Below are 130,542 nucleotides of genomic sequence, written 5' to 3' on the forward strand. Positions count from 1 at the left end.
CAGGGAAATGAAGTTGTTGAAGCACGTCTTGTTGAACAAGCTGGTTGGTATTGATAAGTAAGCTGTTTTGGTTAGTCACAATCCTGTCTTTTAGGAGCAAGCATTCCCTGGAGCAAGCAGCTAAGTCATTTTTGCTTGTTCTCAATATCGCTTAACATAGAGAAAGGAAAGTATACCAGATTTCAATATTGTTTAATACAGGAACAGGAAAGTGTGTTGGCTTTAGTTATCAGCATTGCATTTTATTTATTATTGTTATTTTTACCTACTGGTATATAGGCGTACAGAGTACTATTGAGTCACGTGGTGAGAACAATGTTTCCTTTTTTCCTTTTTAATAATTCTGATTGTATCAAGGAGAAAGTCAATCGTGTTCATTTAAATCATTGCCCATCTGCAATCATCTTGCATATTTCTGGAAATATGTGTTGCACAGTTTTGGAAATACCATCAATATTTCTCTGTGGGAATTAAGGAGTATAAGAGTAGAATACAGTTTGATATTACTCAGTCTAAAACAGTTGCAGAAAACCCAGCCTGTAGAGGTTGGGTTAATGGAAAGCAAATATAATTAAGAATGAATTCTGAGAGAACAAAATCCACAATTTTGGAATTCTGGATTTCTATTCTTTTATTCAATACCTTTTCTTTTTCTAGAAAAAAATGGTAAGTGAAACCAAAGCAGATAAATGTCCAACTAGGCCACTTTCTGTGTTAGGAAATTGGAAACTTGGTGATTTTAGTATTTAAATTCCTTTAAATGTCCAGCTTAAAACTCCTGCTTTCTGAAACAAATTAGATTAATAGATCCTTAGTATAATAAATGTAGTTTTCAATAGAGGACAAATTTTGCATTATAATTTCTCTAGGGAAAAAACTTGTTTCAATTTTATAAGCAGAAGAGAGGAAAAGGCAATGTTGAATTCTACAGAAGAGGCTATAGATGGCCAAAGCCACTATTACATCACATTGTGATTGTGAAACCTAAATTGTGATTGTGTTTCAAGTGAAACCATTCCTACAATAATGTTTTCCAGAGAAGTTACTAAGATAAAAAACCCAACTCCCTTTGACTCCATTGATATTTGATTACTACTTCACTAATTGTGAAGTAAAAACCCCACCCTTCTCCTGAAATGAAATAAGCTCCTGTCTTCCCTTGGGATTTTACTAATGGTTGGGGAAGAATGTCTCAATTAATCTTTGCACACCAAGTTATATGGACACAGCATAGGCAAAGCTTCCACAGGGCCAGGCATGACTGTGAACTGGAAGTATGTTTTGTCTCTGAGACTCCAGCTTTCTGACCTTCCAGCTCTCAATGTCACTCTTCGTTTCACTCTGGTGGCTAAAGGCACATCTCCATTAAAGCCTGGACAGGATCTGAGACTCATTGATAGTAAATGATGAGTCTTGGGGTGGAAGAGGGTGGATCTCAACTAGGGAAACCATTCTTTGACATCTTGAGTTTGGTTTTTTTTTCTGGTTATGTTCTAGAAACAACACTGGGGGGTGGTGTATGAAGAGCATGCCTCCCATCTCTCCCCTCCATTCTGCTTTAATTGGGTTGTGTTGGTGGTTCTCATTCCATCTCTTGGGGGAGTTTTGGGGGGTCATGTTTGACAATCAGAACAGGTTTGGTGGGTGGTGCCAGCAGCAGTGGATATTCACAGCACTTCTCTGCCCTCCAACACACACACACACAAAAGAGAAACCTAGGGAGAGAAGAACCAGGTTTTGAGGCTCTGACCCCCATGGTCCAGGCTGAGACCTCTTCCCCAAGTTAAACAGAACTGTATTCTGTGCTGTGGAGAATACCCCATAATCCTCACTGTGCTGAGTGGATTTCAGAAGTCCAGGACGATTTTGGCTTAGAGTAAATACGCTGTCTTCTCAGGGAAACCACTTCCCTCTTATTAATAAAAAACAAAAAGAAAATCAGTTATTCCTTTACACATTTGTGTTCTCTTTGTTTAAAAAAATAATAATAATAAAAAGGAAAAGGTCCCGACAGCCTTCATTCAACTTCCTTCTCTCCGTCTTTCCAACCCCATTCCTTCTGAAACATACTTGAAAACTTTCTAATTAACTTCAGAAGCAGTCCCAGAATCAAGAGCTTTGGAGCCCAGGAGGTCCTTGCTGAGCCATCTCTCATGTTTCTTCTTGGTCTTTTAATAAACTTGTATCAGTGTCATTTTAGCATGTCTCATGTCTTCATGGACAGCCTGCAGAAGCTGGCAGGTTGAAGCAGTGCTCTGGCAGACTGAACTGTACAAGCCAGGGACATATAAAATCTTAACTGTGGCTACATGTCCACGACAAACAAGCAAACAAACAAATATGCCATTCATCTAAGAATAGGCAATGCTTTCCAAGTTTTTCATTGTGATCTATGTGCTAAATCACATGTTTATTATTGTTGCTGGTTCCGTTTCCCAGCCCTGCCCTTCTCGGAAGATGCCCGAGAGAACTCCTGCTACCATGAGCAGAGGTTCTCTCTGTCTCTCTCAGACCCCAGCTTCCCCCTCTGAGAATTTTCTCTGGTTCTCTGCAGGCTAGCTCTGAGGAAACCACCAGGGAACCATGGGCGCTAAAGGGCGAGGTCTCAGCCCAAGTCGCATCCTGGACCTCAGCTCAGGGTCCAGCACATGAAGGTTGCCCTCAGTTTCTGAGGAATTCTGCCTTGTCCAGCTCTTTTGGCAGCCTTCCCAAAAGAGCAGCTTTCCCCAAACCGCTGTGGACAAAGCCAACAGACAGCTGGAACATCTCCGGACTCTCAGAGGAAAACCCGAAGAGTTAAAAGCCCCTCCGGGGAGAGTCAGGCCAAAGTCAAAGGTCAGCGCTGGCTTAAAAGAGCCTCCCAGCACAAGCAGCGCACACTGGGTACCCACCTGCTGCGCTGCGTGGACCAGGGCTCCTGCGCTCCCTCCTGCTGCGTCCGGGGCGCAGAGAGATTGCAGAGCTTAGGCCTGCGCGTGGTGTAACCCTCTGGAGAGTTGGGGGCCGGCTCTAGGGTTCTGAGAGTCCCCAGACCCCGGGAAAGTTCGGTGAGTGTGGGGAGTGGGGGCTTGGAGCCTGAGACATGCAGAGGACCTATGTGTAGGTGTGCATAAAGATGAACCCTTCCTGCGATTTTGCGCTGGTAGGATGCTCTAAAATCCCGGACCCGAAAGAATTTTGCAAATGGTTGAGAGTAGGTTCTTAACACCAGACTCTTAGAGTTGGAAAGAACCTTAAAGCAAAGCTATTTGAAATGTGGTTCAAGGACTAGCAGCATATCTATCTCCTGGGACATTGGTTAGAAATGCATATTTATGGGCCCCACCCCAGACCGGCTGAACCAGAATCTCTGGTTTGGGGCCCTGGAATATGTGTTTTAGCAAGCTCCCCAGGTGATTTTCCTGCAGCTAAAGTTTGATAACCACTGACTTAGAAGTCACTTACTCTAACACTTAAGCCCCTCACGCCATGCAGGAACGTTCAAATAAACAGCACAGACCATGAGTGCACAATGAGCCATAAGGCATTAGACACTGGGGTCTATTCAGATATAATAAGAACTTTGAAACACTTGTGGTTTGTGGGGATTCTGTTTCGAAGTGTGAATTGTGGTCTTGGAGATTTCCTCCAAATAGCATTCAAGGTTTTAACAAACATTTCTGAGTTTCTACCATGTGTAAGGCTCCAAATGAGGTTTTTTCAAACTGAAGGAGAGAGTTATACACTCTTAAATCCCCAAACTGGCACCACATTTTTTCTTTAACCAGGATCTTTGTAATTTGGTGTAGTGCTTTATACCTCACATTTATTTTGCTGTGGTATTTGAGTGCTCCTTCTGAACTTAATTTTTGTTATTGTTATTAACCCAGAATATCAGAATAGATATTTTGGAAGAGATTTATTTACTTTGTGAATTCTGAACAAAAATCCTTAAGAGAAATTCACATTGGCAAGACATGTTTTGATCTTTGTATTGAAGTTTATGTGATACGTTTTATAAGTAGAATAGATAGGGACCCTGAGATTTCTTATGAATGAATCAAAGTGAGAAAGACAATTTGTCAGCTTTTCTGAGGAATCCAGTACTGGAGCTAGTTACTTCATACAAATTCTGAGAAGAAATCAGATGCTATGGGACAGCCCCTTAGAAACAAATGTGAATGCCAGGTAGACCCAAATTATGCTGTTCCCTGTTCTCCAAAGTTCTGAATCATTCCTGCAGATGGAGCAGGTTCTTTATCACTGCTGCGAACCTTAATCATGAAATATTTGATGATGAAGATTCTATGAATGGTTTGCTGTCTGTTGTGTGTTTTTTGTTTTGTTTTTTTGTTATTCTCCTTCGGTGGTTTAACTTAAATATTAAGTCTAAATCCACTATTGACTATTCTGAGACTCTGGAGCAAAACTCTGCGGATACTTCTCTGCAGTTTTCCCCTCTCTTCAATGAGTGGATGCAGGATGTATGGTCTTGGTGACATTTGCTGGCATTATCCCAAAGTTTCTTCCCAGAGTTCCCTACCTGCTATATAGTTGCAATGTTGAATCTTTATTAACATGTTAAAGAAGAGAAAATACTTAATGTGGTAGTCCTATATTTAATTGTGTGTACGTGTTTTAAGTTAAAACATCTAAAAGGCTTGTTCACAGATTTCAAAGGCTAACAGAAGTTTGAAAACAACTTTGGAAATGTTGGTAAAATTGCAAGCCATTGCTAGGAATGCCATAAGCCTATGTAAGTAAAGTTTGCCACTGTAAATATTCTCTATCCTGAATCATGGGTGCACACAGAGATTGTTCATAAGTATTGAAAGAACATACAACAATTAAGTTCTCGAACTCGTTGCAAAGATGTTGAGGGATTATTTATTATGAATTTGTGCCAACTGAACAAACAGTTAACCAAGTTTACTATTTGGAAGTACTGAAAAAGCTGTGTGAAAAAGTGAGACGAAACGACCTGAACTTTTCGCCAACAATTCATGACTCTTGCATCACAACAATGCACCAGTTCACACAGTACTGTCTGTGAGGGAGTTTTTAGCCAGTAAACAAATAACTGTATTGGAACACCCTCCATACTCACCTGATCTGGCCCCCAATGACTTCTTTCTTTACCCGAAGATAAAGGAAATATTGAAAGGAAGACATTTTTTATGACATTCATGACATCAAGAGTAATGTGATGACAGCTCTGATAGCCATTCCAGAAAAAGAGTTCCAAAATTGCTTTGAAGGGTGGACTGGGTGCTGGTATTGATGCACAGTTTCCCAAGGGGAGTACTTTGAAGGTGACCGTAATGATATTCAGCAGTGAGGTATGTAGCATTTTTTCAAGGATGAGTTCGCGAACTTAATTGTCCAATCTCGTATAATCAGCATCCCTCTATAAGAAAGTATAAGATTTACAAATATGTCTTGTTTTTCTGGTTGTTTTATGCTGTGATTTTTCTCCTTCAAGTTACAATCACTTTCCAAAGGGACGAATTTTTAACCCTAGAACATTTACCCAGAACCCTCTAGCTCTAACAGCAGAAGACAGGAATTCATTTGAGATGTGTACTTTTCATGACATTGCAGTTTGCTCTGAGGATGCCCCTGTGAATTTTGTAGGATCTCAAATCGAGGTCCTCTCTGAACAGGTGCGGAAGAGGAGGAAGGGGGCACTGGGCAAATCTGGGGCCTAAGATACTTAGGCGATGAATACCTACTTTATTAGAAAGGGCTAGATGGTGGGGCATTGGCAGTTCCCAGCATTTCAGTCAACCCTGAGTGACCTGTTATACGGCCTGGATTCTCTGACCTGTTTAAATTCTGATCCTCCAAGCCACTCTTTGGGGCATAGAGTAATTCAGTACTTGATCTCAGTAAAGTTCAACATTTGAAGGGCCCAAGTGACACCTTGAGCCTTAGCATGGCTAACTAATTATTATCTTCGACTAAGATAAGGGAAGTAAAGAAACCAGAATAGTGTGATGAGAGCTTTAGAAAGTCAGTGTAATGCAATGGAAAGAACATCATCTTTGCAGTCGGAAAGACTGAAAGTTTTAGGGTAAGCTGTACCAACTCTCTGATCCTCAATTTCTTCATCAGTAGTGTGGGCGTAATTATCATGCAAAAAGACCTACTTTACTTTTCTTTTTCCTTTTTATTAGTTTCAGACTTACAAAACATGTAATAGTTAGACATTTACACCACTCACAAAGTGATAACTCCCTCTCCCAATCTACTACCCTTCTGATATCTTATATAGCTGTTACAATTGACTCTATTCCCTATGCTGTGCTCCATGTCCCATGACTACATACATATATATATATATATATATACATACATATATATAATATATATTGTATATATATATGTAAAGTTATAGTTGACATTCAACATTGTTTAGCTTTAGCTTCAGGTGTACACCTAAGTGGTCAGGCATCTATACCATCCATGAAGTGGTCTCCCTAATAAGACGAGTTCCCACCTGACACCCTACAAAATCTTTACAACATTTTATCTTTACACCATATAAAATCTTTATATTCCCCAAACTGTCTTTCATATCCCCGTGGCAATATTGTGGCTACCAATTGTGCTTTCTAATCTTCTCACATTCTCCCTCATCCCCACCCCCTCCCATCTAACAAACATCAGTTTTTTTCTCTATATCTTTGAGACTATTTCTGTTTAGTTTGCTCATTTATTCTGTTTTTTAGATTCCACGTATAAGTGAGATCATATGGTATTTGTCTTTCTCCATCTGACTTAGTTCACATAGCATAATGTTCTCTAGGTCCATCCACATTATTGCAAATGATAAGATTTCATTCTTCTTTATGGCCGAGTAATACTCCATTGTATAAATGTACCACAGTTTCTAAATCCAGTCGTCTATTGATGGGCATTTCAGTTGTTTCCATGTCTTGGCTATTGTGACTAATGCTGCAATAAACATAGGGGTGCATATATTTTGAACTAGCGTTTTGGATTTCTCTGGATAGATACCTAAGAGTGGAATTGCTGGGTCATAAGGTAGTTCCATTTCCAGTTCTTTGAGATACCTCCGTACTGATTTCCATAGTGGCTGCACCAATCTGCAATCCCACCAGCAGTGTATGAGGGTTCCCTTTTCTCCACATCCTCACCAGCACTTGTTGTTTGTTGATTTATTGATGATAGCCATTCTGACCAGAGTGAGGTGGTATCTCATTGTTGTTTTTGTTTGCATTTCTCTAATGATTAGTGAGGTTGAGCGTTTGTTCATATGTCTGTTGATCTATACGTCCTCTTTAGAAAAATATCTCTTCATGTCCTTTGCCCATTTTTTAATTGGGTTGTTTGATTTTACTGGTGTTGAGTTGAATGAGATTTTTTTAAATATAAATTTTGGATATTAACCCCCTTATCAGATGTATCATTGACAAATATCTTCTCCCATTCAGTAGGGTGCCTTTTTGCTTTATTGATGATTTCTTTTGCTGTGAAAAAACTTTTTAGTTTAATGTGATCCCGTATGTTTATTTTTTCTTTTATTTCCCTTGCCTGAGGGGTTATATCAGTAAAACTATTACTAAGGGTAATGTCTGCAAATTTACTTCCTACATTTTCTTCTAGGAGTTTTATGTTTTTGGATCTTACATTTAAGTAAAAAAGACCTACTTTTCTGCTGTGTTATACACCTTCTGAGTATATTTCATTGGCTAAGCTTAGCTACAAAGGAGGTTTGGAAATGAGTTTTTACAGCTGAGCACATTGCCCCATCCATAAATATAGAGGTTTCACTGATTAAGAAAGAAGGAATATTAGATACTGGATAGGCGACTAGAAGTCTCTGTAACATGCATGCAGGACAAGAATGGTTCTTTGGAGAATGGCAGATGATAACGGTTGTGGTGGGTTTGTGCTGTGTACCTGGGTATGCATTGGGGAATAGAAAATGGTAGAGAAAATATGTTAATAAGAAGTTTCTAGGCAACTGGGTGACTTGAGGATGACTATGTCAAACAGAACAACATCTGAAATAAAAGCACTCTGGGTGTGAAATTGTAGTAATAATGATATCTTTTTCTAGATCTTGAAGCAGTTTCTATAAATGTTTATATTTAAATCTCACAATAATCCTGAGAGGTAAAAAAAAGGTAGATGTGTTTATTGTTATTTCATTGATGAGAAAGTTGAGACTCAGAGTTATTAAACCCTTGCCGAGGAGTACATGCCCAGTTAGGACAGAGCTACTCTAGACATTAGCTTTTCTGACACCCAGCTGATCTCCTTACTGGAAAGGGGCAGCTTGTAGAAAAAATGACAGGATGAAGAAAATTATGCACACTTCATTGTAACCATTGCAATAAGGTAAGGAAAAAAGGTTGGAGAGAGGGAGATAAAATCAAGTTTTGCAAACAGTATCATGATTTAAGAGCCCATCTACCTGGGTTCAAACGAGCATTTTATCACATAGTAGCTGTGTGAACTTGGGTAAGATACTTAACATGACTTTCTTCTTCTGTCTTATGGACTAATAGTAGTACTCACCTCATAGAGATGTTGTAAAGATAAAGAACAAAAAAACAATGACAGGCACATAATAAGAAATATGGAAATGCTTGCTGTTTCATGTACACCATAGCTAAGAGAAACAATTGAAAATGAATGGAGTTAATTGAGATAGCTGATGACAAAATAAACCAAAGAAAAATCAATAGCTTTTATATAAAGTAGTAGCAAGCAGCTAAAAGTATAATGAGAGGAAAATATCTATTCTAAACAGCAATAAAGTACAAAATAGCTGAGAGCTATGAATGTGAAATGTGTAGGACCAACTCCAGTTGGATCCCTGTGCCTAAAGTTTACAGCCCTCCCTCCCCACCAAACACACCTTCAACAGCTGCACAGAAAATCTAAAGCACCATTATGGGTCTTATGCAAAAATACTTCCAATAAAAAAGGAGGCATTTGTTGTATGCAAAGCAAGGGTTAAGAATTATTCCAGGAAACAGAAGAAAATTACTCCAAACTCTAAAGCATTAGAGATCACAGGTTTTATAAAGCAAGAGCTCAAAGAAACGCAAGAGATAATGAAAGGCAAAGCCAAGGAAAGCACAAAAAGAAAATAAAACCTTTACAAAACCCAAACCCAAATTAGAAGCAGGTAGATATAAGTCAACCTTGTGAAAACTTGAGTTGTGACTTAGAGGACAGCTTTGGGAAAAATCTCATAGAATGCAGAAGACAAAGACAAAGAGACAAAAATAGAAAGAACAATAGTGATGGAAAACAAAGAAACAGTATAGGAGGACTATGTGGACTTTCTGGAAAAAAAATAGAACAAAAGAAACTAAAAAATATAAAGGACTGTATTTCTTTGATCTCAAATTATTAATTTCAACATGTGTCATTAATTTTAAAATAGCTTTTGAGGGATAATATATTAAATGAATGTGTCACAAGATATTTCTCAGTTTGACAGAGACTAAAATATAAAAAAGTATCTTTTAATTGAAGAAATATGCAATTATATGAAAACCTTCCCAAAGTAATAGAACATCTGAGTTGGCAGATCAAAAGTTTCATCATGTTCCAGAAAACAACAACAACAACAAAACCCCCAACAACAAAAAACAAAGATTAGCATGTTGCTATTTAAGGATAAAGGATAAACTCTCAAGGCAGAAAGGTTAAAAATAAATTAGGCTGACCATGTAAATTATCTCAGCTACATCAGATTCCAGAAGACCATGATAAAGAGCTTAGAGGGAAAATGAAAGGAATGAGACCAAAGAATTCTATAGCCACCTTCTATATATATGGCTTGAGTTATATTTCTATCAGACAACACCGATTGAGGCTGCTCTACGTGGCAAGTTGAAAGGTATCAGAAAGACATTCTCAGTTATGCCAGACCTCAGTATACATAACCTGACCTATTGCTACTCAATTGTTTTCCGAGCATCAGCATTCTCTAGGAGCTTGTTCACAATGCAGAATCTCAGGACCCACTCTAGAGCTGCTGAACCAGAGCCTGCATTTTAACAAGGTGCTCAGGTAATTCTTGTGCACGTTAAAGCTTGAGAAACACTGTCTTAATTAACTACTTCCTAAAAGTCATCCAGCGCAGTGCTTCCTAACTGCTGAGTGTTGGAAGGACTGAGTGTGCTGAGACATTGCTCTCATTAGCCTGGGGCTGTGGGCTGGAACATCTTGGGATGAGGATGTAAAGAACATTGTCATTTTCTGTGTGTACCGTGAACTATAGTTGTGCTGTCCAATGTGGGTATCTAGTCACCCTATGTGGCTATTGAGCAGTTGAACTGTGACTAGTCTGAGTTGAGATGTGCTACAGGAGTAAAATACACACCAGATTTTGAGGACTTAGTAAGAAAAAAGGATGCAAAATGTCTCAATATTTTTTAATTGATTACACATTGTAATTATATTGTAGATACATTGGGTTAAGTAAAATATGTTATTTAATTATTTTTTTTCCTATTTCTTTGCTAATGTGGTCACTAAAAAATTTTAAATTACATATGTGGCTTGCGTTCTGTTTCTACTGGACAGTGCTGATCTGGTTGCTTTAGATGGCAAATGGAAGACTCAAGCTAAAGAACCCGACAATGTATATGGGCTTATAGGGCACATTAATTCTAGAAACTTAGAGAAGTCTACAATTCTTTAAACTTAGAAATAAAATGGAAGTAACAGTGGTATTGTGATCACAAAGCAAGAAATATAATTCTTGAGAGAAAAGCTACAGTATAAAAAAACCTAAAGTTTATTTCATGATAATAGTTTGGGAGACTCCGATTGCTCCTATAAAATTAAATTAAAGGAAACAAAAAATGAAGTGTAAGCAGACTAATTTTCTTACCTTTCATAGGTAGGGGCCGTAGGTGTTGTTTCATTTCTAAAGTAGGTGAATTTAGAAAATTAAAACATTTTATTTACAAATAATTTTATTTAGTTTGCTGTAAGTAAAAATCTGATATCTACTCTTCCAAATTAATGATTAAAGACGGGGAAATGATTGAAAACAGATGATAAGGCAAAAAAGTTAAACAAAAGAAAAGTAAGGAAAAATAAAGGATAATACGAGGTGTGATAAAAAAATACAATGAATATTTAAATTAAAAAAAATTATTGCAGTAAAATACACATTGCCATTAATCCCCCTCAAAATACTCCCCCTTGCTTTGAACACACTTATCCCATCGTTCTTGCCACTTTCTGAAGCAGTTCTGGAAGTCGTCTTTCGTGAATGCCTTTACTTCATCCTCCATCATGACAACGCTCTGTGTCACACATCGCTTCTGGTAGGACAATTTCTGTCAAATAAAAACATTATGGTGTGTCCTCATCCACCTTATTCACCGAATCTGGCAGCATGTGACTTCTGGCTCTTCCCCAAAGTCAAAATGACCATGAAAGGTAAACGTTTTGGATCAATTCAGGACATCAAGGCAGCCACAACAGTGCAAGTAAAGACTTATGAAAGAAGACTTCCAGAACTGTTTCAGAAAGTGGCAAGAACGATGGGATAAGTGTGTTCGAAGTGAGGGGGCGTATTTTGAGAGGGATTAATGGAAATGTGTATTTTACTGTGATAAACTTTTTAAAAAACATTTACCGTGTTTTTTTTTTTTTATCACACCTCATATCTACAATAGAGATAGAGATGACTGAGATAAGCCCAAACATGTATTTTATAATATAAAATAAAAAGAATTTAAATTATTCTCTTAAAATAAAAAGATTCACAGATTGGGTCAAAGAACTGAATCCAGCAAAATTCTCTCTTCCATATTTATATCTAAAATAAAGAGATTTAGTAATTGACATTAATGATATGCTATCCAAGAGACTATAATGTTATACTATATTATGTTGAAAGTCTACTGATGGGCATTTGGCTGTTTCCACGTCTTGGCTATTGTGAATAGTGCGGCAATAAATATAGGGGTGCATATGGTTTTTTGAATTAGCATTTTGGATTTCTCTGAATAGATAAGCAAGAGTGGAATTGCTGGGTCATAATTGAAAATGGAACTACCTTATGACCCAGCTATTCCACTCTTGGGTATCTATCCAGAGAAATCCAAAACACTAATTCGAAAAAATATATGCACCCCTATATTTATTGCAGCGCTATTCACAATAGCCAAGATGTGGAAACAACCGAAATGCCCATTGGTAGATGACTGGAGAAAGAAACTGTGGTACATTTATACAATGGAGTATTACTCGGCCATAAAGAAAAATGAAATCTTACCATTTACAATGATATGGATGGACCTAGAGAATATTATGCTAAGTGAAGTAAGTCAGACAGAGAAAGACAAATACCATATCAGTATGATCACATTTACATGTGGAATCTGAAGAACATTTTCAATTTTTTGAAATACCTCGTACTGTTTTCCACAGTGACTGAACTAATCTGCAATCCCACCAACAGTGCATGAGGGTTCCCTTTTCTCCACATACTTGCCAGCACTTGTTGTTTGTTGATTTATTGATATACTTGTTACAGTTGGTTGACATACATTGACATATTATCATCACCCAAAGTCCATATGGTACATAGGGCGCACTCTTGGTGTCATACATTCTGTGGGTTTGGACAAATGTATAACGACATGTATCTACCATTATAGTATCAGGCAGAATAGTTTCACTGCCCTAAAAATCGTCTGTGCTACCTATTCATTCCCCTCCCTCACAAACTCTGGCAACCACTGTTTTCTTTACTATTTACATAGTTTCCTTTGCTAGAATGTCATATAATTGTAATCATACAGTATGTAGCTTTTTCAAATTGGCTTCTTTCGCTTATTAAGATGCACTTAAGGTTTCTCCATGTCTTTTCACGGCTTGATAGCTCATTTCTTTTTAGCACTGAATAATATATTGCATGGTCTGGATGTACCACCGTTACTGAAGGATATCTTGGTTGCTTCCATGTTTGACAATTATGAATACAGCTGCCATAAACATCTGTATGCAGGTTTTCATGTAGGCGTAAATTTTTTACTCATTTAGGTAAATACTAAGGAGCATGATTGCTGGATTTTATGGTAAGAATTATGTTTAGCTTTGTAAGAAACTGGCAAACTGTTTTCCAAAATAGCTATACTGTTCTGCGTTTCCACCAACAATGAATGAGAGTTGCTGTTGCTCCATATCTTTGCCAGTATTTTGGTTCTCAGTGTTTTGGATTTTTGCCATTCTAATATTAATAGATGTAGAGTGTTATCTAGTTGTTTTCATTTGCAATTCCTTAATGACATAAGATGTGAAGCATCTTTTCATATGCTTATTTGCCATCTAGTATATTTTCTTTGATGAGGTGTCTGTTCAGCTCTTTTGCCTACTTTTTAATTGAGTTGTTCATTTTCTTACTGTTGAATTTTTAGAGTTCTTTGTGTATTTTGGATAACAGTCCTTTATCAGACATGTCTTTTGCAAATATTTTCCCCAGTCTGTGGCTTGTCTTCTTATTCTTTTGACAGTGCCTTTTGCAGAGCAGTTTTTAATTTTAGCAAAGTCCAGCATCCGTTATTTCTTTTATGTATCTTTCTTTTTGTGTTGTATCTAAAAAGTAATTGTCAAACTCAAGGTCATATAGATTTTCTTCTATGTTATCTTCTAGGAGTTTCAGTTACACATTTTATATCATGTTTGTGATCCATTTTGACTTAATTTTAGTAAAGGGTGTAAGGTTTGTGTCTAGATTCATATTTGTGCTTGTAGGTGCCCAGTTGTTCCAGCATGATTTGTTGAAAAGACTATCATTTCTCCATTGTATTGCCCTCACTCCTTTGTCAAAGATCAGTTGACTCTATTTGTGTGGGTATATTTCTCTATTCTGTTGCATTGATCTATTTATTCTTTCACCAATACTACACTGCCTGGTTATTGTAGTTTTATAGGAAGTCTTGAGGTCAGGAATGGCAGGCCTCTGACTTTGTTCCTCTCCTTCAATATTGTGTTATCTATTCTGGGTCTGTTGCCTCTCTATTTACATTTTATAATCAGTTTGCCAATATTCAAAAATAACTTGCTGGGATTTGGATTGGGATTGAGTTGAATCTATGTGTCATGTTGGGAAGAACTGACATTTTGACAAGATTGAGTCTTCCTATCCATAAAAATAGAATACCTCTTCATTTATTTAATTCTTTATTTAATTATTTTATCAAAGTTTTGTAGTTTTCTTCATGTAGATCTTGTACATATTTTGTTAAATTTATACCTACGTGTTTAAGTTTTGGGGATGCTAATGTAAATGGTATTGTGCTTTCAATTTCAAATGCCAGGAATTCATTGCTAGTATAAATATAGGGAAGCAATTGACTATTGTATATTAGTTTTTTATTCTTCAACGTTAGTTCCAGGAGTTTTTTGATTTTTGGGGATTTTCTACATAGATACTCATGTCACCTACAAACAGTTACATTTCTTCCTTCCCAACCTGTATGATTTTATTTCCCTTTCTTGTCATATTGCATTAACAAGGATTTTCAGTACAATGTTGAAAAGGAGTAGCGAGAGGCAACATTCTTGCCTTGTTCCTGATTTTAGTGAGAAAGTGTCTAGTTTCTCACCATTAAGTATGATTTTAGCTGTAGTTACTTGTAGATGTTTTTTACAATGTTGAGGAAGTTCCCCTCTACTCTTAGTTTGCTGAGATTTTTTTTTCCTTATAAATGAGTGATGGATTATTGTCAAATGCTTTCTGCCTCTGATCATATGATTGTATAATTTTTCTTCTTTAGCCTGTTGATGTAATGGTTTACATAAATTGATTTTTTAATGTTGAACCAGCCTTACATTCCTGGGATAAATCCCACTTTATCATAGTGTATAATTCTTTTCATACATTGTTGGCTTCATTTTGCTAACATTTTTTTTAATATTTAATGAGCATTTATTATAATGGAAAGTTGTTCACTTACATAATTTCATGTAATCACAATTACTGTTTCTCACAACACATTGTCATTTACTGGCAATATTTCATCCCCTCCCCCCTTTTTTTTTTATTAAATTTATTGAGGTGACAATTGTTAGTAAAATTACATAGATTTCAGGTGTACAATTCTGTATTACATCATCTATAAATCCCATTGTGTGTTCATCACCCAGAGTCAGTTCTCCTTCCATCACCATATATTCGATCCCCCTTACCCTCATCTCCCACCCCCCACCCCCCTTACATTTTTTGAGGATTTAAAAAATCTATATTCATGAAAGATATTGGTCTGTAGTTTTCTTTTTTTGTAATGTCCTTATCTGGTTTTGGTATTAAGGTAATTCTGTGCTTATAGAATATTTTAAAAAGTGTTCCCTCTGCTTCCATTTTCTGGAAGATAAATTGGTATAATTTCTTCCTTAAGTGTTTAGTATAATTCACCGCTGAACCTGTCTGGGCCTAGGGCTTTCTGTTCTGCAAGGTTATTAATTATTGGTGCAATTTCTTTAATAGATATAAACCTATTCAGATTATCTATTCTTATGTGAGTTTTGGCATATTGTAGCTTTCAAAAATTTGGACCATTTTATGTTATCAAATTTATTAGCATAAAGTTGTTCATACTATTCCTTAAACATCCTTTTAATGTCCATGGGTATAGTGATGTCCTTTCTTTAGTTTCTGATATTAGGAATTTGTATTATTGCTTTTCCTCTTATTAGCCTGACTAGAGGTTTATAAATTTTATTAATCTTTTCAAAGAATCAGCTTTTGGTTTTGTTAACTTTCTCTATCAATTTCCTGTTTTCAATGTCATTGATTTCTGCTCCATTTTTCAATTATTTCTTTTCTTCTCCTTACTTTGGATTTGATTTTCCCTGCTCCCCCGCCCCCCAAGGTGGTTGCTTATATAATGCTTAGATGATTGATTTTAGATCTTTCTTCTTTTCTGATATATGCATTCAATACTATACTATAGGTTTCCCTCTAAGAACTATTTTTGCTTCATCTCACAAATTTTTGTAAGTTGTTTTTCATTCTCATTTAGTTAAAAATATTTCAATATTTCTCTTGAGATTTCTTTTTTGGCTCATGTGTTATTTAGAAGTGTGTTGTTTACACTCCAAGTATTTGGGGGCTTTCTAGCAATTGTATCTAATTTAACACATTGTGTTCTGAAAGCAGACCTGTCTTGCTTGAATCCTATTCCTTTAAATTTATTAAAGTGTGTTTTATGGCCCATAATGTGGTGTATTTTGGTAAATGTTCCATATGAGCTTGAGAAGAATGTATATTTTGCTATTTTTGGGTAAAATATTCTATAGCTATCCATTATATCCAGTTGATTGATGTTGTTGTGTTCAACTATGTCCTTACTGATTTTTCTGTCTGCTGGATCTTCCCATTTCTGATAAAGAGATGTTGAAGCCTCAAACTGTAATAGTGGATTCATCTATTTCTCCTTGTAGTTCTATTGGTTTTTGCCTCACTTACTTTGATGCTCTGTTGTTAGGTACATACACATTAAGGATTGCTATGTCTTCTTGGAGAATTCATCCTTGATCATTACATAATACCTCTCTTTATCATTGATAAATTTTCCTTGCTCTGAAGTCAGCTCTTCTGAAATTAATATAGCTAGTATATATATATATATATATATATATATATATATATATATATATATATTTTTTTTTTTTAATTAAAGTTTATTGGGGTGACAATTGTTAGTAAAGTTACATAGATTTCAGGTATACAATTCTGTAATATATCATGCATATATCACATTATGTGTTCACCATCCAGAGTCAGTTCTCTTTTTATCACCATATATTTAATCCCCTTTACCCTCATCTACCACAGCCCGCCCCCCTTAACCCTCTGGTAACCACTAAACTGTTGCCTGTGTCTATGAGTTTTTGTTTCTTCATTTGTCTTGTTCTTTAGTTGTTTTCAGTTTTATATATGACATATCAATGAAATCATATGGTTCTCTACATTTTTTGTCTGACTTATTTTGCTCAGCATAATAATCTCAAGATCCATTCATGTTGTTGCAAATGATACTATTTCATCTTTCCTTATGGCAGAATAGTATTCCATTGTGTATATATACCACAATTTCTTTATCTAATGATCTATCAAACGGCACTTTGGTTGTTTATAGCTACTATAATTTTTTTTTTTTTTTTTTTAAGATTTTTTTGGGGAAGAGGAACAGGACTTTATTGGGGAACAGTGTGTACTTCCGGGACTTTTTCTTTTTCCAAGTCAAGTTATTGTCCATTTCAATCTTAGTTGTGGAAGGTGCCGTTCAGCTTCAAGTTGTTGTCCTTTCAGTCTTAGTTGTAGAGGGCGCAGCTCAGCTCCAGGTCCAGTTGCTGTTGCTAGTTGCAGGGGGCACAGCCCACCATCCCTTGCGGGACTCGAGGAATTGAACTGGCAACCTTGTGGTTGAGACCCCACTGGCCCATGTGGCAATCAAACCGGCAACCTTCGGAGTTAGGAGCATGGAGCTCTAACCGCCTGAGCCACCGAGCCGGCCCTATAATTTTGTTTTGATTAGTGTTAGCATGGTGTATCTTTTTCTATGAATTTTCTTTTAACATATATATGTCTTTGTAGTCAAAGTGGGCTTCAACAACGTATAGTTGAGCCTTTTTTTGAAACACTCTGATGATCTCTGTCTTTTAATAGACGTAGTTAGGCCACTGACATTTAAAGTGATTATTGATATAGTTAGATTAATACATCTATCATATTTATTAGTTTTCTATTGTTCTTATACTTTGTTAGTATTTTTGTCTTCTTTTTTTCTTTCTTTTGGTGTTTTAATTGAGAATTGTATATGATTCTAATTTCTCTCCTTTCTTTGCATATCAATTATTCTTATTTTAAAAAAGTTTTTTAGGGATTGCCCTAAAATTTGCAATGTGCATTTACAATTAATCCAAGTCCACTTTCAAATAACATGATATCACTTCATGGGTACTGCAAGTACCTTATAATAACCAAATATCCCTAATTTCTCCTTCCTGTCCCTTGTATCATTGTCATCATTTCACATACATAAGCTATAATCACCAAATGCATTGTTATTATTTTGAAGAAACTGCTATCTGTTAGATCAATTAAGAGTAAGAAAAATAAAAGTTTTTAATTTCACTTATTCATTCTCTGATGCTATTGTCTTAACTTTTTTTTTTTTCTGGATTCTTGATGCTCTAGCAACTGGAGCCTTGCTCACCAAGAAGGGACTGCCACTCCCCAGGGTTAGCTAATTCCTACAGATAGTAAAAGATTTGCCTGAAGCACTCCTTTGATATACAAACTAATAAATTCTGAGTCCATACCCTCACATGACTCTTCTAACAGAGCTTTTAAATCCTGCAACACTATCACCCTTTCTTAATTGTCTCAGGATCAGGTGCTAGACAACTAAGGATCACGCCTTCATCCAAATCCCACTGAAATTACTCAAACTGTCCAATTCTCTCTGCTTAGTTGGCTTACTTTGCCTTGCTCCTTCCTTCCCAGGGAAACCACAATAAAGGCTCCCTTCCACAATTTCTCTCTCTCTCTCTCTCTCTCTCTCTCTCTCTCTCTCTCTCTCCTTGCTCATTTCCCCTCAATTCTTCCCTGTGTTGTCCTGTATGGTGTGCCATGCCTCCTGTTTCCAGAGGACTGTGAGCAAAGTTACAACTTCTTCCTTCATGACAATCATTTTCTGTGTCTGGTGTATCTTACTACACCTCTTTAAAAGAAATCCTGGCTACCATTAAGACTTTAATCTTTATGTAGATCTGAGTTTCTGACCTATATTGTTTTTTTCTCTTTGAAGAATTTCTTTTAACATTACTTGCAAGACAGGCCTACTAGTGACAAATTCCCTCCATTTTCGTTGTTAGAGAAAGTCTTTTTTTTACTTTACCCTTGAAGGATAATTTCACATGGAGTAGAATTACAGGTTGGTGGGTTTTTTCTTTCTCTCTCAACATTTTAATTAAAATATTCTGCTCCACTCTCTTCTTCCCTGCATTGATAGTGAGAAGTCATATATAATTCTTATTTTTGATTCTCTATAAATGGTATTTTTGTTTTGTTTTAGTGGAGGTTTTTTTTTTTTGTTGTTGTTGTTGTTTGTTTTTGTTTTTTTGCATTTGTTTTGCTTGTTCTCTGAGCTTCCTGGATCTGTGGTTTGGTGTCTGACATTAATGTGGGGGAAATGCTCAGTCATTATTGTCTCAAATATTTCTTCCGTTCTTTTCTTTCTTCCCCTTCTGGTACTGCCATTATACATATATTACACTTTTTGTAGTTGTCCTACAGTTCTTGCGTATTCTATGCCTTCTCTTTTCTTTTCACTTTTGGAAGTTTCTACTGACTTATCTGCAAGCTCAGAGATTCTTTCCTCAGCCATGTCTAATCTAATCTACTAATGAGCCCATTAAAAGCATTCTTCATTTCTGTTACAGTTTTTGACCTCTTGTATTTGTTGCTTACATTACCTATCTGTCCTTGCATGTTGTCTACTTTTTCCTTTAGAATCATTGTTATTTTAAATTCCTGATCTGGTAATTCCAACATCCCTTCCATATCTGAGTCTAGTTCTGATACTTGATATGTCTCTTCAAACTGTGTTTTTTGCCTTTTAGCATGTCTTACGATTTTTTGTCAAAAGCCAGACATGATGTAGTGGGTAAAGCAAACTGCAGTAAATAAATATTTAGTGATGTGGTGGTGAGCTGTGGAGGGAGGGACAGCATTCTCTAGTCCTATGATTAGGTCTCAGTCTTTCACTGAGCCTGTGCTCCTGGGCTGTGAACTTTACAGGTGCTTCTCAGTTTTGTTTTGTTTTTAATTTTTTTTTTCACCTCCTTAGGTGGGACAGGATGGCTACAGGGGGCTGGAGTTGAGTATTTCCCTTCCCCCATGTTGGTTATGTTCTAGTAAAATCCCAGTAGGTTAGGCTCTGGTTAAATAGTTTATACTGAGGGCTGGTTTTGTTAAGAAGAATAGAACTCTTTCGAATATTTCAAAATGGTTACTTTTCCCCTCCTCCTGCTGGAAACACAAGGGGATTCTTCTCAGATCTCTACTGTTAGAACTTGCTAGAGCTAGCGGAGGTCAAACTTACAAAAGTATGGGTGCCACCTAACACTGGGCCATCGCCTGGACTTTTTAACTTAGATTTGTCCACATTGAGCTTACAGCAATTTTCAGTTATAGTTCAGATTTCCTTACAAAGACACTGGTTACTACAGAGGTTTCTGCATGTGCGTTTCTGCTCCTTTAAGTTGTGATTTTCTGTATCTTCCTGTCTGTCCCTCCAATTTAGGGGCAGTGGTTTGCCCTTGACCTCACTTCTCTGATGGATCTAAGAAGAGTTGATGATTTTCAGTTTGTTCAGCCTTTTTACTTGCTGTCAGGACAGAGTGCTAACTTCCAAGCTCCTTACATGCTTGACTGGAAACTGGAAGTCCTAGGACCATTTTAAGAATAAATAAGGTACTGTTAATCATTACACTGGGACAAAAGTCATGAATTGGCACTGTCCTAGGAAACTGCATCATATATTTCAGGGTTATTTCCCCCCTCAATTTTGTGTTGCTTTATTTAGGAAAATATAGCTTTTAAATTTAAGAGTGAACTAAGAATATCCTCAACTCCACATCCTAGAAATAAATGCATTTGACATTTTTTAAAAAATTGGGATCATACTCTTATATACTGAACTGTGCATTTACCCCCTAATGTATGCACAGTTGAGTATGTAAGAGTATATACCCATTTAAACAAATTTAGCCAGATTTACTTGCCTTGTATTGTGTTAGGAGAACCCCAAAGTAGAAGAAAACATGGTTCATTCTCTTAAAAGTTACACTAAAGATGGGATGACCAGACATGTACACAGAAATAAACAAGATAGCTAAATGAAATAAATATATGACCGAGCTGGTAAAAAATAGTAGTGTAGACTGAATGTTTGGAGCACATGGGAACATGGAAGGTGGACGCAGCTGCAGTAGTCAGGGAGCAAGCTGGGCAGGTCTTGAAGTGTTGCTGGGATTTGAATTTGTGCATAAGAAAAGACGGTTCATGCTTGGGGCATGAACCCTGTGTTTGGTCAGTTCCAGAGTGACTGGGAATTTGAGAGCTCTCCAGTAAGTGGTTCTGGAAAGTTGCAGTAGGAAGGAGCCATCATAGAGGCCCTAGTCTTGGATTTCCCAGCAGGTCTGGTGCCCAAGCACTGTCAAAGGCTACCAAGTTTACATTGGACAGGATTCTTTTGTGTGAATTATCAACATAGCTCAAGCACAATATGGGACTTAATGTGTGAGATACCTAAAAAAGTCCAGGGGTTGGTCAGGCTGATCAAGGTATTGATGTCATCACAAACATGTCTCTCTTGATCTTGGGGTTCTCCTTCATGGTGGCAAGATGACCCCAGAAGCTGCAGGCTGCTGTGGAGTACAGACAGGGAGGTGACCTGGGCTTTATTTCTTACCATCTTTCAGGATCTCTTGCTCCTGTGGCTGAAAAAGGAAAGCGAGAAATTAAGCTCAGTGGTTTTAGAATGCTATTTGTACTGTGTTTGATTTAGGATTTAGCAGTGTAAACCTCCAATGAACTGTTTACATATTTATTTCCAATCCAGCAGGCTCAAGACTTATACCAGTGCCTTTGATTTTTATTATAACTTACTAAATAATCATTGTTTTCTTTTAGTGTCTGAACCAGTCAGAAGGTTGCAGGCTTTACAATGCACCTTTGCATTTCACTAAATCAAGCTTTTTTTTTTGTTTTCCTGCTTCACCAAGTCATTTTTATAATGCATGCCTTATGTTGTAAAACAGACTCCCCCACAGAAAGTGCAGTTTGCTATTCATAATGCGTGAGAATTGTCTTCACAAACATTTTTGATGCAGGAGTATAATCAAAAGAAAAGAGATGCTTAGTCATTATTCTGTTATTACTCTCTTATTTGTCTTCTGGTAACTGTGGGGGAGTTTTGTTCCCCATCTTGATGTGGCTGGTCCACATGTGCTGAACACCCTCACAGAAAATAGCGAGGCCAGCTGGTGGCTGCCCAGTACACAGGGTGTGGAGCCTTCTCTGCAGATGTGCAGTTTGGCTCTTGATTCCCCCTGAAGTGGGCTTGGGGTACTCTCCCCTCAGAGATGCTGCTAGCTTTGAATTCCCAGTCAGCCTCTGAGAGTCTGAACATTTGAAAGTATGAGAATGGGCAGGTTGATTCAACCAGCAGCTATTTGAGCTTTGAGTTTCTCTGTGCCCTAAGTCTGGTTTGCGATATATGTCCTCCAAAATGGCCAATTAACTTCCCTAAAGTATCACTTGCTCATGCCACTCTCGGCTTCAGGACCTTCTATTGCAACATCAGGGGATCAGAGACTTTGGGGTTAGAAGGGGCCTTAGAGGTGTGATTCAACCCTATTCTAAGTGCTGGTTCCCTCCACTCTGATGTCTTGGGACCTCTATGTCCCATTCTTTCCTTCATTTTTCCCCTGTTCATTTTTGACAATTGGGCAATTTAGTACTGGCTACTGGCTTCCTTTACCAAATTTCAAGGTGCCACAGGAGATATAGGGAAGTTGAACCATCAAAGAACCAAGAGCCACAGATAATTAATAAAGGTGGCTGTCCAAGAATAACCATAGGGCCAGGCCTGTGGCAGAAGTGCTTAGATAAGAGGTGGGGCTGGGAAGGGGGATTAGGGGTGATGGGCCTAGGTTACAGCATTGGAAGTTTTTTGTTATAGGAGGCTTTCCTCTTCAACCCCCCTGTCATCTGGAGAAACAAGCTTTCCCCTGATCCTCAGGAATACATTATTAGCCAAAGGAATGAAAAAATTACCTTATACACACTCAAAAATGAGATTCCTTTCAAAGGCACAAGCAACATGAAAACTGACAAATCAGAACAACTTATATTAAAGGAAGCAGAACTAATGGAAAAAGCAAATAAGAAGATGGAGTGAGAAACAGCAAGATGGACAAATAAGACATCCCTATTCATCTTCCCCTCTCAACAACAATAATCTGGCATCCATCTCTGAACAAAAGTGTCTTTGTGGGAGTTTTGGGATCCAGGTAGGAGACTTTGAAACCCTGGTGAGGTTCTAGACTGAGGGGAGCCATTTTGAGAAAGCAGGCTTGCACCCAGGTAGTGAACTCACTGACAGTGTCTCGGTGACAGACCTGGGCACAGCTCTGTAATGCTGAGAGCTCAGCTACAGCCCCTTTTGGCTTTGGTTCTGCCACTAGCATCACATACCAAGGGACCCGAAAGGAGTCACCCCCACCTGTGGACCCTGAAGTGGCCTATGAACCAGCTCTAGCCCCTCTTAGCACATTCTAGGAGCCCCTAGAGGTGACAGCATCAAGATAGTGACACAAGTTTTTCCGACTTCAGTCTTCCTCACAAGAAGACCAACTATGGTAGCAACTGTCCATAGGCAAGACACCAGTGTGAAAGTCCCAGAACCTGGGGTTGAGGCTGAAAAACAAGCCCTGGACCACAGATACTGAGAAGGACCACATTAGAAAGGAAAGAGGAGCAGTTTCACTTGGATCACATTGCCCCTCCCTAGGATGGCACAGCGCCCACACAGAGAGGGACCCCTGGGCCTGTGGTTTCTCCAGTGGGAAAACAGAGCCCAAGGTGAACACCCAGCTCCCCCAGCATTGTGGGCTACTTCCCATGAGGCCCATTTGGGACCTGCCTCATGGGGATCAGTGGGGATTCTTTAGGGCTTGGCAACTGGGAATCAGACAGAGATGGGGAAAAGGGACAGGTGCTATCTTGGTGGGCCATATTCCTGTTGAAGCAGCCTCTGGGCAGAGAGCCCAGCCAGTGGCTCTGCCCATCTACAGGGCTAGCTCCATGGGCTGTCTGTCCAGGGAGCTTGGTTGGCATTTCTGCCTGATTCGAATTCCCGTCCAATGGGCCATACTGGCTGTGAAGACCACTCTGTGAAGCAAATTTGCAGTCCCACCCAAGAACTCAGCATAGCCTCCGGTCCTGCCTGACCAGAAGCCTGGCCAGAGAAGCTGGCTAGCTGTGGAACTCATCCTATAGCTCTGCTTAGATAGGGAGCTAAGCCAGCAGCCATGCCCAATTATTGAGCATAGATTCAGGCCTCACATAATCAGGGAGCCTGAACAGTGTGGTACTGCCCAGTGGAGCCTAACCTACAGCCCTGTGTGATGGCTGAACACAGCCTGCGGCCTCACCCAGGCAGGAAGCCCAGCCAGTGACCCTGCCCCATGTCTGGGCAGAGCCTGCAGCTCCAACCTCCCAGGGAGACTGAACAGTGACCCTGCCCGACCTCAGAGCAGGGGTTTCCAGCCCCACCCTACTGCAGGATACAGTAGACATCTCCCCTAATTACAGGACCTGAGCAGCAACATCACCCAACAGTGGAGCACAGCCAGAAGACTACCTGATTATAAAGCCCAGCCTGCAGCCTCAGGACTCTGAGGCACAGCCTGTGGCCCTGCCTCATTGCAGAGCATAGCTCTGACCTACCGTGAAGCCTAGACTGTGGCCCTGCCTAAACATGGCGTCTAGCCAATGGCACCATCCAGTTGGGGAACACAGCCTGAGATTCCATCAGACCAAGAGCGATTGCATAGCCCAGCCCATAGTCCTGAGCAGTTTGGAGTCCAACAGTTGGCACTGCCAGGAAATACAGCCTGTGACCTTGCCAGACCACAGGTGATTATAGAACCCAGCTAGTGGCTCCAGAAAAATGGAAACACAACACAGCAAAACTTCTGGAATATAGCAAAAAGGGTTCTCAGAGGAAAGTTTAGTGGTGTTATAAATGCTATGTTCAGAAAAAAGAAAGATCTCAAATAAACAACCTAACTTTACATCTCAAGGAACTAGAAAAAGAAGAACAAACTTAGCCCAAAATTAGCAGAAGGAAGGAAATAATAACGACTGGAGCCGAAATAAATGAAACAGAATAAGAAAACAATAGAAATGAATACCAAAAGTAAGAATTGGTTCTTTGAAAAGACAGACTAAGTTGACGAATCTTTAGCTAGACTCACAATGAAAAAGAGGGGACTCAAGTAAATAAAATTGTAAATGAGAGAGGAGATGTCACTACTAATACCACAGAAATACAAAGAATCAGGAGATTACTGTGACCACTTATGCCGACAAATTGGATAACCTAGAAGAAATGGATAAATTTCTAGAAACAAATAACCTACCAAGACTGAATCAGGAAGAAAGAACAGATCAATAATGAGGAAGGATGTCGAATCAATAATCAAAAACTTCCTAACATGAAAAAGCCCAGGACTGATGGCTTCTCTGGTGAATTCTACCAAACATTTACAGAAGAATTAACACCAATCCTTCCCAAACTCTTCGAGAAAAATGAAGAGAGAACACTCCCAGACTCATTTATAAGACCAGCATTACCCTGATACCAAAGCCAGATCAGGACACTACAAGAAAAGAAAACTATACGCCAATATGTCTGAATAATATATATGCGAAATCCTCCACAAAACACTAGCACACCAAATTCAATAGCACATGATATGGATGCCAAGATAATTCAATGGTGAAAGAAAAGTCCTTTCAACAAATGGTGCTGAGACAACTGAACATCTACATAAAGAAGAATGAAATTGTATCCCTACCTCATACCACAAACACAAATTAACTCAAAATGAATCAAAAACCAAAATGTAAAAGCTAAAACTATAAAACTTTTAGAACAGAACATTGGAGTAAATCTTCAGGACAGTGGAATAGGTAATGGTGATTTCACTGTGACACTAAAAGCACTGGCAACAGAAGAAAAAAAATAGATAAATTGGACTTCATCAAATTTAAAATCATGTGTGCCTCAAAGACAGCAAGAAGAAAGTGAAAATACAACTCACAGAGTGAGAGCAATATATTTGCAAATCATATATCTGTTAAGTGTCTAGAATAGATATTTCTTCAAAGAAGATATAAAATGACCAATAAGTACATGAAAAGATGCTCAACATTATTCATCATTAGGGAAATGCAAATCAAAACCACAGTAAGATACCCATTTACACTCACTAGAATGGCTATAATTAAAAAAAAAAAGACAATAACAAGTGTTGGTGAGAATGGGGAGAAATTGAAACCTTTATACATTGCTGGTAGGGATGTAAAATGATACAGCCACTTTGGAAAACAATTTGACAGTTTCTCAAAATGTTAAACATAAAGTTACCACAAGACCAGAAATTCTCCTCCTAGGTATCTACTCAAGAGAAATGAAAACATGTCTAAAAAAAAAACTTGTACATGAATGCTCATAGCAGCATTACTCATAATAGCTAAAAAGTAGAAACAAATGTCCATCAACTGACAAACAGATTTTTTAAATGTGTCTACTGATACACTAGAATGTTACTCAGCCATAAAAAAAGGATTGACATATTGGTATATGTCACAACATGGATAAATGTTAAACACATTAGGTTAAAGGAAAGATTCCAAACACAAATGGCCATGTATTATATTATCCCATTTATATTAATGTCCAGAATAGGCAAATCCATAGAGAAGACAATAGATCAGTGGTTGTCAGGGCCTGTGGGAAGGGGAGAATGAGAAGTAACTGCTCATTGGTATGGGATTTCTGTTTGGAGTCATGAAAATGTTCTGGAATTAGTGGTGATGGATACAAATCCTGTGACTATATTAAAACACATTGAATTATACCCTTTAAAATGGTAACTCTTATAGTATGTGAATTATATCTCAATAATAAAAGTAATGAAGAAGTAAAATATATGGTAGATTAGAATATGATGAGTATATATTTGAAAGTCATCGTTGACATGATTCGGGCACTAACTGTTGGGGAGCCTCGTTAGCGGATCCTCATGAGCAAAACAAGCATTTAGTCCACATGATCTATAGGGTCTCCCAAATCTAGCTTCCAATGATGGTCTCAATCTTCCTGCATGATCAGCAACTTCAAAAGAATTGCAGGAAAAGTCAACTCTAGAATAAAAACAAGTAAAAATCTTTTACCTTCAGTATCTCGTTGAAGTTAACTGTATATTTTTGGGTATTGGCCATTTGATCTGTTTGTCTTTTTATAAAGAACAACTCTGATTTGGCAGAATTTCTATAAGATTGTCATTTCCCATGAAGATTTCTGATTGTGAGCTGTGAGGAGAGCAATGCTAAAGTTACAGTCATTTGTAAAACTGTGTCTGACTGTAAATAAGGCAACAGTTTTCACAAGGAACAGCTGTTGGATATTTCTGGGCCAAGTCAAATGACCATATACAGTTATCAATTTTGGCATAAAAATAGAGGGTAAAGAATAGTGACGGCATAAATTTTCTGTGGACACAGATTTTTATGAGGCTTATTGCACAGTGGTTAAGAGCTTGGGCTCTGCAATCACCTTGTCAGGGTTAGGAACCTGGATCTAACACTTATGAAGTCACACTGTGCCTATTTCCTTATCTGTCATATGGCTATAGTCATTGTGCCCTCCTGTATGTAAAACTGTCCTGAGGAGGAAATTAGATGATAATTGTAAAGCACTGAGAAAAGAATCCGAGCCGTGGTAAGAGCTCAGCAAACATTAACATTACCTATTTTCAACAATACTCCGAAGGCTCGATGAATGTTTTAAATATATCTGGCATTGCTTGACAAATACTTGTTTACAGTGTATTGTTCTCTAATCCAAATTTCCCAGTAGTTATTTCTTGTTATACAGTGAGATTTCTCATGTAAATAATGTTTCTTACAGAATAAGATCAAGAGAACTTCACTGACAAAATGAAGATCCTGCTAATTATATTTGTCCTAAGCCTTTGGACCGAAACATTGGCAGATCAGAGCCCAGGTACCGGTATATTTTATGTGAATTATTATTTAGGAAAATAAACATTTGTATGTGTCAAACCTTTATTTTAATAAATACAGAGAAACAAGGACTTTATTTATTTACTGAAAAATCAAAGCAGGCAGCACTTTGTTGTAGTTGGACGTACACAATATCAAGCTAATTTAACCTCTCAAAGATGGCAGAAAGCTAGGGGCAAAAGTCATGAATTATGGTACACCTGGCTAGAAAAACTTGAATTACTCATTGATTTGTTTACATCCCAAAGTTTCCTGTCTCTATGAATAGAATTACCCCATTTGGTTTGTAGGTCAGTTTGCATCTTAGTCTTAATAAATTGAAAAAAAGGTAAAAAAGGAACCCCACATAGGAAATAAATTCTATGTATTTTTGTGGCAAAATCATTGCCTTCCTTTTACAAACATGAAAATAGGGAAGGGATCTATCTATCTATCTATCTATCTATCTATCTATCTATCTATCTATCTATAGATATATCTATCCATCTGCACACACACACACACACACACACACACACACACACACACACATATATATATATATATATATATATATATATATATATATATATATATATATATATTTCCCCCCCCCCCCCTACTCTCCTGCTACCCTAGGGTATCCTGAATTTCTGAGTTACTTTGAAATAAAGCCCATTGTTAGACAGTTAGACATCCACCAGCACATCACTAATTTGGAGAGTGGAAGTGTCTGACCATGACTGCTGAAGTCGATGCCGGTAAAGGCTGAACAATCACCTCTGGCCCAGACTCACTTTATCAGGCTGATATTCCCCTTCCCTCCAGATGCTGGGAATACTGCCTGCAACAGCTGACACTCTACTTTCTCAGGAGACTTGCTCTCAGCTTTCCCAGAGCCACCTAACTCAGGAGGTTATGCTTGTAGCATCCTGCCTCTTCCCTTCAATTCCTGAGTATGGTCTGTAGGCAATGACTATGACAGAGGAATACCAAAAAAAAAAAAAAAAAAGTTATTTTTGTCTCAGAGGGCACAGTCTGGTGTAGCTGACACTCCAGAGTCCCCTCCAATCAGGCCACTGTTAGACATCCTGCTTTGCTCCTGTCCTGCTTCCCCTCACCAAAGGCCTCACCTAAATCTCCGTCTCAGATCTGCTTCTGCGCCTCCAACCCAACACAGGTGCTTACTCAATACTGTTTCTAAAAGTTGCTGTTACTCCACAGACCACTTTGGGACTCTCTGGTATCATGTTGTTTATTCTTTAGTGCAATATCAGAGTTTCGGGTACCCCAACCAAAAAAAGGGGAAAAAAATGTCGATTGCCTCTGGTATAGAGTTGAGAAAGAAAAATTTATTGGCTCACTTAGCTAATGTCTTCTTGTTTGACATTTTAGCAAAAATAAGTACAGTTTCTTCAGTCTGACAGCCAGAAGACACTTTTGTTGGAGTTCTGAATTACCCTTAACACTAGTGCATAGTCTCAAATGAGTACTGAGGTCTGAAACGTAAAGGCTGCACAATCACCTTGTTTTGGTTTGTTGTCATCTTATTTTGATAGGGCCAGGCCCTGAGTTTGCAGATGTCGTGTTTCTGGTGGACAGCTCTGATCACCTGGGAGTGAAGTCCTTCCCTTTTGTGAAAACATTTATCAACAGAATGATCACCAGTCTCCCCATAGAGGCCAACAAATACCGCGTGGCCCTGGCCCAGTACAGCGACATTCTCCACAGTGAATTCCAGCTGAACACCTTCAAGACCAGGAACCCCATGTTGAACCACCTCAAGAAGAACTTCTTATTCATGGGTGGCTCCCTGCGCATAGGAAACGCTCTCCAGGAAGCTCACAGGACCTATTTCTCTGGACTCGCCAACGGGAGAGACAAGAAACTGTTTCCCCCGATTTTGGTGGTCCTGGCTTCAGCTGAGTCCGAGGATGAGGTAGAAGAGGCTGCCAAGGCCCTGCGGGAAGACGGGGTGAGAATCATCTCCGTGGGGCTGCAGAAAGCTTCTGAGGAGAACCTGAGGGCCATGGCCACGGCTCAGTTTCATTTCAACCTTCGATCCGTCAGAGACCTCAGCGCGTTTTCCCAGAACATGACGCAGATCATCAAGGATGTGGTGCAGTACAAGGAAGGAGCAGCGGATCCTGATATACAAGGTAAGAAAGCCTTTGGTTGAGTGTGGCCCAGTCCCCATGTGATCAGATCTGCGTCTCTCCGCTCTCATCCCTGCCAACTCCCATTCTACTCTTTCTACCTTCTGCCTTTGTTGGTGCCATTTTCTCTGACAGGAATCCTTTTGCCCTCCTTAGATTTCTTACAGTTTGAATAACTTCTGTCATCATTTAAATCTCAACCCTATAGTCATATCCTCTTGGATGGCTTTCCTTTCAAATTTCTTTTGGGGTCTCCCAGTTCCTTGTGTACGTTTGATGACAGCAGCACTTCCCATACTGTATACTTACCCATTTCTTTGTTGGTCTCTACCACTAATGAGCTGGTAGCATACGCAGTGTCTGACAATGAGCTGGTATTCTGTTTTTTAATGAGTGACTAAAGTCTTACAGTTAAACAAATAAGGTCCATGTCTGTTCTCTTTCCCTCACAGTCCTAGCACAGTGTGAGACACACAGTAAATATTCAATAAATGCCTGTCAGTTAATAGATAGTGACACTAGATGGGAACAATAACCTTAGAATGAGGTTATTTGCTGTGTTGGCTTATCTCCCCCTGTACCATTTCAGTTTGCATGTTTGTTTGTTTTTTTCTTAGAGGTAAACTCTCTCTGATGAGTGTCAGGATCTGCTAAAGCCAGAAGCTTGACTCGTTTCCCCTCCCTGCCATGGAGTCATTTTGCGTTTGTTTTTTTACTTCTAAAACACACATTTATTTCACATTTTAACATTTTTTATATTAACAGGACATGTCTTTCAGTCATGCTTTAAAAAAATTCCCGAAGACTTGATATTAAATAGTAGTATATCTTATAGTAGACTGGATCTTTGAATCGAAAAAATATTAAAAATATTTCTAACAAGCTTATGGGTGTGAATAAGATCAATTAAAAGCAGCTCAAATGGAACTGACTCAGTGCCCTGACTTGTATAATTTAGGACTTCAGTGGGAGATTATGGGAGATGGTGAGGAGCTGTTGGGTGTGGGGACACTGGAGACAGGGAAGGTCACTGGAACCACATAAAGAAATCCTTTGAGCAATCTGGACCCTTCACATGCTCTGGTTTTGAACCGAGCACTGAATCTCTCCAGTTTTTGTCCGATACATATAAAGTTCTAGTCATGGGAGCTGGCGGCTTAGGATGTGAGCCCCTGAAAAACTCTGGCCCTGTCTCGTTTTAGACAGTTTCATATTATGGAGACTGTAGATGTTTCCAATCTAAATAGACAATTTTTATTTAGGCCTAAAGATGTTGGAGGACCCCAAATTGAAGTCGTTGCCGAATTTTAAATGACAAAGTTCCTCATTGCAATATAGTTCCACGTTTCAACAAGATTCAGGATTTTAATGACACTTTCTATTGACAATTTCATGTAATAGGGATGTGGACTGGACTCGATCGTAGCCATAAGCTGGATAAATGGCGTGCTGATATCTCTTCTAAATCAGGAAGATGGTGTATTACATCCAAGCTCCATGGTCCCTTTGATAGACGGGGCGGGGGAGGGACAGAAAGTTTTAAAGGAAATGCCTGGGTGATCTTGCCTAGAGTGACTGCTTGTACTGAACACACACTGGAACCGTAGCCGCCGCAGGTTAATTTTCCCATGTGCACCACTGCATCTATGCCCAGGCTACCCAAACACTGTAGTGAGTATGTAAGGACCTAAGGAGCAGCTTTTTGGAGAAAGGGTTTCATTAGATGGAGATGATCATGTTTAGTGGATTTTCCAAAAATCCCTAGAGAGAGCATCACAATATAATATTAGGGGTGTTAACATATAGACTCACGCAAGGAGTAGTCAAATGAATCGTTCGCGCAGTAGCTTCCACAAATGCAGTCACTGCAGCTGTGTGTGTCACTGAGGTCTTTTAAAATAGGCACAAGTGCATATATTCCTCATAATAATTGTTTGATATTCAGTGATGTACATAGGCTGTACACATACACATGGGAAGCAGAAAGAAAGGAACACTGCCCAGCTTATAGCCAGCTTCCACCGAATATTCACTTTTCTCCATCAGCTAAACTACAGGAGGTTTTGGATTATCTAACCAATAGTGCATATCTGCAGATGAGATCTTCAGCCGTCACAGCCACATCAGAAGGAAAAAAACAGAACACTTTACTTACAGTCAGTAACCTCTATTGAAGAATGTACAAGATCAAATCTCTCCAAGATGTTGAAAGAATTGGGACTTATCGATGGGCAAGAACTGGCAGCTGCTGGTGTCACCACACCACAGACTGTACTATTCAAACTTCATTTTACTTCTCAAGGAAAATGTGTCTGCACAAAATAGGAAAACTTATGGAAATATTATACTTTGTGAAAGCTAAAAAACTTAATTTGATTTAGTTTTAGCATCATTATTGCTGGCATTTGACTTTTTTAATATGGCGAACCACATTTTTTCTTCATAACTTTCCCTTGAAGACAGAATTTGAAGGTTGGTGCTTGTAAGCATTTTCATTAATAATACGGGAAATGATGTCTGGAGAGAGAAGTGATGAGCAAATGTACTGCTTCTTTTAGAGGAGGAGGCAAGCATCCACTTGTATGTGAATTTTATTATTAGGGTCAAAGAATGCATGCCTCAGTTTTCGTTTGAACACATATCCAAAAGATATCCCTTCTAAGAAAATAAAGTTTTAAATAACATTCTATGTTATAACTTGACATCTAGAGCATATTGAACATAGCCTACATCTTGCTTGTTTACTATTCATTTAATTGTGGCTGTCCAAATGAATATTCATCCCTGAAGAGGTTACCCTGTCCATAGTACTTTGTAAATGGTGTTATAGCTGAATACCTGTGCATTGAAATGGGAAATGTTTCCCTTAGCTATAAAGTGAGGATAATAATGCCTACTTTATTTGGGTGAGATGGCTTGTGTGGCATTTGCCACACAGTTTACTGTTATTAATAATGATAGCTATAAACACGAAACAGGTCATGTTGGGGGTTTGTTTTTGCCACCTGTGTGGGTTCAGAGTACACGTAGATTTATGAGCATTATTTTTGATTCCACAAATACTTCTGAGCTCCCACCAGGCACCAGATACTGCCGGGATTGAGATAAGTAAGACGTGCCATCTGGCTTCCAGAGCTCACAATCCTAATGGGTCGTTCTTGGCAAGATTGAGCTTATCTCTTGGCTATACTTTCCTCAGCTGTGGCTCCTTCACCTGTGCCTGGAGGAGTTTCATATGCACATGGTGTACTCGCCCCTGGATGCTAGATTCATAGAACCAACTGCTTGCCTGGTATCTCCAAGAGTATCCCAAACTTAGCACTGTCTGAAATGGAACTTTTGAGTCCCTCCTGCAACTTGTTCTTCCCTATCACAGAAAAAAGATACCAACAACCAACATCCACTCAGCTGTTCAGGCCAAAACAGTAGGAGTTTTCACCGCTTCCCTTTTTCACTTTCAACACTTGCATTCAATTTATCATCAAGTCCTCTCTGTTCTATCTCTAATTCATACATCAAAACTACCTTTGTTGTTTTATCTTCTCTGCTGTTATCCTTGTCCAAGAACAATTATCTCTTTCCTGGACTCGGGCCACTGTTTCTTAATTGAGAGCCCTGAATTCATTATTTCCCCTCAGCCACTGGGAAGGCATTTCAAAGATTTAAATAAGCATATGATGCCCCTATGATTTGGGCCCTGCCTCCCTCTGACCTCATTCATCATTGTTCCTCTCACTCACTGGCTCCCGCCACTGTGGACTTCTTGCTTGTTCACTGTCTATTGTTTTTTTTTTTTGCCAGAATTCCTCTTCCCTCTGAACAACATGTAGCTGAATTCTTCTCTTTATTCATATCTCTACCCAAATGTTATCCTCTCAGAAAGGCCTTTTATGACTTCTTAATGTCTCAGAAAAGTTAGTCCCCACCCTATATCCCCAGTCTAGTAACTCATTCAGTCATCTGTTTTATTTCCTTGCTAGCACTCAGTACTGTCTGAAAGAATATAATCTAGTTATCTGTCCTCCCCACAGAATGTGAACTCTCTGAGGTCAGAGATATTTCTGTTAACTCATCCCTGTATCACAGTGCTTGAGAGTGGTAGTGGTGGTTGTGGTGGTTGTCACACTGTGGTGTTGGAAGTGGTGGTGTGGTGGTAATGGCAGAGGTACTGGTAATGGTATTGGAAGTGGTGGTGGTGGTTGGTTGATTGTTTTTGTTGATGGTGGTAATGGGGGTGAAGGTGACAGTGGAGGTGGAAGTGAAGGTGGAGGTGGTAGTGAAGAAGGAGGAGAAAGTGGTGGTGGTAGTCTTACTGGAGGTGATGGTGGTCATGAAGATGATGGTAGTGGTGGGAAAATTGGTAAGAAGCATTCCTCAGGTAGAGGCACAAGCATTGCAACGTCTCGGAACTCCATGACCTTGTAACTCTTGTTTGAAACTTTTGTCTTTTGTTTACTAAAAGAAAACAATACTAACTTCGTTTGTCATGACTACCTCTGTTTTCACTAATATCTTCTGACAATCTGTAAAGTGCCTTTCTCCCTCTGGACTGGTGATTTATACTAATCCTCATACTTTTTCTCTCTCCATAGTTCCCTTACCCGTGACCTGTCAGAAAGATTCACTAGCTGACCTTGTGTTCCTGGTGGATGAGTCACTTGGGACCAGACAGAATTTAAGGAACCTGCAGAGCTTCCTAAAGAATATCACCACCTCCCTGGATGTAAAGGACAACTGCATGCGGCTTGGACTTATGAGTTACAGCAATAGAGCCGAGACTATTTCTTTTCTGAAATCCAGCACAAATCAATTTGCATTTCAGGAGCAAATCCAGAAGCTTTCTATCCAGACTGGGAAATCCAATGCTGGGGCTGCCATTGAGAAAATGAGGAGAGAAGCCTTCTTAGAGTCAAGTGGCAGCAGAAGGGCACAGGGTGTACCTCAGATCGCGGTCCTGATCACTCACAGACCCTCAGACGATGAGGTGCGTGAGGCTGCAAAGAGACTTCGTCTGGAGGACGTAACTGTGTTTGCCATGAGCATCCAAGGGGCCAACAATACCCAGTTAGAAGAAATCGCATCTTACCCTCCGGAACAGACAGTTTCCATGCTAAAGTCCTATGCAGACTTGGAATCTTACAGTAAGAAATTCCTGAAAAAGCTCCAGAATGAAATATGGTCCCAAATTTCTACTCGTGCTGAACATATAGATCTTGACAAAACTGGTATGTTTAAAATAATACTTTTCTTATTATAAAAGTAATAGGAGTGATTGCCCAGGATCAGGAGTGAGGACTGACTGAAATCCGATAAAGAAACTTTAGGAATTAAGGAAATGTTCTAAAACTAGATGTTGGTGATGGTTGTAAAGCTTTATAAAATTACCGAAAATCATCGAATGATTATAATGGGCAAACTTTTTAGCATGTAAATAAATTGGGCCTCAATAAAATGTAAAAAACTTAAAATGTGTTAATTATAAAATAGTGAAATAGTATTGGTGAACATAAAGAAGACAAAATTGTCTGTAATCCTATCTTTCAGGTAAATCTGTTCTTAACATTTATTTCTCTTGTCTTTTAGTCTCTTCTCTCTATATACTTGTGCACACACAGATACACACATGTATATTTTTAAAAAATAATACAACATTGTGTGTTTCAGTGCTGTCCCACAGAACTTTCTGTAAAGATGGTAGTGTTCTCTATCTATAAGGCAGACACGAGCTACATGTGTCTAGTGAGTGCTTTAAATGGGACTGAAGTCACTGAAGAACTGCATTTTAATTTAATTTAATTTTCATTTGTTTTTATTTTAATAGCCACATGTGTCTGGTGGTTGTCATATTGGACAATGCAGGCATATGTAGCTGGGCTACTTGTTGTATCAGTTACAGTTACATTTGGGTGTGACTAACAGACAAAAACATAACAATGACTTAAACAGGATAAAACGATTTTTTTCTGTTTCACAAACAAGTCCTGAGGTAGGCAGACTGAGCTGGCGTGCTAACCAGAGTGCTAAGGATCCTGTCTCTTTCTGTGTTATTTCTTTTGCTCTTTGTGGCCTTTATGCCCAGGATCATAAATAATCTAAATTTTAAAAGTATGCTCTTTCTTCTAACTAGTTGCAACGAATGACTAGATAAAGTGGTATACAGACTCTTAGGAAAGTTAAACCGCCGCCCCCCTTTTTTTCATAGAATCTGCTCAACAAAGGAAGGAACATGGAGAGCTCTTCTATTTAAAAAATTTGTTGAAATCTTGTGAAGTACCAGGCCTGCTGGGCAGGAGTAGAGAACTAGGCAGTGTCTGCTTTGATGGAGCTGACATTCTGTGTCAGGAAGCAGCCTGTGCTCAAGAACCAATGAATAAGAAAATTTCAGAAAGTAATGAGTATCATAAAGAAAACAGGGTAATAGGATAAACAATGACTGATGAGCTTTTGCTGGAGGGGAAGAGACAGCCTTTTTGAAAAGCAGGCATTTGAGTTGGCACATCCATAGAGACAAGAGAAGGAACCAGCCGGGCGAATCTTTGGGGGGAAGAATTTTCCAGGAAGAGAGGAGGGCAAATGCAAAAGCCCTGGGCCACATTCAAAGTACAGAAAGAAACCCAGAGTTTTTGGAGCACAGTAAGCATAAGATGAAGAATTGCTGGAAATAGCATCAGAGAGAAAAGCAGGGGAAAGATCAGGCCTCTTTTTTTTTTTTTTTTTTTTTTTAATTCTAAATGTAATGATAAATCATGTAAGTAGAAGTGTCATATGTTCTGGTTCTAGTTTTAAATATATTGCTCTAGTTGCTCTGGGAAGAAGAGGTTATTGGGGAAGTAAGAAGGTCATCTACTATGTTGTCACAACTCATTACTTAACCAAGCCAAAACTCTCCCCACAAGCAATCAGCCACTGTCTCGTAGATTCTACTCCTAAATATCTCTTAAACCTATCCTTTTTTCTCGATCCTCACTTGCTTTAGTCCAGTCCTTTGTTATTTCTCATCTATGGTGTTGAAATAGTCTTCTAATTAATTTTCCCTGCCTCCAGTCTCAGCCTCTTTTAATCATTCATTCAAGAAATACTTGTTGAATATAGAATTGTATGTCAGGCACTGTACTATGTATCAGGGAAGCAGAAATATAAGATATCATCTTTGTGGTGAAGACTCTGAAATTATATTTCCAAAATACAAATGTGGGTATGTTTCTCTAACCATCTTCAGTGGCTCCTCATGCAGCATAGTAGGATCCAAACTACTTGTCCCAGTGTCTCAGTCAGATTAATTTAATTATAGAACACAGACACCCACTTAAGCTGGCCTAAGACATTGTTGCACTGGCTATTTCTTCTGTCTGTTCGTTCTCCAGTTTTTCACATAGCTAACGTTCTTCCTTGAAGTCTTTTCTCAAATGTCATCTTCTTTATTTAACACTGTTCAACAAAGGAAGGAACATGCAGAGCTCTTCGATTTAAAAAATTTGTTGAAATCTTGTGAAGTACCAGGCCTGCTGGGCAGGAGCAGAGAACTAGGCTCCACCCCCACCTCTTAGCATTTCTTTTCGCTCTATTTGACTTTCTTTTTGTAATAATACTTTTATCTTCCTAAAATACTAAAGAATTGATTTATTATCTTCATCGATTGTTGTCTCTCATGACCTAATATAATGTGACCTCAGTAAGAGCAAGGATTGTTATCTCTATTTACATTTTGATGTATACATAAAAATAAATAAATAAAAATAGAAGAAGGTCATCTCACCCTGTTTCTCAAGAAATCATAAGACATAAATGTCTAAAAAGGAAGGTGACAATACTACAAAAACAATTTGACTTAGAGCCTGGAAACTCAGAAATCTGGTCCTTACTCTTTAATTTACTGGCTGTGTGACCTTAGCCAAACCACGAGGCCTTGCTCTGTTTCACCAGGTTGTTGCAAATTTCAAAGGTGAAAATGGGCGTGGTCATGCCCAATGAAGTGTACGGGCTCTGTGCAAACCTGAAGTGTCCTCATTCTTTAGAACCTTCACAGCCTCATGTTCCTCTACAAACCCTCTTGTTAAGTTCTCTCCAGAGTCTCTATAACTAACGAAGAATGCACTTTCCATTTTCCTTTTTTTTTTGCAGGCTGTGTGGATACCAAAGAGGCCAGTCTCTATTTCCTCATCGATGGCTCAACCAGCATCCAGATAAAGGAGTTTGAGCAGATCAAGGAATTTATGTTGGCCGTGATAGACATGTTTACCATTGGCCCAGACAAAGTCCAAGTGGGAGCTGTGCAGTATTCACATAAGAAGAAAGTGGAATTTGATATTCATATTTATACTAATGATGTGGAACTAAGAAAGGCTGTTTTAAACCTCAAGCAACTCAACGGCAACACTTATACTGGAGCAGCCCTGGATTTCATGCTGCCCATAATAAGGGCGGGAAGGAAGCGTAGGTCAAGTGAGGTTCCCTGTCATCTCATTGTGCTGACGGATGGGTGGTCCCATGATGACGTCCTGGAACCTGCTGAGAGACTAAGGGCAGAACAAATCACCATTCATGCAATAGGCATTGGGGAGGCTAACCAAACACAACTGCGACAAATTGCTGGGAGAGAAGAAAGGGTTAGCTTTGGGCAGAACTTTGATGCTTTAAAAAGCATCCAAAATGAAGTTGTTCGCAGGATCTGCATTGAAAAAGGTAAGCAAAACAAGAAAGGCTTCATTCTCTGCACTCCGTTAGTGGCTTCAGGCAGACCAACAGCCAGGCTGAGACAAGCAGTGAGGTGACCAGTGGTCTGGCTAGCATTTTGTTAACTTCCCTTATCACTGTGGAGGGATTCATTCCCTTACTTTAAACCCATTGCCAAGGTTGGAGAGTCCCTCTATAGACAGCTGCCCTGGGGCCACCTTGGAAGTCAGAAGTAGGAGGTTGCTAAGAGTGTGTCCTTGAGAAAGCTCACTGCTGTGGTGCTAAGAGACTCTGTTCTATGTATGAACTGTGCGTGTGTGTATGCGTGTGCATGCACTAATAGAGGCACATGAGTACAGTGAAAAGAAAAGGGGCTCTGGCTTTAGGTAGATCAGGGTTCCACTCACTTTTCTACTTGATCTTCAAACTTCCTTATCTATAAAGTGAGGCTGATACTTACATCAGAGAATCCTTGTAGGTTTAGCACAGTGAAACACCAATCATTTCTCTATTATGAATGCATGTCTAGAACATGTATAGCTATTGTTTATTTATAACAAATACATATTTGCATTTTTGTTCTGATTTAAAATTAAGTAACAAATGTTAGGAAGAACAACTTTGCACATTCTTGTGTCTGATTGGTATTTATCTTATTAATTATAGCCATTTACTAACTGAAGATGGCATGAAAATATTGAGTGCTGAGAAGCATAGTAGCTTACTGGTTAAAAGAAAGGATGCTGGAGTGAGAGTCCAAATTCAAAACCTAGCTTTATCACTTAGTAGCTGTGGACCTTGAATAGGGTACTTCCTGTCTACCTGCCTTGGTCCCTTTTGGTGACTTACTGTGAAGCTTAAAGGTGACAATGTATGTGGGACACTTAGAGGAGTGCCTGGCATCTTGTAAGTGCTACATAAAAATCAGCTATTGTGGAAGTTGGTTAAAGTGTTCACTGATGAGGAAAGGAGAATTCTCTCTTATTTGAACTCACAAAAGTGAAAAATGTGTTGGAATTTTCTGAGTCACTCAAATCAGAAGGAAAAGAAACAAACAAATAAGTAGCATTCACAGCAAAATCCTAAGTCACAACTTTGTTCATTGTTCTCTCTGGTATGTAGTAATATTATGGTTACAGTTGGGTCTTAGGAAGAATACAAGAGTGAAAGGCTCCCAGCATTTCCTGGGGTTGATGCCAAGAGAAGTAAAAGGGTTTTTCAGGAAGAATAAAGTAGATTGTGTCTCAGACCCTCTCAAGGAAGAAGGGCTTGAGGGAGTAATCTGAGGAGCTGCAGTGCATCTCTTACTGACCAGGTAGTTGCACTTCAGGTACCCAAACACTGGCATACCTGAAGAAGCAGAAAAGCTGTGGACAGGAAATGAACCATAAGATAGTAAACACAGAGGCTGTTAACTAAAGAGCCAAAGCTCAAGGGCCTGGAAAAAATTGGCTAGTCTCAGAGCAGATGTAGATAGAGTGAGACACAGTATATTGGGTATGGGGCAGGTGAAGCGGCTCTAACAAAAAGACCCCAAATGACACAACACAGAATATTATTTCTCTCTTGCATAATAGTCTAGGGTAAGCAGTCCAGGTCTAGTGGAGAGGCTATTCCATGCTCAATACATAGGTTAAAAGTGAAGCTCCAGTTCTCACCACACATCTGTGGAAAGGGAGAAAGGGCCAGGGGAGCCCACCATGCTTAATTATTTTAATGTGAAGACACAGGAGCGGTCAAATCACTCCTGCTTATATCTATTGGCCAAAACTTAGTCACAGGGCCACATCTACCTACAAGGAAGGCTCAGAAATATAGTCTTTACCTGGTCAACTATCTGCCCAGCTGAAACTTTATTGACAAAGAAGAGCTGGAGGACAGATAGTAGAGGACAAGAAGTAGTCTCTGTCACAAATAAATACAAGGAGGTAGAGCCTGTCACTACTAAACCATGTAGAAGTCTACTCCTGAGAAAGTAGGTGTAGTGAAAGCGAGAGAAGCTTCCCATACTTCACAGCAACGGGGCTTTGCCAACACCACAGACATCTTCAGTGACCTCCCTATTTGTGACTTTCAAGATGGCACCAGGGAGGCTTGGGTCTCAAATGATGGTTTTAGTCCTCTCTGGCGGGCCTTACCCAGCAATTAAAGTAGTTAAAAATAATCAGCATCTTTTTATTCTTCTATGGCTGATGCTAATTGTTCTATTTTTAAGTACAAGGGGTAGACTCTGTGAGTGTTGAGGGAGGGGCTGGTAAGAGAATGGCAGTGATAACTGATACAGAAAAGGGATAAGACTAAAGATATACATGCTAAAGACAATATGTTTATGTATTTTATATATACTTATACACACTGTCACAACTCTGTACCATGAATTAATCACACTTTTTTCCATAGCTTACAGAAATTGGTCTCATATGTGTGTATAGATGTACATGTACATCTATACATAGTCATATTGTATGTCCATTTCCAAACAGTAGGGCATCTACTGTTTTATGTGTAAATAAAGGAACAGTCCGTGTTGAATGGATATGTGCTTACTGATGCACTTATTATCTCTAATAAAAGCTTTTCACCCCACTTTCTGGTATTGATTTATAGTGTTTATCAAATCACTTTAAATTATCCCAGGAAATCTTTCTATGTAAAGAATACTTGGAATTTTGTTTTTCAAGAATATACATAAAACACTGGAATATTATTCCTATGAGTACAGGGAATTGGTTGCTTTTTTTCTGATTTCTTTTTTTGATTCCTGTTGCATCCTTAACACACAGCCTGCTGTCTGGCATTGCATACACTTCAAGAATCAGGAATGAATGAATGAAGGATGAATAATGTATCGTGCGTGTATGCACGCATAAATGAACGAATACACACTTTGGAAGTTGCATTTTCACTTTAAAACTTCTTGAGTGATCTTCAATGGATTGCCAATGTATGTTTCTAGTCAGCAGGCTTCTGCAAACAAGTGAATAAAATTTCAAGTGCTATAGCAGTTGTTTGAATTGATGTTTGATGTTTTATGAGTAATGCATTTATTTCTGCTGTACTGTTTCTACATATGTTGAGAACCATGCCAACCTGGTTTATTTGTTTCTGATCTTTTTGATAACATGCAGGATGTGAAGACATGAAGGCTGATATCATGTTTCTGGTGGACAGTTCTGGCAGCATAGGACTTGACAATTATGGGAAAATGAAGACCTTTATGAAAAACCTGTTAGCTAAGATTCAAATTGGTCCAGATAAATCTCAAATTGGCGTTATTCAGTTCAGTGGTTATAATAAGGAAGAGTTCCAGCTTAATAAATACTTCACACAAAAAGAAATTTCAGATGCAATAGACAGAATGTCTCTCATCAACCAAACCACTTTGACTGGAAGTGCACTAACCTTTGTAGATCAATACTTCACCCACCCCAAGGGGTCCCGTGTTGGGGTCAAAAAGTTTCTCATTCTCATAACGGATGGAGAAGCGCAGGATGATGTGAGAGACCCTGCACGAGCTCTTCGGGACAAGGGCGTGATTATCTTCTCTGTGGGGGTGTACGGTGCCAATAGGACTCAGCTAGAGGAGGTCAGTGGGGATGGTAGCCTGGTCTTTCAAGTTGAGAACTTCGATCATCTGAAAGCAATAGAAAGTAAACTCATCTTCCGTGTGTGCGCTCTCCATGGTAAGTGACGAGGACTCAAGGATATAAGCTATTGACTGTATAGTGGGTTGCACTTTGGGCTTGGCCTTTAACTGGACTTTGATATTAAGTTTCAGTCTCATCTATGTTATATTAAAGCACCCATGACCTCCAGGGATATTCCAGACTAACAGTTATGTCAGTCAGCTTGGTGACTTTAAATACATCGCAAGAGGTTCTCAGGATTTTACATTAAATTTCCAACTCCTTAGTACCTGCATACCTAAATTTTCCAGAGCCAATTTTTAACCCCAAACAATTCCCCAGAATTGTTTCTTGGCTACCTATAACCAACGTGAAGCAGTAGATAATTAGAAATACAAATTTCTCTTTCTCTTTGTTAAATTAAATTCAGTACCATAAGAATCATCCCCCCAGAAAAACCTGTTATTTTAAAGATGTAGTATGTATTTTCATTACTGCACATTATTATTCTTAACTTCTCTCAGGTAGGTAGTTTACATTTGCCTGTTCATGTACCCATCCTTTTGGAAAATTTTAATTCCTTACTTTTATAATTGCTTCAGGGTCATCATTTTTAGCTCACAAATTGTGGTCCTCTTCTAATTGAGCAACCTTTAGTTTCAGCCTATCAACTTTAATGGCTGTTGAATGAACACTTGCTATAAATCCACATGTAACACTAAAAACACCTGTGCTTTTAAATCTATTATGTGCTGTTATCTATGTTTTGGATACAATTAAGAGAACAAACCAAAGTATTAGTAAGTTTGCTGTATGTTGTTCCCCTGGCAACATAGAGACCTCCTTTGGGCTTCACTCTTTACAATTATGTGTGTGAAATTTTCAGAAAGTTAACAAATAAAATGTCTCAGTATAAACTCTGAGTTCTGTCAATGGTGCTAAGATTTCTCTTATAACAGCTTAATTGGAGGTTTTTTGTTTTTTTTTTTCTCTAAGAATGGCAGTGATTCCAAAACTCTTGGTAATGTTGAGACATTCTAAGAAAAGCTGACCTTAAGACCACAGCCCCACATTTGAAATCTGCAGAGCTCTTTCTGGTATTTCTTCATTTTGATAAATGTAATGTTTGTGGAGGGCCTATCTATAGCCTAAGGCCAAATTTCAGCTGACTCATACATTAGATCAACTCATAACATATCATCAGGACTAGTCACCCATCTTGATAAATATTTATTAGTCTAACAAGGTTCCTATATCTGTAGGAACCTGGATTATTGCCCAAAGATAGCCTGAGCTCATCCACAGTGTCTTAGACTTGAAAATTTGAGACCTCAGTGCCAGAAATAAGGATTGGGGGTATGATAGGCTGGTGGAAAGTGGAGAAAGCCAACCTTGGGAAGGCATGTGCTTATGTTACTGAGGGAGGGAGAAGAAGGGAGAGAAAGCCCCTACTTTGGAGACCCTAGGTCACTAGGCTTCTACTGTGCAGGAAGGAGGGCTTGGGGCTAGGGATGAGGTCATAGAAGCCTTAGCTCTCCCGCAATGTGAGGCCACTCCTTTTCTGAGTTGTAATTCAGGAGGTCAGGGAAAGGAGGAGCCCAAATCAATGTGGAGAGGCCTCGCAGGAGTTTGCCTATCAGAAGCTGAGAAGGTAGCTGGAGCCAGAGGGAATAGAATAAAAATCCCAGCTTATACAATGAGCCTCTGAGCTGTTTAAACCAGCAGGCCAGTTTGGCAAACACCAGTCATGTCTTACCCTTATGTTGACATTGACTTCTGACATTTCCTTCCAATTGAAAGCATGCTTAGTAAAAGGCATTACATATCCTAGTGAGATACAGCAGAAGAGTATGATGTGGCATAAGGACCACCGCTCATGGAGTCATATCGATAAGGGTCCTTGAAATCATGAGCTCGGCAAGTTGTATATCACTGAGCCTCAGCCTCTTTCTCTGTAAGATGGTAGCAACCACCTCTAAGAACTAAGTGAGATGCAGTATCTGCCACATAGAAGGCTCACAGCAAGTGTTAGTTTGCTCTCCTTCTCAGCTGTCTGTGTAGAATGCACTGCAGAAAGTTTGTGATGCCTGCTTTCTTCTACTTTCAGATTGTAAACGTATTAAACTGTTAGACACAGTGTTTGTGCTGGACCATTCAGGCAGCATAAATTTGCAACAGCAAGAAAGCATGATTAACCTAACCATCCATCTGGTAAAGAAAGCGGATGTTGGCAGGGACCGAGTTCAGTTTGGAGCTGTCAAGTATTCCGACTATCCTGAGGTTCTGTTCTACCTCAATACGTACTCAAACAGATCAGCAGTCATTGAGAATCTGAGGAGACGCAGGAGCGCGAAAGGGAACACCTTCACTGCCAGGGCTCTCGAGTTCACAAACAGCCTGTTCACAGAGGAGCACGGCAGCCGCATCAAGCAAAACGTGAAGCAGATGCTTATCATCATCACTGACGGGGAATCCCATGACCGACATATGCTCAATGACACGGCGTTGAAATTAAGAAACAAAGGTATCATCGTCTTTGCAGTGGGTGTAGGAAAAGCCAACCAAAATGAACTGGAGGCTATGGCAGGGAATAAAGAGAACACGGTCCATGTAGATAATTTCGACAAACTGAAAGACGTTTACCTGCCTCTACAAGAAAGCATGTGTACCAATGCACAAGAGGGTAAGTTATGATTTTTAACCTTTCTAGGGGGGTAGCAATAAAAGTTGAAGCAGAAAGTAAATTATGTCTTGGCTCCCAATTACCTGGCTGTCATGGGCTGAGCACTTCTCTGCTCAGGCGACATGTTTTCTCATCTCTGAAAGAAATGCGTTGATTGAGCAAGATCCTAAAGGTCCCTTCCCACTACAGTGTGCATTGAGGAGATAGAAGAAGGCTTCAGAAGCATTCCTTGCTGTCTTGCCATCTTGTTGCCTTTTTCTTGTTTAGAAGGGAACTCTCCTTAGGATCAGTTTCACCGTACCCCATTTCATGGCTACTTATGCTGCTCCATTTGCTTCATGGTCTCAATGTAACCACTGGGCTTCAGTTTCAGGCCAAACTCAAGTGGCGCCACGGGTTTCATGGTTTAAACAGATAAACTTTTGTCTTCAAAGATCCAGGATCCTCTAAATGGGATTCTAGGCATTCTATAGGGCTATAGGAAGTTCAAGTGGTCTAATGAGCTTTTCTGGATAAGGGCCATTATTGCAGAGGGAAGGACATGGGAGTTCAACATGGGGTAATGGAGACTGGCTGCTGGGAACAGAGAGGGAAGGGGCCTAAGCTGATTCCGTCAGATACCACTGGGTTAGGGTAAGCTGCAACCATCACAGCTGAGTGAGGAAAGGACGAGATGTGCCACTTGAGCTGAAAGCAGCAGAGATTGAAAAGTCGTCGAGGAGGGCCACTGTGCCTCCTTGGAAGGTCAAGATCCTTCTGGTAAGAATTTCTCCTTCCAACCTGGCAAGTGAATCAATCATCGAACTACTTCCTTTCTTCTTTCCTTCTTCACTCCCTTCCTATGGACTTCTTTTCTTCCTTTTGTCCTTTCTTCCTTATTCTCTACCGGTTTGAGATCTACTTTTGAATCCAACACAAATCATGCTTTAAGGCTGACATTAACCTATTCCCATCTCTGTAAGCAGTCCAATCCCAAATAAAACCTTCTCCCCAAATCCTGTGTCAGATCAGAATCAGCTGTGCTGAATGACACTGCGTATGTCTGACCACCATAGCTCTACTTTACTTAAGTAAACAATAAATTTGTTTACTTTACTTACTTACTACTTACTTTACTCACTACTTTACTACTTACTTTACTTACTTTACTTTACTACTTACTACTTTACTTACTACTTTGCTTAAGTAAAGAATAAATTTATCTTTTTGGTTTCAGATACTGAATGATGGTATAATCTTTAAAAAAAAAAAGCACGACTTTCCACAGAACCGTGGGACCATCTCATTTCTTTGTGGTTTTTGGCCTGTCCCTGGACTCCCACCTGAAACCGGGTCTCCCCGCCATCTCTGGTCACTATTCAGTCCATTCTTAACACTGAGTGATCTTTCTACTACTTACTGGACTATGTCACTGCTTTGCTTACAGTTTTCAATTTTTAAACTCCTGAGTTCTGTCTAGCCCCTGCCCACCTCTCTAACCTCATCTGTTACCCTTCTCTTCTTCAGAATCTCTCCTGTCATTCTGAAATTCCTCCACATCTTTGCATGCCCCATTCTACCCACCACGAACACACAAGTGCACCACTTCCCCTGCTCCACCTAGCTTGTCTGTCACGTTTCAGCCTTTGTTTGCCAGTTTCCTGACCCAATACCCAACAGTGTCTCCACTGTGTTTCTCAACTCCTGCACCTCCTATTTCTCTGATGGTAGCACTTAACATATATTTGCTATTTCCTTATCTGTATCTGTCAGAAGACTGTGAACTCCTTGGGCAGGCTTGGCCCTTGTTTATCATTGGGTCCCCACAAATCTAGTAAGTCCATTGCAAGGACTACAGTCTTTTCCTAGGAATATGGGGGCTGTTTTATTCTCATCTCCCATCCTTACCTTATGGATGTAGATGCTAAGATGGAGTTCAGGATGCAAGAATTTTATTAGGGATCCACACTATGAAAGAAAGGGGGAAAGCAGAATAGGCAGAAGAAGAAGTCAAAGAGTGATGCATGCTTGACAACTCTTCAAACATGACAAGGAACGCTGGAGTGAGAATTGTCCATTAGAGTTGTCCAGCATCAGACTAAGACGACTGGGTCTTTGTACCCCCTTCTCACTTAGTTCCCAGATGTAGGATGCCATAGGAAGGACATGGCCTTTCGCTGGGCATCTCTGCAGTGAGGCTGACCCTGAAGGAGCTAACAGCTAGAGCTGTTTGCTGACCACATTTCCACAGTTGGGCAGTAAGTCCTTCCTTGAAGGTCTATGTGGGTAGCCCATCTCTGTGTCTTACAAGGAATTGTGTGACAGTGGGCATTCCTTTGTCTCAATTATCTTTAGTAATCACTTTAGTGCTGTCCTTATACCTGCTATTGTGTTTGATTGAAATTTAGTGTAGAGGATCCTCCTCTTGGTTATAGGATATTTTACACTGGATTTCAGGGAGATGACTCCATGTCCTGTTTACTAGCCATTAACACTTGTCTCTTGAAGTTTTAATAATTGGGTGATGCTATTATTTTTAAAAATTTGCAATAGAAAAAAATGCTAGATTTAGGATAAAAAAGATTGAGAGGTCTAGGTACCAGCTTCATTGCATAGCAATTGTATATTCTTAGGCAAGTTACGTAACCCCTGAATTGCATTTCTGTACCTATAAATTAGAACAACTCAAAAAATGGTCATGAATATTAACTATTACTGTATGCCCAAAACATTTTAAACTTTCTTTCTGTGAGTAGCTTTCATTGTCTTTTCAAATGAATCGTGAAAATTTGAAACAAAGTCTATTATCTTTCTCCTTTCCACTGTTTTTCCTTCTCTTTGAGGGCCAATTGATGATTTTCTCTTCTTTTAATTTGTCTCAGTTTGCTACTAATGTAGGTATTTAGCAAAGCAATTTAAGTATTTAAGTAAAGGGAAAATTCAGAATGATTTATGAGGAAAATAACTGATTTATTTTTCCAATTGCAGTCTGTAAGATTCCAGAAGCCGATGTGATTTTCTTTTGTGATGGCTCTGACTTGGTATCTGATTCAGAGTTTGTTACCATGACGACTTTCTTGTCAGACTTAATTGATAGTTTTGACATTCAGTCTCAAAGAATGAAAATTGGGATGGCTCAATTTGGCAGCCGCTACCAAGAAATGATTGAGTTGGGAAACTCTCTGACTAAAATCCAGTGGAAGACTCAAATTCAAACTATCACCAAGAGCAGTGGGCCTCCGCGAATCAACTTGGCCCTGAAACAAGTGAGCGTTATGTTTCATCCATCTGCTGGTGGGAGAGGAAATGCCGGTGTTCCTCAAACTTTGGTTGTTATCACATCTGGGGATCCCCAAGAAGATGTGGCAGATGCAGGAAAAATCCTGAAAGACCTTGGAATTTGTGTCCTGGTTTTGGGCATAGGACATGTTCATAAAGCACAGCTTCTGCCAATCACAGGCAATTCTGAAAAAATAATCACTTTTCAAGATTTTACTAAATTAAAGAATGTGGATGTGAAAAAAAGAATTGTCCGGGAAATCTGTCAGAGCTGTGGGAAAACCAGTAAGTGTTCATTTGCTTTTCATTTGTTTTTCTTTAATTGCATCTTCCCAGTTCTCCATTTCCCAAGATGTCTCATGGGCTCGCTCTAGCAGAACATATTTTTAGAGTAGTGTGCAGTGAGAATGGACTTCTCCCCTGTTTCCAGGAAGGTTGGGGTCAGTCAGCCTCCCTCAGAAGTAAGAAAAAGGTGCAGAGGCTGCAGGAGGCCTTGGTTGTCTTCTGGTCCATCCTGTCCCCTCTCTGCAGCCCAGTATTTATGCTCCTCTTAGCACCTGGAACCCAGTCTCCTAGTTCTACTTCTCAACCTCCAGGAGGCCTAAAACAATGCCTTCCATCCAGTAGGAAGTAAGTAAAAGAAATATTCGCTGATGGGAAATTTTACTATTTTAACTTTATTAAACCATTTCATAAAGGACTCGGTGAACGTGTGAGCATATGTGTGTGTGTGATTTCTGCCTTTAATGATGACATTCATATAACTGTAACATCGTAAAGATTTGAATTGTCCTGAGAGATTATTGAATCTCCAGAGATCACGCACACAAATAGCCGCAAAAGCCGGGTAGGTAATGTAAATGGGTCAAGTGGGCAGGTAGTGAATAAAATGAACGAAGAGCAATGACTCATCTGGTGGGGTTGTCACTATTCAGCTCCAGCTCATAGAAGCCATCTGGGACTCAGGTTCTGTACATTTGGGCTGGGAGGTGGGAGGGTAGCACATCCGGAAGTAGCAGGGAGTGACAACATTTTGTGGAATTTGCATAACACAGGTAGACATTCCTCAGAGTGCTTCTATTTCTAGAGTTGTTATGACTGAAGCCACTTCTGTCACATAACATGTTGTCTTTCCAAGCTCCCCCATTCGGGATGCTCACCTGGAGGCAGATTTCAGTGGTAGAGAGAGCCCTGGCCTGGAACCAGAAAGCCAGGGTTCTAACTCCGGCCTGCAGCAGCAACCTCCATCAATCCCTGTCTCCCCATGGGTAACATGAGCAAGTGCACAGTCAGTGGTGACCAAATGGCATCGTGCATCTGAGTTGTGTTTGTCTTGTCCAGTGTTGACAACTCGTTAAATTAGTTGACAGCTTTTGCAAACTGGAGAGTTTACATTTAAAATGTAGATTCCAGGCTTTTGTTTGAAAAATCAGATGATCCGATCGTCACACTGGGTCCCCTTTCCCACATGACTATTCTCAGCTGGAGCTGAACAGAGAACAGGTAGGTCATTGCTCTCCATTCATTTCATTCACTCCTTGCCCACTTGACTCATTTATTAGGTTGGTGCAAAAGTAAGTGCGGTTTTTGTAATTATTTGTAACCTTTTAAACCGCAATTACTTTTGCACCAAACTAATATGTTACCTACCTGGCCTTTGCAGCCATTGGAGTTTGTGACCTCTGGATTCAATAACCCCTAAGGACAATTCAAATATTTAATATGAGTTAATGAATCATAATATGTCACCATTAAAAGAAGAAAATATGCACACACACACACACACACACACACACACACACACACACAAAGCCAGACACTGAGAATGAAACTAAACCATGATTAGAACTTCAAATAGCTATTGGAAGTTGTGTTAGAGGAAGCAGCTGTATCATATGTTGATCAAGCAGCCAACATCTTCCTTCTTGGACACTTTTTTGTTACCAGACACCCTCTAGCTCTGGGCCATGACTGCTCTCTTTTTTCTGCTGAGTCTGCCCTTCCTTCCTCCTGTCTACTCACTAATCTGGCCTCCTTTCCCTTGGTCTCCAGATTGCTTTGTGAATATAGTGATCGGGTTCGACATTTCCACTCACGTGCCAGGGCAGCTGTTGTTCCATGGCCACCCCCGGCTGGAATCATACCTCCCAGGTATCTTAGAGGACATCACCTCCATCAGGGGTGTGAGCTGTGGGGCAGGTGCAGAGACGCAGGTGAGCGTGGCCTTTAAGGTGAACAATGACCAAGAATTCCCTGCCACGTTCGAAATCTACCAGGAAACAATATTCGACAGGCTGCTGCAAGTCACTGTCAATGGGCCAACTCATCTGAATGCACAGTTCTTGCAGTCGCTGTGGGACACCTTTGAGGATAAATCTGCATCCCAAGGACAGGTATCCATATCCCATTCTATCTCCATGTTCTGTCATGTGTTTCTCCCTCCCAATTATCTATTTCATTCTCACATCACTCCACTCTCTGCTTTCCTCTTTCTCTAGGTGCTACTCATCTTTTCAGATGGTATTGGGGATGAAAGCATCACAATGCTTGAAAATCAGTCAGACAGGCTCAGAGAAGCAGGTACGTACTGAGTTAAAAATATAAATAATGAAGCCTGGAATGTACTGAACAAATCTCTACCCTGTCTGTTTAGTCACGTGTGGCAGATGTTGTTGGTGCCCTGTCCAAAGCCGCTTGACCAGCCTGCACATTCATCCCCCAAAAGCTGCAACTGCTGTGGCCAAGTGCTTACTCTTGTGACCTTCTGCAGACATGTGCCCTTGACTGGTGGAGGTGCGATTTTACCACTTCCCACCTGGGGGTGGATGGGAGGCGATCAATGATATAGAAAAAGTGGGTTAACTCTGGTGCGATTTACACTCCAGAATCCCGCATGAATCAGGCCAAAGTGAAGACCTTACTGAGTCATCCTTCCTTCAACTTCCCCTTCCCTTTCTTCCTCCTCTCTCTCCCGCGATAATGCACATACACACAAATTCCTCTCTCAGATTCTGCTTCTAGAGAACCTATTGTTTCTGATTTTCCACGTGCATGATAGCACCATGGATTTTGAAAAGCAATTCTTACTATATAATCACTGTCCATGTTATAGTTTCAGGCTGAGCTGGAAGCTAAATGTAGAAGTTGAGAGTAATTTGCAGTGACAGGAGGCTCCACTGGGTGTCAGAGGGGGTGCATTAGTTGAGACTTCCTGGGTGTAGGGTTCATTCATCTTCCATGGGCAACCTCCCGCGAGGCCACAAAATGTCCTACTTTATTGCTGGGTTGTGTCACCCTCCCGCCTCAGATCCCTTCAACTCTTTCCACTGTATGTCCAATGAGGCTTTGTAAGATCTGGCCCTGCTCCCCATTCCAGCCTTCCTCCACTCCTCACACTTAGTGTTCCAGCATATGCAACCTTTCCCATTCTTCTTCCAATGTACTTCCCAGTCCTTCCGTATACGCTTTTCATTTGCCTTGAACTTTTCCTACTCTCCACTCCTTCCCAGTTCTCTCCACCTCCCATTTTTGGTTCTTTTTTCCTTAACCAACATCCATTCATCCTTTAGGATCAGCTTAGACATCTGTTCTTTGCAGAAACCTTCCATGGCCTTCCCAAACTGAGTTAGGAGCTTCTCCTTTAGGCTTTCATAGCTCCCTGACGTTCCCTCTCAGAGCACTTACCACGTCTCAGAGCGACTATCTGGTTCTTGTCCACCTCCTCCAGGAGACCATGCCTCTGTGAGGGGAAGGAGCATGCCTATCCTTGTCATCTGTGTCCCTGGTATAATGATTAGTACTTTATAGGCTCCTAAGAAGCAAGTATTTGTTTAACGAAAGGATGGATAGAGTAAATGAACTAGTGAATGAATTAATAAATGAGTGAGTAAATGAGTAAATGAACTTGTGGGTATGGACTGAAATTACCCTGGGTTTTCCTTAGGCTCTCGGGTCTTGGGCTCCCAGGGGTGTTTGGCAGTGGAAATGACTTCAGAACTTAATTTACATTCAGTAAAATTCAGAAAAAGTCTGAAGATGAACAAGAATAACACCCCTTCTTAAAATTTGCTTTCAAATTCCTAAGAACTGCATTAAAATTGGTGGTGAGATATTAAACAGTTTTCTGTTAGTGTTTTTCTGTAAGATTATAAATAGCTTCTCTTGAATATTTTCTCTTGGGAGACTTCATGCTAAAATTCGGGGATCACTACCTACTGTTTTTGTTGAAAATACAGGCAGTCTTGCTGTTGGTTCTTCATATGTCAAGAGGACCGCTTCCGCTTATTTTTCTTCCCCTTTTCTGATTCTTCGAATAATGTTCACTGAGTGGCTTTTCTCTTTCTTTATGTACAATTCCTTTGGTTTTATATCTTGTTTCTACTGCACAGGTCTTGATGCTCTGCTGGTGGTATCCCTAAACCCAACTGCTCATGATGAGTTTTCCAGCTTTGAATTTGGAAAAGGATTTGATTACAGGACTCACTTGAACATTGGAAAGAGAGACTTGGGCGAAATACTATCACGGTATCTGGTGAGTCTTTGAACGAAAAACTCCAATTATTCACAATGCCATGGGAACAAAATTGGACCACTGATGAGTATTCCCAATGGCTGCCTTGTTTTACCTAAATTCAGTACATAGTCTTGAAAGACCAAAACATTGTATTTTTGTTTTTGAATGCCCTTTCATCCTTTGTTATCTCACCAAACGAGTGCATAGGGAACTAAAAACCAACCAACCCCTAACCAAATAAAAAGCTCCCAGCAGTTTATGCTGTAGAAATCCCAGGAAACAAGAGCTTGTCAACTGAGAACCAACCAGTCTTATGCAGACTTGGCCTGTGGCCATCCATGTGGCCAGCGTCTTTCCTATAAATAGAGCTTTTTTCCTTGGAGAGGGTATGTTGCCAGCGCAATTGCTAACCTAGCACCCTCTCTAAAGTGTCAAGTCAAAAAGCATGTCTTATTCTCTGCAGCCCCTCACCCACAGGGAGAGCGTGGGCTTGTGATTTGTGTGAGTACAATTCTGATGTAATGAAGTTCCTGTTGCTCACGTAAGTCTGCTTTTTTCCAGGGAAACATTGCAGAGAGGACGTGTTGCTGTGCACTTTGCAAGTGTTCAGGGCCTCCAGGACCTCATGGGACCCAAGGACTACAAGGCTCGAAGGTGTCATTTAGTTAAAACTATTTTACTTAGTGGGCCTTGGTTTGGTGTGGGTGAGACTGAGACTGAATGGTTGAATTTGCAACCTTCAATTGATGCTGATGTAAGGTGACTTCTGTGGTGTAGGAGCCAGTTCAGAAAGGCTCTCTTTAGTTTTTGGTTTTTTGATGGCTTAGGTACATTTTATTGGTTTTCTTTCAGAGGGCTCTCTTTTGATGCTGCTATCAAGAATAACTCCCTTTTATATCTCCTTGGTGATGTTGCTTCTTGGTTTTGCAATTATACTTCTGTACCTGCTTTAGACAGTTTGAAAGGTGGCCATTTGTATGTCTTCTTGGGAGAAGTGTCTGTTGAGGTCCTCTGCCCATTTTTTAATTGGAGTTGTTGAGTTGTACGAGGTCTTTATATATTTTGGATATTAGCCCCTTATCAGAGAAGTTGTTTGAAAATATCTTCTCCCATTCAGTTACAAGAACCATATGATTTCACTCATATGTGCGATATAAACACAAAGCAACAAATAAACAAACAAAACAAACAAACAAACAAAATATTTACAAACACAGACAGCAGTATGGTGGTTACCAGAGGGGAAGGGCATTTGGGGGAGGATGAAGAGGGTAAAGGGGGTCAAATATATTGTGACGAAGACTTGACTTTGAGTGGTGAACACACAATGCAATATACAGATGATGTATTATAGGACTGTATACTTGAAACTTACATAACCTTATTAACCAATGTCACTCCAATAAATTTAATAAAAATTAAAAAAAGAAAGTTGGCAAGAGGTGTTAGAAATAGTGAGGAAAGGTGTACTTTATCAGCAATGGATTGTGATTGAACTGCAAAAGGAGCATAGCATTGCAGATTTGTAGCCCTTTAAAAAACGAATTACAAAAGATCAGTGACACAACAATAGCATAGGTGAGTATATTATGATATTCTCATTCAATGGAATGCTCTAAGATGATGAAGATGAATGAACTACAGCTACCCATAACAACATAAATAAATTTTACAAACATATTAATGGCCAAAAAAAGCAAAACACAGAAGAATACAGGTGGTATGATTCCATTTATAAAACAGTTGAAAATAGGCAAAGCTGACCTATAGTGTCTAGGGATGAATAGTTAAATAGTGAGGTATAAGAAAAGGCAAGGAATTATTCTCATCAGAGTCAGGAATGTGCCCCCTGGGGTGGGGTGGGGAGTGGTTTGTGACTGAGTACCTGCCATGTCCCATTTATTGGCTTGGGTGGTGACTACATAGACATACACATCATAATAATTAAGGTGTACCTTTATATTTTATTCACTTTGGTGTACTTTTTCAAATGGGTGTTAGATATCACAATTAAAAGCAGTCTTGTTTGTTTCATTTTAAGGGATCAAATACTATGCTTGCTCCTGACTCTCGCGTGTCCATGCTTGTGGAAGGATAATTTATCTTGGGCTTTTTAAAACTGAGTTATGATGTTTTGCTTAGCACAGTTTCCTCTCTCATTACTTTGCTTAGGTCAGTATTAGAGTTATATTCCTAGAGCACACCCCCTATGTCCCCTTTCTGTATACTGAGCACACAGCTAAGACCTGTCTTGAGGAGGAAAGCAAACCTCAAATGAGCTCCTTGCCACAAGTAAGCCATGAGGCAGTTACATTACATATGGCAGAGGGAGAGGCGATTGCACTTTAAACATATATAAACTTGTTGCGAGGAGTGCTTATTCTTCCTTGAGCTCTCAAAAAAGCAGAAGAAAATAACCCGATCTGTTTGGAAAAGTTATTGATTTGCCTGCTGAAAGAGTTGTGGTGGCCACCACTGTGCTTGGTGCCAATGACCCAGGCATCACAACACTGGTACCCAGAGCTGCAAGGTGAGTTCTAACGGTCACCCTCCTGTAGGCATCAGGAGGGCCACCTCCGCAGAGGGCTTTAGAGAGGGGTGCAAGGACAACAACCAGCTTCAGAGGTTGTGAGACTCTCCCCAAACTCACAGCCACACCTGCAGAAACTACCACCACGTTGGAGGGAGGGCCTTGCCTAAAATGCCCAATGACTTCACAAGTGTGAACTGATGGAAGATGGCTAAAATTTAGTTTTTTCTCTTTCCTCCCAGGGTTCTCCAGGTCTGAAAGGCAGCAGAGGACACATAGGAGAGGACGGAGACCCTGTAAGTTTTTGTGACCCATTACCCCTACACTTAATTGATTTTCTTTTTTATCGAAAGCTTTATTTTTCTATAGAAGAGGTAGATGGGGATTTGTTTACATATTTTTTTTTTTGTAGTTTTGGGGGTAAATGGGTTGCTTTGCCTTTTCTTTTGCCTTGTCTGAATCACTTGCTAACCGTATTTTGGGGGGGGGGGAGGTGGGAGCAGACTCATCTACGTGCTTTCTAGCACTTTTTTATCAGTGGCGCAGGGTGGTGGGCATGCTCCTATCTACCCCCATGCAGGCCGAAGCAGGGTTATCTGCAAGGGGTTCTCTTTGGACCCGAAGTCCAGTGCTTAGTCCATGGAAAGGGAAGCGTGTAGAGCACCCCCAAAGTGTTGGCATCGTGGTTACATGGTTCACAGAGGTTTTGGAATCTCAATCTTTGACCCTAAAACCAGAATTCTCACTTGGCTCTTCAGTCAAATTTTGAAAATGGATTTGGAGGAACTGACACTGCATGGGTGGCTCCATTTGGTTTGGGAAAAGTTCAGGAAGCATCCAGCCTGCATCTCCATCCCCTTAGAATCAAGGCCCACTCCTCGTCGAGGCTGCAAACAAGTTGTGATTGAAAAAACAGGCTCCAGGGTCAGTCAAGGGCTGACCTAGATGTGAAACCTTAACAATATACTCAATTGCTTGACCTTCAGTCTCCTCGTCTGTAAATACTTATGAATTCCTCTGAAACTGTAGTTTACAAAATGACCAGTAAGAAGAGTGCCCTAAGTCACCCCCCCTGTGCCTGCAGAGGGGTCTTGGAGGCCACTAAGCCAGCAGGGAAGGGCTTTAAGTGTGGGGATTAATGTCAAGCCACTGTCTGGCCATGAGTCCGCAGCCTTCCGGTACCTCTCAGCAACCTGTGGTCATGGACGAGGCCTCCTGTTCTACTGGGAATAATCTCAGAATAAAGAAGACAAAGCAGAGGAAAGTAGAATCACTTCTCCCCTCACCTACCAGGAAGGAGAGAATTAAGCTCATTGCTAAACAGTTATTTATCCATACAGCAAACCATTAGCACCTGCTGTGCACCCAGATCTGAGCCAGGCACAAGGGACACCACTAGGAAAGACAGTTGGGGGCTCCTGCCCTCTAGGAACATAACAGTGTTCTTCTCTTGAGATTCATTTGACTCTAGCATTTACCTGTATTTAAGTATTTTCTGGGAGAAACAGGATTGGTGGGGGGTGCACATGTCATTGACCTTGAGTGCTCTTCCCTGTGTGGATGGTCTGAGTTTGGGGATCGCAACCTTGTGGGCCTACTGTGAACACTGGCTTGGAGTAGTGTCACTTCCCATTAACTGCTTCTACTCAGCTCGAGGCCCCGGGCACTGCTTCTGTACCATCAGCCATGCTGACTTTTCCAGGGCAGCACTAAGGCCCTGGGCAAGATGTCGGGGCTATCGTGTACTTCCGGAGCGTTTGGAATGTGACTGGAAAGGAAGGCTACTTCCAAACCTTTGGCTGCGCTGTCTGATGAGGCACTGAAGCAGCTGAGCTCATCTTGCACCTTTGTGTGATGTTGGCTCTGAAAGAAAGCCCTGAAGCTTAACAGGGAAAATGTTTGCATGGAGGGGAGAAACAGAGTTAAATGAACAAGTTTGTGGGAGGATTTGTTTGTCTAAACCTCAGAATGCCCAGGTAGTCTAGCTTCATTCTCGAAAAGTAAACTGCTGGCAGCTTCTGGCAAAAGAGTGACTTTGGATACCTGTCTGGTTACCTTTTCTTAGGGAAGACGAGGAGAAACTGGACCCCCAGGAGATAAAGGGATTGCAGGATGTCCAGGGCAGTGGGGTCAGAAGGTAAGGCTCTGCCGGCCATGTTATTTTAAATGTCGTGCAACATTGTTTCCCTTTGTCCTCCATTCCTGCCCTCCCTTGCTTTTTCTCTTCCTTCTCCCTTTCTTCTTTCCCTCTCTCCGATTACACGTTAGTTTCCTCATCTGCAGAATAATTCTCTTTTTAGTAATCTCAAGGAGTTTTGAGCATTAAGTTCTATCTATAACCTCTTTGTGATTGTAGAGCCAAAAGCAACTAAAGAAATACACAATCACTCTCTTTAGGAAGGCAGCTCCTTCCTGCTCCAACAGTCTAGGAATCCACGTTGTCTGTGACATGTCAGTGAGATGTTTAATCTTTTACAGGGAGACAGAGGATTTTCTGGATACAAGGTACTGTAGTTTCTTCTCACACTGGATTTCCTCATGGAATTAGTTTCCCAATAAGCGCATGGCAGAGATCTCCTCTGACCTGATTGCTGCCCATTATTGCCTCTCAGGGAGCCCAGGGAGAAGATGGGATTGATGGACTCGAAGGGGAAGAGGTAAGCCATTTTTCTTCAAGTACCATAAAATCAGCATGAGGTTGATATATATATATATATGGAAATTTTGTTTTCTTTATCTTCTGTTAGGGCTTTCAAGGATTTCCTGGAAAAAAAGGAGAAAAAGGTGATCCAGGATCCCAGGTAACACTTCCATACATCAGAACAAGAGAATGTGGTGACGACAGCCTTAATTGCTGCGTGTGGGTGGTTATGAGGGATAAAACTGACAGCTGACTTAACCACATAATGAAGGCCTATGAAGGCAGCACCAAAATAGGTGCTGCATTCGATTGCTGGGCAAGTGAGTAACTATGTAATTTTCAAGAATTTCCAGCTAGAAAACTTCGAGGCATGCAAAGATCATCTACAGGCATGTTTTTCAGAAGTCTGAAAATGAATACTTTCGCCTGTCAGCAGCGTCCTTGTTCTCTGTATTGCATCAGAAAATAAATAAATAAATAAATAGCAAGAGCAAGAGACGAAATGATTTTGGTGGCCTTGGCATAGCAAATCACAGTGAAACTGTAACAATTTTAAATACATTTCAGCACTCATTAATATGTGCCTCCTTGGTTCCAAGCAGCTCTGCTTTTGCATTTTTAGTCCACTGAGTTACGGACTAAAGAATCGGAGTGAAGCACACAGTCATAGCTAATGTGATTGGGACGATGTTGCAGGCATCTACACAGAAGCCCAGAGAAGGACACCTAACTCAACGGGGGTGGGGTGGGGGAGGGGGGCAGGGATGGAGGGGAGTTCAGCAGGTCTTCCTGGAGGAAATGGTCCCTGAGCTGAAGATGAGTAGGAATTAGCAAGACATGGAGGAAGGGCATTCCAGACCGAGGGAACAGCATAAGCAAAGACCTGGAGGCCTGGGGCCCTGCAAGTTGTTCTGCCTGGCGTGAGCATTACAGTAGAGGTAGAGGGAGGTGAGGTTCAAGAGGTGGGGGGAGGAGATCAGGAAGGCACTGGTGAGCCATGTGGAGGAGTTGGGCTTTTAACCGTTAGGCAATGGGGAGACTTTGAAATATTTTAATCAGGGGATCCCAATTGAATTTGCGTGTTAGAAACACTACTTGGCAGTAGCGTGGAGGATGTGTTGGAGAGGACATAGATGCCAGGCAAAGATGAGAGGCAGATCTAGAACAATCAAGGTGAGAAGAGAGGAAGCCTTCAAGTAAAGCAATGGCAGAAGACAGAAGCAGGACATATTAAGCACACAGCAGGGCCCAGACTAGAGTAGGCACCTAGGTGTAAACTTTAAGGGAGCACTCATTCTCCAAGTGATGCACAGAGTGAGTGCTTCCCGAAGTTTTGCTGGGTGACTTCCGTATTTCACTGTCGTCCTGGCTCCGAGACATAAGTGCTCCAGATCTAGGTGACCAGAGGAGTACGAAATGAAGAGTCAGTCCAGAGGCTTGACTTGGACAAGTTGAGTTGGAAACAGTGGAGTTTGACATGACAATGGAACATTCCGGTGGAGGTTTCCAGTGGGCAATTTCATTATCGATGTCAGACGTTGCTGTTAATAGACCGGCTGGGATGTCCAATACAGTACTGAGTAGCAATGTGTGACTATTAAATTCAAATTAATTAAAATGAAAAATTCTGCTCTTCAGTTGCACTAGCCACGTTTCATGTACTCAGTAGGTGCATATGGCTGGTGGTTACCATATCAGACAGTGTACGTATAGAATATTTCTATCCCTGCTGAAAGTTCTATTGGATAGCACTAGGCTAGACCCTGGGAAGGTTTCCCATTTCTCAGCCTCACTACAGACAATCCTGATCACAGACTTAACACTAGACTTAGTTCTGCTTGAGAAGTCAGGGAACCTGGCTAAGGTAGGGGAATATGGATCTTTTCGTTTGGTTGATTTCCTCTCCTCCAAATACACAAGACACTTGACATTTTAATATCATTATAAAAACCTCTTACAAGCTAACTCAAAAGCTTGTTTTATTTTTTCCAGGGCAGCCCAGGTTCCAGAGGCCCCCCTGGGGAATATGGGGAGAAGGGCTTTCCAGGGGATCCTGTAAGTTCCTAGGGCCCAGTTGGCTCTGAATTTCTAACTGCTCCACCATTTGGGTTTCCTTTCTCTTGTGTCTCCTGATAATCTGTAGGCAAAGGCTTCTCTTGGGAGTTGGGGAGGTAGGTTGATCAAGGCTTATTTGTTTGGGAAAAATCTGTCTATATCTGATCTAGGCTGAATTACACTAAAATTCAGAACTGGGAACTAAAGTTCCATCTTATTCATCCTTATGGTATGTTGAGAGGTTCAGGTTCCTTTGTCAGGGGTGGGGGGCATGCCCATAGTTTTGCTTATTGGGCTTCTACTCTTGCAGATTCCCTATTTGCAGACTTTGTTACAAGGGATTCTTATTACACCTTTGAGGGCGTGGCATAAGCTTGTTTGGACTAGTGCAGCAATGAAGCTGCCAGTACAGAGAATTGACCATGACTTCAGCATGCACTCTTATAATTTGTCATTTATCACCAGACCCCCTTCAAACTTGGGGAAATATTACTTTCATTTTTTCACAAATGTACGAGTTTCAAATATGGAGGATTTTCTCACACTCCTCCTCACTTAATCCAAATTAGTTTAGTACTTGAACATTGTACCATTTTGAGCAGCTCCCCCCCCAAAAAAATCCCTGATATTAACATGATTCTGAAATACTTTTTAACTCTTCCTCTAGGGTGATCCAGGACAAAATAATAACATCAAAGGACAACGGGGCTCCAAAGGAGAGCAAGGAAGACAAGTATTTGGATCTGTTTTATATATATGAATTGGTTAATTCTGTTACTGAGCTGAGGTTTTCATAAAGTGTAAATGATTTACTGAAATATGCAATCCTTCTGTAAATGAACAAACACCCTGAAATTCACGGCTAAAAGAGCCTTGTGTCTGTGGCAGGTTACACTTCTGTGGTCAAAATGCTGCAGTTTCTGGCAGGTGATATTATATGGGGAAGCTGGTGTATCAGTGGATGTCCCAACACCATTTTCCTCTTTAATGGATTTTACCCTTTAGTGCTGATATGCAGAATGATTCTAGCACGATGCATCTGTTCTGCTGTTTTAATAGTGCTTGAGGTTTTGATGCTGATGCTGATGCCTTTTCAATTTATTCAGAACCTTTTGCCTTATGATCTTGGGGGAACTGTTGTACTTCCAGGGTAGAACCGGACAGAAAGGGAGACAAGGCAGTCCGAGTTCCAGAGGAAGCAGGGTAAGTGTTTCCATGGACATTCGTTTCCCTTCTTTATCACCTGAAGATGCCACAGAGGCAGTCAGAGTATTTGTGGCTGCAGAGTCAGCTGACCCAGGGCTGATCCATTGGCACTACTGACATTTTGGGCCAGATAATTTGGAGTGGCATAAGCATAAGCACTAGGGGATGTTTGTAGCATCCCTGGTCTCTCTACCCACTAGATGCCAGTAGCACCTCCTACCCATGGTTGTGACATCCAAAAATGTCTGCAGGTGTTACCAAATGTCTGTGGGGGGTGGGGTGGGGGTAAAATTGCCCGGGTTTGAGAACCACTGTGACACAGCTTGCTTGACCCTTTCTACTTTCCAGAAGCTTTTGAATGTCATTTCAAAAAGTCACTGACTAACAGAAAAGCCCTCCTTTAGTAGCTAGCATCTTTGAGCTGATATAAGAATATTACGAACTGGGTAATCACTCTTCATATATCACCAGTGGGAGAGAAGAATCACAGATAAATTCTTCCTGAATGAACCCAAACACTGGCTATTAAGGTCAAGCCAGTGGCAACCTTGAGATCCTAGGGTAACATTATAGCATCTCATGTGATATCAAGCCTAAAATAGTGATATTGGATTTCCCCTTCTTTTTGAGGAACAACCAAGAATCACTTTCTCTTTGTGGACTAAAATTAGAGATGGTATTTATAATGTGTTAGAAACCCCTTTATCACCTGCTCAGCATGTAGATCATAAAAAGAGAATGATGTACAACATCCTAGATCTGGCCCTGAATTTTATTCAAGAGGGAATGGACAACACTTGGCTTTCTTTTTAATTACAAATTTGGAATCTTCTCATCGCTTAGAAGGCTGTGTCTGATTCCCTCTCTCTCTTTGATAGGTAGTAGATAAATGTGTTTTAATTTCCTCTTGCCTTTGTTTATCTTGAATCATAGTTTTAAAGGATAGGATCTGCAGAACGAAGGCTTAGACTTCCCAGTAGTTCTGGTAAAATGCTTTGAGACATTGCCCTCTTTTCCACACCAGAGAATAAAAATCAAACAAAAGAAGGAAGAGAGCAGCAAGATGAGCTAAATGTTGTAAATTTTAAAAACACATACGTATTTTTGTTGGTTTAAGAGAAAATCCTTTTAGTTTGAAATAGCTTTGTAACTGTGACCATCAATCGGGCACTTTTTAAAAAGAGATGCTAGGGCCGTGGCAGGGAATTACTACTCGGACAAACCAGCGGATTACACTCAGTCAGTCCAAGCACAGGAGGCTCTCAGCCTCCCTTCCCCGTCTTCACCCGCTTCCCTGCCCATCTCTTCCTTTGGAACCTCTTTTATCTTGAATTAAATAATGCAACGTGGATATAAAACAACACCAAGCTTTTCTACTCTCCCCCACCTTTCCAGGGAAGGCCAGAATTCTCTATGAGGCTCGGAGGATATTAAGTGGATGATAAATTCTAAAAACACAAGCAAACCTGGGACATTGCCTCCCACTTGACAGAATTTCAACTTATGTAAATTAATTGTACTAGCCGTTGCCTAAAAAATGGATCAATGTCCTGAGAACCAGAGCACTTGAAATCACATTCCAGGCCCACTTCTTTTGCCCATCACACATAAATAATACTTATAAATAATAGTATTTATACTTCTATAGCATCTGTTTTATGCCAGGTCCTGGTCAAATTACTTTCAAATATTAATTCATTTAATCCTCATAATAAACCTATGAGGTAGATACTATTCTTATACCCAGTTGACAGAGGAGAAAAATAAGGAACCTGGGGCAGCTTGCCCAGGATTAAGACAGGTAGTAAGTGATGGAGCTGGTGTTTGAAGTCAGACTCGCACACTCCAGAGTCTGGACTCCTAAGCACCGTGGCTGAAGTTCATAGGGCAAATACCCTGTGCCACCCAGGTATGGAAGGGAATGGTTGAGCTCAAGATTGCTTGACTTCTAAGGACACACCCCTAACCATTGTGTGTACTGTCTGTCACAGATTAAACACTATTTTATCCTTGCTTTTTAGTGGAGACAGAATTATGACAGGGTGGAAATAGTGGCTTCAACCTTTCTTTACTATTTCTTTTCTGCTTTCATATGTCAAGGGTTCTATTAGTCATATCACGGTACAAACAACTGACAACTTACAATGGGTAACGTGTTCCAAAGGGTAGCTGCATTTTATTTAAAAGCAAATAGTACCTGCATCAAAGGGGCACAAGCTGGGTGGAGGAATTCTAATCATCACCCAACTTGGTGGAGGTGATACTTGGTCAGGTAGTGTTATTCGTAAAAAAGCTTCAGCATGTGAGCAGATGAAAACAACAGTGCTTCTGAAATAACAATTTCCACGGCTACCTTTCTGAATGAATGAATGGATAGAATTTTAAAAAGTATTTGTTTTGTACCTAAAGTAATCATAGTTGTTTATCAGAACACAAAGTAAGTTGACGGTTGAGATATTCCACAGCTCTCTCAAAGAGGCCGGGGTGGTAGGTGGGGAGGTCAGGGCACGGACTTTATCTGTCAATGCCATTTAGGGGAAAGGAGTTCGGATCTGGGGTCGGAATCATCTTCCCACTTGGTTAACGTTTTGGACAGGAAAGGGTGTGGCAAATACAGCCACTAGGTGGAGAGCCTGAGCTGGCGACCTGAAATCGCGTCTGGATAGATGCAGACAGATTTCCGTTTCAGAGGTCAGCTCCGTTTTTCTCAGATGAATCCAGATGTGCCATTTGGACCACCACATGGTGGCACAGACCCTGTCAGTCATTTCCTCCTTGTAGAAGCCCATGGAAACAAATCCCAGTGGGCCCTTACGAAGCACTGCAGCTAACAATTTTTGTATTCTCCCCCAAGATACAATCAGGGTCCCAGGACAGAGAGAGACGGATGTGGCACAGGTTGTTCTTACACAGGAAGCCTCTGGTTAGCAGACAGTGCTTAGTGGGATTTGCCGGAGAGGACAGGGAGAAGACAGGTTCTTCAGAATGGTTTGATTCTCCAAACAGCCTCCTGGATAGTTGTCAGCCTGGAGTTGGGTCTATGACTTTTAGATTGGTTTGCAATCAATCCTCCAAATGTTAATCCGTAATTAAGTGCCTAGTGTGAAAAGTTACCTTTGGCAAGTGCCTCGAGGAGGCCATTTCTTTGAGTGGCTCGCTTACTTATGTCTATCAGGGAATGAGACAGGCCGGTTTGCCTCTAAGGAGCCTCCAGCCAGACACCCAGACACTAACATTTTGCCTTTTCTTTTCCAGGGAAGAGAAGGCCAAAGGGGACACGATGGTCCCCCGGTGAGTATCCTTTACTTCCTGTCCTCTGTGATAGATGGGGCCAAGGAGATTCTCACATGCGCTTGGCACTGGGGAGGAATGAGCATTGGACAAGGCTGTTGGAGGAAGTGCCAAGCGCTGGACATGATAGCCACTGACGGGGAAGAGGAAGGGAACACAAGTGTCCATCAGGTCAGCTACCAGAAGCGAGATGGGCCTGACCTCAAGCAAAATAGCCTTCATAGTCACTTCAGAGACAAAAGGCTGTGTGTGATCCCAAATGCTGTGCACTTGACTGCTCTTCACGGGCACTGGGAATTGCCTGCCATTAGCGAAATTCTTTATTAGAATAAGAAAATGTGTGTTCATTTCTTATGCATCATAGAAGACTAAAATCCTGGGCAAAGTAGGGGGTGAGCCAAGAGTCAGACAAACATAGTCCCTGTGTACTGTGTACTGCAGTACTAGGTACTATAAAGAGAAAATCTCTATGGAAACTACTATGTGGAGAAAACTTTAACACTGAAAACTCTCATTCCTCAGGGGGAGCCGGGAAATCCTGGACCTAAAGGTACACAGGGAGCTGAAGGATTACAAGGCCCACAGGTATGTTGGAATAGTTCAAAAATACTGATAAATAATGCTAAGTTATTGTGGTAGTTCTGTATAAAAATAAATAACTGAGAAATTTGTGACCTGCCCCACCCTTCTTCATGGTATATGTCTCTGGAAGTCTGTATTTCCCATCATGGTGGGGGTGTCGCTCCATCAAATCTGCTCCTACATTTGCAGCTCCCTGATAGAGAAAAAGGCATGCTCTTGTGTTAACCTCGTATTATGTCTGCATGTTAGTAATAATGAATTATTAAGACCTTCGTATTATATTAGTAATCAACATCAGGATCAACAAATTGGTTTTCCTTACCTGAGGTCCTGCACACAGACTGCCATGAAGGACAATTAAGGATTGGAAACGGTTATTCACCTCGCCTGAAGCTAACTCCACAGGGGAGGACAGTGCTTCTGGAATGTCACTGATAGGGCTTTATGTGAGCCATGTACATTTTTTTCTTGGTCATATTATTAGTGATATGGGCACTGGAGTCAGGATATCTCTGACTCTCTTCCATGTCAGAAAGATGCTGGGGTCATTCCTAGAGAATGGCTTTGTAACACATGGGTATTTAGTCCCCTTATGGAGCCCACTTTAAGCCTGAGCTTGTCTGGAAGAGCCTGTGTAGATGTGTCCATTCTAAGACCTTCCTACCCTGTTTCCCCAAAAATAAGACCTAGCCAGACAATCAGCTCTAATGTGTCTTTTGGAGCAAAAATTAACATAAGACCCGGTCTTATTTAACTATAATATAAGACCGGGTATAGTATAGTATAATATAATATAATATAATATAATATAATATAATATAATATAATATAATACCAGGTCTTATATTAATTTTTGCTCCAAAGGACACATTAGAGCTGATTGTCCGATTTGGTCTTATTTTTGGGGAAGCAGGGTAGGCGTTCATTTTCATTTTAGAAAGTTCCAGATTATTAAGACTAAACTGGAATTTGGGATTCTCTTTAATGATTCTGGGGTCCCTGAACCAAGCCACCCAGTAGCAGGTCCTTTAGATTGAATAACCATGAGACCAACTTAGGCCCTTCCCAGGTGTTGTGGAGAGAGGGGTGACATTACCTCAGCTACTTCAGAGTCCCCCTTAATACAAGGCTAGCCCAGTGGCTCCAAACACCGTTGGCACGGGGCAGCCAGTGCCATTTTATAGCTGGTGGTTTGGTAGTGAAAAATGTTACCAGCACCTCTATTTTTTCTTCTATGTGAGAGAACCATAATGAGAACCCTATCTTTGATGGTAAATATGGCAGAAAATGTGCTTCAATTTATCTGCTGCTAAAATGTCCATTTGTATGAACTTGAAACGACTTTGCTCTCTATTTTACACATTGAAAGCACTTTGGCCCAGGGAGCCTGCCCCATCAGAGGAATCCATCTGACAGTTAATTGTGTCTTACTTCCTTCTCCTATGGGTTTTATTCTCCCTTTAGCCTCTTTCATTTCTCCCTGTCCAAGAGAGATAAAGGTCTTATAGCCAGCCTGGGAATTCCATAAGAAGACCTGTACCCCTGAGTCTGGGTCTCCCTTCAGTTTCTCTTCTAACATATGGTTAATCTCAGAATTGAAGGGCTGCTTAAAGGGTTGGACCATTGCTTTCCCATGGGGTTGTTTCAAAAGCATTAATAAAGTTAAGTTCTCATTCCCTTCATTGTACTATGTTTCTTTCCTTACGACAAAAGGGGTTAATTGGAATTCCTGGCAGTACTGGAGACAAAGGAAGCCCGGGGCTTAAAGGACCTCAGGTGAGTGACTGAGAAATGTTACAGTCAATTGTTTTCAACCTTTAGTCTCTTACTTCAAACACAACTTCATCTATAGTTTACTTTATATTATTGACATAAGGAGTATTTCATTTTTGGATTAACTTGGGACAAATTTGAGACACATGTTTAGCACATCTCAGATTCCTTGTGCATAACTTAAGCACCCTTTTCCCCTTCACTGGGGTTTTACTTGGAAAGCACAGACCCATTTCATCAGCCTGAAGAACGCATTTGGAAGAACACAAATCTTGCTGACTCCTGATCATTTCAAAACCTGATACCTTATTCTGGATTTTCTAACTTTTAAAAATTATCGGCGCCATGCCCATCTCCATTGACTGCCGATATTTTTAAATTATCTCTACAAAGATCCCTCACTACCCAAATTTATTTAATTCCCAAGTTCAGCTTTGAATTCACCATCTGAATCCATTTGGTTCCCGAGTTTCTGAATGTGAGGGATGAGAATTTGGATGGTGAGGGATTCACATGAAAAATGTTCCGAATCTATTCAGTTCTCCAGCTCAGCTGTTGAGAGTTCAGAAGGCGAGGGATACCTGTGTTTGCTCAGTTACTTTCCTGCCATGTTTGTGAAAGACATTTTTACCCATTTTCAGATTGGGAAACTGAAACACATCCTATACACTGTTTTGTATGTGTGCATGGTACAGTGCACAGAAGTGCCAACGACAGCAAAGTATCTTATTCTAGCAAAATCTGTGCATCACAACAACAAATTTGCCACATTCAGCAATAATGTGTGTCGAGTCAAGGGTGCCATTTCCGTTTCCCCCTAATGCTCCGGGGACAGTGGCATTCCTGCAGATGAAGATTTGTGGTCCTCTAATCAGGACTGTAGCCAGCGTCACCTGATTTTAGCCTAGATGTCTCTCTCCCCTGGGTGGCTGGGTTTCTTATTAAGGAGACCCCTCAAGTTGTTAGAAATGACAGGAAGAAAAGCAGATCTAGTCTAAAGGGTCTTCTAAGAATTGCTGTAGCACCAACATTTCCATTTCCCATTTTCTTTCAGGGTTCTCCTGGACCAATGGGAACTAAAGGGAGTGTTGGAAGACCTGGACTCTTGGGGAAAAAAGTAAATGTTACTTTTTACAGATTTCAAATACTGAGAGAAAAAAAGTTCTTTCATTCTTTTCATGCTTTTCATGTTAATTCCTCACATGATTGAATCCAGTCACCATCACCCACTTACCAGCTTTCTGCTAATACATTCTTTTCCTTTCATTGAGAGATCACTGCTTACCTCCCCATGAAACTGCCCCATTTCACTAGAAGAGATGCAGTGATCTCACCCATCATGATACAACTCTGAAAAATCTCTTCAACATCCCGATTTCCTGACTGCATGAATGCACATGGTGGATGAGTTGGGCAGAGAGTAGGGGGTGTCAGAACTCAAATCTATTTATGCATGTAGTTCTCTAACTCAGCCTACCTTCTCTGAGGTGGCTCTGTTGGAGATTGTCAGAGAGCAAACTATTGGCCTATTCAGAATCTCATCCCCCTGAATAAAACCTTTCATCAGCTGCCTCCCCCAGGACCAGCCTCAGGGGCCTGGGACCTGTGCCGTCATGCAGGGGGCCTAGTTTAGGGAGGCCCTCTGCTTGGTTTAATGCTCTGCTGTCACCATCTTGAAATCTTAATATTTGAGCAAGGGGCCTGTGCTTGCATTTGACACTGAGCCCCACAAATTATGGAGCCAGTCTTCACTTCCCCATGACCCTTAGGAAATTCTCCCGACTTTAAAGTAGCTTAGAAGGCCTTTTACAGTTTGACCCTGTTTAATTCTAAGGCTTCATAGCTCCTCTCCCTCCTGCATGCCTGCCTCAGGCTTCTCACCAATGCCTTCCCTCCACCTGGGTCATTCTCGCTCCTCCCTTGATCCTTCTTCCAGCTCAGTCAACTCATCCTTGAAGCCTTAGCATCCATGTTCTTTTTTTTCAGGTAGCCAGCCTCCTAGCCCCACCAAATTTAATTTAGATTCCTCCTTGCTTTGTGGCCATATCACCCTGAACTTTATCACACAGGTTTAGAATCGTCTAATTGTCTTTTCAACCAGAACCACACCTATCCTGTGCAACAGTTTATTTTCCACGACAATAAATAATTGTTGGGTGGGCAAATGAACAACTTTCTCCTCTTTGCCTTCTCCTTCTGTCCTTCTCTAACACTAGGAAAGCAGTACTAGAGTCCAGCCCTGGGTGTGCTGATGTTTTCTGCTTGCCTTTGGGAAAATCACTGTTTCTTATACCCCCAGCTCCCTACTGAGTATTGAACCCTCACTGAAAATGCTAAGTCTCCCCATCTAATAGACAGAACTTCGTATGGTGGGAGCTATGCCTGATTTCTACCAATCTGGAGCTCTTCTTATATACCAATCTGGAGCTCTCATTTACTAGGGAGAACCTGGCATACCTGGAGATCCTGGGCCAGTGGGGCAAGCTGGACAGCGAGGAAAACAGGTATGAGGTTTCCGGACGCTTACCCTTTCCCAGCTCCATGTGCTCAGTTCTGAGGTCAAGAGAAGGAGGCTGACATCATCAACCTAAGCACGTGGGGTAATGCAGGTGTTTCAACACCTCCTAGGAAGATGTGGGACCACTTTCCCCACCTCATGCAGCTTTCATTTTATAGCTAATCTGTTAAAGTGAGGGAGAACAGCAAGAGAGAAAGGGAGCATGCAGAGAGGATAGAGAGGGCATTCCAATATTTTAACAACTAATATGGCCATAGAGACACAGGTTGGTTGAAAAACAGCACCCACCACTTGTTTCTCTCCCCATCTTACAAAATTCTAGGGCAACAATACGAAGAGAATAGGGCCAAGAAGTGGGGCATCTGGTCTAGTGGCTCTGGCTGTACCAGGATCTCAGTCTATGGAGCAGCCAGCAAAGGAACAATTTTTAAAACTCCTTTTTTAAAATAATGTTTATTACAATTGTTATGCATAGATATTATAAAGAACTTACCAAGCATAAAGGATGGGAAATGGGGAAGAAAAAAATTACGTATGTACCTTAGTTCATTTGACCAATCTCTTAATATTGGATATTTAGTTTGTTTTTAATTTTCACTGTCATGTAGCACAGAAATGAACATTCTTGTATCTAATTAAAATTTTTGAACAAAACTATATTTCATTTCTACATAGAAAGTTCTAGAAATAGAAATAGATTATGTACACATTTAATTAAGGCTTGAGCTCTATTGCAAAGTTCCCTTAAGAAAATTCAAATGAGATGTGCAAATATATGTACCCAGGTGTTATGCAGGAGCGTGCTTGCTTCTGGGCTTCCATACCAACAAGAGGTATTATCGCTTTCTTATTTTTATCTTTACCAATTTTATTGACCAAAAAATGGTATCTCATTAGTGTTTCAAATTGCATTTCTTTGGTTACTAATGAGGGTGACATTTTTCTACATGTCTATTGGCCATTTATATATATATATATATATATATATATATATATATATATATATTTTTTGTGGGGGAGGAATTCCTCACCCATGTCCTTTAGACCAGCTCCTCATTTTCCAGGCAAGTAGCAGCCACTGACTCCATAAGTCATGAATGACCATCCCTCTGCCTCTTGCAGTGTTTGTAGAGCACAGCTGGCCAAAGAAGTGCCAGGGCACTTACCAGGAAGTGAGCAAAACCCAACTACAAGCATGTTTCCAGAGTTCAAGGTCATTGATTAGGCCCCCTCCACCTAGACGTCCTTAGTGCTTCTCCCTTGACATTATCATCTCCCCAGTATAGATGACAATTAATTTTGAGTTTTAAGAAATTGAAATGAACTGATATTTTCACAGGGAGATTATGGCATCCCAGGCTATGGTCACATAGGACCAAAAGGAGTAAAGGTAAATATGGAAAACAATTATTTCTTTAACTGATGAATCAAACCAAAGTAATACAAGAAAAAATGTATCATATTGCAGAAGTGGTGTGTTGATTTATTCATGTTCTCTGCTGAAAATTATAGGGCTCAAGAGGATATTCTGGAGATATGGGGCAAAAGGTATGGTGCACGTGACCTTCTTTTAAAATTACCATGACTCAATTCTCTCTACTTGAGAATTGAGATAAGCTTATAGATCTCAATGAAACAAACAAACAAAGCAAGGCAGTTGTTTTGCCTGGGCTTCAGGAAAAAAGGACCATACTTAACTCCTATGAATCTTGAAAGTGGAAAAGGTTATCCTACCTTTCATTGCTTGATGTTTCTTGTCCTGAAACGCCAACTTTAGGTATCCGCTCAAGTTTAGTCCTTCGTCCTCTTCTTGATTTCTCTGCCTCGGTGATAGCGTTCAAAACTTTTGGCTTCACCTATTGCTATTTGTCCTTCATTTTAGTGGCCTTTATTTCCACTCACCTGAAAGATTACAATATAATTCTCATTGGTCTCCAACTTCCAACTTCTCCCTGCTTCAGGTAATCCCTAACACTAATGTCAATTGATTTTTCCCCAAAGTATAGCCTAATTATGTTACTCTCCTGATCAAACATCTTCCAGAATATTACCTTATCACCCAACCAGACTGAAATTCATCTCCATGCTCTAGAACCAGACAGATCTTCCATTTCAATCAGAGCAGCTCTTGTTATATCTGTTTTATACACCAGAATCGTGTAATAAGATTGCACTTTGTAAGTTATATAAAGGTCTAGTCACTGTGTTATACCCCTGAAACTAATATAATATTGTATGTCAACTGTTATTGAAAAATAAAAAAAATTATTTAAAGAAAATGTCCTGTCTCAAAGAGTGTGTTCAACATAGTTGATGCTCAAAATAAAATTCAAAATATGGGTTAAAAAATAGTGTCTAATTAAACAAAGCAAATCAACTATAGGAAAATAGCCAATACTTGAATCCTTCAAAAAGTACATTTTTTGGTTTTGTTTATTTTTTTTTAAATGCTTTTAACTGATGAATTACCAAAAGAGATTCTTTCCTTAGGCAGAGAAGGGTGCAAGAAAGGGCTATGTAAGTAACTGTTAGGATAAGAGTTCTGTTGTAGAGGACTAAACTTCTAATTTACTTATAAAGGGAGAAAATTAGCATATTCAATTTAGGGATCAATGTGAAATTAACATTGATAAATAACTGCTAAAATTAGTTTCCCACCAAAGTCAGAGTAAATGATTTTTATCTTCAACTTTTTCAGAAATGATTCATAAATTTAGGAAGAAATTCATTATTTAGTATTTTATGTAGTCAATAATACTTCATATGTTCTCCCTGATTTTCAAGCATTTTTCTTTAGATATTTTTAGTAACTGGTTGGATAACCATTACATTGATATTTATACATACATATTTGTATTCTTAGAAAATTAAAAATATTTTGTAGAATATCTAAGTGTAATAATAACTTAATTCCAAAAGATAGAAGATGACTTTTAGTGTTTAATAATATAGTATATTTATAAGATGAATTAGGTTTTGGATTGAAGAGAATTATTTTTATTCTTTCATAGCAAATATTTTAATGTTTGATTAAATATTGATTTCTTATATCTGAATCTTCAGGGTGAAGTTGGCAATCCTGGAATTCCTGGGGGGCCTGGATCCAAAGGATTTAGGGGACTAACAGTAAGTGGCCTTTAATTCCAGAAATAATACCTGTTTCTTTGGAAGACTCTGGCTTTTAGGTTGTAATAATAAATGTGGATTATAGATTCAATCCAAGGGCATTGAATCTGTAATGAATCAGAAATGTCACAAGGGCATTGAATCAGAAATGTCACTTCCTAGCTGAGTGACCTTCAACACATCGTTTCAGGGTCTCTATTTCTATAACATGAGAGTTGAACTTAGTGATACTGCAGGTCATTTTCAACTCTGAAAATCTATGGTTCCATGACTCCGAGCTATTTATATTATAATATAATGTTATTATATTATGAAGACTTACAAATTGATAATTGGCTGTTCTAAGGACTGTCAGTGCTTTCCAGTCCTTTCTAAGGCACATATTAAAGCTCAGCATGTTAATCCCATTAGTGGAAATGGAGCTGACATCTTTCCACTGTGTCCCTGAGGATTTTCTGACAATCCCACTACCTATAACGAAGGTCATCTGGGGTATTTATTTCAAGGAAAACTGTTGAGATCTCCTAATTAGCAAAGGGCAGAGTAGAATGTTATACTTATTTAAAAACAAAGTGCTGAGGAAAGCACCCTTTCATTTTAATATTTGAATGTAATATCAGTAGTCATTATCAGTGTGAAAGAGATGCAATTAATTCAACTGATACTTTCCATCTGGCTGGATAAATTTCATTAGTATCCATATCCATCAACTTGAGGTATAGGAATGACACAGCCCACCCATGTCTTCTTATGCATGTGGGCACTTATTTTTTGTATTTGATCCATTGCAGATGGGAAATTTTTTATTAGATCTCTGTGTGCCCTAGTATATTTGCTTTTTTTTTAGCGCCAACCTAGCTATGACACTAATTTAGATTTAAATGCACTGCCAGTACCAGAGCAAAGTGTGTCACTATATGAAGAGGCTAAAAGGGAAATGAATGTTTACCAATGATTACGAATGGCTATTTATAATACAAGTTAGGAATTTACTTGACTTGAATTAATAGTTGCTTTCTTTAGAAAAATATTTTAAATTGTAAAGCCTCATTAAAAGTGAGGTAATCCCATGGATAGATGAGATGAAATGTAACACATTTTTCTATCTGCAGCTCACTGTAGGTTTGAATGGTATAAAAGGCTCTCAAGGCCCCCCGGGCCCCCCTGGACGGAGAGTGAGTATACCCATGATAACTAAGTCATGCACCGAATACCAGTTTCTAGGATGTTCAACAGACAGGGCATGGAATTAAAGTCAGAAGCACTGGGTTCCAGTCTAGATTCTGCTTTTTACTAGCTGTGGACTCTTGGGCCAGTCACTGAATCTTTCAGTGAACCCCAAAATAGAGATGACCTATCCTGTGCTAACCACTTCAACAGGTAGCTATGAGGATCAGAAAATCAAAAGTGAACACTCTTTGTAAACTCTGAAGATCAATGCAAATATTAGCTGTTACTGTTATTTTTTACTGAAGCTTTTAAATAGGAATGGGATTGCATAAGTTTAATAAAGGCGTTCTGGCAAAGTTCTATCATACTAGTCAATTGTTTCACAAAACCTTTATTGTTGCCTTCCTACCCTCAAAATTTAGATCTAGAGAGATTTGGAAATATAACTGAAACTTTCCACTGTGATTCCATTACAATAGAAATGTCACCTCTGAAAGCATTCCCAGGCAGTCAGGCATATCTCCCTCTGATGAAATATCCACCTCTCTATTTTAGTGCCTCTCATGTGATTGTAATGATTTATTTACATGCCTCTCTCCCTTAATGAGCACAGTCAGGTAAAAACTAAATGTCGCCAGCCCCTGTGTTTTGTGTAGGGGGTGCAGGCAGCATTGTGTAAGAAGTGGAGAAACCCCTTATCTTGTTTTATGCCCTGTGAATATTTCCTGACTACCTGGAGGCGTTCTTTAACGTGGGACTTTATAAAGAACACAGAAAATGTGGTTGTTTTTTGAATGACTGAATCCATAGTAAAATGAGAATTAACTACCTATAACAGATACTCTGGTGCAATCTTTTCTTTCTTTCGTGTTAAGGAACTAGTAAATATCCTTAGTCTTGTGGGTGAGAATCTAGCCTCTGAGCCAATCTGGATTTATCTCCTGTCCAGATTCATTTGGTGGGAGGTCCCATATCTTCCTGACCTTGTGCTTGGCCCTGCTGAGCTTGTAGAATGTGGCTTCTTTATCTCAGGCTCTTGATCTTAGCCTCTGCTTAAAAACTTGCTCAACATTACTCTTAAGTCTTTTAAGGACACACTCTCTGCAGTTCTGATCCTCTGAAAGATGGAGGCTGCCTATTCTATTTGTTGGCCAGAAACTGTTCCTCTCTCTGTTTATGTGGCTGTGCATTGTTTTCTGTTTTCTGTCATAACTTATAAAGGAAAAGATGTGATTCAGCATCATTTAGTGAGATGCATGATTTCCTGATTTGGGTCAGGAAGTAACTATTCCCGCATGGGGGGCATCATGGGTGGCCCCAATAGTTCCGTTTAATACATGCAGCACACAGTGGGGCCCCTCAGCATTCAGCAGACATTTGACTGAATATTGGAGGAATGGATGTACAGATGACCCAGTTGATATTTGAAAAAAAGATTCTTGCACTGACATGGTTGAGCAGCTGGGGTGCCAGTGAAATTGTACTAGAGTGAACATGTAATAACATTTTCTAAAGCCAGCATCCTACCATTCATCAGTTGCCCAAAGGAATCCATGTGTACAAACATTTTCAGAACCAACTGCCAAGCAGAAACCCGTTCCTGATAAAAAGAAGTAAGAATGGGAAAAGAGAAAAGCTTAAGCTGTCAAGAAAGGAGGACTGCCTTTTTTTCAGGAACTCAGCTTGATTAATCTCACTCAATTACTGTGCTCCTTTGTTCCATAACTTCTCAGCTTGTCTGAGTTGAGTGTGTATGCTATTCTTTTATGTAATGCTCATTTTGCTACGTAATTGTCCTTGGTTATTGTCACAAATGTAGAGGTTGTATGTTGCCACCTGCATTTTAAGCTCCTTGATTTGTAGTATGCCTGTACCTCTGAATTCTCAATAAATTATTCTCTTTTGTGCTGTGCTTTGGGAAGTCTGCTGTTTACAATTTTAACTTTTCTAAGGAGAATTGCCTTCTACGTGTCATATCTTTAGTACAAATAGCTTTAAGAAATACTTTCGTGTCTTTACTTCCTCTTATCCTGGATAAATAATTCAGTTCACTCAGGACAGACATTAGCTGAATTGATCTAACACGGAAAAAGGTTTGTAGTCCTGATTTAAGTGGGGAAAGAGCTTGATAATCCACCAGTTCAGAAATAGTTTAGTTGCACCCTGCCAGCTGTGCTTTTAAGAATGCAGTTTTGTTTTTTCCCTTTTGCTTTTGTTTTGACATTAAAGACTACGATTCACATACCAATAACTTGCTCTGATTTTGTTTCCCTAGGGCCCTAAAGGCATGGCGGGAGAGCCTGAATATTCTGTATGTATCTCCTTATTCATGAAAGAAAACCCAACCAGTCCACTGGCCAATAAATATGGCCACTTGGAGGTCACTGTGCTCATGTTCCTTTTCTCTCTCTCTGTTTTTATTTGCAGCAATGTGATCTGATCAAGTTCGTGCGAGACCATAGTCGTGAGTATCTGTGTTATGGAGCAGCAGCGTGAGTGGTTGGTGAGGGCATGTAGGATGAAGGCAGTGTAGGTATGAGGAATCAGTAGGCAGACTTCACTGGTGGAGAGGGCAGATGTCTTCTGCACTAGGCTTGTTATGAGGGCCATCAAAGGGGGGGGGGAGCGGAAGGGGTATAAGTAATTGATGCAGTACCTCAACTTAGCTCATGAAGTGCCGTTCATACTGCAAGAGGAAACATGCCTATGGGAAGCAATTAGAGACCAACTCAAATGGTGTGTGAATTAGATCACACTAATATAACGATTATGTACAAAGGCCCGAGAAAGCATGGTGTTACAGGGGTGAACAAGGAGTTTGGGGTTAGTTGATTATTAGTTAGTGAAGTCTCCTTGGATGGGAGTAATTGAATCTGGCTATGGGGAAGTGATGGGGAGTGGCAAGATAATAATTTCAGCAAAAGAATAAAGCAGGAGTCAACAAATAGAGAGGTTGTTTTTCATTATAAGGAAGGGGAAAATGAGGTAGAAAAGATCCAGTGATCTCACTTCTGAAAATGTATCCTCAGGAAATAAAGCAGAACAAGGACAAATTATAGCTACAGATGATTATTGAAATATTCATTAGAGCAAAATAACTATACATTTAGAGTCTTTAAACTTATAGAATAATTAGGTTGTGGTACATCATCTGATAAAGACAGCCAGAATATGAAAAAAATTGCCATTAAAAAGCAAAAAATTAACTTGGATCCTCATTTTCACACATACACACACATCTATCTATCTCTATCTCTATCTCTCTATCTCTATGTCTATGTCTATATCTATATCTGTCTATCTATATATTAGAGATGAAGGCAGAAAATTGTAACAACTTTTGGGTGATTTTAGGTGATTTGTCTTTTTTCATATTTGCATTATGTTTGTAATAATGCTTATACAATCACAGTCAGATGAATGTAAAATGAGAAAATTTACTGAAGGATTTGGGATGAAAATATAGTCACTGAAAGCATGTGACAAGGACAGAACAACAACTAAAACAAATTCAAAATTAATGTAAGGCCAGGCGCGGAGAGGCTTAGTAACACTGTGGGTCAGGAGACAGAGAAGGGGTTGTGAAAGAAAATCAATTGGTAGGAAAACGTGATGACTGTAAACTCCTTAGAGGTCGAAGAATGTTGTGTAGGCCCCAAATTGAAACAATACAGCCACCTGATGAAATGCGGCTATAATAAAGGTGAGGATCAGGAAAGGAGACTCAGATGTTGAAGTCACTCAAATACTTGTGGTCCTTAGAGCCACATGGATGGGTGAGGTTACCAAGGATGTAAAACTAGAGAGACAGAGACAGAACCCCAAGGGATGAGCCCAGGAAGCAAAAGGAGTGGGGCCAAAGGACAGAAAATGGCATCGTAACGATGAGGAATTCCTGCCAAATGTAGGCAAGTTGAAAAACAGGAAGAAGCTAGTGGAGAGAGGATTCAAAGGGAAGGGACCTTGTGAAAGACATTGATTGAGAGTTAAAAAGGCTCCAGCACAAGGAGGATGTGAGAACCAGGCCTGGGGCCACAGGGAGGGAACAAAGGGAGAGCCACTGGAAGGGATATGAATGTGTGATCAGCCTCCCTCAAGATGTTGCTGGTATTCTCAGCAAAATCAAATGATGTCTTCCCAAGGAACACCAAAGGAGGTGGAAGGGGCTGGGGAGGTAAATACCAGCCCTCATAGGGCTTGGGTTTTTGAAGACAGTTTTCCAACAGTCAATGAAAGGAGTTAGCCAGAAAATTAAGGGGCCAGGGGGAGTATGGGCGGTTCTATAACCAGACAGGGTGCTGATCCGTGAGCATGGAATTCGGAATTTGGATCTTAGATGAGGATTTTGGTGACAGGCCTTTAGAGGTAATTCAAATGGCCTCACTTTATAGATGAGATCATCGAGGTTGTGCAAGGTTGGACTCCTGGTCTAACATGTCTGCTCTTCAGTTCTGCAGCAGCGCTCTGCCACACAGGAATGAGGGCCCAGGTCTTGAACAGGTGGCTGGGACCCTACCCCCAGAACCAAATAAGAGATCTAGGAGGCTGAGGAGAATGGAGAGAGAGGAGGGCGGTCGAGAACAAAACAGGAGGACCCAAATGATTAAAGTTTTGGAGGGAGAGGTATAAGCAAAGAGGATTTTTTAGGAAGAATAAATTTAAAAAGAAACACACTACAAGAGGTCAACTCATTTGCTCAAAGTCACCCAGCTTTACTAGATTCAAACCCAGACAGGTGTGTCTATTTCCAGAGCCTGTGCTGGGTTAGAGGCTGACAAATAAAAAAGTTTTCTGTCAGAAAAAAAGGGATCTGTTTCAGGCCTTGAGTGCAGCGGAAGCTGTGGGTTATGTGTGCTGTCTGCTGGCACAGACGAAAGACAAAAGATGTTAACAGGGTTGGTGTGAGGGGAACATGCTCTGTGGGACAGCAGGATGGAGGACCAATTTGTTGTCAGTGCTAGTAAAATCTTTTATTATATTGCAGTGACTCATTTGCTTCCTAGGAATTGAGTAAAATGAACATGGAAATTGTCAGGCCTGTGCTTTCTTAAAGATTTACTGACATTTCCCCCGCTTCATCTGACAGAGTAAATCACTTAGAGAAACCACATGCTATTTTGCTCAGGAGAAATCTTTGGGGGGTTTCCCTCCTCTCTCTTGATACGGAGATCACTCAAACGTAGGAGCTATATTTTTCAGCCGAGACAAAATTCATTTGGAAATCCTCAGAGTTCTGCAGGAATAGAGAGGCTCCCAAGGTGTTCATCAGGGAAGAAAATAAAACCCCATATTTTAGCCTTGCCTCACTGAATGAGTCTCAGAAGGCTATAAGCAGAGAGACAAAACAAATTGAATTTTAGCTATCTTGCCATTTAATCAGAGGCTCATCTATTCTGCTTCTAAGACAAGTGATCAGTGTTTTAGGTTTCAACCAAAATTCTGCTGAAGTTTGCTGGCCATGGCTCAAAAGGAGAAAGGGCCAGGAAGGTTCAAAAATTAATAAAGTTCTGTGGACGTCTTCCTCAATCCTTCAACTTTGGCTTCCCATATCTTAGGCATTAGCCTCATGTGCACTTAGAGTCAAACAAAATATTGTTGAAATTTTGTTGTTTTGGATTATTTTCAGTCTGTGTTCCAAAAAGTAACTGACTCTTTTCTCTCTCTTTCCTTTTCATAGCTTGTTGGGAAGGTGAGTAGTCTCATTACACTGTGTTTCTTATAACTACTGTGTTCTGACAAGACCAATTTGAAAGAAAGTCTCGCGCCCATGGGAAAAAAGGACGTCTTCCTGCTATGCAGACGCTTCTGTCTTTTGATTTTGACAATAACTGTCAATGCCATGTTTCTACCTGATTGTAGAATGGTGACCACCCCCACCCCCCAGCCTCCATCCCCTTCACACTATTGTTCTTTCTAGGTCTTGTCACAGTTTGTAACTCAGTTTCTTCACAAGAGTAGGCCCTGTGTTGCTGGGGGATTCAGTGACAGAGCTCTCTGACCACATTCTGTTGCTCTGTCTGACGCTGGATCCTGTGGACACCAGCTTCGTGCATGGGCGATGTTTCCTTTCCTTCCTCTAACCCACATTTACACTTTCCATCTCACCAAGTGCCCACATTTGTCAACCTGACTCTGCAATAGTCTTCTCCAGGCCTAGACTGCAATCGGTATTGCATGGTGTCTTAGATCCTTTGGATCACATTGCCGCAGGAGCCAGTTATGTCAACATCAAGGGCTCCTGGTCTCCTAGTGGCCTGCTGAAGTAGACCTGCAGGGTCTGTGAGCGTATCCCAGGTGTATGGCACCATTCACTTGGATTCTGAAACAAAACAAAATGACTTTGTACATGTAAGTGCCCTATCAAACTTTGTGGATTTGAATTAAATCTACCAGGTACCCTCCTGGCCAGTAGGACAGAGAGGCTGTGAAGTCTGCACTTTACATAGCCAACTATTAATGCACCATCTTTATGCAACACCTTTAAGCTAACAAAGCAGATTCCTTTCCTTCCATTACATGTGGGATCCTCTAGTTCTAGAGCTATATGGAACACTTGCATTTTTTTAGACCTCAGTGTGAACCAGCCTCACTGGAGTGAGGGAGTGGGGAAGACTTTTGATCCGGTGAAATAACTTAATACTTTTGCTTTTCATTCTTGTAGAAAAGTGTCCAGTGTATCCAACAGAGCTGGTGTTTGCTCTGGATCAGTCCTACGATAGCACAGAACAGATATTTAATGAAACGAGGGACATCATCACTTCTATCGTCAGTGACCTTACCATCAGGGAAAATAATTGCCCTGTGGGAGCAAGAGTTGTTGTGGTTTCCTATGGCTCAGGCGCCAGCTACCTCATCCGGTGGTCCGACTACCGCAGCAAGAAGCAACTCGTCCAGCTTCTTTCCCAAATAAAATATCAAATCCCTACAGAAGCACAGGACATTGGTAATGCGATGAGGTTTGTGGCCCGGAACGTTTTCAAGCGGACATATGCAGGAGCCAACGTGCGGAGAGTTGCTGTGTTTTTCAGCAACGGACAAGAAGCCAGTAGGGCATCCATCGTCACGGCCACCATGGAGCTTAACGCCCTGGACATCAGTCCCGCAGTCTTTGCTGCTAATGAAAGGGTTTTCTTTAATGAGGCTTTTGGGGTAAGAATTTCCCTTGGCAACTTCTTCATTTTGAAGACAGTGTGGTACTGGCAGGATGGGAGTAGGGGGAGATATGTGGCTGCTTGAGCACCTTGACAGTTTTCACAGCTGCATTGTTACCAGGGTCCATGAAATCTAATATCTAATAATAACAGCAATCAATAATAACAGCAGCCACATTTACTCAGTTCATGCGGTGTGCCAGGCTCTGCCCCTAGAACTGTGTATGCATGCTCATACCTTGTCACAATCCTCTGAAGTCAGTGCAGTTGTTATCTCCATTTAAAAATCGGGAAACTGAGGCTCAAAGAGTCTGAGAGACTGCCAGTTTTGTACAGCTACTAAATGGCGAAGTCAAGGTTCAAACTCAGGTCTGCCTAACAGAAAGGGCTGTGACCGTGGTGCCCTTCCAGCCCTCTGCAGATCTGTTTCTCAATTCTGTCATCTGCTCACTGTATCTCATTGAACAACTGGTCTTAACCTGTGACAGATGGAGTTTAGGGCATCTCAGAACCCCTAAGGTTGTGTATTACATTGATGTGTATTTTTCCCAAGAGAGGTTCCTTCCTTTTTGGATGCACAGATTCTTATGGGATCTATGCTTCCCTCTCTCTCCCCACAAAAATGAAGAACCTCTCCCTCCACTGTTCTACTATTTTTTTATATATTCAGATTATCCATGAAATACATGTTTCTGGAGCTGTGTGAAGGCATCATGTTGTCCCAGAGGTTATAAAGGTCTATTTTCATATAAATACTCATATTTTTACTGTGAAAAGAAAAGCAAGCTCTCTATAACATGAAGAGAATCAATCTGCTTATAATACATCCAATCATTTTTTAGAAACAGGAGCTGCAGGGAGAGTGACAATAGATCCTGACAGAAAGGATTGTAGGAAGTCAAAGTTTTTCTTCTAAAAATCATTACCCCCCCCCCCAGCATACTAGATAATGTATTTATTTGTTATGTGATGGTGTATGTCTCCTCACTAGAATGTAAAGTAGAGATTTTTATCTGCTTTGTTCATTTTTGTATGCCTAGCACCTAGAAAAGTACTTATAGCATTGTAGACATTCAATAAATATTTGTTGAATGAATGAATGAATGAATGACATGTGGTTTACTCCGATGAATAAACTTCTTTGATTTATCTAGGCAGCATTTCATCTTTACAAGGGGGAACCAACAAGGTCAAATACAAAATAACACTCAAAGCATACAATTTCATAAAAGATAGAGAGTAGGAATATAGTAAATACTTTCTAACCATACGGCTGGAATGATTATAAATATTTCCAAATCCTCACTCCGCACTATATAGAAACATAGAAAGTGTGGCTTTCCTAACCCTTTAATTTCCCAAAGGAGAAAGAGAAAAAACATGAGCATCTTTGTGAATGGAGAGATACCTTCATCAGTAACCTGGGAATGGTAGATTTCTTTCATTTTTAAAAAGCTTCTGCCTCTTCTGGTGCCTCATACAGTAAATGCCCAATAAATAGCTATTGACTCACTGAATGAATGCTATCCATTGCCCATTTCAGTGAGTATTAAAGTGGAAAATGTAATCAAGAGGCAGATATAACCAGGCAGTGCACTACCAAGAATTTTGAATAGACTTAGTGTCTTCTGTCTACTGCCTTATGAAATAGACTTTTAATTGGGATGTCCACTGGACATCTGATACTATGATCAGGGTGTAAATAGTTGGGATTACTACTTAACGAGGCCAAAGGAAACCTGTGAATATAAAATTTCTGCAGGACCCAATTTCTTCTTCTTTTCTTTTTTCCTTTATCTTTTTTTTTGTGTGTGTGGAGAAATATTGTCTATTTTATTGATGAATGGTGCCATCCAGGAGACCGGGAAGCTCATGCTCAAAAGCCTGACCTCCCCAGTGGTGTGTAGGTTACAGATTACATAAAGCAAAATCACAAGACACTGTTGGTTATGGATTTGGGGTCATGTTGGGAGTTGATTGGTCAGAGGTGAGGTAAGGGTAATGAATCATTTCTTCAGGTCTTGAGGACAGTACTGAGGTCTGTTCCAGAGTTCCTCTGTCCAGTCTCCAGGGAAAGTAGCCAGGAGGTCGTTCCTAGGGCTCAGGAACTGAAACATAACTTAGGTCAAGATGCTATCAGCTTGCCAGAGGACTGGACTGTGTGACCATTAGTCAGGTCTGGGCTACGGTCTTCTGCTGCCTGGGGGGTGCTGATTATCTGGGGGAAAAGCTAGGTTTCTGAGGGGCATGGAGAAATAGATGATTTCCAGAGCTAGGACTCAAAACTGAATTTAATCAAAGTCATAAGGACCCTCGGTTTCACTGAGTGACCTGAGGAACATGATTTGACCTCTGTGAGCCTCAGTTTCTTTATCTGTTTGTGGGTGCAGGACCCAATTTCAGAAGCTGATGTGTGGCACATAATCCATTAGTACTTATTCAGAAGCATGTAAAAATTCAGTGCAAAATTGTAGGCTTGGAAATAAGATATTTTAATACTTGCCCCAGTAGGTGAAACTGGTGGTTATCTTGTGCCAGTTTTTTTTGTCATAAAACGGGGAGGCAGATACCTGTTCTATATCCTTCTTTCGGTTATGTTAGGATAAAAGGTGGATATTGCGCGCGCGCGTGTGTGTGTGTGTATGTGTGTGTATAAAGATGTACTGAACTGAACAAAAGGCTATAATACAAGGCAATAGTAATGATGTGTTTTTCAAACTGATCTTTAACGTGGGTGCGCAATAGCTTACTGATAGTCACTAAAGAAAATGAGCAAATAAGCATATGCTTCTTTTTCAATACAGTTTGACAACACTGGAACATTTCAGGTGATTCCAATTCCTTCAAATGAGGACCACGAACCATTAGAAAGACTTTGGAGGTGTACACTTTGCTATGGTAAGACCAGTGAGAAGAATTTATTGTGCTGTAACATTTGAAATGCCTTACTGGTGAGTTACTAACTCTGGCTTTACCAGAGATTTCTATTTTTCATTATAGATTCTATTTTAAGTTTTCCAGTTTTCCAACACCATATGTCAGGGTTTCAACCTCTGTAATGTTTGAAGCTTCCATCGAGTATGAAAATTGGTTTGGAAGATTATCTCAATTGATGTGATTTTTCTTGGGGACAATTTGGTAGCTTGTATCAAAAGCCTCTAAAATGTTGAAAATATTTTCTAAATGAGTTTGGACATGACTTGTAGATTTCAAGTATATATGCTACCTACACCTGCTTTTAACAAGGACCTTCCCCAATGTCTGCTAGTGGCCACAGAAATGTTGGGACATTGAAAATTTCTCATTAAATGATGTGAGATTGAAAAGATATTGATCAGATTATTAGTTCTTGCTAATCAGTCACTGAATCACTTGAAAATCTCCAAAAACAGTGTCTTGTTGTGCCAACATTGAACCAATGATGAGTCTCTCTATGTATTTTCAGATAAATGCTTTCCACATGCCTGCATGAAAGAGAATCTTTTACCTGAAAATTCACACATGGATGTAGCCTTCCTCTTACACAATTCTTGGAATATAGCAAGTGATGAGTTTAAAGCTGTGAAAGACTTGGTGAGCTCAATGCTTGACAACTTCGACATTGCTTCAGACCCGTTAGTCTCAGACTCTGGTGATAGGATTGCCTTGTTGAGCTATTCTCCTTGGGATAGTTCTAGGAGAAAGAAAGGTGAGGTAAAAATAGAGTTTGCGTTTACGACTTATGACAACCGAATCTTAATGAAGAGCCACATCCAGAATGCCCTCCGACAGCTAAACGGAGAAGCCACCTTTGGCCATGCTCTACTGTGGACCATGGAGAATCTGTTTCCAGGAACACCCCACCTGAGAAAACACAAGGTCATCTTTGTAATCTCAGCAGGAGAAAATCATGAGAGAAAGGAATTTTTGAAAAAGATGGCTCTGAGGGCCAAGTGTCAAGGCTATGTCATATTTGTGATTTCCCTGGGCTCTGCATATAAGGACAACATGGAGGAGTTAGCCAGCTACCCACGTGACCACCATCTGATACAGCTTGGGAGAATTCATAAACCAGATCTGGATTATATTGTGAAGTTTTTAAAGCCATTTGTATACTCAATCAGACGTAAGTCATTATTTTGTTTTTCCTCTTTGTTTTATTAAATTAGTGTTTGTTAATAGTGTTGATAACTTAACATGTCTTTGCACCTATAACTAACTCAAATATGTGAATTAGATGGTGCGAGGAGGACAGGGATAGGGCATATCGAAGTTATACCCTGTTTATACCTTGGTCATAATATGGTGAGACTTTCTTCTTGATAGAATGTCTCTTAGCCCAAATCTCAGCACTTTTGAAACACAGAGTGACGGGAGGTCTCCTAGTTTACAGTCTCTCGACCTAAAGGCAATTTAGTCTCTCTTAGATGGTCCCCAGGATGAGCATTTAAACAAAAGTTTTCCCTGCTACACCTGGTTTATTTCTAACCGTGGCACACCCTGGAGACCTGCGTGAAGGTGTAAAGACACCACAGTCCTGTGCGGCTCCAAAAGAGTCTGATCATACACATCACATAGGAATCTTGTTAAAATGCTGATTCTACTTCAGTTTGTCTAGGATGGAGCCTGAGAGTCTGCATGTCTAACAGGATCCCCAGTTAAGTCAATGCTTCTGGTCCAAAAATTACACTTTGAGTAGCAAGACCATTGCACTACAGAGTGTCAACCATTGGATGGGCATTAGTTCACCAACTGAGCTGTGAAGAGAGAAATACAGAAATTGAGAATAAGCATCTAGAAACTTTAAAAGGAATTTGACATCGCCACAGCGTACAAGTGCATGAACAGTGGGCTGTGTCTCATTGAGCAAGATATAAACCAAACACATTAGTCTACAAAGGATTAGAAATAAAAAAAAAATACCTTGTCCTTCACCATGAATGGCTTGAGAAGCACTCTTTCTAAAGCAGTGGTTCTCAACTAGAGATGATTTTGCCCGCAGAGCACATTTGGAAATGTCTGTAGACATTTTTGATTGTCACAACTGAAGGAGAGGATGCTACTGGTATCTAGTGGGTAGGGACCAGAGATGTTGCTAACCATCCTACAATGCACAGGACACCCTCATCCACAGCAAGGAGTGATCCAGCTCAAAATGTCCAGAGCATTGAGGTTGAGAAACCCTGCTCTACAGGATTCCCACAGAATTGGAGTGGAACCTATTCTTTATGGGAATTTGACAAGTTTAGAGTTAGGTTCTGCTGGAAGCAGTCCTGCTACCCTAGAATTCCAAAGTTGTTCTGGTATCCAAGGACTCTCCAATGCCAACATAGTGACAATGTCTTGAGAGTTCACCCTTCATTGCAGAGAGAGCTCCACCTTTCTCCTCTGACTCATATTCAATTGGAGAAGCCAATAATTGCCCACTTGGGAATATCATGTTATTTTTTTTAACTCTAAATGCCTTCGATTGTAGGATGCAATAATATAGTACATAAAAAGAAAGGAAAATAATGCTTCCAATTAAATGTTGATACCAACTTTCCTATTAGAGTTTTTCTTTTATAGTAGTCGAGAGTTCTTTTAGAGAGAGTAGTATCGCTTCTACAGTAAAATAGACTGGTTAAGGCATCCCTAAAACTTCGTATTCAAAATTTGACTTTCGTAAGCTATTCCTTGATTCAGTCATTTCTGACCATCTTTTTCCATATTGTTCTTCATGCCATCAAGATTGATTATGATACAGCACTTTTAAAAGACCAAAAAAACCTCATAGCTAGCCTTGTTGGGGTCTTAAGTGGCTTTGCAATTATGTAGAGCTTGCTTACTTTTTATTATTTTTTCAATTTTTGTTTTTCAATTACTGTTGATATTCAATATTATATTGATTTCAGGTGTACAGCATACTGGCGAGACATTTATATAATTTACAGAGTGGTCCCCCTGATTAGTACCCATCTGCCACTATACATAGCTATTACCATATTAATGACTATATTTCCCGTACTGAACTTTACATCCCTGTGACTATTTTGTAACTACCTATTTGTACTTCTTAATCCCTTCACCTTTTTCACCCAGCTCCCAACCCCAATCCCATCTGGTAATCATGAATTTCTTCTATCAATCAGTTTCTGTTTTATTTGTTCATTTATTTTGTTCTTTCAATTCTACATATAAGTGAGATCATATGGTATGTCTTTCTCTGTCTGACTTATTTCACTTAGCATAATATCCTATAGGTCCATTCATGTTGTCCCAAATGGTAAGATTTCATTCTTTTTTATGGCTGAATAGTATTCCATTTTATATACGTACCACATCTCCTTCCTTCTTTCCTTCCTTCCTTCCTTCCTTCCTTCCTTCCTTCCTTCCTTCCTTCCTTCCTCCCTCCCCTCCCTCCCTCCCTCCCTCCCTTCCTCCCTTCTTTCTTTCTTTTTTAGTTAAGGTTTATTGGGGTGACAATTGTTAGTAAAGTTACATAAATTTCAGGTATACAATTCTGTATTACATCCTCTATAAATCACATTGTGTGTTCACCACCCAGGGTCAGTTCTCCTTCCATCACCATATATTTGATCCCTTTTACCATCATCTACCACCCTCCTACCCCCTTACCTTCTGGTAACCACTAAACTATTGTCCGTGTCTATGAGTTTTTGTTTCTCAGTTGTTTGTCTTGTTCTTTTGTTGTTTTTGGTTTATACACCACATATCTGTGAAATCATATGGTTTTCTACTTTTTCTGTCTGACTTATTTCGCTTAGCATCATACTCTCAAGATCCATCCATGGTATCACAAATGGTCCTATTTCATCTTTTCTTACCACCAAATAGTATTCCATTTTGTATATATACCACAACTTCTTTATCCATTCATCTATCGAAGAACATTTTGTTGTTTCCATGTCGTTGCCACCATAAATAAAGTGCCACCATAAATAAAATTTAAAAATGAACACCATAAATGTTCATTGCAGTGCACTTGTCTTTATGGATAAATGTTTTCATATTTTTGGGGTAGATACCCAGGAGAGGGATTGCTGGGTCATGTGGTAAGTCTATTCATAATTTTTGGAGGAACCTCCACATTGCTTTCCATAGTGGCTGCACCAATCTGCATTCCCACCAACAGTGTATGAGGGTTCCTTTTTCTCCACAGCCTCTCCAACATTCATTACTATTTGTCTTGTTAATGATAGCCATTCTAACTGGGGTGAGGTGATATCTCATTGTGGTTTTTATTTGCATTTCTCTGATGATTAATGATGTTGAGCACTTTTTTATATGTCTATTTGCCATTTGTATGTCCTCTTTGGAGAAATGTCTCTTCAGGTCCTGTGCTCATTTTTCAATTGTGTTGTTTGTTTTTTTGTTGTTGAGTTGCATGAGTTCCTTGTATATTTTGGATATTAACCCCTTACCAGAGGCACTGTTTGTAAAAATCTTCTCCCACTCTGTCGGTTGCCTCTTTATTTTGTCAATAGTTTTTTTTTGCTGTGCAGAAGTTTTTAAGTTTGATACAGTCCCGTTCATTTATTTTAGCTTTTACTTCCCTTGCCTTTGGAGTCAAATTCATAAACTGCTCTTTGAACCCAGGGTCCGTAAGTTTAGTACCTATGTTTTCTTCTATGCATTTTATTGTTTCAGGTCTTATGCTTAAGTCTTGGATCCATTTTGAATTAATTTTGGTACATGGTGACAAATAGCAGTCCAGTTTCATTCTTTTGCATGTGTCTTTCCAATTCTGGCAGCACCATTTATTGAAGAGGCTATCTTTTCTCCATTGTATGTTTTTTGCTTCTTTGTCAAAAATTATCTGTCCGTATTTATGTGGGTTTATTTCTAGGTTCTCAATTCTATTCCATTGGTCTATGTGTCTGTTTTTCCTCCAATACCATGGTGTTTGATTATTGTTGCCCTGTTGTACAGGCTAAAGTCGGGGAGTGTGATACCTCCAGCGTTGTTCTTTTTTCTTAGGATTGCTTTGGCTATTTGGGGTCTTTGTGGTTCCAAACAAATCTGATTATTTTTTGTTCTATTTCTTTGAAAAATGCCATCTTTGCCCAATTGTCTATTGATGGACACTTAGGTTGCTTCCATTATCTTGGCTATTGTAAATAATGCTGCAATGAATACATGGATGCATATATCTTTTTGAATTAGTGTTTTGGATTTCTTTGGATAAATACACAGAAGTGGAATTGCTGGGTCATAGGTTGTTCTATTTTTAATTTGTTTGGAACCTCCATACTGTTTTCCATTGCAATTACACCAATCTACAATCCAACCAAGAGTGAGGGCTCATGAGGATTCCCTTTTCTCCACATTCATGCCAATACTTGTTCTTTGTTGATTTTTTGATGATAGCCATTCTGACAGGTGTGAGGTGCTATCTCATTGTGGTTTTAATTTGCATTTCTCTGATGATTAGTGAGGTTGAACATCTTTTCATATAGAGCTTGCTTACTTTGATTTCTACCTGAGCAATGTTAAACACATTCAATTTGCTGCCTTCCCATAACCTCTTGTTTTGTAGGAATTAAAAGATTCCTTTCCTAATACTTCTGAGAATGTTTTCTAAACTACTGACCCCATTCTACAAGTTTTGGTGCTGGCATGTTTGCTGTTCCCAAATGCACAGACAGTGAACAACTGCATCACAGTTCCTGCATCACTAACAGCAACTTTCAAATGCAATTGATTAGAAGACACAGTCTCATTTCAGAGAAATGAAAGAAAATGCTCATCTTAGGACCAGAGAAAATGATGATTATAAAGCCATAAATATTTTCTGAGATATTTTAATAGAGTTTTGGAATATTCAATGGTCAAAGGCCTCCTTTAACTAAAAACTATTTGTTTTCCTGAACAAGGAGGAAAATGATATATTTCTCAATATTCCACAGCTTATAGAATAACTATAGGAAGGAAGTAAAGGAACTTATTTAAGTCAGTAAGTAAAAACCTTTTCTGTGATTTTTTTTCCCTTCTAGGAAATCAGTGTTAATTGGTATAGAAGCACAGAAATAGGATCATGTAATAAAATATTACCTTTTTGATATTTGATTTGTTAGCATAAGTCTGAGTGAAAAAGCTTTATAGAGTCAATAAAATATCCCTTAGATAATGTTGGCCTGACCATATAGAAATCATGGATCTCTGCATTACAATTAACCCTTAAATGAACAATTTGAGAAGGTCTGTTTCCTTGATGCTGGTTATTTGGCTGCAGAATACTCTAAAATTAAGTTTAGAATGCTATTGCTGGTTGATACTATTTTCTGTTTTCACCCCAGCCAAATTTTGCTGAAATCATTTAGTGACATTTATTGCTCCAAGAAGATTCCTTTGAGAATTCTCTATACCTACCAAACACAATTTCTAGTTTAAAGATCTAACTACAACTTTGTTCTCTCAATAGGAGGATTCAATCGGTACCCACCACCGATGCTTGAGCATGCGTGTACACTCATCAATTCAGAAGAAGAGGATAGTCAAAATAGCGGCTTCCTGTGAGTTAGAAAGCTCTTATATTTACAAGTGACTGTTAATGGACTGACAGGTGTATACCTGGCTAATGGCAGCTTGTTAGGTTGAGGAAGCTAATAAGGTCTCTGAAGTAAAAGCTCTTCTTGTGTTCCATTTCTGTAGCAGATGTTACATATCAAGCATGCTTTCTGGATTGATTTTGTTTTTAAATAGCCTCATGAGTTTTATTATAATTTTGCCTTTAAATTTATGAGATGTGGAATTTCCTCAGAAATTCCCACATTGAAATTTTGTGGGAATATTGAAATATTGGTAACATGTAAAATCTGATGCACGTTGTAGAGGTCCATCTGATTGCAGCCTGCCTACTCTGTCATCATTGAGCTGATGCATCACCACTGGTCTTCACCTGCACTACTCCACAATGATCATTCATGCTGTGTGTCATGATATTATTTTGCTTTTACTTTGTGTGATGTAGTATTCATGTATTATGTCTTACTTTGTTTCCTTTCTTCACTTACTCTCAACAGTTACTAGTGGGTACCAAACACCAGTATCAAATACAAATGTAAATATGTACATTGAAATTGCATGAATAGAATAAAAATGAGAATAAACTTATATTGAATATGGTTTCTATCATCATCTAAATAAAAACACAATCTTCTCAAATTATCATAGAGAACTCATTTCTAAGATTTTTATTAAAAATATACCTAACATACAATATTATGTTAGTTTCAGGGTATACCATAATTATTGAACAAGTATATTCCTGAAGAAGTCATCACCATGATAAGTCCAGCAACCATCTGACACCATACCACACTATCACATTATTGACGATATTCTTTATGCTATATATTACATCCCCATAACTTATTTGTTTTATAGCTGGAAATTTGGACCTCTCATTCCCCTTCACCTTTCTCCCCTTTTTTGATTTTTCAATTACAGTTGAAATTCAATTCATTTTATGTTAATTTCAGGTGTACAGCATAAAGGTTAGACATTTATATAACTAAAGAAGTGATCCCCCCTGACTAGTCTAATACCCACCTAGCACAATGCATAGTTATTACTGTATCATTGACTGTATTCCCAATGCTTTACTTTATATCCCCATAATTATTTTGTAACTACCAATGTGTGTTTCATAATCCCTTCCCCTTTTTTTCACCCACACCCCCAATCCTCCTCCCATTTGGCTATCACCAAAATATTCTCTGTATGTTTGCGTTTGTTTCCATTTTTCTGTTTGTTTATTTTGGTCTTTAGATTCCGTATATAAACAAAATCACATTGCATCTGTCTTTCTCAGTCTGACGCTTCACTTAGCACAGTACCTTCCAGGTCCATCCATGCTGCCGCAGATGGCAAGAAGTCATTCCCTTCCATGGCCGAGCAGTATTCCATTGTATATATGTACCACCTCCTCTTTATCCATTCTTCTGTCAATGGACACCCAGGCTGCCTCCACATCTTAGCCATTGTAAACAATGTTGTAATGAACATATGCACAGGCCCCTCAAAGTCGTGTTTTAGGTCTCTTTGAATAAATACCCGGAATTGGGATTACTGGGTCTTTCTTTGTCTCTTGTTATAGCCTTTGTTTTAAAGTCCATTTTGTCTGGTATAAGTACCTATACTTATTTATGTATAAGTACCTATAGTTATTTAAAGCTACTATATCTTTAAATTTTTTTTGTTTGTTTCCATTTACATGAAATATTTTTTTCCAGCCCTTTACTTTCCTTTTGTGTGCCTTTCAATCTGAAGTGAGTCTCTTGTAGGCAGCATATGTAAAAGTTTTGTTTTCTTATCCATTCAACCCTCCTATGTCTTTTTTTTTTAAAGATTTTTTATTTTATTTTATTGGGGAAGGGGTACAGGACTTTATTGGGGAACAGTGTGTACTTCCAGGACTTTTTTCCAAGTCAAGTTGTTGTCCTTTCAATCTTAGTTGTGGAGGGTGCTGTTCAGCTTCAAGTTATTGCCCTTTCAGTCTTAGTTGTGGAGGGTGCAGCTCAGCTCCAGGGCCAGTTGCCGTTGTTAGTTGCAGGGGGTGTAGCCCATCATCCCTTGTGGGAGTCGAACCAGCAACCTTGTGGTTGAGAGCCCACTGGCCCATGTGGGAATTGAACCGGCAGCCTTCGGAGTTAGGAGCATGGAGCTCTAACCGCCTGAGCCACTGGGCCGGCCCTCCTATGTCTTTTGATTGGAGCATTTAATCATTTTACTTTGAAAATAATTGTTGATATATATGTAGCTATTGCCATTTCATTCATAATTTTGATTTTTTTTTTTTTTTTGTCTTAAAGAAGTCCCTCTAACATTCCTTGTGATACTGGTTTGGTAGTGATGAACCGCTTTAGCTTTTTCTGGTCTGGGAAGCTCTTTATCTGTCTTTCAAATGATAGCCTTGCTGGGTAGAGTACCTTTGGTTGTAGGTCCTTGGTTTTCATCACTTTGAATATTTTGTGCCAATCCTTTCTGATCTGCACATCTTCTGTTGAAAAATCAGCTGACAATTTTATGGGGGGAGGGGACTCATAATTTACCATTTGTCTTTCTCTTGCTGCTTTTAGGATTCGTTCTTTGTCTTTGACCTTTGCCATTCTAATTATAATGTGTTTTGCTGTGTAGGCCTGTTTGGGTTCATCTAGTTTGGGACTCTCTGTGCTTTCTGAGACTTGTATGTCTAGACTTGTATATCTATTTAGAGTTGTATATCTATTTCCTTTGCCAGGTTAGAAAACTTTTCAGTTTTTCTTCAAATAGATTTTCAATCCCTTGCTTTCTCTCTTATTCTGGTATCCCTATGATGTGAATGTTGTTACCCTTGATGTTATCACAGAAGTCTCTTCAACTATCCTTTTTTTTTTTTTCCTGCTGTTCCGATTGGGTGTTTTCTGCTACTTTGCCTTCCAAGTTGCTGATTTGGTCTCTGCTTAATCTAGTCTGCTGGTGATTCCTTCTAGTGCATTCTTGATTTCAGTTATTGTATTCTTCACTTCTGACTGGTTCTTTTCTATGGTTTCTGTGTCTTTTTTATGCTTACTAGCTCTCTGTTGAAGTTCTCACTAAGTTCATTGAGCATCCTTATAACTATTGTTTTGAACTCTGACTCTGGTAGGTTGCTTGTCTCTATTTTGTTTAGTTCTTTTTCTGGAGTTTTCTCCTGTTCTTTCATTTGGGTCGTATTTCTTTGTTTCCTCATTTTGGCTGCCTCTCCATGTTTGTTTCTATGTATTAGATAAATATTCTATGTCTCCCAGTCTTGGCCGGGTGCCCTTATGCAGTAGGTGCCCTGTGGGCACAGTCTCCCAGGTCACCTGCTCTGGGTGCTCCAGGAGTGTTCCTTGTGTGGGTTGTGTGTGCCCTCCTCTTATAGTTGAACCTTGATTGCTATTGGCATATCATTGGGTGACACTGGCTCTCAGGCTGGTTGGCTGTGGCGTTTGGCAATATCCATAGCTTATGGGCTGCTGTGTGGGGAGCTTACCACATGCAGTGGTATTTGCCCCAGTGGACCCTGGTGTCTGTTGAGACTGCTCTTTGCGTATGCTGTTTGTGGGGCTAATTGGGAGGTGCTCCTCTGTGGTCTGAAATCAATCTCCAAGTATGTTGCTTTGGGACCTCTTGGGAGGGGTTCTGGCGCTTGCCCAGGTCACCCACTGTCTGTGACCAGCCAGGGAGCTACAAAGTGATCTGCAGTTGTTCATTGCCTGTGCTAAAGTTGGAGGCACATGGGAAAGGCCACGCTGCAAACCGAGGATGGCTGCCACTAGTACTGGGTCCGGGGTAGCTCCACAAAAAGCCAGACACCCCAAGGCCTGCTGTCACCTGCCAACTTTCTTAAGGTTCAGCCACTGATAAAGCCTCCTGTGTTACATGAGTTGGGTGAGGCAGGGTCTTAGAGAGTCACTAGAGTGGGAAGAGTTGTGGTCACCAGGTTCAGGCAGACTCTGGTTTGGTGCCAGTGCTGAATCTGGGGCTACTCAGAAAAAGTCTCAGAGCACACCAAGGCTAGTTGCCATCTGGAGACTCTGATAGCTTTACAAGAAAAAGTGCAATGTGGGTGGGGTTGGCTGCTTGCAAGAAAGTACCTCCAAAGTTGTGGGATTTGGGTGAGGTGGGGTCCCAGCAGAGCTCACCAGACCAATTCAGATTCAGATTTGGCCATGGTGGGGGCACGCTCAACACAGGAAAGATGGCACCCACCTGCCGGCTGCACAGGAGGAGGACCCCACACAGGGGAAATGGCGACTGTCCTCCAGCCCTCGCCCTGAAGCCATACACCTCAGTCTGCCCCCTTGTATGCCTCCGACGTCCCCCAAGTCACCGTCCCTCCGCCGGAGCCCAGGGTGAGTGCCTGGTAATGAGAAAGTCTTCTGCAGGCCATTTAAGAGGGCGTCTGGGTTTTCTGCAGCCTTCCATTCCATCCAAATGGTCAGAATACCTACTATTTCTAACAGCCCGGTGTTGTGGGGTCTCCTCTTCCTGGTACCAGTAATCCAGGCTGGGGAGCCTGGTGTGGGGCTAGGGTTCCTTGTTACTCCAGGGAGAACCTCCACTGCCAAGATATTCCTCCTAATTCTCAACCACAACATGGACATTTGGGATCAGCCTGTTTTGCCTCTCTGCCCCTCCTACCAGTCTCAATGTGGCTTTTTTATATCCTTAATTATAAAAAAGTTTTGTTCAGCCAGACTTCAGAGGGTTCTCCAAGTTTATTGTTCTATAATTTAGTTTTAATTTTAATGTATTCATGGAACGAAGCATTCACAGTTTTTATCTACTCTGCCATCTTGGATCTCTCCCATAGAGAATTCTTAAACACCTAAGAATGTAAAAGTAGACACCATTTTAAGAGGTATGATGTCAATGAGATATGTTTTATATGGTCTTATTCTTTTCAGAGTTCTTGGTGAGTTAAGACTATTTTCTGTTATTTTCTGTAGTGATTAATATCAATCTGAGACACATTATTTGGTTGTTCCAAAAAACCAATGATTGAGTTTCTTGTCATTTATCTAAAACCCTGTGGCAAATCAGACTTGGTTTATTCCAAAATAGTATTTCATAGGCTGTAAGCAGGAGGATAAATGGGAACTTTTTAATTTATCAGTTTATACTTTTTGAATAATAAATATAATGAATCTTCATGAATTATTTGATTGAAATGAAGTTAGTTTTTTACCACTCATTTTTCTTCTAAGAAATAATTAAGTAACTATATTAAGTTCTTGGGATATTTTATTTGCATGCCCCAAAGTTATCTAGATTCACCTGAAACTTTGCTTTTTATCTTCTAGATTTACTGCTGAGACGCATGAGATTTCTTCCAGAAAGAACAGCTTCATTAGTCATGAATTAACTGCTGGGAGAGACTCATCTTTTGTGTTGGAAGACAGTGGAAGTGACCGTTATTTTTACAATTCAAGACAGATGTTAAAGTCACCAAAATTGATGATTAAATATGAAAAAGATCAGGATTCTGAAGAAATTGCAAGTCTTACTTCTGGTAAGGAAATGAAAAGTTATGATGGAAATTTTTAGATAAATGGGCCCTTGTCTTTTAACACCAGTAGAGAATCAAACACATTAAGGTAAGTATGTATCTAAAACAACTTTTTTCAAGTTCAAGATGGTAGCTACAACTAATGCTTTTATTGAAAGTGAAGAATTAAATGGTTACAGGCACAACTAAGGAGATTTCTAATATAAGCTGTAAGAAATGTCCCTGATAGTCTTACCAAAATTCTTACAGCTTATATTAGAAATCTCCTTAGTTGTGCCTGTAGCCATTTAATTTCAAGATTTCTCTAGATTCCACAACTTAGAAGGTTAGTATGAATAGAAGGAGGTAATATAGAGAACATCAGAGCAAAGGAGGAATTAAAATAACTTTAAAAGTTGGCCTTGCCAGTGCCCCAGAATTTGTGATTGCATGAGAAAGTATGTTGTTTTTGAGATACCTGGAAATGATAAAGCATGAACTTCCCCACTGCCTACTCTATGTATTTGAATGGCAAAGCAGTAATACCTTTGGTCAGAATTTAAAGGTTTCAAATAGATCAGATACACTGGATTTTTGCCTGTATTTTTATTAAAAAGGATGGCATTCTAAACAGACTATTCAGCCATTCCATCTATGCATTTAGAGTCCAAAATGCATCCAAAAGTGCTTATTTGGCCAGGATGCCAGCATTTAAAGCATTATGTCATGAGTATCATGTGTGTTGTTAGATTATGCAAGTTTAAAAGAAAAAGGGGCCAATTTCATACCAATTATTCATAAGAATGAATAACACTTAGTAGCTTCCTTAGATAAATAAATTTTCTTTTCCTTGGGTTCAATACTCATGTCCTTACATTGAAGTCCCCTGGTTTCTGAACTGTAAATATTTGAACTTCATCTTTAAAACAGCTGAACTTTCTACAAATGAATACATTTCTATAAAAGAAATTAACATTAAGAATAAAAAGTCATCAATTATTAATTGAAAAATAAGACTTAAAAAAGAGGTAGTGTAGTAAAACTGGATAGATGTAGTACCATGGCATTAAGGCATTCAAGTGTGTATATTTTCAGTTCAAACAATTGTTTATTGTCACATAGACATAGCTTAAAGAAGAGAATAAAATATTTTTAATGGGCATAGTTAATTTTGGGTGTTTATTTTAATGATATGGGAATAACAGCAGCCCTCAAGACAGAAGAATTTATTATGGTTTGGTTTAAAACGAAGGAAAAGAAAAAGAGAAGTTGTTTTGGCAGTGTTAGAATAGCAAACTATCATTTGTAATATTTTGTTAGCAGTAAGCATTCTAAAATCGAATAATTCAGAAGTGTGAAACTTTTCAGGAAACACAGATAAGACTGGATATTTAAGAAAGAAAGAAAACTCATCTTTGCAGCCATCTTTAATGACCATTTTTCAGTCATAATAGACTTTTCATTTGGTTTTTCAGATGTCTGAGAATCAAGATACTTATAGCTAGCATAAGGTCCAATTTGGCTGAAGATATAATTGTATATGGCTCTAGTAAGAAAAAATATATAAATTGTTAGTTACTCCACCCCTCCATTTCCTCTTGCAGTAGGTTGAGTTCTATGAGTGCTGGAAGTTCTATGAGGATTATGTCAGTTTATGATGGCCTGGAAACAGTGAGTCTCAGACATAAGGATAATATGTGTTTTTTATTCTTTAAAATAAATCTGAATCTCAGATCATGAGTACTGTCTAGCGACTTTGTGCTATTCCTTTTTTTGGTTTTAATCACCTTTCGCCATTTGCCAAAACCTGCTGAGAACTTTCTATTTAATGTGCTATGGGGACAGAGTCCCAGACAGCAGTTTCCAGGCTCTTGGCCTCACGTGGAAAGGTGCTGGCTCGGATAGTAGATGACCATCAGCTGTGACTAGTTGGCCATCAGCTTTAACCAGTTAGCCAATTAGCCTCTAATATAACTGCCAGGGCTATGCTGAGGGGTTGGTTGGCAGAGAAGTAGACGGCGGATTGTGCATCATGTAAAGCCTCCTTCCTGTGTCTCCAACCCAGCCGCCAGTGAGACTATAGTGGTGTGACTCCCCTATCTATGGCTCTGTTGGTGTTCCTCTTTGGCCTCACCATATCCTGCATTCTTGTGCGGGGAGTGGGACCAGAGTCTCCGCATAACACCTTCCATCCCTGGTTTGATGGACCACTTGACTGTTTGCTTGGGAACTACCGCCGTGTAGTGGGACAGGCAGGTGTTTGCTTCCTGTGTCTCCCCTGGGCCGCCAGAGAAACTGGGGTGCAGGAAGACCCCTTGTTGGAGTACTGGCAGATGTTTGCTTTTGTGTCTCAGCCAGCTGCCATTGAGAATATAGTGCTATGACGCCCCTGTCTATGGCTCCGTGAGTGTTCCTTTTTGGCTTCACCCTATCCTGTGTTCTTGTGTGGGGAGCGGGAGCTGAGTCCCTGCATGACATGCGCCAGCCTTGGGGAGAGTAAATTGTGGTTCAGATGTTCTATTCAGTCACTAAGAGATGAGCTTTGATAAGTTCCAGATGTATTGCACAAATAAAAGGGCGATAATTTTTATAAGCACCTCCATATGTTATGCTTGTTACTCATTCATGTGTGATTTTTATGGCTGATGGCTGATCTTTCTACCCTTGAACTGAGAATCAGGGGAAAGTCAGGAATCTTAACCATTTAAGAAATTTATAGAGTTCCAGAGCCCTGTGGGCTGGTGATGAGTTGTGTATCACCCCCTTTCACAAGAAGCACTCTACTATCTCTCTAATTATATCTCTCTCTGCTTCTTACCTATTCTGATTTCCAAGTTGATTTTTAATGCCATCACCTTTCCTGGCTGTGGGGACAGAGTCCCAGATAGCAGTTTCCAGGCTCTCCATCTCACATGGAAAGGTGCTGGCTCCATTATTAAATGGCCATCAGTTGTAATCAGATGGCCATCTGCTGTGGCTGGTTGGCCATCAGCTGTTACTGGTTAGCCATTAGCCACTAATATAACTGCTGTGGCTACTCTAGCAAGAGCAGACTGTGGCTAGCAAGTGGGGTTAGCAAGTGTGGATGGCGGATTGCAGATCGTGTGGATTCTACTTCCTGTGTTTCTCCTGGCCACCAGCAAGACTAGGGTGCAGGAAGACCCCTGTTGGGGTACTGGTGGATGTTTGCTTTTGTGTCTCGACCAGCCACCATTGAGAATATAGTGGTAGGACTCCCCTATCTATGGCTCCGTGGGTGTTCCTTTTTGGCCTCACCGTATCCTGCGTTTTTATGTGGGGAGCAGGGACCAGAGTCCCTGCATGACACTGGCACTCTCCACACCTTAAAGCAACTCAAGGACAATCTGTAGTTTTTTGGAATCATGTAATGAAAAATGTGTGGTTTAATTCTAATTAAATTGCAATTGTTGACTCAGTGGCAAGCCTAGCACTTTCATCAAAGGTGAAAGTTAATCAGTATTTAAAATACATTTAGTCTGCTTTCAGGATTAAAGAAGGACAAGATAATTTGTAAGGAATGTGAAATACTAACCCAAATTCAGCCTCAAGCTCACTCATAGCCTTAAGTAGTCCCAGGCCTTAGGATAACTTCAACTAATGTTCTTTTCAATGAATTTCATTGAGAAATAAGAAGCAACACTTTCCTCTTCGCATGAGGCTGGGAGTGAGCTCAAGGGACTATTCATTGTCTTTGTTTTATATTTTTTATTTTCCTAACTTTATTATTTTTCTAACCTGCTTCTGATCTACAAATTAGCTCTTTTTTTAAAAGCAAATGCATCTTTTGACTTTGAGTCAATCATAGGGTATTAAAGCTGGAAAGGTATTTGGTGATCGCCTCTCACAAATTCACCTGGGGACAATTCCACTCTACCCTGCCCTAGGAGACATATTGCAATATCTGGAGATATTTTTTGTTGTCACAACTGGAGGGTGCTACTGGCATCTAGTTGGTAGAGGCCAGAGATGCTACTAAACATTCTACAATATGCAGGACATGTCCTCACAACACAGAATGATCCAGTCAAACTCAATAGTGAGAGAAATCCTGTGTTAAAAGAAATTTCATTCCCCCACAGTCATGGAACTAGAAGATTCAGTAGAGGGACACATGGTTCCTGCACCCTGTCCACTGTTTCCCCATCACACCCTCAGAATTCTGCTAATTTTAGAAAACTTATAAAAATAGTGTTATACCATATAAATTTTAATAGTAAAAATCTCAAATCAAACAAATTAGCATGTTGAGCTATTTGTAGTGTAGAATATATTCTTTGGTGTTTTTTCCGTACACATGTAGGTTTATATAGCTTTATTCAATTGCATATCCTGCTTTTTACATAATATTATGTCATACATTTTATGTATTACTGCAAGCTTTATACTGATTCTTCTGAGTCCTCATAATGTTACTTTCAGTGAATGAGTGTATTTAACTCTTTACCTCTTGTTGAACACTTAGCTTGCTTCTAATTTTGCTGTCATGTAGTGAACTTGAATACATATCCTCACTTCTACTAAATTTAAATCTGTACTGGAATTAAAAGCAGCAGAATTGGCTTCTGAGTCACCCACAGAACATCAGCTGAATGTCCCGCTTTCATGTCACTACACAGTCTAAAGAGGAAGGCAATAATAGAATTGTGGTCATATCTAAATTTTAATGACATGTTTCATGAACTCTTTAGGAAACCTCAACTATCTTGATGCTCCTTGGAAAATAAGCTGAGTCCCCTGTTCATCTGAAACTTTAGACTGAGGTTGTTGCATTTTCTTTTCCTTGGGAATTTATTTTATTGGGTTTTGTAAGGGGAGGGAATCTTAGGATTTTTGCTTTGTGTTTCCACTTCAGGAACACTTCTCTTCTGCTAATTTCAAAATAAGATGTAGATAGGATCATAACCTAAAGTTTTTAATGAAAGTGACATTTTGTCACATTCATAGATTTTTCTACCTTACTTCAAAAAGCATGTAAATTAGCTCTGGGAGAAGGGTGCATAGAAATCACTACCTTTGCCCCATTTGACCTTGAGCCTCTGAAGTTATTGATTCCTCATTATATTATGAGAATTCATAGCCCTGATTTTATTTGTAACAATTGGAGTGACATGGTCATTCCAGAATTATTACATATTGACAGTGTACAGATTACATGATCTTTATAGTTCTAATTTAATAACACAGTTTTTATGCTGCAAATGGCTATTAAAATCATAAGACTCATGAAAATTAGATTTATTGGAGCTTCTGTGGCTGCCTGACTTCCTGAATTCCTGTGGCAAGATAAATGCCAGATTATTTCTTATTGCCAGACTCCATAAATAGGGAAACCATGAAAAACTTAGAATGTCCTAAATAACTGTTACAAATATACAGTTCAAGTTAGACTCTAAAAAATCCATTGTTATGTAGTTTCCTGCCTCCACAAATATTGCCGTGCATGCTTTCTTTCCTTCCAACCTCCAGTAGTCCTGCCTTGCTGCTCAGATTTTATCAGCTTCATATTGGACATAAAATTCTGAAAATATTGTGACTATGGATTACTAGTTTTATTATTAAATAAAAATTCATAGCTAAATTTTATTATCTTAATAGTCTTTTATTGTTTGGGTTAGAGTATGGTTTGTTTTGGTTGCTCAGTAATGTACTTTACTTGATTTATTTATTTACTTATTTATTTTCCTTTTTACCTTATGGCCCCCTTCACCCATTTCTCACTCCCCACACCCACCCCCCACCTCTGGCAACCACCACTCTGTTTTCTGTATCTATAGGCTTGTTTTTGTTTTGTTTTTTTCTTTTTTTAGATTCCACATATAAGGAAGATCATGTGGTATTTGTTCTCTGACTTATTTCATTTAGCATAAATGTCCTCAAGGTCCATCCATATTGTAACAAATGGCAAGATTTCATTCTTTTTTATGGCTGAATATGGACGTATGTTGTTTCCATATCTTGCCTATTGTGAATAACGCTGCAACAAACTTGGAGATGCAGATATCTTTTGAGTTAGTGTTTTCATTGTCTTAAGATAAATACCCAGATATGGTAGTTCTATTTTGAATTTTTTGGGGGTTTTATTATATTGCTATCATAGTATTGGGTATCTTCCTTGAAGGTTTTACGTGTGATCAAAACTAATGTGAACTGAGAGTTCAGGGTATGTGGACTACTTGAATTCAAACGTACATACACTGAAGTTGCTTCTATATAACTCATGCAGTCATTTAATGCAATTAATAAAGCAATGTTCTAGACTATTAGTGACCATTTTTTCATGTGGACCCTTCTCTAATGGGATAAAATTTGGATACTTGAAGTAGTAGTTCGGTGATAATGTTGGTGCTGGTCATGGTAGTAGTGAGGACAGCAGTGGGGAAGGTGTTTGCTGTTGCTGATGGTGTTTGGTGGTCGCGCGGGTGGTAAAGATGTTGGTGGTGATATTTATGGTGGAAAGGAGGTAGAGTTATGAAGGTGGGGTGGTGATGATGGTGGTGATAGATGTAGTAATGGAGATGGGAGTGTGGTGGGTGTAAAGATAGAAGGCTGTGATGGTAGTGACAGGGGTGGTGGAGGTGGCAGTGGCAGCCCTCATTGAGTGCTTATTATGTGACAGGACTCCGCTAAGCATTTACATGGATTCTCCCATGGTTATTCAGATGTCCTGTTATGTAGCAATATGTATTTGGCACCTGTTCTGAGTTAACCCCTAAGCTAGTTTCTTTGGTGGGGTTAGCGAGGTTTTTTCTTTTTTTTTTTTAGACTCAGACAGAGGCCCTGTCTTTAAGGAGCTTTAAGTCTGACAAGAGTATAGTCTGTGTAGTACAAAAAAAAAAAAAAAAATCCTAATACAAGTTAGGAAGTATTCAGTTCAATAAAAAGTACAGATGGAATGATTTGGGCGAATATTATTTATTCCATGTAGTACAATTATCAAAGCATCGCATATACGATCTGGTTTGATAATTGAACAATGCCTGTGGAATAATAGTAACCACAGAAGCTACTGCTTATTTAATGCAACTATGTGCCAGGCACAATGATAAGGATATCATTTAATCTTTACCAAAAAATCTATTATTATTATTAGATTTTATATTTTACAAATCAGGCTACTGATGCAAAGGTTAAGAACCTCAAGCTAAGTCACACAGCTTGTAAGTGGCAGAACCAGGATCAAAGTCATGCCCCTGCACAGAGAAACACTGACTTTTAAATATGTGTGCCGTGTTGCCTGGTGATGGCATTGGCTGCATTTACAAATGAGGAAATGTATCCAATTGCCACCTTTGAGAATAATTTGGGAAAGTTATTTTAAAATAATGTTGGTGGCACAATTCTTTTTTTAAAATTTCATTTCATTAAAAAATAAAAAACACCAAAACCCTGCTTATAAATTCATCCAGAGGCCAGAGCACAGAATAACACCATAAAAGCCAAAGAACAAGATCCAGGTATTTGGGTATATATAACTCCTAAGACATGCATCACTTTTTCTCAGTATGCTGGTACTTTCTGCAGACTGTTGTCCCAGAGTGTAAAATAGATGGCGAGGATGAAACTTACAAATTTAAGTGTCACCTAGAAAAGTCTAGGCCAAGAAAGACATTTATTTTAAGCCTTTGGGGAAAAGGATGAGCTCACTTTTAAGACAGTCACTCCAATTTGTTCAGGCAAATGGTGGGAGGGGGCGGAGAAGGGGGCTGGGTGGTGGTTGTGGTAGAAAGGACCTCATACAACAAAACGAGAGAATTTTAAGTGTGTCTCTATTTCCATTTGGCATAAAATCAATGACATGCAGTTAGTTATACACTCTTGTACCTGCCTCCCTTAATGCTCTAACTTAGAGTTTGATCGGTGGTCTCACCAGACAGAAGGGAGGACAGGTCTGGGATGGAGGTGTTAAATGATGAGGTGTCTAAATTATTGCCAACTCCTCTGCCGTTAAGCATGCATAAGCACAACACAATGAGCTTTCTCATTTCTGAGAGCATGCACACTCTTATGCATATGTGTAAGTTCTTTTCTATTAATATCAGTTGACTTTGTATTTTTTTTTTATGGAAATTCTGATTTGCAGAATATAGTATCATGGGCAAGATTTTCAGATGTCCGAGACTTTAACATTTGTTTGTTTCCCTTGAAAACTTGTATCTGTAGAGTACACTGGATATGCTAGGCCCTGTGCAAACTTCATTGGATTTTCTCAAAAACCTTATAAGGTTGTAGTTTATTACTATGATATTTTTAGATAATGAAACTGAGGTAAGGAGGAGATTCAGGATCACAGAGCTAACAAATTGCAGACAGGACTCAAACTCCAAGTTTCTGTTCATAACCGCTGCCTAGAGAAGAAAATGTTACAAATTTTCATTCCAATAATTGCCTACTTTTAGAAGAAAACTTTCTCTAGTAGCTTCGAACAGAAGTAACAGCAATTGAGCAAGACCCTCATTCTTCTGACCAGATCCTAGCGCCTTTGGGGAAGCAGTTCATGTGCCCCTTAATGTGTCTGCTCTACCCTCATAGCTGATGACCAGTTCTTCTGAAGGTGTTACATAGAGTGGGGTTCAAATCCTACCTCTACCACTTGCAGGCTGTCATTTCTTAGCCAAGTCATTTGCCCTCTCCAAGCCTCAGCTTGCTCATCTCTAAAATGGAAACGATGATAATTCTACCCTCTTAGTGCTATATGGAAGATTAAACTAGAGAAGACAGGCATAGAGCTGAGCACAAGACTTGAAGTAAACTGAATCCTCAATTAAATAGTCAGAAAGTGGAAAAGTGAAAAAGAAAGCATTGCTAGCCTCACGAGAAGTCTTATAAAATAGGTTAACTTGCAAAATGCCTGTTTCAGTTCATGTGGACAGAAATAACGTGGCCTTAGTTGTACAAGTACATGTGGCTTATGTATGGGGACCACATGGCTAATTTTGGCCCATGGATAAATTCCAAGGCAGACAGCTGAATAACTGACTTCTTGCGATTTTCCACAAATGCCATGAAAGGCGGCATAGCTACTTCACAGCATACTTAATCCCAGTCCAAATGGCTCAGAATGATTCTCCTTAAATTCCTTTCCACCTCCGCTTCTCCCTAAAGTTACGGAAGTGTCTTTGGCATTGTGACTTAAATCTTGGCCACTGTTAGGCTAATCTCTAGGGCCACTTCTCTGGAAATCCAACTGGATTCCTGATTTGTTCTAAGCCTTGTCCATAATAAAATGAGACAGTCCTTCCTCCTCTGCCATTCTGAGGAAATTCTTCCATAGATTTGAAGACAAGATTTGGCTTGGTGATATTTCCAGAAAATACTCAGCATTGCTATGAGCTATGAGTATATTTTATCCATACTTCTGTCAGGTTTTCTTGAAGGAACACATTTTTGAGGGCCCAATATCCCTAATAAAGGTGAATTTAGGCTCAAAGTAAAGTGAACACACCTTATACTTGATTAAATTTTAGAATTTTCAAGGCATAATCACCTACATTTAGCTTCATTGAATCTCCTGCTAATCCTGTAAGTGGGTAAAGAAACTCTTTTTGGAGATTTTGTGGGTAAAATGCACCTGTTTAGAATACAGTTCTGCTGGGTATTTTGGAAAAGGATTGAGATTTTTCTCAATTTATAAAGAGAAAACGGGGTAAAAGTGATATTTCTGGTGTGGGTAAGCATGAAAAAATATTTCATAACGTGGTAAGTCAACCCTTCCTCTTCTACCAGAACGTTTATGAACTACTCTTCCTTGTGTTTTAACAAAGCATGTTGATTGGCTTGGCCTTTTTAAAGAAGTTGAAATGCTGTTGTTGGAAAACAGAGATCCTGGTGGGAAAGCAGGTAATGATTAGGTCATCAACTCCAGGATTGTAAATTGCAAAATGACAGAAATGTTCATTTCACTAATCTTCACAGTTCCTAATACACCAAAGCCAAGAACTCTAGAAATGTTTTTCTTGGTGATGTTTTAGGGCTAAAGTATATTATATAGCATCCACAGCAAAGAACATAAAATATAGGCTTTTATCTGCACTTCCTGTTTCATACTTAGTAGTTTAATGAGACTTCCATCTTGATCAAAAATTCTAAGAAGAATTTAAAACTAGGTTTCTGGTGGGGAATGAGAGGCCTATAAATTTCAGACATTCTTATGAAATTCAAAACCCTGTTCGATTACTGCAAATGTATTGATAAAAGAAAAATCGGATACATAAATGATCAGTTCTTAGTCCTTTGTGAGAAGGAAAAGAACATAGGAGCATCTCAAACAAAATGGTCAGTTATTATCTATTTGAAATTCCCAAGATGGAGTAATAGGAACTTAGTTTACTTCCCAAATGAAATAACCAGAAGAAAAAAATACACACACACACACACACACACACACACACACACACGAAACAATGGTTTTCAAGATACCCGACATCAGAAAATGAAAGATAGCAATCCTCAAGAGATAGGCAACAAGTGGGGTAAACCCTATGCTGCTTTAGCTTACTGCCATGAGAGAGTTTTCAAGCCATGGTGTGGGAAGGGGAAATTGAGGTGGAACCCAATGTACCCCTTGAGTTGAGGAGACAGAGCTAAGAGTCCAGCGAGACAAAGGTAGTAAGAGTTCACAGGACAGAATACCAAAACGGAGGGAGATGCACGAGAGAGAACCTCAGAGATCTGCAGAGGGTCCCCCTTGATTATTAAGCAGCGTACTGATAGCACATACATGTGAGAAGATGACCTGAGCCTGAAGGAAGAATCATCTGAAAGGATAACAGAATAGTGCCACTTGCTCACACAGGGCCAGGAATAATGTCTTTTTCCACTAGCAAGACTGGAAAAATTCATGATTCCTAGATTACTGGGGAGAAAACTCAGGAAGTTCTTGCCTCAGCAGTAGAGAATAATTAGCCTTAAATTAAGCACTGTTCCAGACTTGCCTAAGAAATCATAATAGCAAGACCCCAAAAGTTCAGATTGTTTCCATGTAACTTGACTGTCTCCCAAAACCAAGCTAATGAATATTTATAGCAATGCAAAACTATCCCACATGCAAAAATAAAAATTTCACAATGTCTGGCATAAAAGGAAGCAGAAAGACAACCCATAATAAAGAGCATAACCAATCAAAACCAAACCAGAATGGACACAAATGTTAGAATTAGCAGACAAAGATATTAAAACAGTCTACATTCCAATATGTTAAAACTATAACTATATTCCAATACATTAAAAAGTTAAGTAGAGACATGGAAGATAAAAAAAGATTCAGTAGAATTTGTAGAGATGAAAACTGCAATGTTGAGGATGGGATTAATGACAAATTAGATTTGGTAAAAGAAAGGATTAGTGAACTCAAAGGCATAGCAATAGAAATTCTCCAAAATAAAACTCAAGGAGAAAAAAGATTTTTTAAAAATGAAAAGAGCATCAGTGAATTTCAATACCTTCTCTCAATAATTGGTAGAAAAAGTAAACACAAAATCAGCAGGAATACAGTAGGCTTGAACAACACTATCAACTAACTTGACCTAATGAATATTTATAGGACACCCCATACAACAACAGAATACACATTCTTTTCAAGTTCACATGAAACATTTACCAAGATAGGCAGTATTGTGGGCCATAAAACAATTCTCAAAAATTTAAGGGATTCAAGTTATACCAAGTATGTTCTCTGACAAAAACAGAATTAAATTAAAAATCCATAGCAGAAAGATCTTTGAAAAATCCCCAAGTATTTGGAAACTAAATAAAGCACTTCTAAATAATCCATGATCAAAGAAGAAATCAAAAGGGAAATTAGAAAGTATTTTGAAATGAATTAAAATTAAATCACAATATACCAGAATTTGTGAGATTCCACTAAAGCAGTACTTAAGAGGTCGTTTATAGAATTAAATACTCATATTGGTAAAGAAGAAAGGTTTCAAATCAGTGACCTCAACTTCCACCTTACGTAATTAGAAAAAGAAGAACAAGATAAACCCAAGGTAAGGAGAAGAAAGGAAGTAATCAAATTAAAGTGGAACTCAATGAAGCAGAAAAGAGAAAACCAATAAAAACAAAAGGAATATCAATAAAATTGGTAAACCCATAGTCAAACTCACCAGGAAAAAAGAGAAGACACTATCAATATCAGTAATGAGAGAGGAGACATATTTACAAATATTCAAAAGATAATCAGGGAATGTTATAAACAACTTTCACCTATAAATTAGCTTAAGTGAAATAGACAAATTTCTTCCAATGCACAAATTACCAAAGCTCATTCAAGAAGAAATAATCTAAATAGCCCTAAACCTATTAAAGATATTGAATTTGTAGTTCAAACCTTCCCATAAAGTAAACTCCAGGCCAAGATCACTTCACTGGTAAATTCAACAAAATATTTAAGGAAGAAATAATATCAATTCTACATAAACTCTTACAGAAAATTAAAGTAGGAATAGTTCCCAACTCATTCTTTGAGGTCAGATCACCATGATACCAAAACCATACAAAGATGTTACATGAAAAGGAAACTACACATCAACATTTCTCTTGAATATAGATGCAAAAATTCTAAACAAAATTTTAACAAATCAAATCCCACAATATTAGCTTGATTGTGGTAATCATTACACAAGTTATACTGATATCAAAACACCACATTTTACTTCTTAAATATATGGTTTTAATTTGTCAAACAAACAAACAAATCCAACAATAAATTCTAAAAAAGATATATACACACACACACACACACACACACACACACACACACACACACATACATAATGTGTTTACCCCAGAAATGCTGAATTCTTTGAGCATTCAGACATCTAATAGGACATTTTCCCTGTTAATAACATTACCCATGGTGGGTTTTTCTTTTTTTTTTTTGCATTCTATTTCAATATTAAGCTTTTATGATATTAATACAGGTTAATCGATTCATCTGTGAGAATTTTTATTGTGAGAATTAAATAAAGTAATAAATGTAAAACATTAATAACTGGTTGAGCACAAAAAGGGATCAGTAAATTTTGCCAGTTAGAAATCTACTTCTTCCTTGATTAGGTTCACAAACACTTCTTTCATAGAAAAAACACTGGCCACCTACTTCTTGTCTTTCTGAGCTGGCATTTCCTGTTGTGGCCTCACCAACCAGCCATCATCCCCGTGACTATAGACATGGTTTCATGATCCTGTAGCCTTAGAGCAGCAGTGCTACTTAAAATGCTGGTCTGTAACAAGAAATTAGCATCAGAATGTTAATGTAGCTTGCCACTTTTGAGTACCATGGTCTTAGAGTATGTCATGTCTTGCACACAGAGTTTGGATTTTAAAGTCAGCATTTATACTTGCTCATAAGATCACACCATAGTGCGTATTTTGAATATGTGTATAAAGCTATATGTATTTATGACATCAATAAATGTGACTTTGATGTATTTACTTTTCTCTTGGGGTCATCACAGATAACTATTAGGTTGGTGCAAAAGTAATTGTGGTTTTTGCAATTATTTTTAACTTTTTAAACCTCAATTACTTTTGCACCAACCTAATAGATCTCATGCAAATGACTGTTCCAAATTTTGTAACCATATGGAATGCCCTAAAAATAGTTGTATGTTTCGTACCTTGCATATGAAAATAGCTTCAGGATCAATTAATCCTTTGACAAAGATCTGAGATGGGGTAGCAAATAAGTTTCTTGTCATCTGATAACCCCTGTCGAATGGTAATGGCTCTCTATGCACTGTGTGGAAACATATTTGGAGAATGAATCTGGGAAAAAGTACTGTAACCGATTAGTAATGTCTACCGTGGGTGTGGGGGTGAAGCATGGCAACATGCCATGCTGTGTATTTGTCTTCCTCGGCTGGGAGTTTTGCGTTTATCCTTCTACTAAAAAGAGTGACTTGAGTTATTCTATTGCAGGACATGAAAATCATGGCAGAAAAGGAGAACCAGGTCTTACTGACAAACCTGGAGCTGTCTCTCTTGAAGAATACTATATGGATGTGGCTTTCCTCATTGATGCTTCCCAAGGAGTAGGACATGGTGACTTCAAGGAAGTGAAAGCTTTTGTAACTTCAGTGCTTGATTACTTTTACATTGCCGCAGACCCACTGACCTCCACCTTAGGAGACAGAGTGGCAGTCCTGAGCTACTCTCCTCCAGGCTATATGCCCAACACTGAAGAATGCCCCGTCTACCTGGAATTTGATTTGGTTACTTACAACAACGTATACCAAATGAGACATCATCTCCAAGACACTCTTCAGCAGCTCAATGGGGATGTTTTTGTGGGCCATGCCCTGCAGTGGACAATTGACAATGTGTTTGAAGGAACCCCCAATCTAAGGAAAAACAAAGTTATCTTTGTTATATCTGCTGGTGAAACCAACCCCTTAGACAAGGAAGTCTTAAGAAATGTATCTCTGAGAGCCAAGTGTCAGGGCTACTCCATATTTGTGTTTTCCTTTGGTCCTAAACACAATGATAAGGAACTAGAAGATTTAGCGAGCTACCCACTGGATCATCACTTAGTCCAGCTTGGCCGAATTCACAAGCCAGATTTGAACTACATCACTAAGTTTGTCAAGCCATTTGTCTATTCAATCAGACGTAAGTCATTAAACCTTTTCTATTGCTTTTGCAGTAGATTTAATGTCTCTGCGTACCAGTTGACTTGATAACATGATCCTTATTTCAATCAAGAGTGGTGGAGTCTAAGACATGAGTAGGACCTGGCAGTGAGAAGACTGCAGAGAAAAATCTCAGGTCTTACTGACCTTGAACTTGACTGCTGCACTCACCAGGTCTTGGCCAGAAAACATATGGGTAAAAAGTGTCTTTTAACCCTTACCTGGGAGTGTTTATTATGTACTAAGTTTTTTCAATGGATTGTAGCCTTCAAAGGAAAGTATTGATATCCCTATTTTACAAGTGAGAAAACAGGTTCAGAGACATTAAATAAATTGCTCAAACACTCACAGTTAATAATTGGCAAATTCTAGACTCAACTCCATGCATTCTGATACCAGAGCTATGTTCTTGTCCATTAAACTATACTTCAATTCCTAAACCCTTAACAAGTTATGCTGCTCTAATAAATAATATCCCATTACCACCATCTTCCACCTGCTCCAAGGACTTGCCATTATAAATCATCTTTGGTACTGACTTGAATTCTTACGATCCATGGGGCACAAATCCCTTCTAGAGCCTGCGTGCCAGAAAGCTGGCTTAAGCACAGTCAGGCAGGAGAACTAAGAATATCTTTTCACAGTGGGGCTTTGAGAGTGGCTGCCCCAGCCTCTGTCCGTGTATTGTAATTTTAGACACGTATAGTAGCATACCTAAGAGCTTCCAGCATCAAGCAAGTCCTGGCCTGTGCTGGGCATTAGGAGTGGGTCAGAGACCACATTGCAGCTACAGCAAGTTTACCAGAGAGCCTCAGGAATGCAAATTTTCTGGCCCTTATTAAGCCCCCAGGCTCACATAACCCTCAGGGATCTTAGAACTCTGGATTTATATTTAGTTGCAGGTTTATCAGTTGCAAAATATTGGTGCCTTCTTCCAACCCCAAGATAAATAGGCCAGGCAATTTCAATAGTTAGTGGTATCTTCTAGAAAGATCCTCCTTTTATAGGGAGAGAAACAGATGATAGAAGGGATTAAGCGATGTGCTTGAATTATATCACTAGCCTGTGATGTACAGTGCATGAGAAGCTTTGACTCAATCACTGCAATTTCTCGTTGACTTTGCCAACAAGGTATTGCAGTGTCAGCGAGTGCCCACTTTGCTGAGTCCCTTATAAAATTAGTTTCCTCTTGAAAACACCTCCAACTACAGGAAAAGATGAACTGACTTTGGGTGATACTCAGAATGTGGAAGGATAAAATTTAGATTAACCAGCCTACTCTCTCTCCAGGTGCTGTCAACAACTATCCCCCTGCAGATCTGAGACCCAAGTGTGTTAACATCACCTCCCCTAACCCAGAAAACACTGGCAGAGAAAACACTCTATTGTAAGTTGACAAAGTCACAGTTTGAGTAATATGACAGCTGGAAACAGTACTTACGAAAATAATTTGAAATGAATAGTGTTTTAGTTTTCAAGATGCAACTTTGGTTGTGTGTGTGTGTGTGTGTGTGTTTTAAATGTTCCTGGTTTGTGATGACAGCACAGATCTGGTATTAATAGCTTATCAACTATGACCCTTATTAGAAAGAAACATGTTTCCATTTCTGTTGCTTTTACAAAAAAAAAATAATAAAAAAAAATGGAGAGTGGCCTAAAATTACCTTCTTCGTAACTATAACACCACTCTAATTTTGGGCACTGCCAAAACATAAAATTTACAATATCAAAGTTTAGATGTAATAATTTTAGAGCAGCAGAAAAACATAATAACTAAAATGTCGCAAAAGCAGCAAAAACATTTGAGATTTACTAAACAGAACCCATATGAAGAGTGGCAAGAAAGACACTTTTAAGTTTGATTTTGCAAAGTACAACTCTAAGTACCCAATAAATATTCAGTGATGAGAATAATATTGGTTTGGAGTCCTAAACCACTGACACAAAGGCTAATTTCCCTTTGGAATATTAAAAAATCACCCCTCCATCAAATTTCATCTACAAACTGCCTTTGGACTATTACAATCACATGCATAAAATTGGTTCCTATTGTATTGTCTGGCTGTGTTTACAGTTAATCCTGTAAGGGACTCAGCTAATGTATTTTTCATCTCTTTCCTCTGTCACATCAGCCTTCTTCCTGAGGTATATGAGATAGAGACAGAAAATGGAAAGCTGTTTGGTGAATTTGGTTCCCAGGAGCAGGATGTCTTCGTATTAGGGAACAATGATAGTAATGGTTCTGAAACCACTACTGATTTGATCCAGAAGTTATACATGCTCTTTTCAACTGGGGAACTGGTGATGAAAGACAAGGAAGAGGCACATTCAGAAGAAATTACAGCTCCAGCAAATGGTGAACAACAAGATAAAAAAGGTAACCTTGAGTACAATAGAATTGAAGACCCTGAAGTACCTTTGTTTGTTTGGATTTTCCCCTGTTGGAAGATGAATAAATAAGAACTCACTGGGACCTGTAGGGATGACAGGGTAGAGAGGCTTTACCATCTAGGGCTACAAGGGGTTCCCATAATAAGGGGGCAAGGGAGCTAAAACTCCAGAGAGGCAAAAATGGGAAACAGTGGTGTTGACAAAACCAGAACTAGGAGTAGGTATAAATGTTTGTTGTGGGGTCAGGGAATAGACATGAGAAGGACGAGAGCAAGGACCACGGTCCTGAGTAAGCAGGAGGAACCCCGCACCCCAGTGCAAAATGGGCATGAGGAGCAACTGCACACCAAACCTCCCGCATTTGAATACTCAGTGTCTGCCTTCTACCTTTGCAAGCAGAGCTTTCCTGGTCTGAGATTCAGGCTCCTAGCTGAGGCCCAGCTTCAGTGGTGCCCAGAGAGAGCAAGAGATCTCTGGAGGCTGAGGGTTGCTTTTTAGACTGCATGAGGAAGTGGTTATGGATCTACAGCTAAAGAGAAAATAGGCGATGGAGATCAGGAAGGTATAGTAAGCTCTAGGGCAGCTATTCAAAATCTTTGCTGTATACCAAAATTATGTGGAAAATTATTTTAAAATAAATATTCCCAGGTATCTACTAAAGCAGAAAATATGCATATCCTGTGATCCAGCAATTGGATAAAAATATAGATTTGCCAAAATTTAGGTACTAGAATGTTTATAACAGAACTATTTGTAGTAACCCTAAAGTGGGAACAAAAGTACCCAACAGCAGATATGATAAGTAAATTTTGGTATAGTTATATAATAAAATACTATATATATGCAAGTGTGTATGTAAATACTCCATATGTACATATACACGTATTTTACATATATATATATATATATATATATATATATATATATATGTACTATATATTATGTATTACATGTATAATCTATATATTAGTTATGGGTATAATTATAGATATAGAACAAAAATCAGCAAAATGATGAAAATTAAGAGAGGAGGATAGAGGAAATATGAAAAATATAGCCAGAAAGGGGAGAGAAGGTGAGCTGTAAGAAAAGGAAAATAAAATATAAATATGATAAAATAGCTGGTTCTGCTGAAGATGGACTAATGCCACTTTAGCCTCAAGGCAGAGTAAGCCCAAACTGCCTATTTCTTCCACTGATTAATTACTCCTCAAAACTCTGGACAAAACACAAAAAGCAACCGTTTGATAATTCTGAAAAGTAAACAAAAACAGGGATATATTGAAGGGGCATGAGTTTCCCACTTTCTTTTCTCTTTTCTTTTGTGACTTTGTACTGAGGGCAGGCCCCAGTCCTGGAGCTGTGTGGTGGGAGTGGAGCAGGTGGCTAAAATGTGGTAGTAACCCCATATTTCTGGGCAGAAGAACTAGAAAAAAGGGCCCCTGGTTGTCAAAGGTGGTGGAAGAAACCCCCGTTTTCCCTCTCTTTCCTCTCATGGTTTTACTCAGAAAGTAGGCACAGTTTAGAGCTGAGTGGAAGGCTAGATAGCTATAGTGAAAGAGAAAACCTGTCTTTCTGGTCAGAGGAACCAGGAAGAAGGCCCTGTTAGTCAGCATGTGGGGGTAACCTCAGACAGAAGTGATCTGGAGAACGGGAGCCTCTAATTCTAATTATGGAGACGACATAAATCCTACGCTCTCCCCTAAGTTGTGCATGGATGGGAAAGACCCAACACAGGATAATGAAGTCTTTGGATACTAAACTAAGATGAGACAGCGCCTGCATTCTGAACCTCGCAGGTTGTTTGCCTACTTTAAAAAAATTGAAATTCTGCAGAGAATTATATAATAGGACATAGAGTCTATACAACATAATATTCAAAATGTTCAGGATAAAAATCCAAAATTATGCAACATGCAGTGAATCAGGAGATGTGAATTATTTTCAAAGGAAACAACAATCAACAGATGCCAACCTCAAGCTGACTCAGATGTTGCAATTGTCAAACACATTAAAGGAACTATTATAACTATGCTCCATGAGGTAAAAATAAGCAAGTTGAAATGAACAGAAAGCTAGATATCCTTAGCAGAGAAATCAAGATAACGAAAAAAGAACCAAAAGTATATTTTAGAAGTAAAAAAATAATACAATAGCTGAAAATAAAAATTCACTGGATGGGATCAATAGCAGAATGAAGATGACAGAGGAAGAGTCAGTGAACTTAAAGATAGGCTAATTATATAATCCGAAGAGAGAAATGAGATTTTAAAAAAGTTAACAGAACCTAGGAGACTTGTGGAACAATATCAAAAGGTCTAACGTTTGTTTCATTGGCATTCTAGAAGGAAAGTAGAAAGTAAGTTAGATTCATTCAAGAAAAAAAAAAAAGGCCCAAAACTTACCAAATTGGTAAAGATATAATTTTATGGATTTTAAAAGTTCAAAGAAAACCCCACTCAGATACATCATAAACTGCTGGAAACAAAAGATGAAAGTTTTAAAGCATCTAGAGCAAAACTACATGTTGCAAAAGAAGGGAACAACTATTCAAATTAACTGTCGATTTCTCGTCAGAAACCATGAAGGCCAGATGACAGTGGAACAACATTTTCTTCTTCAAAGGGCTGAAAGATAAGAACTGTGAACACAGAGTTTTGTATCCAGTGAAAGTAGTCCCCTGGGATGAAGGCAAAATCAAGATATTCTCAGATAAAGGGAAAGTAAAAGAACGTGTTGCCAACAGACATATACAAAGGGGGACCATGATGGCAAAACCAGGGAATTGGAGTGAGGTCAAATGACTGGTGATTAGATGGGTAAGAGAACTGAGGAAGGGACATAATGAGAATTCAAGTAGAGGATTGGAAGGGAGGCTGGTTGAGTAAGAGAAAGTAGCAGGTGCCAGATGCAGCTCACTCGTGCACAGAGCTGTACTTTGTAAGGTGATTTTATACACATGATCTCATTGGGTTCCCTCTAAAACCCCACGTGAGAGACTGAAATTAATATCCCTCATATACAGATGGAGAAACTGAAGCGCAAAGAGGTTTAGTGCCTTCCTGGGACTTAATCCTGGTCTGGCCACTCCTGATTCAGTGTGCTTTCCAAACGTTGGAGGAAGGAATTGGGGTAGATCAGAGACAGAGTGGGTGAGTGTAAGAGGGGATGTCTTAGTCAGCTCAGGCTGCCATAACAAATGCCATAGACTGAGTGGTTTGAATAATAGTAATTTATTTTCTCACAGTTCTGGAGGCTAGGAAGTCCAAGAGCAGGGCACCAGGCAGTTTGGTTCCTGGTGAAAGCTCTCTTCCCTGCTTGCAGTCAGCCACCACCTTGCTGTGTCCTCAGATGGTGGAGAGGGTCCTGGTGTGTCTTCCTCTTATAATGGCACCACTTCTTACATCAGGGCCCCACCCTTATGACCTCATTTAACCTTCTTATAATAGCACCACTTCTATTACATTAGGGCCCCACCCTTATGACCTCATTGAACCTTCACCTCCTTAAAGGCCTTATCTCCAATAGAGTAACGTGGGGGGCTCAGGGCTTCAACATATGAATTTTGGGGGAACACAGTTCAGCCCATAGCAGGGGATATAATTAACAATGTAATCACAGGGAGGAGACTTATAAATCAGCATTTCCCACACTTGTCTATACATTAGAATTACCTGGATATTTGTTGGCAATTTCATAGTCCAGCCCACACCCCACATGAATTATATAATATTCTGTGGGGTGAGACACAGGGATCCATATTTTTTGAAGCTCCCAGGTGATTCCAGTGTGCGTACAAGTTTGGAAAACACTGCTTTAGATGCTGATTGAATCAGTCCTCCGAGATATCCCAAGGTGGTTTGCTGCTGAAATGATAAGATTGGTAGAATCAAAAAGATTATTATCAAGTGAACATTACCAATAATATTCTTATTTATTGTCATTCTTCATAATTTCTCTGCTCCAAAAGTTTTTTCCATTTTTCTATTTTATTTTATATACATCGAGAAGTAGATGATGTCTTTAATCATTTCCCTCAGAGAGTTCTAGCCAACAGCTTGATTTTTGTGACGTGTGGCCAGCCCTGCTCCATGAAGTCAATCTGAGTTTCTTCAGAAAATGTCAGTGTGGCTTATTTCTTGCAATCATAGAAGGCTTAGAATTTAGAATTTGAATATTGTCCTATGAAGCAAATGAGCTAAGTTGCGGCTTCAAAATTCTGAAGAAAAAATATATAAAACAGACTATGATAAATGTTTTATCAAAAAAGATAGTGACAGTACATGTGTCAGGTGTGTTTAATTTAGCAATATTAAATTTTTCCAACCATATTTTAGTTTCTTAAGTTAGACACTATGTCTCTAAGAGAAAGAGTAACTGGTAAAATTACAGCCACTTGATAAGGCTGGTGAAGCATTTTTGGCGACATTTCCCAGAAATGAGAAAATATCTAATGACTGGGTAACAGATTCTTTTGTAAACCTTCTGAAAGATCACTGGGTGGTTTTTCACATATAACGCAGAAAGAATTCAAAGAATTGTTTGACATTTCTATAATAAAACTCCTTTAAAATCGATCTATCTAAATTAAGCAATATTTTTCAGTGCTTAAATCTGTGATAATATCTATTAATAGAATTGACGTTAAACTTTGCCTCTAACAATAAATAATAATAAGTAAAAATAATAGGGGAAAACTACCCTCCCATTAAGAAATGCATTTCCAATAAAAATGTTTACTTTTTGTTTCGATGGAATTACCGATTTGAATATATGTTGTTTTGATAAATTCTAATGGTAATTCATCTAGACATTTTTTAACACCTAGAAGCTTATACGAAATTTTAAAAACATACATTTAAATACATATTTTTTTGCTTCAGAGAATTATGATTAGACAAACAATATAAGATTTTAAAGCATTTAAGTATATTGTAGTTAGAATGAAATTCTATAGAGGAAGTAGAATGGAAATAGATGTTTAAGGAAAGAAAGAAACACTACAAAGTGTCTGACTTTTAATCATGAGCACATTTACATACATCTTAAATGGATAATGGTGGTATCAAATCACTGTGATATTGTCTGTGGTAAGGGGGATCAAATATATGGTGATGGAAGGAGAACTGACTCTGGATGGTGAACACACAATGGGATTTATAGATGATGTAATACAGAATTGTACAACTGAAATCTATGTAATTTTACTAACAATTGTCACCCCAATAAATTTAAAAAAAAAATCAAAAAAAAATCACTGTGATATTTAGATTCCATTGGGTGAATCAAAAGAGAATTGTGGAAGTTTTATTTTTAAAAGTCAGTTTTTACAATATGTCACAAATTATATCCTTTTCAATTACTTAACCTCATAATGAAAAAAAAATAGATACTATACAGTGTACAGGCAAGAGCACATGAGGTGGGTATGTAAGAAAAAGTGTTTGAAGAGAGTAAGCATGAACATCTCTAAGTTCCTGTCTATGGGTCAGGTTCCCCGGAGTGGGCCCTGAGGTGAGGATTCATGTGCATGTAACTTATTGAGGAGGTGCTCATGGGAAACTGGGAAAGGAATGGAAGAAGCAAGACAGGGAAGGAGTGGAAGCCAAACAAGGTGCTATCTCAGGGAAAGAGCAGCTTCAACTTGCTCCTTCCTGCGCTCTGGCATGAGAGTTGTGCTGCAGAATCGTCCTGACCCGAGACAGGAAAGCTGGGCTTTTTCACTCATAGATCATTGATTGCTGAAGGGCTGCCCTAGAGAGGACTGTACACTCCCAGGTACTCATTCTGCATGTGCTTAAAGCCACTCTGGTGGCTGGACAGCAGCCGTCCAAAGAAGAACAGTAGGTGCTGATGCTGGAAGCAAAAGCTTATATAGGGATGAGGAATGAGGAGGACAGGGATAGGAAGAGAAGGAATGTTGTCTAGAAATTAATGCTAAAAAATAGATCAGAGGGATCTGGAGAGTCCTGACATTGTCTAATGCATATTCCTTCTAGTTCCAATTCAATTATACAACTACTAAACGTGGGAAGCATGGAATTTCAGATCATGATATAGCAATGTTTTCCCAGAAGACGTATATCTATACTAGTTTATACGAGGTTGGACAATTAAGTTCACGAACTTATCCTAAAAAAAAGTACTACCTACCTCATTGCTGAAGATCACTATGGTCACCTTTGAAGTACTCCCCTTGGGAAGCTGTGCACTGACACCAGTGCCTAGTCCACTCTTCAAAGCAATTTTGAAACCCTTTTTCTGGAAAGGCCAACAGAGCTCTCATCATACTACACTTGATGTCCTGATTGTCATCAAAATGTCTTCCTTTAGATATTTCTTTTATCTTCGGGTTAAGAAAGAAGTCATTAGGGGCCAGATCAGGTGAGTAGGGAGGGTGTTATTTGTTTACTGGCTAAAAACTCTTACAGACAATGCCCTGTGAGCTGGTGCATTGTCGTGATGCAAGAGCCATGAATTGTTGGTGAAAAGTTCGGGTCGTTTAACTTTTTCATGCAACATTTTTAGCATTTCCAAATAGTAAACTTGGGGAACTGTCTATCCAGTTGGTACATATTAATAATGAATAATCCCTTTGATATCAAAAAAGGTTAGCAACATTGTTGCAACGAATTCATGAACTTAATTGTCCGACCTCAAATGTTGTTCATTTATATTGATTATCGTATCACCCTGAATTGGACTTTTATTTTGACTATTGAAAATGGCAAAAACCATGTGTATTTCATATGTGGCATTCAAAGGAATAGGCTCTAGAAATAACAATTAAAACAAATCCGGTAACATTAAGAGCAATCACATTTTTGTGTTTTGCAGATGGTGAGGGCACAAGATGATTACAACAGAAAAGAAGATAACTCTGTTGCCGTGTGTAAGTCCATGTGGTTCTAACCAGAAAGTATGTATCATCTGTTAAAGTTGGACGGGTAAGTGACAGGAATGTTTCACGAAACAATTGGCTAATAAGGTGCTAAATTTGTTGTTTTAAGTCTGTGGGAAAGACTTTTCTGAGCAAAGACATCAGTGAGCAGAACTGAGAAACTAGGAATGATTTCATTTCTCCTGAGAACTGGGACAACTGACTGTGAAGAGTTAACTGAATCTTTTCTTTGACAACTCTGTACAGTTCATGCATCAGTTCCAATGATGTATCTGCCTAAAGAAGATTTTTGTCATAATTTTCATCACATCTATATCTCAAATCGAACTCTTGAGTAAAAAGTAGTTAGATTTAGAATTTCCTAGGAATGTCTTGTATTTGTTCGCAGAACTAAAAACCCATGCCCATGTCTTCAGTTCTGTTACTACCTAATGTTGCATCTTGCGTTGGTTGCCCTGGCTGCTGCCACTGTTGTCAACGCTTGCTCTTACCAGGACATTTGCGAAAGAATGGAATTTTTGAGAAAGAAAAAAGTGAGAGCAGGCTAATTTGATGAACTGCTATTTTGTGCTCTGACCATTTGTTTTATGTTTTAGCATGCTTTGCTCTGTGTGTAATTAGTTTTGCTGCAACAAAACGAAACATTATGAAAAAACATGAATACTCTCTCTATCTGACCAGAGCTGTTCTTGGGAATTACAACGTAGCAAGAGACAAGTTCTAAAATAAAAGCAAGTCTGACCTGGAAGCTTGTTCTGTTCACTTTTATTTATGTGTAGTCTATCTTAGACCCATTCAAACACCAGTACAGGATTAAACATATTTGGAAAACATACATAAATATAAAATAAGCCGATAGTAAATTCATTTTAAAAAATCATTCAATTTGGTTAAGGCAACAATTACTAAGTCAATGAGTATATGCTGTAAATTTAAAAAGTGACTATGTTAGTGGGGCAATACTATAGGCAATTTTGTACTTTTTCCACATGATTTTCCTTAACATTACTCTTGTTGTTTGAATAACTTTAAATAATTTAACGTTAATTCTAGGTTATAAAATATGTTAAAGCAGCCATTTATTGCTCCCTGTGAAGTTTTAAAGCAAATGTTACTATATGATAAATTAAAGTTCTGTTTTTCCATAGACTCTTGGTAGGTATGTGTGTGTGAGTGAGAGAGAGAGAGAGAGAGAGAGAGAGAGAGTGTGTGTGTGTGTGTGTGTGTGTGTGAATGAATGAATGTATGCATGAAGAATACATCAGATCCCTAAATCCAAAAGTAACATCAAGAATGTGAAGCCAGGCCAGCCAGATGGCTCAGTTTGTTAGAGCGGGAATTCTTAACAACAGAGTTGCCAGTTCAATTCCCACATGGAATGGTGGGCTGCACCCCCCACAACTAGATTGAAAATGGTGACTGGACTTGGAGCTGAGCAGCGCCCTCCACAACTAGATTGAAGTACAACGACTTGACTTGGAGCTGATGGGTCCTGGAAAAACACACTGTTCTCCAATATTCCCTAATAAAAATTAAAAAAAAAAAAAGAAGTTGAAGCCAGAGGAACTCATACGCTGCTGATGGGGGTATAAATTGTTCCACCTTTGAACAGCATTGTACCAATATCTAGTTAGGACGGTGATGCACATATCCTGCAACTCAGCAATCCAGTATCGTTCTCTATCCCTATACAAGCTCTCACACATGTACGCAAGGAACCAAATGCAGACACGTTCACCACAGCATTGTGTGTTTTAGTGAAGACTTGAAACCAACGGAAATGTCCTAAATGTACTACATTCATACAATGAAATATAATATAGCTACATCTATAAACATGGACAAATCTCAGATGATACTGAACTAAAAAGGGTTTCAGGAAGATACATTATGACATCATTTATACAACATTTTAAAACCTGAGAAGCAATACCACGTATTATTTATGGATATCCACAACTGTAATAAAAGAATACACGGGGATGAAAAACACCAAATTCAAGAGAGTGTTTATCTTTCGGTGGGAAGGGTTAAAGCAGAGGTCCAATTGTCATCATGTTATTTTATGTTATACCCTGGGTGATGGGAAAAATGGGTGTTCCGTATTTTTAATTTAACTTTTATATCCAGTTTTGGATGCCTGACATATTTCATAATTAAAAAAGAGTCAACCAAGTCATGAAAATAAGTGTAAAATTCAAGTATCCTTATGCTATATCTAGAAACGTGTTAAGAATTGTGAGGAATTACATATATATCCTTGCCCATGAGGAGTTTACATTAAGTCAAAGTCACTAGAGTTAGGTAACATTCCAGAACAGTGGTTCTCCTTGAACCCCAAGCACCAGGGAAACTTGTCCCCTTCACTGGTATGCCACATAATTTTGATCAATGTGCAAAATTAGTTTATGTTACCACTGAGTGTACATTCACTTTTGATGTGAATTTTATGTCTCAGTGGTCACCTGAGGTTGTATAGCTGTTTGATGCATATAAAAGGTAAGAGGGGGTGATATTAAGTGACAGTGTTTCACTGGAGGAACAATTACACTATAAATATAGGGAACTTTTAAATAAATGTGTTAGGTATTTTGGACATTCAAGCCAAAAATATAATGCCTAAATTTGTGCTGTGGGCACAAAAACAGTTGAGAACCAACAGCAGACGGTGACCAAAGGATGAAAAAAATGCAATGCATAAATTCAGAATAAGGCTGCTAAGTAGAGCCAGGAATTGCTTTGGAAATCAAAGAAGGAAAAAGAGTCACCTGGAATTTAAATAATTGGAGAAGACTTCAAGGAATACATGGGATTCACACTCTGCTTGCCAGATCCTTAATGTTCTCCTTCCAGTTCTTTTAAGGTAACAATACAAACTCCTTTCATGCCTTAAAAAAACCCTGCAAAATCTGACCTTTGCTCACCTTTTCAGCCTCATCTCTTCCCACTGTGAGGAAATTCTTTCCTTCCCTAACTCCTATTCATCCTTCTGGGCTGCCTGTCATCTTCTTGGCAATTCCTCCCATAAACTTCCCAAAGCTGGGCAAGGTAATCCCCACCCCACTGTATATCTTCCTAGTACTGGATTTCTCCCTCTGAGTCCTCACTAGGGAGGATTAGAATGGCTCAGTCATTCACTTGTCTATGTCCCCAATAGGCACTGAAGTAAGCATCCGTATTTGTTAATCATTGTACCCCAAGAGCCCAGGGTGGTGCCTGGTACTTAAAAGGCACCCAATAAAGATTTGGTGAGTGAATGAACAAACTCACCTTGAAGAGATAAATATGGTTTGGTTTGATAGAAGAGGAACTGGCATGAGCAATGACAAGAAAAGAAAAATGAGCAAGACCCATGTGTGTATTTTGTACACCGAGGTGAGTGGGGAAATTGGGAGTGTGTAAACAGGGCTTGTAAGGGGCCAGTGTGATTGGATTGAAAATCTAGGGACTAATGGAAGCTGAGGCCACGGTAAGTGTGGTGAGTTGCTGAAAAGCCTTATTAAAACAGCTTTAAAAAAAAAGGGAAATTAAAAAGAAAAATCTTGAACCATTCCACAATAGCCACTCTATTTGAATATGGAGTGGTCTGTAAGCAACACTGCACGTTCTCAAAAGGAGCCACGCACAGGCCTTAAGCATACATTTTTGAGGGGGTCTGTGTAGAAGTGATCCATAGCCAAGCCACTGCAGACTTACATGACATGGACAACACACTGCAGAAGAGCTGGACAGAATTCCAGATGACTAAGAATCCTGTGATCTCTCTGGAAAACTTCATCTGACAGTTTAAATCTGATCCTCAATCTTCCATCTGAGTGTGAGTGGTGGGGGTGGAGAATTTCAATAGTCATAGTTGAAAATCTGCGTGGTCCCTATCGGACTCCTTAAATTGGAACCTTTTTATCTCTGACACAGAACTCTGGAATTTTCTTTTGATTAAATTTCTTCTCTCCCCTTCCCCCATCCTCCACCCCCCACTGTCCACCTTGACAACCCTAGTGCCTCTCACCTTGTAATCCGCTAGGAACATAATAGGTGCTCAATAACTACTTTTCTTTGTGCAGGAAGGGGTGGCTGAATAAAACCTATCTTGCTGAGCCTGGCTACCATCCTGTTGGCCTCCTTCTCTTCTTCTCCTCCCCAGCTCCTACTTCCCAAACTGAATTTGGATTCTATGCTGAGAAAAAGTCCTGGAACAGCTAGAAGTTGTCCTATACAAATGCTGCTAATAAGGAAGTTCTCACCTCCTGTGATGAGAACAGCTGTGTGGAGGCCTGGCTCACCAGAGGACTATTTGCAAATCTCTTACAAAAGACTATCTTCGATGCCAGATGACAAATATTATGAGAATAGTCTCAGAAACAGCATAAATTGTCTTTTATGCTCTTAGTTACTAGCACTTCTGCAAAGTAAAAAGGTTGATTTTCTAGTACAATGACATTGATCTACAAGTGCCCTGTGTTGTGTGGCTTTGGAGGGCCACAAGTCTAGCTACTCAAAGTGTAGCTGACGGCATAGGAACCAGCAGCGTTAGCATCACCTGGGAACTTGTTATAAAGGCAGAATGTCTGGGCTCCACCCCACACCAATCAGATCAGAAGCTACACTTTAACAATCTGTCCAGGCAATTCACGTGCACATCTGAGTTTGAGAAGTGCAGGTATGGAATTCACTCGCTGGAAGCTCTGCCAGTGAGTAGGCACATTTTGCAGGTTTTCAGTTCAGCTTGGTATCATATATACTGAGCATCTCAAATGTAGCATGCATTATGCCAGAGAGAGAGAATATAAAGATAAATAAAAGGTGACGTATGCTTTGAGCTCATGGTCTAGCTGGGAAGACAGACCCAGAAGGAAATCATTTCAATTTCACAGAGTAGTAGTGCTAAAATGAAGGTAAACAGAGAGCACTTTGGGAATATGGAGGACTCCTTACCCAAGACTGGGAGCCAGGGAAAGTTTCTTCAAGAAGAACCCCTTTGATCTGAATGAAAATGACTGAATCCAAATTAGCCAGGAGAAAACTGGGTAAGTAATCCAGCAAAAAGTAATTATCTCTCCCGGCTCTTTGTCTTTAAAATGGGTTTTTGTTTAAACAATGAACCCCATTATGTTTATGGGGAAAGGGGATTGACTACATGGATTTTGTATTGCTAACCTGAGTCCAGGAGTGATGGGAGGTAGGAGACAGAGGTTAGTACAGGCCGGCCATAGAGGACCTTGTGTACCAGGTTGAAGAGTTTAGATTCCATCCTGGAGGCACCAGAGAAGGATGTGATTAGACTTTTATCATGGCTGGTACTGGTGGCTGAGGGAAGGGGGAATGGAGGGGAGAAGAACTAGTCACAGGGTAATTAGTTAGTAATCCAGGCGAGAATGGACAGTGTGGCTCAGGTTGGAGATGAGTGGACATACTATAAGTTAACTATCTAAAAGGTAACTATCTAAAAGGTAACACGAATAGGGCATGGATAGTAAATTAGATTGGACAGAGGATAAAGAAAAGGACTGGGTATCTAGACCAGTCATTCTCAAACTTGAGTGTGCTTAAGAATGCCCCAGAGTTTCTGATCCCGCAGGTCTGGCGTGAGGCCTGAGAATGTGCATTTCCAACAGCTGATGCTGATGGTCCTGGGACCACACTTTGAGAACCCCTGCTCAATGGTTCTTACTTTTGATGGCTCATTGGAGTACCTAGGAACTTTTTAAACCACTGATGCCTGACCCTCATCCCCAGGCATGCTGACTGAGTTGGTATGGGGTGCAGCCTGGATGCTGGGCATGTTTCAAGTTATGGGTGATTCTATTGTGCAGCTGAATATCAGCTAAATACCACCTACTTTTATTAGAAACACAGGAAAAGAAACCATGTTGGTAGTGTTTAAATTTATTAAAATTATTTCTCAATATTCTTACTTTTCCCCCCTCCAAATACTTCATTATGTGTGTCCTCATCTGTGGGCAAATGTATAGTCGATCCATTTGGAAGATCAGTATGATATATGGTGATTACTATTTAAAAGGGCAGGTACTGAAAAAACCAAATAGAAATTATTTCTGTACCTAAGGCAGGAGGAAGGCGGGGGGGGAAGCAAAAATTATTTGTTGAATTCTTACTGTGTACCAGATGCTATAATAAGTAGTTTGTATACATCATTTCACTCAATGCTGACAGCAAAAAGAAAAGTAAGATATCACCATCTCCATTTTATAAACGAGGGATCCACGACTCGGAAAGAGAAGGTCACAGAGTCCAAGCGACAGAGAGTTAGATCTGGATTTGTCTGGTTCTTCCAAAGACCATGTTCTCTACATGCATTCTCATGGGAAGAGAAATTGGCTATAAGGTACAGAGAAAAATAGCTGGGATTAGCATCAGGTGCTCGAATTCTAGTTCTAACCCTACGTAGTTGTGCCACTTGGAGTGAATCACATCTTTGGGCCTTGAATTTCCTCATGAATAAAATGGGGATAAAAATTGTATCTAGTTCATTGGATTAAGTGCAATAACACTTAGCACGATGCCTGGCATATGCAAATGGAAGATAAATAAGGTTAACTCTTACTATACTCATCCTTTTCATCATCTTGACCAGTAAAATGGAGGAGATTGGGATAATCTTCCCTAAAATTCCCTCAAAATAAATTCTGTGATTAAGAATTTGCTACTTTCTTTGGTATCTGCAGCTTTTTTCTGAAGCCTTTCAACCAATGACCTCCTCTTAAGAACTGGTCTCTGCTTAAAATCCACCACTGCCCTCCCGTAACCCTCCTACTCCCTGGGATGTCCAGCCCGCCATGGGTTTCATTCCTAGCTATGACAGAGAGCTGTGTCGGTGTTTTGGTGACATGCAGGAGCAGCATTGAGTTTCTCCTGCTGCATTGCTGTGTTCAGCTCCATCTGCAGCCCCTGTGAGAGTCCTTATGCCAGACCCACAGGCATTCTGACCGGTGAACACATTTGCAGTGATAAATGGATCACACTCCTCAGCTTCGATGCTAATGATCTTGTTCCGTTATCTGATATCCTGTAGGCTGTTTGATGATCCAGAATGCAATTTAGAATCATGGCAAGAGTAAGACTTGCTCTACCACAAACTGGTTATGTGATACTCAGCTTGTGGCTTAAATTCTGGAACCTCCATTTTTCTCAGCTGTGAAATTGGTTTGTTGAGACTTGGCATGTGTAAAGTGTATTATATAGTATCTGGCTTGCAGCAGCTACTCAATAAAAGTTAGGGACCATCCCTAATGACTCTATTTGGGAAACTGGTGATAACTCTCAAGGTAGACCAAGGAACAGAGTTGTGTAGAACTTTGGAGAGTGCTGATCACCGCGCTATAAGCCTTTTACAGTAGATTTGCTTTACTGTGACTCTTCTGTCCTTCCTGTTCAAGTAGCAGATTTTGCAACAGCTTTCACTTTAGCATTTCCAATGGGTACGTTTCTAAGGTTCTCCTTGACATAGGCTGGGATATGACCTCAGACACCTTCACCCTCACAGCTATTTCTTAGCAATGGACTGTCTGCATGGTGGGGCAGAATCAATGGTGTTCCTATTTGCATCTGCCTTCCAGGACCCAGCGGGCTGAGTCTGCAGGGGAGTAACTGTCCCTGGGTCTTCTGCCAAAGTTTGCACTGTGCAAACATTGCAGGTTGGAAGACTCTTTCCTCAGGATCTAGGTCTCTTGTTTCTTCTCTTACTCTGAGTTAGAGTAACTTTCAATGAAGTAGGGTTTTAACATGCAACATAGTTTTACCCCAATGCCAATAAGGAATGGCATTGAATCAAATTTGCTTAGTTTTTACCAGAAACCAGCTGGAGCTGATGTCTCAGCAATGTTGTGGCTGTTTTCCAGACGAATGTTTCTCAAAGTAGAGTCCAGGGACCACTCCCACTGGAATTTCATAGACCTTGTTCAAATGCAGATTTTCAGCCCCCACCTCCAATCCTATTTAATTAGAATCTCTGGGTAGAAACACGGAAGCTACATTTTAACACACCCTTTAGGTGATTCTTGTGCATCTTGTACTATACTTCTGTCTTTTAATTTGAGTTGCTATAAAAATATTACTTGCTCAAAATTTTTGAAAATCAAATGACACTAAAAACTCTCAATAAACGATAGCCATCATCTCCTCTCCCCTCCCCAGATCCATTTCCCAGAAGTTAACATATAAATTTTTATTACTTTCTTCTTGTAATTTTTACCTGTCTATTTCTAAATAAGGTGCTAATACTGCAATTCTATGTCATATTAATTTTAGACATTATCTAATGATTTCCTGTAATGATTGATAAATATTTAGCAAGTTATGTAACATAATTATCCATACTTACCTTCTTAACATAGTCTCTTAAGTTTTTGTTAAATTAAGAGTTGCAGTTGATAATAAATGACTATATAAGGATTGCTTAGTATTCAGCTAAGAAGGGACTATAAAAATCTCTTTCTTATTCAAGTTCCATTTTATCTTGGAATTTGATCTCTGTCAAACAACTGTCAAATTTATTTTCCAAATATTCAAATATATCAGATACTTAGCGATTTCTCTCCTTTGCCCTGGGAGCCTTCACTCCCACAGTACCCTCATTCTTCTGCTCTGTGCAGACTCTTTTCTTTTCATATTCTTTTCTTTTTAATTAAAATTTATTGGGGTGACAATGGTTAGTAAAATTACATAGGTTGCAAGTGTACAATTCTGTAAACATCATCTATATATCACATTGTGTGTTCACTGCCCAGAGTCAGTTCTCCTTCCATCTCCATATATTCGATCCCTTTTACCCTCATGTACCACCCCCCCGCCCCTTACCCTCTTGTAACCACTAAACTATTGTCTTTGTTTATGAATTTTTGTTCCTTTATTTGTTTGTCTTGTTCCTTTGTATGTGCAGACTCTTAATTGTGCTTTCCTTGTTAGATTTCCTTTGACGCGGTTCCATGTCTTCCTATTTTTTAATTTACTTACTTATTTTGAAAAAGTACATCCTCCAGTAACTTCCCTAAAAACCAGTGCATTGCAGATATAATTTTTCATTCAGTACATGCCTCAAATGTCTTGATTCTGCCCTCATACTTGGTTGATGGTTTGTACTGGGTTGAACAGTATCCCCCAAAATTCATGTCCTCCTGGAACCTCAGAATGTGACCTTATTTGGAAATAGTGTCTTCATGGACGTGACTTTCATAAAAATGGTTAGTTAAGATGAGGTCATACTAAATCAGAGTGGGCCTAAAACCAGTGACTGGTGTCCTTATAAGAAAGCCCTGTAAAGACATAGAGGCACACCGAGGGAAGAAGGCCATGTGAACACAGAGGCCGAGACTGGAGTGTGACATCTACAAGCCAGGGAACACTCAGGATTGCTCACAACCATAGAGGCCAGCAAAGAAACATAGATCAGATGTTCTCTCAGAGCCTCTAAACAAACCCCCAACCCTGCCAACATCTTGATTTTGGACTTCTGGTCTCTACATCTGTGCAAAAATAAATAAATTGTTTTAAGCTGCCCAGTTTGTGGTATTTCATTATGGTAGCCGTAGGAAACTAATGAATGGTTTTTCTGGGTATAAAATTCTATGTGAAGCATAGACTTGAGTGTAATTTGCCTCCAAATGATGACATCACTGATCTATGGCATTATAGCTTCTGGTATTGGTTTGAAGGATCTAATGCCATTTCAATTCCCATTTCTTATATGTGAAGTGCTCCACCTACCACAGCTTTTAAGATATTTATTTATTCCTGGTGTCCTAAAATTCATAAAGATCTTTCTTAGTGTGTTTATTATTATTATGAATTGAGATAGGTACACAGAGAACCTTTTCAATCTGGCAAGTTAAGTCCCTCGGTTCTGGGGAAGTTTTTGGATTTTTTTTCTTTGAAATTTTCCTCTGCCCTACTTATTGAAAGTTAAAATCTCCCAGATTGACTTTCCCAAATTTCTTATCCTGTTTCTTATTCTCACCTTCTCATTTGTTTTACTTTCTTAGAGATTTCCTTTTCATTATTTCTTGCTGCTAAAGATGACCTTATATTTTCTTTTTGGAACTAATATTTTTCTGGTTATAAAAATAATGTGTCCTTTCTTTTTTAATACTTAGACGTTTATCATTTATATCCCTCACACTGTGTGAAAGCCCCTCCCCCCATCCACTATCCCTCTGACATGGCACAGAGCCATTACATTTCCACTGTCTCTATGTCATAGGCAATTTCTAAAAAACAATTCACACTATAATCTGGTATTACAATTAAAGCTTATCTCAATTTGGATGCTCAATTTTCATCAAAAAATACTTAAGCCGCATTTAGATTTCATAAAATTAAAAATTAGAAAACTGGACTGTACTGGGGATAAAGAGGTAGAGCACAGAGGAATTTTAGGGCAGTGAAAATTTTTTGTATGATATATAATGATGAATACATACTACATATTAATTCAAACCATATAGAATGTACAATATCAAGAACAAACCATTATGTAAACTCCAGACTGTGGGCGATAATAATGAGTCAGTGAGGTTCATAGATTGTAACAAATGTGCTGCTCTAGTGGGTCTCGAGTCCTTTCTCTATTCTCCTTCTGGTACTCCTATGATGCAAATGTTGGTACGCTGGATGCTATCCCAGAGATCCCTTAAACTATCCTCATTTTTTAAGATTATTTTTTCTTTTTGTACTGATTGGGTGTTTTCTGCTACCTTCTAATCCAAACTGCATCACATTAATTTTTAAGTTCTTGATACATATTGCCAAATCATTTGTAATAGTTTACGTTCTCATCTGCAATATATAAGCTCATCATA

General features: G+C 39.5%; 1 protein-coding gene and 1 pseudogene across 1 annotated transcript; both read left to right on the plus strand.

The window, feature by feature from the left end:
• Positions 1-2,905: 2,905 nt before the first annotated feature.
• COL6A5 (collagen type VI alpha 5 chain) lies at positions 2,906-120,552 on the plus strand. The gene is made up of 41 exons (XM_019726036.2): positions 2,906-3,047; positions 27,762-27,857; positions 29,416-30,015; positions 34,605-35,237; positions 38,134-38,694; positions 41,814-42,368; positions 44,419-44,994; positions 47,962-48,537; positions 50,305-50,645; positions 50,751-50,832; positions 52,641-52,783; positions 53,327-53,419; positions 55,538-55,591; positions 57,361-57,432; positions 57,774-57,800; positions 57,908-57,952; positions 58,043-58,096; positions 59,929-59,991; positions 60,659-60,724; positions 61,141-61,194; positions 64,453-64,488; positions 65,011-65,073; positions 66,784-66,846; positions 67,898-67,960; positions 69,285-69,347; positions 70,701-70,751; positions 70,874-70,909; positions 72,425-72,487; positions 73,600-73,662; positions 75,933-75,968; positions 76,085-76,121; positions 79,335-79,346; positions 80,319-80,806; positions 83,613-83,706; positions 84,254-84,913; positions 90,212-90,302; positions 95,601-95,809; positions 109,727-110,416; positions 111,727-111,823; positions 112,569-112,813; positions 119,665-120,552. Exons 2-41 carry the CDS (start codon positions 27,791-27,793, stop codon positions 119,682-119,684), a joined length of 7,842 nt encoding a protein of 2,613 aa, XP_019581595.2. The 5' UTR covers positions 2,906-3,047; positions 27,762-27,790; the 3' UTR covers positions 119,685-120,552.
• LOC109444536 (NEDD8-activating enzyme E1 catalytic subunit) lies at positions 30,899-32,337 on the plus strand (annotated as a pseudogene).
• Positions 120,553-130,542: the final 9,990 nt, after the last annotated feature.

This window comes from Rhinolophus sinicus, linkage group LG10 (genome assembly GCF_036562045.2).
Source record: "Rhinolophus sinicus isolate RSC01 linkage group LG10, ASM3656204v1, whole genome shotgun sequence".
Classification (NCBI taxonomy): domain Eukaryota; kingdom Metazoa; phylum Chordata; class Mammalia; order Chiroptera; family Rhinolophidae; genus Rhinolophus; species Rhinolophus sinicus.

Coding starts and splice junctions, on each gene's coding strand:
- COL6A5 (XM_019726036.2), top strand. CDS start 27,791: ATGAAGATCCTGCTAATTATATTTGTCCTAAGCCTTTGGACCGAAACA. Junction 67,961..69,284: donor CTGGACTCTTGGGGAAAAAA/GTAAATGTTACT, acceptor CTCATTTACTAG/GGAGAACCTGGCATACCTGG. Junction 84,914..90,211: donor ATTTGTATACTCAATCAGAC/GTAAGTCATTAT, acceptor TTCTCTCAATAG/GAGGATTCAATCGGTACCCA.